Raw genomic sequence first — 144,179 nt, 5'->3', positions numbered from 1 at the left:
AACAAGACAATGATTGGGTTACCAATTCTTATACATGTTAACTCCAAAATTTTATAATGAATTTCTTTTAAAATCCCTAATTTAATACCACATATACCTGCCTTCATCTCTGGAATTGTCTGTGCATTTAGTACAGGAAGAAAGGAAAGAATAAATAATGGATAATAATGTGTTAATGAATATATACCATATTGATATAAAATAAGGTGATAATAGTTGATATATAGTATAGATAATTAATATTTAAGAAATAAACACTGAAGAAACCAAAAGCATTTCCCATACACCAACAGCTGATATAGTGGTTCTTTGGCAGTATTTCTAGCACCTTAGGGTGACAGATTGTCTCTGTATCCTATCTGTATTGAAAAACATTTGGGGTTTGAGATGCCAGAAAACTGATATTATTTATTTTCTTCACTGAATTAAGTGTTAGTAATGTATAAGCATCATCAAATTTGCTCTACTGTTCATACTTTCTGAGTTTAATTTCATGGACGATAGGCTGAAATTAGCTGTGTATATACTCAGAAAGCAATTAATACTGAAAAATTAAAATTTCAATCAATCATGGACTGGCTAATACTAGATCCTCAATTATAACCCTTACAGCAGAGCTATCTTTGAATGAAGTGGCAGCTCAATACATATTTGCTTGCTTTTTTGTTGTTGTTGTTGTTGCAATTTGTTAAGGACTTTCATATATAAAATGTTGGTAAACTATGAGGGAATTTGTGCAACCTAGGTGTACATATATCATGATAGAATTATTTTTTATTTGATACATAAAAGGTAGGAATGGATGTCCTTATTCTGGGCTGGAAAATCATTATTCTGCTAGGTGTGCTTCATACAGTCTCCAGTTAATCTAGTAAATTATCAGCTCACTCTTTATCTTCCACTTCTTCCAAATTGTGTCTCCTTTTCCAAAATTTTAGATGAGAGAAAGCTTATTGCCTAGGTAAGATGCTCTGACCTGTCATATCTGCCTCACTCTCCGCAGCCTTTCTGCTTTGTTGACCTTCCTTTAGACCTTCCAGCATAAATATCTGTTTTTTTCCAAGTCTTACTTCCTGACCATGGAGTGCAGCTTGGGAAAAATACACAAAGCTCATTGGCTCTACAACTACTTAATGATTTCCAACATTAGCTCAGTTTTATTCCCTAGATAACCTGCTTACCAACTGACCCCAAAGACTATTCCAAACTTCTGTCACTTTTATCAAGCCCACCGCTGTAGGTATACTCCCTTTACCTCTGCTCTGTCAGAGAAAATAACAACAGCAGCTGCCACTCAGTGAGCACTTATTGCCAAGTGCCTTACAACAAAACTACACAGTAGATCTTTTATTCTTTTTTTGTAGGTGAGGAAAACCTCAGAGAGGAAAAGAAACATAGTTAAGGGCACAGAGCTCATAAGCACACACAGCTCATCAGATAGCCTCTGACTCATGCCTTACTATCTTTTCCTTTGTTTTTCCCTTTATTATCTTTTAAAGTATAATATTTTACATGTACAAAAATACATAATGTATATATAAGTGTAAAGTTAAATAATAAAATAAATGTCCACAATCTCATCATCTAATTTAGGAACTAGAACACAATCAGTACTGTTGCATCTACCTATATATCCCTCTCCCACCCTCAGGCCTCTCCCATCACTCCCAGAGGCTACCACTGTTTTCAGTTTTGTATTCATTATTTCCCTGTCTATTTTAAAACTTCCTATTTCAAAATAATTTAAAACACAGAAAAGTTTAAAGACTATTACAGGGTGGTCACGGGCGCGCAGAGGCCCGGTCGCGGGCTGCTAGGCCATGCCGAGCGGAGTGTGCAGCCGGCTCGCCTCAGCGCTGCGGGGCACACGCGCACAGCCGTCTGCGGTCGCCCAGAGGTGTGTGCACGCGTCGGTGTCGCGGCCGTCCCCAAACCAGAGCGAGAGGACAAGGGAACCGCCCCGCGCCTTCGACCCAGCGCGGCTGGAGTTCCTGGTGTGCCCATTCTCCAAGAAGCCGCTCCGATATGAAGCATCGCCAAATGAATTAATTAACGAAGAGTTAGGAATAGCCTATCCAATTATTGATGGGATTCCTAATATGATACCACAGGCAGCTAGGCTGACACATCAAAATAAGAAGCAAGAAGAAATGGAGCAGCATTAGATCACACTTGAAAACGACAACACACACAACTAAATTTTCTAAATACCACCAACCTTTTAAAAAGTCAGAGTGGGGTTTCCCTGGTGGTGCAGTGGTTGAGAGTCCGCCTGCCGATGCAGGGGACACGGGTTCGTGCCCCGGTCCGGGAGGATCCCACGTGCAGCGGAGGAGCTGGGCCCGTGAGCCATGGCCGCTGAGCCTGCGCGTCCGGAGCCCGTGCTCCGCAATGGGAGGGGCCACAACAGTAAGGGGCCCGCGTACCGCAAAAAAAAAAAAAAAGTCAGAATGGCGGGTAATAAGTGGAGGAGAAGAATGTTTCTGTCTCTTCCTACGTTGACTGTCCTTATTCCATTGGTCTTGTTAGGGCTGTTATCCTCGGCCTCTGTGGAAGAAAACTTCCCACAGGGCTGCACTAGCACAACCAGCCTGTGTTTTTACAGCCTGGTCTTTCCGATTACCATACCCATTTGTGTGTTCTTCCGCCTTTGGACTTGGATGGGTATTAAACTCTTCAGGCATAATTAATACAACCAGAGCCAAGATGGTATATCCTAATGACATGCTTGAGTGTCTGTCTCTGAAAGCTCAACTACATGGAAATACTGGACACCCACTTAATTTGCAAGAAAGATGCTTTGCCTAGCTTCTGTCAGAGGTTTAGGACTATGGGAGGCTTAAGCTGCGGAGGCTTCTTTATTGTACTTTGGTTCTGCCCTTGTTTTTTGAAGGTTCTCATTTATACCTGGGGTATCAGGAGAAACATTTCAACAAAGTGTCTTGTTGGAAATTAATAGCCCCAGCCATCATCTGATGACTTTATTTCTTATCCCATTTATAATTAAAAGTTACTAATTTGAAATCTTATATGTTTATTTTACATTCAGAGTCTGGTAAAGTCACATGTTAAGGATGACTGAAATAATTCCAGAGGAGCTCTGTTGGAGTAGTTGCAGAGAAATGTATTTGAACTAATGTGGTATAAAACTGTAATAAAATGAAAACTTCCATGTATTTGCCAAAAAAAAAAGACTATTACAAAAAATTTCTGTATACCATTCACTAAATACAACAATTGTTATTATTTTACCACATTTGTTTTCTTGTTTTGTGTCTCTATGCGTATGGTTGTTGTTGTTGTTATTTCTGAACCATTTGAGAATAAGTTGTAGATATTACACCTCTTTGCCTCTAAATACTTGGGTGTATGTTTTCTAAAAACAAGGACATTCAATTATCAAAATCAGAAAATTAACACTGATGCATTACTATATTTAACCTATAGCCCATTTTCAAATTTCACCAGTTATCCTAATAAATATCTTTTGTAGCCATTCTATTCCACCCTGCAAGCCCATCTCCCCGTTATAGGATCTAGTCCAGGATCACATATTACATTTAGTTGAATGGCCTCTTCAGTCTCACTTAGTTTGGAACAGTCCTTCAGTCAATCTTTGTATTTCTTGACCTTCACATATTTGAACAGTTCAGGTCAATTATTTTGTAGAATGTCTGTCAATGTGGGTTTTCTTCATGATTTTCTTCATGGAATGTTTTTTCAGTTAGACTTAGGTGATGACCTTTTGGCAGTAATACTGTGTGAGGTTGTGTCCTTTTCAATGCAACACTCAGAAAGCATATGGTGTCAGTATTCTCCATTTTTGGTAATGTCGACTTTGTCTACTTGGCTATGGTGATCTCGTCCAGGTTTATCCTCTCTAAAAGCACTATCTTCCCCTTTGTAATTAATAAGTAATTTGTGGAGAGATACTTTGAGACTATGTAGCTATCTTCATCAAATTTCAACCCAATAGTTTTGGCATTCATTGGCAATTTTGTCTGAATCAATTACTGCTATACTAGTGCTAAATGGTGATTTTCTACCTTATTTCTTCTACATGAGATTCTCCTATAAGGGAGAAGTTTTCCTTCTTCCTTATTTATTTATTTATTTATTATCAGAAGAAACTCATCTATTTATTTAATCTCAGTTTTCATATGTTCTCGGGTCTTTCTTGGCTTTCTCTTTTGTTCAATGATCATTTGGCCTTCTCTGTGCCAAAACAACACTATCTCAATTATTATGGCTTCATCATTAGTTTCAATGTCTGGTTGACCAAGTTTTCTCCTTCAATAAAAATTGAAAAGTGCCTTGGATTGTCTTCCTTTTCCATGTAAATATCAGAATCAACTGTCATGTTCCACAAAACCTCTGTTGATATTTTAATTAGGATTACATTAACTCTGCACGTAAATTTGGGGCTAACAAATTTCTTTAAAAAAAAATTGAGCCTTCCTTTCCATGAACATAGCATATTTCTCCATTTACTTAGGTCTTCTGAGTGTCTTTTGATAACATTTTATATTTTTTTCTGTATAGGCTTTATATATCTTTTATTAGATTTCTTTTTTTTTTTATTTTTTTATTTTTTTGCGGTACGCGGGCCTCTCACTGTTGTGGCCTCTCCCGTTGCGGAGCACAGGCTCCGGACGCGCAGGCTCAGCAGCCATGGCTCACGGGCCTAGCCGCTCCGTGGCATATGGGATCTTCCCGGACCGGGGCACGAACCCGTGTCCCCTGCATCGGCAGGCGGACTCTCAACCACTGCACCACCAGGGAAGCCCAGATTTCATTTTAGATATCTATTTTTAAGCTATTTAAATGTAATCTCTTTCTAAATTATGTTTTCTATGTGCATGTTGTTACAGAATTGTTTTCTGAATACTTGTTAAATTTTATATAAATGCAACTGAATTTTGCGTATTGATCTTATGGTAAATTCTTATTACTTCTAATAAGCAGTCTTTCAGAATTTTTTACATAGGCTATCATATCTTTTTTGAAAAAATGCAGTCCTTTGTCTTCCTTTCCAATCTGTTTGTCTTTGATTTCTTTTTTGTCTTTCAGCGTGAGATTAATAAAATGGGCAGGGGACCATGCACAATGCTGGGCTGTTGCTTCATTACCCAGAATCCATCGGGGTCCCCACTACAGTTTGGGACCATCTAGTGGTGATCGTCCACTGAAGTTTACATATTGATGGGAAGGATTCAGGGTCTGCAGCTGACTGGACTTCAAGAAAGCACCAGTGATTCCAGGAAATGCTGGCTAGTTGGCAATAGTTTTGTTGGCCCAGTTTGGGAATACTGAGTTGGTAGATCACTGTGCTAGCAGGATTCAAACTTCACCTCCCCTCTGGCTTTTGTGCTATTTTCCTGCCAGGCTCCTCCCTTCACCCCCTGTCATATTCCATTCCCCAAGCTCAGAATAAGAACTTTACTCTCCTTCCTTCCTACCACCTGCGGCGTTTGGTGGTGGATAGGAGCAAATCCTTCATTCTATAATCTCAGAATTCATGATATCCTGGGTGTATTTTCACAGGATTTTACTGTATTTATTTGTGTTTCCCCCCTCCTTCTATTATGGTAAACTTCAAAAGGTTGAGGATTTTTATATTTCATTCTAGCCGTATGTATGATAGAAGAGTTCCTAGCATGCAGGAACCCAAGAACATTTATTAAATAAAATGAGCAAATGGACACTGAAATCTTCCATTACGTGGTTAATTTCTTCCTATAATTATATCAACTATTGCTTTAAATTTTTAAGGTTTTTTTTCTTATCAGATGCATACAAAATTAAAATTGCTGCAGCATCTTGATGAACTCAGTCTCTCTTAATAATGTTTTCAGTGTTTTGCTTTTTATATTTTGGTCATGAAACCTATTTCAAGGCAGTGCGCTCAGAGGTCCCACGGATCTGTGTCTTGCTTCAACAGTGTTTGGACGGAACAGACCCAGGGAGGCCCCTTCCTCCAAGCCTCCGACCACCCTCCATCTTTTTTCCAGTGGTAACTTTCAGAACCAGCCCCTCAGTTATCCTCGGCCTCTGGGACCAGCCAGCACTGTTTTTTGAACTTAACTCCTTATTACCCATCAACCAGATTCCTCAGAATTATTCCATCGAGGTGGAGGCCGCCTTCACCCACCTGGTCACCTTGCATGGGCCGGCCTCCTACACCTACCTCTCTCTGGGCTTCTATTTCCACCTCAGCTCTGGAGGGCTTGGGCCACGTTTTCCGCAAATTGGCTGAGAAGAAGCAGGAGGGCGCCCAGCCTCTCTTGAAAATGAAAAACCAGCGCAGCGGCTGTGCCCTCTTCCAGGACGGGCAGAAGCTATCTCAAGATGAGTGGAATAAGACCCAAGACACTGTGGAAGCTGCCATTCTCATGGAGAAGAAACTGAACCAGGCCCTTTTAGATCTGCTTGCTCTGGGTTCTGCCCACGCAGACCCTCAGCTCTGTGACTTCCTGGAGAGCCACCTCCTAGATGAGGAGGTGAAACTCATCAAGAAGATGGGCAACCACCTGACTAACTTCCGATGGCTCTCTGGTCCCCAGGCTGGGCTGTGCAAGTATCTCTTCCAAAGGCTCACCGTCAAGCATGAATAAGAAGGAGCCTCTGGAGCCCAGCGGCCTTTGAGGAGCCCTCTGGTGCCAGGGCTTCTTCCTGAAGCCGCTCTCTGCAGCCACTAAGCAGTTTTTTAACCACCCTGGAGCCCTCCCCCAAGCCTTGGACCAAATGGAAACAATAAAGCTTTTTGTAGCAACAAAACAAAACAAAAAACTCCCCCCCAAAACAACCCCCCCCATTTCAATACTAACATGACAACAAGCTTCCTTTTGGTTACTATCTGCCACATATATCTTTTCACTTACTTTTACTTTCAACCTTTTTATGTCCTTATGTTTTAAATTTTTTATTTTTTTTTAATTTTTGGCTGCATTGGGTCCTCGTTGCTGTGTGCGGGCGTTCTCTAGTTGTGGCGAGCGGGTCTACTCTTTGTTGCGGTGCATGGGCTTCTCATTGCAGTGGCTTCTCTTGTTGTGGAGCACGGGCTCTAGGCGGTCAGGCTTCAGTAGTTGTGGCACAGGGGCTTAGTTGTTCCGCGGCATGTGGGATCTTCCCTGACCAAGGCTCGAACCTGTGTCCCCTGCCTTGGCAGGCGGATTCTTAACCACGGTGTCACCAGGGAAGCCCCTGTCCTTACGTTTTATGTCCCTCTCTATTAAACAGTATTTAGCTGGATTTTTAAAAACATAATTGTACAATCAGTCATTTAACTGGTGAGTTATTTTCTTTAACCTAGTATACCCAAAGTATTAGTTCAACCAGGTACTCTTTTAAGAACTTTACTTTCATTAACTCATTTAACTCTCATTTTACTGATTAACCTTGTTTTATGGATTAGGAAACTGCAGCAGAGAGAGGTCAAAAAATTTGGCCAAGGTCACATAGCTAGGTAGATTTCTGAGCTGGGATTTGAGCTTGGGTTGTTAACTATAATATAAAGGAGGGATAAAACCAAAACGTTGTTTTTGGCAAAAGAAAATTTTATTTTTGCTATTTTTTAAAATAAATTTATTTATTTTGTTTATTTTTATTTTTGGCTGCATGGGTCTTCATTGCTGGGTGGGGGCTTTCTCCAGTTGCGGTGAGCGGGGGCTACTCTTCACTGCGGTCCACAGGCTTCTCATTGCCGTGGCTTCTCTTGTTGCGGAGTACAGGCTCTAGGCATGTGGGCCTCAGTTGTTGTGGCGCGTAGGCTCAGTAGTTGTGGCGCATGGGCTTAGTTGCTCCGTGGCATGTGGGAATCTTCCCAGACTGGGTCTCGAACCCATGTCCCCTGCACTGGCAGGCGGATTCCTAACCACTGCGCCACCAGGGAAGCCCTTGCTTTTTTTACTGCTAGTGATTTTCAAGTTTTTTCATGTAGTACTTGGCTTTTTGCATTTCTTCTCTAGTTTATTTTTCATATTCTTTGTCAATTTTTTTTTTGTGTGTGTGGTATGCGGGCCTCTCACTGCTGTGGCCTCTCCCATTGCGGAGCACAGGCCCCGGACGCGCAGGCTCAGCGGCCACAGCTCACGGGCCCAGCCGCTCCGCGGCACGTGGGATCCTCCCGGACTGAGGCACGAACCCGTGTCCCCTGCATCAGCAGGCGGACTTCCAACCACTGCGCCACCAGGGAAGCCCTCTTTGTCTATTTTTATCTTGGAGTCATAAATGATCTTTTGTATTAAAAGCTCCTTGCCCTAACCACAATAACATGTATTTTTATTTAATAAATTTTTCATTTTACCAGAGATAATTTCCCAGTTAACATTTTAATTTCCTAAGGAAATTTAGGAGAGTTATACAATTCCCTTTTCAAAGAAAACATGCCTCTGCTCTCCTTCATCCTCACTATCAGGAAATTCTCAGCTATTATTTTACAGTTCCTGAGCTCAAATTTCCATAAGGATAACATGGAGAAAGAAAAAAAGAAGCATATATTCTTCTGTTATGTATATTATATAAAATATCATTTCAGGATGGCTATAAAATTAAATTAAAATATACTAGATATAACAAAGAACTAAATCTATTTAATATGCCATAAGCATATGGTATAATGAATAAATGGACACAACTACTATTTGCGTTATTTTAAGGAAAAAAACAAAATTAAAAAAAAATTTTTAAAGGTAGAGATTAATGATCATGCAAGATATAAAAAGGAATACTTTATTTTCAAGAATGAGCCACTATAGAGATCCTTTATGGAGAGATCCAAAGTCTTATTTGATTTTTACAACAAACAAACAAAGTTTAAGAAATTAAAGAATCATGCAGTCCTGTTTTGAGGCTCCCAACATTTGCCGTGGTCAGAAACTGTTTCCTGGGAAAACAGCACAGTTTAGGAAGGTTGCCATCTAGTGTTCACTTTTAGAATTGGTCCCACAAAATTAGTGTAACCTAAACAGATTATTTCAAAATGTAGTTAGAGGAAAACATAGGAAAAAACACTCTTTGACATAAACCACAGCAAGATCTTCTTTGATCCACCTCCTAGAGTAAGAGAAATAAAAACAAAAATAAACAAATGGGACTTAATTAAACTTAAGAGCTTTTGCGCAGCAAAGGAAACCATAAACAAGACAAAAAGACAACCCTCAGAATGGGAGAAAATATTTGCAAATGAAACAACAGAAAAAGGATTAATCTCCAAAATATAAAAACAGCTCATGGAGCTCAATATCAAAAAAACAATCCAGTTAAAAAATGAGCAGAAGACCTAAATAGACATTTCATCAAGGAAGACCTACAGATGGCCAAGAGGCACATGAAAAGATGCTCAACATCACTAATTAGTAGAGAAATTCAAATCAAAACTACAATGAAGTATCACCTCATGCCGGTCAGAATGGCCATTATCAAAAAAGCTAGAAACAATAAATGCTGGAAAGGGTGTGGTGAAAAGGGAATCCTCCTACACTGTTGGTGGGAATGTAAATTGATGAAACCACTATGGAAAACAGTATGCAGGTTCCTTAAAAAAACTAAAAGTAGAACTATCATATGACCCAGCAATCCCACTACTGGGCATATACCCTGAGAAAACCATAATTCAAAAAGAGTCATGTACCACAATGTTCACTGCAGCACTATTTACAATAGTCAGGACATGGAAGCAGCCTAAGTGTTCACCAACAGATGAATGGATAAAGAGGATGTGGCACATATATACAATGGAATATTACTCAGCCATAAAAAGACACAAAATTGAGTTATTTGTAGTGAGGTGGATGGACCTAGAGTCTGTCATACCGAGTGAAGTTAAGTCAGAAAGAGAAAAACAAATACTGTATGCTAACGCATATATAAGGAATCTAAAAAAAAAATGGTACTGATGAAACTAGTTGCAGGACAGGAATAAAGAGGTAGACACAGAGTATGGACTTGATGACATAGGGTGGGAGGGCGAAGCTGGGGCAAAGTGAGAGTGGCATCGACATATATGCACTACTGAATGTAAAATAGTTGGCTGGTGGGAAGCAGCAGCATAGCAGATAGGGAGGATGGGAGGGAGGCTCAAGAGGGAGGGGATATGGGGACATGTGTATGCATATGGCTGATTCGCTTTGTGTGCAACAGAAACTAACATGGTATTGTGAAGCAGTTATACTCCAATAAAGAACTATTTTAACAAAAAATGTAGTTAAGATCTTGACTCTTTGAAATTGGAGCCAGAGATCAAGAGAGAGTTTCCTGAGGTAACTGAGAATTTTTTAAAATTAAGGAAAGAAAGGAGGAGGTTACTAAAGATGTGTGTGCATACGTGTGAAGACCACAATGAATGAGGATAGACAATGGAAAGAGAAAATGGCAAATGCCCAGGACTCTTTAGGGAGAATAAAGAATGTGAGAAGGCTGAGGGTCAAATCTTTGAAGCAGTAGAAAAAATAGTGAAATTAGTCTTTGAAATGTATTAGATGGGAAATTTAAAAAATAAAATGTATTAGATGTTTACAACTTTTGAAGGATTTCTGTTTTAGATAATAAAAAGTTACCATTTATTGAGTAGTTAGTGAGTACCAGATATTCTAAATGCTTTGCATGTGATACATACTTAACTTCTGTAATTACTCTGTTACCCCCATTTTAAAGATGAGAAAATTGAGGTACAGAAAGATTACAAAGCTGGTAAGTGGCAAAACTTTGTCATTTGATTTTTCTAAACCAAGAGGCTGGTTCCAATATCCATGCTCTTAACACACATGCTATACACTTCCAACTAAAATAAGTACAGAACTTGGTCTGGGGTCACCATATAACATTAGATAGAAAGTTTAGTCAACTATCCAAATAATGCTGACAAAATCTTATTATTTTTAGTATCTGGATCTGGTGTTTGAACTGATAAACTCATCTAACAATTGTTCAGTTTTCCCTTTTACATCTGGGCTACGTTTTTGATAAACTTTCGTACATACATGTTTAAGGAGAAAAAAAAAGACATTTCCTAAGGAATATTAGACAGCTCAGAGAATCTTTGGAGAACTAGAGAGCCAGTTTTGGAGGCCATGCAGTCAGAAACAATGCACAAACCACGTTGAGAGACTGTGCCAGTAAAGGCTCCAGTGAAACCAGACACTGCATTACACACCACTCACTGTGGACATGAGGTGCCAGGACTTTCACCTTCTGACCATGAAAGATAATGTCTCAGAGGCTACCTGTGCCCCCAAAATGGATTTCCTGCAGCCCCGTCTTGCCATGTAGCTCATTTGTGGTCTGACGTCTCTAGTGGGTGTGTGAGATTGGGGAGCCTAGGTTCTGTGCCTGCAGCCTAGCTGTGAGTGAGTTGGGAGAGTGAGCTTTCTGACTCCTGCTATGTGGAGGTGGATCAAAAGGCAGGAAATTGGGGCTTCCCTGGTGGTGCAGTGGTTGAGAGTCCACCTGCCGATGCAGGGTACACGGGTTCGTGCCCCAGTCCGGGAGGATCCCACATGCCGCAGAGCGGCTGGGTCCGTGAGCCATGGCTGCTGAGCCTGCGCGTCCGGAGCCTGTGCTCCTCAACGGGAGAGGCCACAACAGTGAGAGGCCCGCGTACCGCAAAAAAAAAAAAAAGAAAAAAGGCAGGAAATTGTCTAGACAGGGAAAGGGTGGTGGTAAACCAGAAAAAGCACATAAAGGGAATCCATTTTAAAACCTCAGTAGTACGAGTCTTTGACCAGTTGTTCTGTTGGTACATTTCTCTGAGACCTAGTTGTCATTTCCATAGTTCTTATAGTCTTCTTGAATTTATTTTTATTTTCATTGGATAAAAACTCTCCCTTGTCTAGAAATCAAATGACTATCGAGCACAAATAGGTGGACCCCTCACCCCACCTTGCTGTCTACCTTTGAAAGAAAGAAAGAAATTAAGCAGGTTGATATGAAGTTGTTGCTTGCCAAGTAGTTATTCCTCCTTAGGCTGGTCAAAGAATCCCCAGTTTTCCTCAGTGAATCATCCCTTCCCCCTGTCTTTCCCTATAGTTTCTGTGGGGATAACATCCCCTACTCTGCTGCTCCTGCCCAAGTTCCAGAAGACTTAGGCTCAGTTTGGCCAATCAGAACATACACATACCAGCCCTCCTCCCCAGCCGTGTGATTAGTTCTAGAATAGGCAGGAAAATTGTCCAGGACAGACTAATGAGACTCAGTCTAAGGATATTTCCCAGAACAACAGACTTGCATCTCCTGGCTCCTCTCTTTCTGCTGTGGTTGCTAGGCTAGGACACAAGCCTGAAGCTGTTGTTGACTAAACTGATACTCCTTGATGAGCACTTTCCTGAGAGTAAAATCGACACAGTGGAAAGTAGAGACAAGAGATAAATAGACATAGTCCTAATATCCCTTGAGTACCTAGAACCAGCTGTGCCTGAAGCTTGAACTGCCTCTGGACTTCTCAGTTCCTTACACCAGTAAGGTCACTTTCCGCTTAAATCCATTTGAATGTCTTCAGTCCCCGGCAACCAAAAGACTCTTGACTCATTTTATTGTTTAAATAAAATAGTTAATTACTACAGATTTTCCTCTAATAATTCTGATTAACAAACATTTATAGTACCTCTAGTTTGATGTCCAAATAAAAAAAAACTTGGCCTTGTTTTTATATAAGTGTGTATATGCCACACATGCACATGCACACACACACACAGAGTAAGGAAAAAATGGAGTAAATATATCAAAGATTTTATTCATCTTGGTTTCTTTCTCTTTAGATAAAATGACCTTTTTAGGATTTGATGAGAGAGAAAACATGCATATATTTTTCTATATATTTTTTTGCTCTATCCAGGTTTTCTCTTGAATGCAACAGAGAATTATTTTGCTGTTTCTTGCATCACAGTGTTTGGAGGTCAGCATGAGTTTAGCTGCATTAATTTTGTTTCTTTTTAACATGCTGGCTTCACTCTCCTCAGGTTTGACCTTTCAGTTTCTTTCCTACATCTGACTATTCCAGGTTAAATGCTGGGATGTACACACACATTTAATAGAGGAGTACTGTAAGTTCAGGCAGACTTTCATCTCTCTTGTCTCCTGTAAGAATTTATGAGCGCTTTCAAGTAACAATAGTACCCTGCTTTACTTTGTTTCATCTTTTAGCTTTCAGTGCCTAGTTTTAACTGTCCTTCCTCTTCTAATCATAAATCAGATCCCACTGTACTTATCTTAAGAGCAGCTGTTGTATTGAAGGGAACAGATCAGTATCACTAATTTAAATCTAAATTTACTTTGGAGGAAATAGTTCATTAAAGTTACTGTACCTAGATATATCAAGAATCTAGTTCTCAAGTTGTGTTTCTGCATAAATTACGAAATGAGACATAAATGAGTGCCCTGGAGAAACTATAGACATAAGCACTGTCTTAGTCTGTTCAGTTGGTTGTAACAAAATTCCCCAGACTGGGTGGCTTATAAAAAACAGACATTTATTTCTTACAGTTATGTATGGAGGCTGGGAAGCCTAAGATTAAGGCGCCAGCAGGGTTGAGTTCTGATGAGAGCCCTCTTCCTGGTTCATAGCTGGTGTCTTCTCACTGTGTCCTCACATATTTGAAAGGGCTAGGGAATCTCTCTGGGGTCTCTTTTATATCCCATTCATGAGGATTCCACCTGTGGAATTAAATGAGGAAGCTCAGCTAAAACTGGAATCAGGACAGGCCTGTAGGGGGAGCTCTCACATCCTGCCATACATCATCAATCATCCCTTCAACTAGGAAGAGACTTCTGCCTATATTTCCAACAGGAAGGTGCCTCTACCATCCAGTAGGAAGAAGAAAACTCTCTGCCCCATGACAGCCCAGCCAATCTGAGACAGTGGCAGCCCAACGAATAAAAAGCCTCCATACTTTGGACTCCAATGGACTCTTTGGTTACCACAGCCCCTCCCAACTCCCACCTTTCCCCTATAAAGGCAAGTTCCCCTTCCCTGTTCTCTGGATTTGCCTGTGGTCTGCCATGGTTCACGTATCCTGGATTGCAATTCCTCTGCTATTTCTGAATAAACTCAGTTTTGCTGGTAATATACCTGGATATTATGTTTTTAAGGTTGACTACCCTTATGACCTAATTACCTCCCAAAGAAAGGTCCTCTCTCCTAATACCATCACTTTGGAGTTTGGATTCAAAATATGAATTTGGGGGCTGGGGACACACAAATATCAAGTCCATAGCAAACACTATGACACACTGGTTTGAAGAGCAGAAGCTTTGCCTTTGAGGCTCCATGATGCCTTCCTTTCTTCTACCTTTTCTTTTAACAACATTAACTTTGTGTTTTATTGGACTTAGTGTTATTAGTGTGTCTTTTCATATTATCTTGAAATGTGTTCTTATAATTCCAAAATAAAAATGTACTCTTAAATGTTGGGATTCTTGTTCTACAACTCTCCCTTCATGTACTAAAATATCCAAATGGAATAATTTTTGTGTGACTCTCTGGAAGTCATGCCCAATAAAGTTAACCAAGAATACAGCTTTTATGGAAGGAGTGAAGAGCTTGATTTGGGATCCTGTGCATCTTATGTTGCTACATTGCTCAACCTAGAAAGGGGCAAATCCTAAAATGGGGACGATTTTTCAGTATTACAACATAGTAACACAGCATGGGCTTCTGACTGGCTTGTGTGAAATGACCCTGTGGGTTTCTCAGAACACCACCTCACAAAAACTCAGACCAGTATGACCTACCTAGTATCCTGGACATTGGGGAGAAAAGAATTAGGGGTGAGGGGAGGGCTGGGTGGAAGGGAAGGGAAAAGGAGGAGGAGGAAGAAAGAAAGAGAACTATGTTTAACATTTCATCGTCTTAGGGCAAATCCTGAGTATCCCCAAGCTTGTAAATAACAGGATAATGTTCCCTCACTGAAATTAGGACCTTGTTTTTATGTTATGAATTTATAATTTCCTAATTGCTATTGATATTTGTTGCAACTTAAGACAAGCAGATATTCTTGTAAATTAGATTTGCCTATTATAAACTAATGGATGTCTCAGGTTCAATGCAATTTTTGCTTAGTTCCTTATTGTATGAAAGTATTTTAGTTTTGTTTACTGTAAGAAATATGCATAATTAAATTGGCTTCTCTGTGATTAAATATTTCATAACTTCCTTTATTTGATTTGTAATTTTTACTGATAAAGTGGCTATTTTCAAAAGTAAATGAAGGTAAATGATTGTAGTGAACAGTGAAATTATTTAAGTATTTGTAAGTAAGTATCTAATGTATTTCCTCTAAAATGGGTCATTTCTGAAGCAAACACATGTTTATAAAAATAGTTTAGGCACAATATATTAAGTTTATGCAATATTTTTTTCCAAAACAGTTAATATACTTTTTCTTAACCTACTGCTGTTTAAAAAAATTACTTCAAAACTTATTGGCTTAAAACAACCATAACTTTGTTATGCCTCATAGTTCGTGGATTGGGATTTGGCTGTGGCTTGTTGATTTCACTACTTGGACTGGACTGGAATGTCCAGGATGGCTGCTTCACTCACATTCGTCACTTGGGCTAGGATGGATTGAATGATGGGTCTCACTGGAATGGCTCTCCTACGGTTAGATACTTGGGGCTTTGGTTCCCCCTGCTGGCTGCGTTCCTTGGTCTTCTCCAGATAGCATTAGAACCCCTATTTCTCCATGTGGCCTCTCTCTAGTTCTTCTGGCAAAGTAGCTAGACTCAAGTTGTCAGGTGTAAGCCTGGAACAGATACACAGTCGCTTCTGCCACATTCTGTTGGCTAAAGTAAATCCCAGGGTCAGCATGAATTCAGGGTGGAAGAGAACTACACAGGGTGTGAATACCAGGATGAGCAAGCAGTTCATCATGGGAGAGGAGGTACCTTGTAGAGTTTAGCTACTTCGGTCCATGTGTCCCTTGATGGCATCATTTCCTGGATCCTCAAGGGTAAAACTGAGTATTTCTCCGGATGTATCCTTTATGTTATCTGAGGCTTAAGAAATGCCTTTCAGAAAAAGAGCACTTAGTTAAGTAATTTGGGAGACAGTAGAAATGATAGCCCTTCTCTTGGGTTTATAATGGCTTACTAAAAACAGTAAGGATTTTGCAGTATAAAAATATATTTACTTTGTTTAACCTGGCATTTCCCCAACATTTAAGTGCATAGAACTGTGCCTGGCACTTAGTAATCACTTATAAATATTTGTTGAATGAGATTTATCCCTTTTTCACAAAACATACATGTACATTACAAAGAATTGGTGTTTCCAGGAAAGAACTTTTTGAAAAGAGTATGTGATTCTGGGTTTCCTCCTGATCTACAACCCCCATCTAGGTGCTACCTAATGAATTAATTGTTGTACTTTAGTATGACCCCATCTCCTGGTTGCAGGTGACTAGACTCGCATGGGCACCTGACCCAAAGGCAGTTGTCTACAGGCTGGCTAGCAACTTGAAAGATAGCCTGGCACAAGAGCTTTCACCAAAAGTAGTCTAAATTGGATTGTGATTGGCAGAGCAAATTAGATCCTGTCAGTTGGGTAGTTTGAATGTGGGAAAATCAGTCAGTTAGTTGGCCGGGGTAGGAGCAGTAGAAGCAGAAGCAGAGAACACATGAGTTTCCATTGTACACAACCCTAAGTTGCTGTTTCTTCATGATCCTGGTTTTGTGGCTGCTGAAAACACTTCCTATTTCCCTTTCTTCCCCCATCTTTAGAATAAAACCCATTAACTGTGGTAGCCCAACTATGTCCCTATTTCTTACTATCTGAAAGAGTCTAATATGTGATGTCAGAGAGGCCTGATGCTCTCTTATTCAGAATAAGAAAACACTCTATTCAATTATCTACTCAGGGAAGAAGTGCCACTATGACACGCTCTCTTCAGAAGCCTGTAAACACAGTGGGAACTGCTACTAGTGCCGCCAATAATAGGTAGAATGGTAGGGTAGGCTGGCACACAAATTGCTCAGGAAGTTTTTTCAACTGTTGTAGGAAACTTTTTGGTTAATAGTTACAGAAGAAACAATGAACAAATACTGATGTATTATTATTAACTAAAGCCCACAATTTATTCAGATTTTCTTCGCTTTTACTTAATTCCTTTCTATGCTCCAGGTTCCCATCCAGGATAGCGCATTGCATTTAGTTGTCATGTCTCCTTAGGCTCCTCCTGGCTGTGACAGTTTCTCAGACTTACCTTGTTTCTGATGATCTTGATAGTTTTGAGTACCGATCAGGTATTTTGTAGGTTATTCCTCTGTTGGTATTTGTCTGATGTATTCCTCATGATTCGACTGCAGCCATGGGTTTTTGAAGGAGGATCACAGAGGTAAAGTGTTATTTTCATCACATCACATTAAGACTGCATACCATCAACATGACTTATCACTGTTGATGTCGGTCTTGATTACCTGTTTGAGGCAGTATTTGTCAAGTTTATTCACTGTAAAGTTGCTCTTTTTCTCTCCGTTTCCATAATGTACATTTGGAAGGAAGTGTGCACAGCTCATATTTAAGGAGTGGAGATTTATGGTCCCTCTCCTTGAGGGTAAAGTATCTACATAAATTATTTGGAATTCTTCTCTATGGGAGACTTGTCTCTTCTCCCATTTATTTATTCATTCAATCATTTATTTATATCAATATGGACTCACAGATATTTATTTTATACTTGTGATAATTCAGTTCTACTTTATTTTGTTGCCCAAGTTGTTCCAGCTTTGGCCATTGGCAACTCTCATTTGGCTCTTGTGCCCCTTTGACAGAACCACATGAATGTGGTATTTTGTTATATTCTGTTTGGTTTTGTTGTTGGTTTTTGTACTTCCTTACATCTACAAGGTGTCCCAGGCTCATCTCATTTATTTCTTAGCTAGTCCTAAAATCAGCCATTACTCCAAGGAACCCTGGTTAGTTATTGGAAGTGGCATTAGAAACCAAGATCTGGGCATTAGGTGCTCTTGTTACTATGAGTGGGGCATTGTTTCTCTTGAGTCTTCTCAGCTGACAGAGCAAAGAAATATACATGTGCATATCACTTACATATATACACATATCAATAAATATTTCTATATATAATCATCTGTATCTATAATAATCTACACATGAGTTCTTACGAGTGTCTGCAATTCTAATCCATTACCAAATGAATCATTCTAGCCTCTCCTCAACCCCTACCCCTTGCTTGTCTGAATCCCACTCCAACAGTGAGAAAGTTGGCTCTCACTCTGTGCCATCCATTTACTTAATTGTTCGATTCCATTGTACGTGTACAGTAGCATCAGAATTGTTAACCGGTACACTCCTGGGAATGACTTTATCAACTAGAATACAGTGCTTATGTGAAGTTCCTTTTGCATCTGGTTTTACAGATCCCACTCTTCCAAACTGACTTAGTTCAGCACCCACTTCCCTTTAGTGATGCTGTAAAGAAATGAAAAGGATGGAGAAGTAAATTTACAGATTAAAATAGTCTTAAAGACATATCATACTTTTTAAATTGGTAAGAATTAATTACAGTATCTAGAGATGTACATTTAAATGGTGAAACAAACAAACAAAAAAACAAAGAAGTTGTGACTATAACAGTAACCACATAAAAAGTAACTTCCACTTCTGGGCAGATAAAGTGTCAGAGATTGGATGTACTATCCCACCTGAAACAGGTAAAAAACCCAACAAAATAATATGTGAAACAATGATTTTCAGACATTAGATACCAGGCAATGCAGGGCAGTGAGATGGGGAAATAAACAAGGTAAGCCCTACAATTGCCTCAGCTTACTACCTGGAGAGAGTTTTGAGGCTACAGTGCAATTTACATGAGGGAGAAGAAATTAAGTTGAGACCCCAGGAGCAAACGAAATTTTACTGTTGTTGTCTGAACAGGCTTAGTAGATGGTGAGCATTTGGGGATTTAGCACTCGAGAGAAACATATTTGCTCTAGGGTGTCAGGATTCTTCTATTTTTTAAAAAATAGTCTCTATTTTTAGAACAATTTTATATTTACAGAAAAACTAAGTAGATGGTACAGAGAGTTCACAAATACCCCACACCCAGTCTTCCCTATTGTTAACATTTACTGTACCGTGGAAGGAAGGGGGAACCCAAGCAGACACCAGGAGTCCCCCTGAGTTAAGGAGATAGAGCTGGGAATCAGAGAGACACAGTGGAGTGCAGGAGAGGAGACAGCTACTGCAGAGAAAGCTCCAGGTATGGCAGAATGTCCACCTGAGCACAGGCAAGTGAGAAAATTAATGAAAGACAGAGAAAAACACCACCCAAAAGGAGCACAGGGGAAAATGCCAGGAGCTCACACCTGCAGAAATAGATAGCATTCCCACTGACTAGAGTAGAAAAACTTGGCTTTGGGCAAAGTATTCAAAATCATGTTCTGAGTGGTAGGGCACACTTAGTCATAGACTAAAGGCTGCTTGGGTACCACCTAGTGATGCTGAAAACAAGACTTGAAAGTATCAAACTGTTTCCAAGTAACTTAACTGTGACCCAGGATAAAACTCAAGAATATTTATAGGAATACAAAAATATGCAGCATTCAACAAGGTAAAATTCACACTATCAGGGGTCTAATAAGGAGGAGGGAAGAAGTGGGGGAAAGGAGGAAGCTATGACACACCATGAGAAAAAAATGAATCAATACAAAAAGGTGTAAACACAAATAATAGAATTAGTATATAAGGATATTAAACAGTTACATTACATGCATTCAGACAGGTAGAGGAAAGACTTCTCATGTTAAATGGAGGCATAGAAGACATATTTGTTTACAAAGACCCATGTTGAACTTCTAGAGATGAAAAGTAAAATGTTTGAGATGGAATATATATATATATATTATTCTTAGTAACAAGAGAACAAACAGTTCAGTTAGAAAATGGGCAAAAGATCTGATCAAACCCTTAACCAAGGAAGATATACAAATAGCAAATAAGCACATGAAAAGACATTCAACAACAGTAGACATTAGGGAAGTGGAATTAAAACCACAATGAGACACCATTGCATACTACAATCATGACTAAAATTGAAAAGACCAGCCATACCAAGTGTTGGCAAAGATGTGGAACTACTACAATTCTCATACACTGCTGGCAGGAATGTGAAATTGTACATCCACTTTGGAAAATGGTTTTGGCAGTTTTTCAAAAAATTAAACATATACCTACCGTATGGCTCAGCCATTCCTCTCCTGAGTATTTACCCAGGGGGAAAGAAAGCATATGCCCACACAAAGACTTGTATATGAATGTTCATGGCAGCTTTATTTGCAAAAGCCCAAAACTGAAATTACCCAAACATTCATCAACAGATGAATAAACAACTCATGGTGTATCCTCGTGTTGAGAGTTTAGCTAAGCTACTCAATGGTATTGCTGTTTCAGCATTATTTTGTGTGGCTAAGAGGCTTTGTGGGGAGAGGGGACTTAAACTGACACTAGCTCCATCATGCAAGTATATGTCCTAGAAAATAGCCTGCAGAGCCACAAGCAAGTGAAGATTTCTGAGGTGACTCCCCCAACAGGCCCTGTGATCAAGTCTTCCCTGCCTCCCAAGACCTTTCCTTGTGTGCCTTTTAAATAAGAACCCCTCACAGGGCTTACCAAAGCCGCATTAATTTTGGTTTGAATTAACCAATACAATACAGTGTTAGCCCCAAAGCACTCACCCACAGACCCTAAAAAAGGCATGTGCCCCAGGTCCTGCCTCTCTCTCTGCCTGCACCCTGCTTTGATCTACCAATGTGACCCCTCAGGGTGTGCCATGTACTTTGTTCAGGACTTGTGAGTAATAAACTTCTCTATTTCAATTTCTCTTGTCGGTAGGGGAGCCACAGCTCACCATCCAGCACCCTATGCTCCACTTCACAAATGTGATTTGGTCAAGTCATAGCAACATACAATGAAATATTAACCATCAATAAAATGGAATGAACTATTGATACACACAGCAACATGGATGAATCTCAATAATTACGGAGAAGAATATGTGCTGTGTTTGGTGATGTATCTACTACTTAGCTACTTTAACACACAGAAATTATTAACACAATGCTTTACATATAGTAAGGTACTTAAAGACAGTTTGCGGTTTTGATTAAATTATTATTTACATGTATAGATGACACACAAATTAAGAACCTAGAATAATTTTAGAGGAAGAATCCTTTGAGATAAATGTATCCAACTGCCACCCCCCCAGAAGTTATGTGATTTCCCCAAGGTCATACGGGCAAAGTAGAAAACGTAGATTTCTAGCAAGTTATTTCCAGTCACTCTGAAGATCTCCTCTGAGTTTTGAATAAGCCATAATTTTAAAATATAATCTTTTTTTTAGTAACTGGTCTTATGCAATTCACTATTTGGGGGGGTTTTCTAAGGAAAAAAAAGACAATGTTAACCAGAAGGAAATGCTTCAGATGAAATTAAGTGATGTTTCAAGGATTCTTTCAGTCCTGTTTCTTTATTCAGTCAAAGCCCCCTAGTGGAGAAGATACGCCTTTACATACCTTCATATATCTTCACACATAAAATGTGGAGAAAATGGAACCACCTTGACTAGAGGGGTCATTTTCTCTACAGACTGACTTAGAAATCTTCTGGCAAGTCCCAGAGACTTGAAGGGAACTTTCCTGAATCTATGGTGATTCCTTCCAGGTGGAAACCAAATATCCGTGACTGCTTCCAAACCATCACACCAGTTTCTCAGCTGGTGGGTATTTAATGAGGGAGTGTGGAGGTGAATGAGATCCTAATGACCATTTACCTCTGGCTTGTGTGGCATCTTTTAAATTCTCCCAGATGAACTTCTGGATATTGGAGACTGATGCTCCAATATTACCAAGGTAAATGACTTACAATATTACCAAGCTTACTTACCTATTATTCTCTTACTGAGAATACCTGTGTACCCAAAGGGTTAAAATACATGTTGCTCTGGGTTTCCTAATTTTTATAATTCCTCAGTTTAGCTTAAAATATTTAATTTTTTCTTTTCAGTTTTTTTTTTTTTTTTTTTCGGTATGCGGGCCTCTCACTGTTGTGGCCTCTCCCGTTGTGGAGCACAGGCTCCGGACGCACAGGCTCAGCGGCTGTGGCTCACGGGCCCAGCCGCTCCGCAGCATGTGGGATCTTCCCAGACCGGGGCATGAACCCATGTCCCCTGCATCGGCAGGCAGACTCTCAACCACTGCGCCACCAGGGAAGCTCTCTTTTCAGTTTTTATGATGTTTGAAATATACAGTTAAATTATAAGAGAGATCTTAATGCCTAAGGTTAATTATTTAGTTATAGATATTTAGGAATGCCCATCCATTATTTAGAGCAATAGTTCTCAAAGTATGGTCCTCTCTCACTCATGGCCTTGCCTCATACTAAATGAGGAAATAAAAACCTTCAATGGAAATTCCCTCATCTTTCCACTACCTATACAAATGGACTGGCATCTGTGCACATCCTCTCCTTTTACTTTATTTTGCAGGAATTACTTACTGCCCATTAAAGGCCCATCTTTACTTATGCTCTGGATTCTCAGCCACAAGGACCTCCATCCATCAGTTACCCTCTCTCTCTGTTGGATCATTCTCATCAGCATACAATTTACTCTAGTTTTTCTCCTTTCTTTTTAAACTATCCTATCTTGATTCTGTATTATCCTTCAACTATGTCCCATATCTCTGCTCCTTTTTTCAAGCCAAACATCTTCAGGGCTGTTCTCACATGCTAACTTCATTTGACATCTATTTCACTCTTTCCAAAAAAGTTTTTTTGTATGTGTGTCAAAATGATAATATCCAAATAGAGTCAAATAATTCAATAAGGAATTTTAAAACAGAGAGCAATTTTCCCTCCCTGGAGGCAACCACTCTCAAGTCTTTTAGCAAATTCTCTTGGTATATATCTCCATATCTTGAAACAATGGGTGTATAGCTATGCTTGGTCTTTATGTTTTAGACAATATCTCTTGTTCTCTCACTATGGAAAATGAGGATTTGTCTCTTTCCTCTCCTATTATCATCACACACACACACACACACACACACCCCAACACAGACACACTCATTGTATCCCCTCAAACTCTCCAGCTAGTCATACTGCAATTTTGTTAAGGTTTATATTCATAGTTTACATTATTATGACTAAATATGTGTGATTTAGAGCAGAGCCATGTAGTAAAACTATTATTAGCCTTCCTTTCCAGCATGATATTTTTCCTCTGGAGACAGTTTCTTTTCTTTTTCTTTTTTTTTTTTTAAGTGGGCTCGTGTGGTTTTCTTTGAAAAATTCTTTGTCTTTTCTCATCTTAAAAAAAAGTACTCTTACCTAAGAAAGAAATAGTATAGAAATATACTTTTTTTTTAAAAAAAAAGAATACTTCATAAGTGGCTCTGGCAAACACTTCTGGTGCCCATCCACATCCACTTTGCCCTTACTGCTATCTCTTTGCATGAGGGCTTTCTTTGGGACTAGTGCCCTCCCTATAGATGTGCATTGCAATCCAAAAGTACTAGAGAATGAACACTCCCTGGGAGTAGTCCTTGAATAATGACTGAAGGGAGTTGTGTCAATGCCCTAGTTCTCTCCCTCAGGTGAGATATTCTGAAGGACATGCTCTACACTGTTTCTCAGAGTTCCCTGGTGGGATTTAGCTCCAGTTACCCACCATGGCTGTTTGATAGCACACTCTTTTTTTTTTTTGCGGTACGCAGGTCTCTCACTGCTGTGGCCTCTCCCGTTGCGGAGCACAGGCTCTGGATGCGCAGGCTCAGCGGCCATGGCTCACGGGCCCAGCCGCTCCGCGGCACGTGGGATCTTCCTGGACCGGGGCACAAACCCGTGTCCCCTGCATCGGCAGGCGGACTCTCAACCACTGTGCCACCAGGGAAGCCCAATAGCACACTCTTTATTGACTTCCTTCTTGTTCCTGTATCACTCCACTAATGGTGTTTCCTGGGATCACCTCCCAAATAAATGACTTGTACATGAATCCTTCTTTCCATGCCTGCTTCTTCAACAACCCAAACTAAAACAATAGTGCTGAGTATTTCCTGTTACTTCACGTTTTAAGGTACATGATATCTGCTGTCCCAGTTTTAGAGATGCTAAGATTAACAAGTGGACACAGGTGGTGTCAGCCTGATGTGTCCATTATAAAATTCCCTTTCCTACCTGTATTAGTCAGGGTTCTCTAGAGAAACAGAACCAATAGGATAGATAAATAGATAGATAGGAATTGGCTCATGTGATTGTGGATGCTGAGAAGTCCTAAGATCTGCAGTCAGCAAGCTGGAGACCCAGGAGAGCTGATGGTGTATATTCCAGTATGAAAGACAGCAAGCTCGAGACCCAAGAGCCAACATTTCAGTTCAGGTCTGAAGGCAGGAAAAGACCAATGCCTCAGGTCCAGGAAGTAAGGCAGGAGGAGTTCCCTCTTACTTGTGGAAGAGTCATCTTTTTTGCTCTACTCAGACCTTCAGCTGATTGGATGAAGACCACCACATTAAGGGGGCAAGCTACTTTACTCAGTCTACTGATTCAAAGGTTAATCTCATCCAGAAGCACAGACACACCCAGAATAATGTTTAACCAAATATCTGGGCACCCCATGACCCAGTCAAGTTGACACAAAATTAGCCATCACACTACCTTTCACCTAATACTTTTATCAGTCGCTAATGGTTATTGCCTATATCAATTACCCCCTCAGGTGTATTTTTGGCCATGCCACACAGCGCAGGATCTCATTTCCCAAACCAGGGATCGAACCCGTGCCCCCTGCAGTGGAAGCTCCAAGTCCTAACCACTGGACCGCCAGGGAATTCCCTCGTCAGTTGTTTAAAATGGTGATTTTTAAATGCCAACATTCCTTCTGCATTTATTAGCTAAAATCCTATCAGTCTGAACTTTCCCTTATCAACTATTTGATTACCCTGAAATACAGTTTGTACAGAAAGGGTGTGATAAATATATCCTTTTTAAAAAAATATTTATTTATTTGGTTGCATGGGGTCTCGTTTGCGTGGGGTCTTAGTTGCGGCAGGTGGGCTCCTTTGTTGAAGCACATGGGCTCCTTAGTTGTGGTAGTCAGGCTCCTTAGTTGCAGTTTGCAGGCTCCTTAGTTGTGGCATGCGAACTCTTAGTTGTGGCATGCATGTGGGATCTAGTTCCCTGACCAGGGATCGAACCCAGGTGCCCTGCACTGGGAGTATGGAGTTTATCCGCTGTGCCACTAGGGAAGTCCCAATGTATCCTTTTTGATGACTTAGTTTTCTAAGTAGTTATCACTAATTTAATCCCAAACTCTGTCACTTATCTAAATTATTTTCAGTATGATCATTCCCGTCAAATGCTCTATCAATTTCATCTTCCTAAACAGGGCTCTCTAAGGGCTTCCTGACTTCTTGGAGAAGCTTCTGAATGATTATCTTCTAGACTTGGTACACTGCCGTCATCCTGGGATCTCCCTTCACTAGAATTCCCTCCAGTTGTTTGCTGTGTGGGAACTCCTATTCTCTGGATGCCATGTTTTTCTCTTTTTATTTAGGTGAAGCATATCCTCTAATATTTCTTTAAGAGAGGGTGTATGATAATTCTAGATTCTAAATTGGAAATATTTTTCGTTTTCCCTTTTTTTTTCTTTTGCGGAAATACTTTTCTTTTAGAGCTCTGAAGCTATTCCATTTGTCTTCTAGCTCTTGGTGTGTTTCTTGATAGCTTCAATTCATTTACACTCCTGATTCTTTCTTTGTGAACTCTCCATCTTCTCCTTGGAAGCTTGTAGGATTTCCAAACAATTTCAGAACACTGGGGAACATGGTTTGGAAATTTCATAGTGCTGTGCTTTGTGTATTTGATTTTTATCTGTTGAGCTGGACATTCAACGAATGTCTAAAATCCTTCAGTTATAGGAAATTTTGTTGAATAATTTCCTTGGTTATCTCCTCTGGTGGGTTTTCTCTTTTTGGAACTCTTAATATTTGGATCTTAAATTTCCTAGACTGTTCTTTCTTTTTAAAAATTCTCCTCTATTTCTCATCTTTTGGGGTTTTTGCTCTGAATTCTGAAAGATATCTTCACCTTTTCTTCCACTCCTGCTATCTTGTTTTTAATTTCCAGGAGACCAGTTTTGTTTCCTGAATACCAACGGCATTGCCATTTCATTGGTAAATCCTTCAATATGTATCTCTAAAATTACTCCTTTAAAGATATAATAACAATGCTATTATCATGCCAAAAGAATGTCTTTAATATCAAGAGTCTAGGGACTCTCTAAATTTCCTGTATTTAAAAAGATTTTTTTTGGGCTTCCCTGGTGGCGCAGTGGTTGAGAGTCCACCTGCCGATGCAGGGGACAGGGGTTTGTGCCCGTGTCCTGGAAGTCCTGGAAGAACCCACATGCCAAGGAGTGGCTGGGCCCGTGAGCCATGGCCGCTGAGCCTGTGCGTCCGGAGCCTGTGCTCCGCAATGGGAGAGACCACAACGGTGAGAGGCCCGCTTACCGCAAAAAGAAAAAAAAAAAAAAAGATTTTTTTGTTTGAAGCAGTGTTCAGATAAGTTCATGTATTTCAATTGCTTGATGGTTCTCATAAATTACCTTTTAATCTTTAGTTCTTCTTTATTTTTTCCTATAATTGAATTATTGAAGAATCAGGTCATTTATGATGTAGTTTTTCACAGTTTGGACTTGACTGATTACATTTATGGTGATTTTACATCTTCCTCTTTCCTGTGCATTAGCTATAAATTGATAATGAAACCTGAAGACTTAAGATCAGTTTTAACTTTTTGGGGGGTGTTAATACTTCATCAGGAAGCAGGAAAGTTCTAATGTTCTTTATTTTCATGATTTAGCAGCCATTGAGGACCATTGTCTTTATCCATTTATTTCATTTAAAGTTGTAAAATGGTGACATTATAAAATCTACCTTTCCTTCCTAATTTATTAGCTGTATGTCTACAAAGAAAAACTTCCTCTCATCAGCTTTTTCATTACCTGACTTACAGTTAGTGATGGAAGCCAGGGTAAATGCTTCTTTCCTTTTATTTATAAGTTTTCAAAACACTGAGTTGGTTTGTTAGCATCCTCCAAATGTGACAATTCGTTCTTTTTAAATTGTCATCATTATGAACATTTAGATTTAAACATATTTGATTTGTTTCAATATCTTATAGATATTATCCCTTTAGTGCTCTAATTGTGTAATTTTGACAGGGGAAAGCTTCTTCAGTTTGGCTTCTGAGTCCTTTTGACATAATCCTAGTGGTTTTTGAGAATTCCTTGTTTTGGATTTGACAGGATGTTTCAGGCTCATTTGCATGAATGATGTCTGAAATAATACATTTGAACTGATAGTATCAAGGTAAACTTATGATATATTTTACCTGAAAAAAAGTCTTTCACTGAAAAAGTCCAGAAATATGGACTGACTCAGAAGCACTAAACAGTTTTAGAAGCCCAGACTGTGATATTTAAATACCACTCCCTTCTGAAAACCAGGAATCCTGGGACTCCTTAGAGAAATGGCTGATTCCAAATGTGGTGCTGTGCTTTCATTTGAAGCTTTGGATCCTCTTCTAAGCTCATTCCGTTATTGGCAGAGCTCAGAAATATACTGAAATTAAGTAAGTTCTATATACAGACTGCAAATGAAGAATCCCCAAAGAAAAAGCTACAAGGAAACCATTGGCAGTTTGAGGTCAAGTAACAAAATTGAAGTTTTAGAAATAACACTCTGACAGCAATGTTAAGAATGGAGTGTGTGGGCAGCAGATACACAGGATGCCCAGATACAGGGATTAGTTGTGATTCATCCTGGATATAGGAAAGGCCTAATATTAACACAGTAGCAGTGGGGTAAATAAACAGGGGACTGATTTGCTAGCTATTAAGAATGTATGGCTATTGGGACTTCCTTAGCGGCGCAGTGGTTGAGAGTCTGCCTGCCAACGCAGGGGACATGGGTTTGAGCCCTGGTCCGGGAAGATCCCACATTCTGCGGAGCAACTAAGCCTGTGCATCACAACTACTGAAGCCCACGTGCCTATAGCCCATGCTCCGCAACAAGAGAAGCCACTGCAATGAGAAGCCTGTGCACTGCAACGAAGAGTAGCCCCCGATCGCCACAACTAGAGAAAGCCCATGAGCAGCAACGAAGACCCAATGCAGCCAAAAATAAAAATTAAAAAAAAAAAAAGCATGTATGATTGTCAGCATAACTGATGGCAACTTGGGCCTGTAGAAGTTCCTCCTGTCCTTCCACTGACCCTACCCAGGATTGTACTCTGCAGTAAATCACTTCTCTTGTCGTCAAGGGCTTTGAAGTTAATAGATATTGTTTAATAATCATTAGGACCCAGTGGCTTCTATGCTATCTTAGTCCCCAGACAATGATGAAGACCTTTGCTGACATATTCCCAGTGCCCAGGAGACTAGTTACCCATCCATAAACTTTGACTTAGGAATGCATTTCCTGTTTCTAAGCACTACTCCAATACCCTAGGTTAGCTATAAAACTGTCCCAATGTTCCCTCAGTGGTGTGCATGCAGCTGTAAATGCTTCTGGATCATAGTTCTCCATGATCTCACCCTGTAAGTTACTGTATAATAAACTGATCCATTGATTACATGGAGCCACCTGCTTCATTTTCTCAGTCTCAAGATACCTTCTTAGTTTGGTGGGCATTTTTCATTCCCTCTTGTCCTCCAGCAAAGAGGCAGTAATGTCAGGTCTTAGGGATTGGTGTGTATTTGTAGGGTAGGGCATTGTGTTATGGAGGAGAAGCACTTCAAACAACTATCTTGGTGCCAGGGACAAGCTTTGGAAAGGCCCTTAGGGTACTGGAGGTGGAAGGGGAGATAACTCCTAGAGCAGGCTCCCCTCCATCCCCAGCCCATCCTCCTGTGAAGTAGCCATGGTATACTTCGGTGAATTTGAAAATGTCCTCCACACGTGGACATTCTACTCTGTGGTCACCAAGGGCCTTCCCTCAGCCTGGATTTCATTCCTCTAAGGATTTCCTGAGAAGCTAATAAAATAGAGGCCTCTTTTTGGCTTAGCGGGTGAGAAGTATCCGACAGAAATCTGAAGAGACATCTGCAAGTGGGGAAGGAGGCACCTTGCAGATAACCACTAAAACCAGAGAGATATTAATTACTGATGTCCAGGGATGGGGTATTGCCTTTTTTTTTTTTTTTTTTTGACACTGTGCGTTGAGCAGAATTTTAAAGCTAAGTGGAACGTGTGGAGAATGAGCTGTTTAGCAAATCTTCCCTCCGCGAAGCTGGAAAATTCCTTTTTAAATGTGGCCAGGGCGAGGAGGGCACAGATACGGAGGATAGGAAACTGGTGACCGGGTTTATGGAGGAAAAACCAGAGGGCCGGGAGACCACGTCAATGTCTTCTGCCATCTAGTAAACAGCAGCAGGCAGCCAAACCAGCAAAGAGCTGAGGGCCTGGTATCTTCCTTGTCCTTCCAGGTCGATGCCTGGGACGCGTTTCCAGCCTCTGCGCATGCGCAGCGCAAGGGGCGAGCGGGGGAGGGACCCTGGAAGTTCCACGACTACCTTCTCAGGCCCCGCCCCTTCTTCAGAATCAAGGGGGAGGAGCGTCGTGCGCGCTCGCGTCGGTGCGCGCCCTGAAGGCCCGCTCCCATCCCCTGCGTCCGGTTCTCATGCGTTGCTTCGCCCCAGCCCACACACCTCTGCCCCGGACCCATTTCGGAGGCGGGGCCGAGGCGCCTCTCAGTCGGAGCCGCGAGCACGAGCGCGTGCCTACGACAGCGCGTGCCAGCCCGGTCGCGAGGAGACTCCGCCTTCCCGTCCCGCCCCCGCCGGCCTCCAGTCCTTCGACTACTTTCTGGGCGCTGAGCAGCTATGGAGGTTCCCGGTAGCCTGTGCAAGAAAGTCAAGCTGAGCAATAACGCGCAGAACTGGGTGAGTCGGAGCAGAGGTGCGGAGGAGGCTCTGGGAGGCTCCGGCTGCAGCTTGTTTCGGAGCCTCTGCCTCCCTTCCGCCTCCTCTGTATCCTCCCTGGAGAATTGGGGGTGGTACCCGAGGCCGCGGCGCCTTCCACCTGGGGCGGTGGGTTGTGCCGGGTGGAGTGGCGCGGCGGGGGCGGGGGTCCGATCCAGGGTCCGTCGGAAGAACTCCCCCTTCTCCCAGCTCCTCGCCTCAGAGGAGACCTTGAGGACGCTCTTTCGGCAGTGAGCTGGCGGCTGCTGAAACCTGCATCCCTCGAGGGGAGCTGCCCGCATCCCCTCCAGTGGCCTGAAGGTCTGCGGAGGAGGCAGAGGCAGGCGTCTTTGGTACGTTTCCTGGTTTTTCTTGGCTCTGCCAGTGCAGTGAGCCCAGGTTTGGGTCCAGCTCCACGTCTTTCCATTTCTGACTTTCAGCGTGAAGGGAGAGTACCCAACAATGCGGCCATTCATGAGCTGAGACTGCCCTGAACTGAGGTTCTTTGTGATTCGGTGTTAAATCGGAATATCCAGCAAATAACATGGAAACAGTAAAGTGAGGGGAAACTAATGGTTTATAACGTTTAGCAAGGACTGCCTGTTTGCTTTGATGGTTAAGCAACCTCGGAAGGTTGCTTGCTTCCTTAATTATTCTTGGTAAGAAACAGCCTTAAGCTAAGATTTTGTAAGTGTAGAGGGGGTGGGGTGGAGCAGATGATGTCCAGCTCTGGAGGCCGGAAAGATACTGGTTTTAAGTTTGGGTGGAAATTTTTATTTCACAGTACAGCAAGATCACGAGGTTTAAATGCAGCCTTGTAAATCGTCATTACCGTTGGTGAGTCAAAGAAAAAAAAAAGCCATTTCAGACAAATAAATGTTCAAGTCATTAATTTACCACATCTGTTGTTACCAAGTATTCTCACCCGATTCCTTTCCCCTCTTAGTTATTTAACTCTTCCTTAGGTGATAAGGACGGAGAAGAGATAAAAGGTGAATTAGACCATTGGAAAGAGCGCTGGACTAGCGGCCTGGTCTCTGGTTCCAGCTTTGCCGCGTAGTAGTTGTGTGATCCTGAGTAAAAACCCTCGACTTCTTTAAACCTCAGCTGACTTAAAGGTATAGTAGCGGTACTTCACTGGAGAGTTTTGAGGAGTAAAGAAGATAATGACTTGGAGAGTGCAGTGATAACACTGCTATGAAACTATTGATACTGCTCTTGTTACCTGGAGGTGTTTCCTAGTTAGGGAAATATGGTTGGCTGAATTAGGGTATTTACATGTCATTTCAGCTACACTGTCTGTAACTCATTTACTGTTCCATTTGCCAAATAAGTGCGTGTTCTTTGTAGAGGCATGTGCTACTCACGGGGAAGGTGAGAAGTGAGGGACTCAGTGCTTGCTTCCAGTTGCTTCGGGCCTGGTTGGGGTTGTGATTGGCATTTGCCAGATGATGAATATATCATTATAGACCCCAGTGAGTGGGGTAAGACAGCTGTTTTATCACAGTTTAGTGGGGAGATTAGTTTAGTCTGGGCGTGATGGAGGAGAAGTGTGCTCAGATTTTTGAGGCAGAGGGGAACTGTATGAATAAGGTCTAATAATAATTTATATTATTTATAATATATAGTATTATTATAATATTATTATTATAAATAATATAAATAATAATAATAATTACCATTATTTACTCCAGGAACAATGAAGAGACCTGTTTAACCACTCTAGAGGGTTTTTGTTGACTGGAGATAAGATTGAATGAGCACGATGGGGCTAGGTTGTATAGTTGTTAATGTTTGGCTGCTGAGTTGAGACTAGATTCTGTGAGAGATTTTGGATGAGGCTAGAATTTTTAATTTTCAGGGCCTTGTAAATCTTTCTTTGCCCCAGTAGGGAACACCCATCATCTTTTCCTCTCACATACACCGACTGATAGGGACACATGTAGTGAATCCAGACACCTTTAAAGTTCCCATCACATGAAGAAATTGGTATTCCAGGAAGACGGGTCTGCTAAAGAAATTAGTCACTGTTAGAGCCCAGATGTAGAAGTCCTGGAGGACAAACAGGGTTATAGTAAGGTTTAAATGAATTAATAGACTTGAAGAATGCCTGGTACATGAGCACCGGTTAAGGTCTTTGTCTTGTTACTGCTGTTTATTTATTTATTATTTATTTATTTATTTTGCGGTACGCGGGCCTCACTGTTGTGGCCTCTCCCATTGCGGAGCACAGGCTCCGGACGCGCAGGCTCAGCGGCCATGGCTCACAGGCTCAGCGGCCATGGCTCACGGGCCCAGCCGCTCCGCGGCATGTGGGATCATCCTGGACCGGGGCATGAACCCGTGTCCCCTGCATCGGCAGGCGGACTCTCAACCACTGCGCCACCAGGGAAGCCCACTGCTATTAATTCATACAGTTGTGAGTACTGGGCTAAGGTGGTAGTGGCAAAGCAGAATAGATGCGGTAAGAGCATTCAAGGTTGAGTAAGAAGGACCTGACAAGAGTTAGGGAATGAAAGAGGGAGACGTATTAAAAGAGGATCCTGAGGTTTTAATCCTGGGAAATGAGGAGAAAAGTCGCAGCATGCAGGGAATTTGGGAAGTAGGTTGAGGGCTGGAGTGATGGTGATAATAGTTAAACACTGAAGGAAAGTTTACTATGTGCTGGAGACAGTTTGAAATTTTTTACCTAAATTAACTTATTGAATTTCTGTACCATTTTTGAGGTGGGTATCATGAGAGACAGTGGTTTAAAGCAAGGACCCTGGAACTGACTGCCTGGACTCGAACCTGGGCTTCACTATTTACTAACCGTGTAACCTTTAGGTAGTCACTTAATTTCTCTTTGCCAGTTTGCTCATCTGTAAAATGGGGGTGATGGCCTCACAGGGATATTGTGAAGATTAAAGCAGTTAATATATGAAACATGCTTAGAACAGTGTCTGGCATATTGTAAATGTGTGTGTGTGTGTGAGCTGTTACAGTCTGAGTATTATGTGTGTTAGCTGTTGTTGTCAGTTATCCCCTTTATTCCAATTCGTATCTCCATTTTATTGATGAAGAAGCTGAGGCACAGAGATGTCATAGAGCTTGTAAAAGGTGGACCCAGTATTAAGTATGCTGCATGTAAGGGACAGGTGGCCTTAGTAGAGATAGTCTGTAGAACAAGGCTATCCAATAGAAATATAACGTGAGCCACATAATGTAATTTAAATTTTTCTAGAGGTCATAGTAAAATAAAAGTAAAAAGGAACAGGTTGAAATAAATTTTAATATTTATTTAACCCAGTATAGCTAAAGTACTGTCATCTCAATATAAACATGAGTTTAATACTATCATAATCAATATGAAATTATTAAAAATATACATAAGTATATATTTTAACTTAGCACACATCTCACCTCAGACTAACCGCATTTTATTTATTTATTTTTAATTAACAACTTTATTGGAGTATAATTGCTTTACAGTGTTGTGTTTCTGCTGTATAACAGAGTGAATCAGCTGTGTGTATACATATATCCCCATGTCCCCTCCCTCTTGCGTCTCCCTCCCACCCTCCCTATCCCACCCCTCTAGGTGGTCACAAAGCACCGAGCTGATCTCCTTGTGCTATGTGGCTGCTTCCCATTTGCTAGCTATTTTACATTTACTAACCACATTTTAAAAACTCAGTCGGGACCTGTGGACAGCACAGCTGTAGGGATTGAGTTAGGTTAAGGTCGAAAATAAAGATTTGATGGTTAAATTCGAGTTAGAGAATATACTAGAGAGAAGGGAGGTGTCTCCATGTACCTACAAGAATAGTAAAGAAGATCAAGAATGAACATGCCCCTTTAGCCTCCTCTTATCTCAGTCTGACGAAGCGTCAGGTGTAATGAGTATCATTTAACATCTGATTGAACCTTTCTCTATTGGGACGGTTTTCATTTGCCTGCCGTAAAACATTTCAAACTGTGTGTTAGCTGGCCCTCAGTTCAGACCCAGGTGTCACTCACCTATTTTGTAGACTCATGTTGGGCCAAATCCCTTGCTTGGACCCGCTTTACAGTGGAGCTGGACCCTACTACCCACAGAGTAGTCTGAGATCTAGCATTGCCGTTCAGAAGCACATACGACGATCTCATTCTGGTTTGCCGTTCCATTCCCCTCTCTCCTCCACACCCCAAATTCCCATAGCTCCATATCTCCAGCACCAGCTCTCCTTCTATAGCTTACATCCTCAGGGTTTTACACAAGCCTTTGCTTCTGCCCTGATGCCTGTTGACCTTTATCACTTGTGGAAGTCTTCAGAGCCTCGGGCTCCTGTACCAAAACTGTGGCCTCCTGTGTCCACACACTGTTGCACATAGGCTGAATTCTTTGTGCACCTCTGTGTTATGTTGCACTCTGCTATTATCATGTATCATGTAATCATATTTCGTTACAGAGGTTTTGCGTCTACACGGAGCTTTTCCTTATATAACAGGATGGGATAAGGGTTAGGGTGCAGAGTAGGCTTGGGTACTTCTGTTATTAAAAGTGTTAGATAACTTACTGGTAACTTAGCACAGCTTAAGTAAGAGAATAAGCTCCATATGTGGTAGAATTAAAATTATAGTTTTGTCACTTACTACCTGTGTGATCTTGGGCATGTTGCCTAACTCCTCTGTGCGTCACTGTCTTCAAATGTAATAATGTGGATAATGAAACATAGCTTGTAGTGGAGCTAATAGGGCATATCTCATAGGGTTATAATGAGGTTTCAGTTATTTAATACATTTAAAGCACTCTAGTGCTGGCACATGAGCACTGTTTAAGATGTTCTTATTTATTAATTCATCAAATACTTAACGCCTGCTTTGTGTGTGCCTGTGTTCCAGGTGCTGGGGATGCAGTGGTAAAAAGACAGCAAAGGGTTCTGCTCTCATGGATATTACATTCTACCTGGGAGAGGGTTAATCGAAAAGCAAATAAATGAATGAGATATTTTTCCCTTTTATCAGTTCTACCTTTTCTGAACAATTTGTCCCTCATACTGCTCGATGCCTTTCATAGAAGGCCAGCAGCCCGTTCTGGATTTGGCGGAAGACTGAGGTGGTCCAAAAATGAAGCAAGCATGCAGAAATGGAACACACAGCATATGGAAAGCCATATATTCCTCCTTCAGAGCATTGGCCTGGCTGTGTGCAGGGGCAGCTACTGAGTTTCCTTCCCTGGAAGCTAGGGAGATACTGCTGGAAAAGTTGTCTAAAGGAGGAGGACTGGACTTCTACCAAGAACGTACTCCGTGTTGACTGACAACAAGAACGGGAAGAATGACAGCAGGGTCTAGATCCGCATTGTCCAACCTGGTAACCACTAGCCACCTGTGGCAACTTAAATTTCGTTAAAATAAGATGAAACGTTCCATGTTTCAAGTGCTGCATTTCCATAGGAAGCTCGTGGCCACTGTATTGGACTGTGCAGTATAGAACATTTTCATCATCTCAGAAAGTTATACTGGACAGGTCTAGATAGTAACTTTGGGATGGCTGCTGACATTTTTTCCTACTTATGTGTGTATTTCTGTACTCGTGTATTTGTTCTTACTTTCTTCCCCGGGGAAGGAAATTTCGAGAGATGGTAGCAACTTTGGAATCACGGTTTTGGGCAATTATGTAGTCCTGGCTCCGGCAGGGTCCCCAGCTGTCAGTTAGCCTCCCCTTTAGCATAGTGGCTTCTCTAAAGTTGAAATATGAAATAAGCTTCCCCAACTTGGCTCTATTACATTGACCTTTGAGGAGTAGTTTTCTTCTCCAGTGATTTTCAACCAGGTAAAAATTTACTGCCCCCAGAGGGGTGTTTGGAAAATATCTGGAGACATTTTTGGTTGTTATATTTGTGTGTGTGTGTGTGTGTAGGGGGGGTTGCTTCTGACGTCTGTTGGGTAGAGGCCAGGGATGCTGCTACAAATCCTGCAGTGCACAGGACAGTCCCCACAGCAAAGCATTATCGTTAATGCCAAGACCCAAAAGTCATTAATGCTGAGGTTGAGAAACCCTGTTCTATTCTTTGCTTTGAGTAAGAAAAAGGGGAAATAAATTAGGTAACTCTGAAATGCAAAACTAGTAATTTAAAATAAAATCCGATACTAGCATTTTCTCCTCCACCAGCTAGGATGTTACCATCTTTTGCTCTGAGATGGATCAATTACCCATAGCATACCAACAACAAAACAGTAAAATCCAACCCTGAATTGTTTTGAAAGCGAATTACTAAGTAATTAGTTCAAATGAAAAGACTTTTTTTTTTTTTTTTTGCTTGTTGTTTTTTTTTGGTATTTACCTAAGTGGTAATTATTTCTGTGAAATATCCTTTCCTAAGGACACAGTTCTCTACCAAGTAGGTTTTAGCTGAGTAAACAGTGGCAATATTGGACAGTACATATAGAAATCCAGTTAGATGACTGCAGCCATTGTTCTTATTCTTCTCTGTAGTTTCTCTGATGGTTGCATCCCTTCCCTCTGTCTTTATCTCTCATATGTTTAAGTGTTGAGTTCATTGTTTTTTTAGTATATTTACAGTTTTATAACCATCACCAATATCTACTTCTAACATTTTCATCACCCCAAAAAGAAACCCTGTACCCATTAGCAATCATTCCCTATCCTTCCCCTTTCCCCCTCTCTAGCACCTGCCAACCAATAATCTACTTTTTGTCTCCGGATTTCCCTATTCTAGACTTTCCTATAAATGTAATGATATAATATATGGCCTTTAGTGTCTAACTTCTTTAACTTAGAATAATGTTGTCAAGGTTCATCCATGTTGTAGCATGTATCAATACTTCATTCCTTTATATGGTTGAATAATATTATGTTTTATGGATGTATCACATTTTGCTTATCCTTTCATTAGTTGATGAACATTTGAGTTGTTTCTACTCTTCAGTTGCTATGAATAATGCTGCTGTGAACATTCATGTACAGTAAGTCTCCTACATATGAACGAGTTCCATTCCGAGAGCGCATTTATAAGTCCAATTTGTTTGTAAGTCCAACAGAGTTAGCCTAGATACTCAACTAACACAGTCGGCTATATGGTACTGTACTGTAATAGGTTTATAATACTTTTCACAAAAATAATAAATAAACAAAAAATAAAACAATTTTAATCTTACAGTACAGTACCTTGAAAAGTACAGTACAGTACTGGCTACATCACTGCTGCTTTTATGCTTGCTTCTGGACATCCTGGGCTTGAAATAACGATACTGTACTACTGTACTCTATACAGTATTGTACAGTAAAGTACACAAAAGCACAACCACTTGTAGAGGACACATCGTAGAGGACACATCCCCATCATGTATGTAGGGAAAGCCCCGCTGTCACCATAGTGGGAGGCAGGGGCCTGTCATAGTGTAAAGGTGTCTTTCTCTCTTTATTGTTTGTCTCCTTCCCTGAAATGTTTTTGATCCGTTTTACTCCCTGTATCTAGGAGGGATCCATCAACAAACGATGAATGAACAGGTAGTCTCAGGCTCATTTCTGACTTATAAGAATCTCTTATGGCTGGACTTCCCAACTGGAGGTCATTCAGGGCCCCTTCCATTAAAAGTATGGACAGTTTAAAATATCCATTAAGTAAATATTTAAGTGTTCTTTAATCTTTAAAACAGAATAGTTGGAGAGCCATAATGTATATGCAGAGTGTATGCATGACAATTAGTGATCGAATAGGCATGTCAGTATCTTAGCTCTGATTCAGGAGATCTGGGGTAGGGCCTGAGATTCACTTTCTGAGAAGAAACCAGGTTATTGCCAGTGTTGCTGTGCCCCATGCTTTGTACCAGCAAGGTTTTAAGTGTGGCCTTTTCAAGTTGTTTTCTTAACCTCCAGGAATGTATGAGCTGACTCACTTTTGCTGTTTGTCTTTGGCTTGTTAATGTTAATGTTCAAAAGATTAACTTCAGTTATCAATAACTCTGTGAACTAAAGCTTTCTTCTCATTGTATTCTTTTCAGTTTTATCCACATGGTACTCTACCATCTCTCCAGTTTACTCACAGTATGTCTTGGGATATAAAAGACACATCTGTGTTACCATTTCAGGTATTCTCTTTGGAAGAATATACTGTTTGGCAGTCAGTTTAAGATGGGTGGTGGGGTGAGTGATAGATGTTGAAGTCCAGAATTATGCTTGATATTTGGTAATATTTTCTGTGCCTTTACAAATTTCACTGAAAAGTGCAGAGTTCTTCATAAAATCATCATAAACTCACAAACCATGAAATTCTCTAAGTAGCATCATAGGAGAAGTTAATTTGTCCCATAGGGAAGTGGATAAAATAACAAAACAGCCCATGTGGAAGTTAAGGTGGGTCAAAAAGGGGCACAGGGCCACTTGTGTGGGTGTTGAGGACAGTAGTTTGTAGAATGTGTAGGAAATGTACACCACAAATATGAGAGGCCACCTGACGTTAGCCTAGTAACAGGACTGGTAGTCATTTAGTCCCAATCGTAGAAAGAGAAGGAATTCTTTTGAAATGAATTGTCCCAGTTCTGCTATTCTTTTTTTTTTTTTTTAAGTACTTTTCCAGAACCTAAATGCCCTCTCTGTTCTTTTTTTTTTTTTGAAGAAGAAGATGTTGGGGGTAGGAGTTTATCAATCTATCCATCTATCTTTGCTGTATTGGGTCTTCGTCTCTGTGCGAGGGCCTTTTCCAGTTGTGGCAAGCGGGGGCCCCTCACTATCGCGGCCTCTCTTGTTGCGGAGCACAGGCTCCAGACGTGCAGGCTCAGTAGTTGTGGCCCACGGGCCCAGCTGCTCCGCGGCATGTGGGATCCTCCCAGACCAGGGCTCGAACCCGCGTCCCCTGCATTAGCAGGCAGACTCCCAACCACTGCGCCACCAGGGAAGCCCCCCCAGTTCTGCTATTCTTAAGACTTCTGAATGTCAATCATCATTTCATTTGCAGGTTATACACAGAACACAAATCACGCTTTAAAATAAATGCCTTATATCTAACTTTTACTGAGCACTGACTAGGCACAAGAAAAGAGGTTGGGTGTTGTGAAAAACACAAAGAACTATAACTCATAGAGCTTGACCTATTCTCCCAAGGAAGTAAAAATTATATACAAAAAGACACCGTATAAAACGGTCCATAAATAACAGACGAATCCTATGGGCAGTAAATGTTACAGGGACTGCCTTGGGTGTATGTACAACAAGCCAAATATTACTATCAACCACCCAGACTCTTAGAAAAGAATAAGCCTGATTTCATTGTTCTGTGAATAGAAACTAGGGCATTGAAGACTCAGAACAGGAATGGAGCGTTGGAAGGAGATAACTCACTGATGCACCCACTAATGTCATGTTTTCTTGGCGGGATTATAGGAAGGCTTTGGCTAGAGTGGGTGGAAAAGGAAAAGAGAGGGGAAGGGGGACTAGAAGATTACATATGGAAGTGGCCTTTAGATTTTTAGTAAAATTCAGGCATACACCCACCACCTTGCAATTCTAAGAGTTTTAAAAAGTGCTCTTTGATTTATTCTGAAAAACCGGGAGGTAGGAGATTGTGGCAAATCTTTTTTTAAGTTTGTGTTTTAATATGGAAAATATCAAACATACATAAACAGTAAGCCTCCTTGTACCCAGACTGCCATATTTACTGCCAGAATTTTTTTAAATGTAGGAGGCAAGAAGCCCGGAGGGAGCATACTTTTCTAGTGATTAAAACAATCTCTTATCCTATATTTTCTCAACCACAGCCTCAGCATTTTGTAGCTTCTCAGTTTTTATACATTCTACTCAATTTAAAAAGAAAAGAGAAGATATATTATGGTGCCAAAATGAATTAAAGCTCATTAAATACATGTTTCTTCTTGCCCCAAAGCAAAGTAACTTGGAAAGAAATCCCGAAACAAAATGACGAAGTCAAACAGGTTCTGCAAGTGTAGGCAGTGCATGTGTATAGCAGCCTCCTTGTCCCCCATCCCTGTCCTGTCCCCTTCCAGCAGACCCAGCTCCTGTCTCCTCTCCTCCCAGCCTGCCTACCTGGAAGCTAAAACTGGATACCTCAGGAAAGAGGGGCCGCTGCTTCCCGGGAGACGCAGATGTCTGGGTCAGACACCCCAGGTTTTGTTTAAAATCCTGGAAATGCAGAGCTGGAAAGTTACGTTTGCTTCATCAGTTTAATTGAAAGGAAATGGTTTGGGAGACCCATAGTAGAATTCTTCGTGATGATTGGAACTATGGATACATCTGCTAATGAGATGGTTAGTGGGGGAGGGGTGCAGCTTTTGTGGTGGGCCTATTAAAAGAATTGTCCAGTTGTCCCTTTGGCTCCCGAGGACACCCCCAGGGCAGTGAGTGAGAGTAAGATGCAGATGGGCAGAGATGCTTTCTCCTGTACACTAGGGGAATTGTGCAGGGAGAGGGGGAAAGAGATCCTGAACCTCAGGCACCTTCTCAGGCCAACCAGTTTTAGAAAAGAACACATCTGGAAGCTGAAGATCTGGATGGAAATGGTCCCTTGACAAGGTCCATGTTCATGTACCTGTGAGGGTGTTTGTTCCCCATTTTGAAGACCTCTGGGTCAAGGGTGAATCAGTCTGACTGTTCCGTGCCTCAACCTGAGCCACTCACGTGGCTGCAGAAAACATGGTCATGGCCACTGCTCTTGTTTTAGATGTATGACCGTTGCCTCCAGACGGCTTGTTTGGACTGCCCAGCAATCATTCTGGATTTCCCCAGTTACTTTTTCACTTTTCTTTGCATTTGCTGTTCCCTGTCTGGAAGGTGCTTCCCTCAGAGGTCATCAGAGATCTTAAATATCCTCTTTTTGCTGAAGCCTTCCCTGGCCACCCTGTCTAAATATCACACTTCCTATGATATTTGTTCACTTTTTTTGCTTTACTTACTTTTTCCCCCTCTTTGATACTTATTTCTAACTTACCTAATTTCCTTATTTATCTTGATGTTTTCTTTTCTTGCCTCTATTTTTCCTGTTAGTCCAGTGGTTCTCAAACTTGAACTGGCATCCGAGTCACTTGGAGGCTTTAAAATGCAGATTGTCAGGCCCCACCTCAGAGTTTCTGACTTAGTCTGCTTGGGGCAGGTCCTGATAATTTGTTTCTAACAGTTCCCAGGAGATGCCAAAGCTGCTGGTTAGGGACCACGCTTTGAGAACCGCTGCCCTGGGAGGGAAGACTAGAGAAGCCCCAGGAGGACAGTGATTTTATTGGTATTGTGCACTTCTGTTTCATCAGTACCTAGAAGAATGTCAAGCATGTAGTGTGCATTCAGTAGATATCTTTGAGTGAATGATGAATAAAACTGTCTTTAAAAAAATCAGAGCTATACGCAGTATCAAATACAAACACCCTATTAAAAGAATGCTGACACTTACCTATTTTATAAAGGCATAACTTGTTGAAAAGAATCTAAATTATGTTTTTGCTCCATAGGAGGAGAAAATAGAGGCTATGTGATTCATTTTTTAAATTTTAGAAAACAGCTTTATTGAGATAATTTGCCTACCATTCAATTTACCCACTTAAAATGTACAATTTGATAGTTTTGATTATATTTACACAGTTGTGCAACCATCACCACAGTCAATTTTAGAGCATTTTAATTACCCCAGAAAAAAACCCCATATCCATTAGAAGTCACTCCACATTCCTCTCCCAACATCCCAGCCTGAGGTAACCACTAATCTGCTTTCCATCTCTTTAGATTTTCCTTTTCTGGATGGCTCATATAAATGGAATTATGCAATAGGTGGTCTTTGTGACTGGCATCTTTCACTTAGCATAATGTTTTTGAGGTTTGTCTGTATTGTAGGTTGTATTAGTACTTCATTCCTTTTTATTACCAAATAATATTCCACTGTATGTATACACCATACAATTAAACAGTTTTGTTTATCTAATTATTAATTAATGGACAGATGGGTTGTTTTCACCTTTTGGCTTTTATGAATCATGCTGCTGAAACATATGTGTACAGGTTTTGTGTGGATATGTGTGGACATGTTTTCATTTCTTGTGAGCATAAATCTAGGAGTGGGAATCATTTGGACATATGATAATTATAATTAATGTTTTGTAGAACTTCTGTTTTCCAGAGTGACTGTACACTCCCATCAGCAAATGTATGAGGATTCTAATTTCTCCATATCCTCACTAGGACTTGTTATTTCCTGTCTTTTTGATTATAGCCATCGAGTGAGTGTGCAGTGGTATCTCGTGGTTTAGATTTGCATTTCTTGGATGGCTAATGATGTCGAGCGTCTTTTAATGTGCTTATTCACCATTTGTATTTTTTTCTTTGGAGAAACGTCTATTAAGATCCTTTGAGACCTATGTAATTTTATGCCCTTCTTGTTTAAGGAGAAGAAAATTTGAGAGAACAACAATTACGTTCCATTTTTTTCATCATGCATTTCATGATACCTGCAGACATCCCTTCCACACTTCATTCAGGAATCTGCTCAGATTCTACCTTCTCAGGGGTTTTTCCTGATTATCCTGCCTAAAGAGGCACTCATCCCCTATCTCTCTTTCCATTCTTACTCTTTTTTATTTTCAGAGTGCACTTGTCACTCTCTGATTTAATAATTAAGTGTTATTGGTCTGTCTCCTGCCAGTGGAATGAGCTCAGTGAGAGTAGGGACCCTCTTCTGTTCACTTGGTGTACTAGTAGGGCCTCAGGAAACAATGGTTGAACGAATGAATGAGTGAGAAGACTGGGCTCTGGAGTCTGCCACTTACCAGTTAGGGGAACTGGGGCAAGTTATTTAACTTTTCTCAGGTTTAACACCTTCATCTGGAAAACCACAGTAGTAGGAGTTTCTGCATCCTTGAGGGGCTTTGCAGACTAATTAATTAGTATATGTATATGTAAAGAACTGAACACCGTGCCAGGTACTCTAAAGAAAGAAAAAGTCGTTAGTTTTAATCTTTTTCCTTGCTTTTGGCATGTTACATAGGGCAGTTACTGTATGTTTGCAAGGAATATATGTTTACCTTTTAAGGGACTCAGGTAAACCAGAATTCTTTTTTTTTCTTTTTTCCAGGGGATGCAGAGGGCAACTAATGTCACCTATCAAGCTCACCACGTCAGCAGGAACAAGAGAGGTCAGGTGGTGGGGACCAGAGGTGGCTTTCGCGGTTGCACGGTTTGGCTAACAGGTATGGTCTGGAGAGACAAGCCAGTCTATTTCAAAAGCAGTGGTATAGACAGCCTTGAGCCAGGAGCAAGGATACTTACATTTTGAGCTCTGTTCTTGTATCTGGAGCACCATAATATGTAACTGACAGAGCTGCTTAATAATAACGTATTTTCTTTTGGTAATTCCTTTTGTTCTTTACAAAATTGCTGTTAAAGCGGAAAAATCAGAATGCAGCTTAAAACTACTTTCTAGTTGATAACTACCTTACATTCTATAAAATTCTGCATGCAAATAGGACCTGGATTCTGCCTGCAAGATGCTAATAATATAGACCATATGAAGAGAAAGAAGGAGTGGTAAAGAATTTCACACAATCAGTTTCTAATGATTCTTCTTTTGCTTTGGCTTCTGATTGATTCTTGTGTTGATTTTCCCAGAATCTCTCTTTGAGAGGGTAAATTGATCCAGGTTTTGGAGGTGGTTTTAAAAATGATGGATCTTTTTTCACTTCAAGGAGTCTTAAATAAAATTTTCTTGCATCTTGCCAATTTACCCATGCTGGAGGACAGAGGGAATGAAAAGTGTCCACTGAATTGAGAAGGAATCTTGAGACTGAAAAGCAAGGCAGGCAGCTCCATATAATCAGTGGATCAGTTTATATTATAGGGTAACTTATTCACAGGGTGGGATCTGGCAAGCAGTGATCTGGAAACATTCACAGCTGCACTCTGCACTGCTGAGGGGCCACTGGGACAATTTCATAGTTAACCTAGGGTACGGAGGTACGTGCTTGGAGACAGGAAGTGTATTCCTGTCAGGATTTATGAATGGGTAACTAGTCTTCTGGGCCCCAGGAATATATTAGCGAAGGTCTTCATCATTGTTTGGGGACTAACAGAGCATAGAGGCCACCTGGACCTAACGAACATTAAACAGTCTATTAACTACAAAGCCTTGATGACAGAGAAGCACCAAGTTGGCATCAGTTATGCCAACAGCCATACAACCCACTAAAATTTATACCTATTTATTTTCCAAATGTGGATGAGGGTCCATTTTCCAGTGTCTTTGTCAACATGGATATTACCCATCCTTAAAACTTTTGCTGATTGCCAAAAAACAGCATTCCCATTTTCTGTTTTTATAAATTGAAAATTTCAACTGTAGATAGGTCTGTGTGTTTCTGTATGAAAGAAGAGAGCATTTTTGAGTTCTTCCCATCTCCTCATTCTTAAGTCTAGATTGATGTTAAATTGTTACATTTATATTGTCTAGGCTTGTGACACATTCTGTTCCAAATCTTAAATTCCCATAGGTGTTTGTATTTGAGTTCTGTGAGTAAATTGATTCAACCTTACTACCTTCCCATCAGTTCTTTTATTACGGCATGCTCACAGGCTCCAGACGCACAGGCTCAGTAATTGTGGCTCACGGGGCTAGTTGCTCTGCGGCATGTGGGATCTTCCCAGACCAGGGCTCGAACCCGTGTCCCCTGCATTGGCAGGCAGATTCTCGACCACTGCGCCACCAGAGAAGCCCCCCATGAGCTCTTTCTTTGAGTCAAGTTTTTATGGTCTGTATTTTTTTTTGTTCAGTGGTTTTTATAAGATGCTTTCCGTTGGATTCTGAATTCCCTGAGTTTTTATGTTGGAGTAATGTTTTAAGAATTCCAGGACAAAGAAAGTATGAACCAAATATATATTTTACCCAGCCAAGTTGTTGTAAAAGACAGGCAGACATTTCTTCTATTAAATGTTGTGACTAATCCAATTTTTTTTTCTTCTTCTAAGGAGCTTTCCTTTTTTCATCTGCATGCCTGAAGAATTATTTCTTTTCGTATATTTTCTTTTGTAAGTTTTGCTTTTCTCGTTTAGGCCCTTTTCCTTCTGCAATTGATTTTTGCGTGTAGTGTGAGGGACGGATCCATTTTCTTTTTTTTCCATATGTATAATCAGTTGTCCCAAGATGAGGGTATCCTTTTTCTCTGATCTGCTGTGCCAGCTGTCATAGATCAGGTTTCCACTTATGTGTGGATTTGTTTCTGGGACCTCTGATCTATTCCACTGGTATACTTGTCTATTGCTCTATTATCGCCACACTGTCTTAATTACTATATGTTTGTAGAGTCTTAAAATCTAGTGGAGTAAATCCTCTTACCTTCTTCATTAGGAATGTCTTGACTTTTTTTTTTTTTTTGGCTCTTTGTATTGTATAAATTTTGTAATAGGTTTAACTAATTCCACCAAAATCCAGTTGGGATTTGATTTGGGATTACATTGTATCTAAAGGTCAATTTGGGAGGAAATTGATCTTTAGAATATTGGGTACTCCTTTTCTTAAACATGGTTTATTCCATTTATTTTACCACTAATGATGCTTATATATACTTTTATCAGATTTTTTTGGTACTTGCTTTACAGTGTAGGATGTAATCAGTTTCATAAATGTGTATTTGTAAAGAAAATGTGTTCCCCTGATTTGGGCAATATTCTATATATGTTCATCAGATCAAGGTTGTTAATTATGTTGTCAAATTTATAGCCTTCACATTTTTTTTTTGATATTGTTGGACATGGAAGTCATGATTTCTTTCTTTTTCTTGCAATTCAGTAGCTTAACCAGATCTGTCCAGGTATGGAGTGGTTTGTATGTCATTTTCTTGGAACACTGTTTTTTCTTACATCTTATTTCGGATAAACTTTCTGATTTTGTCTTTTTACATTGATTGGTATATGAGTTTCCCAGGGCCACTGTAACAAATCACTACAAACTGAGTGGCTTCAAACAACAGAAGTGTATTCTCTCACAGTTTGGGAACCTGAAATCGAGGATCGTTCCTTCTGTCAGCTCTGGGGAAGAATCTGTTCCATGCCTCTCTCCTAGCGTCTGGTTCTGCTGGCAGTCCTTAGCGTTCCTTGGCTTGTAGAGGTACCACTCCAGTCTCTGCTTTCGCCTTCAGATGGCCTTGTTATAAAGATTTCAGTCACTGGATTTAGTACCCACCGTAGTCCTGTGTGACCTCATTTTAACTTAACTAATTACATGCACAGAGACCCTGTTTCCAAATAAGGTCACAGTCTGAGGTTCCAGGTGTATGTGAATTTTGGGGAGGACACTATTCAATCTAGTACATTTGGTTTCTCTTTGGTATACCAGTTTTCTTTATCTTAGTTTTGGATTATCTGTCTTGCATTATCTATTAATTTTCTCTAACCACTTTGATTTCCTAGCCTTTTTGTCTACATTCACTATAATCATCTCAGTGAAATTTTCTGTCATTAGTTCAGTTTTCAGCAGTGTCTGTTCTTTGTTTCAAATTAAATATATACATAAAATACGTACATGTACACACGTGTGTATATAAGCAGACACTTTAATTGTAGTTTAGGTTATCTTTGTGTTTTTTTAAATTTTTATTTTATATTGGAGTATAGTTGATTAGGTTGTCTTTGTTGTATAAGAAGTTGATGTTTTCCGTTTTTTTCCCCCTGATACTTAGTGTTCAACTGGTAGTTAAAAACAACAATAACAAAGAACAGAAAAACCTAGTCTCCCTAGCCTCCATCTCTTTGTTCAGTCATTGTTGCCATGTAACAAATTACCCAAAACCTAGTGGTGTGAAACAACCATTTTAATTTGCTCACTGTTTTGTGGGTGAGGAATTCAGGAGTGCTCTGCTGGGCGGTTCCCCCCGGGTCTTGCTTGGTCGCAGTCATGCTGGCTTGGGCTCCAGTCATCTAAAGCCACAACTGGCTGGGTGTCTGCAGTGACTCCCCAGTGGATGATGCTGGTCAGCTGGGAGCTTAGCTGGCTAAGGCTATCGACAGGAACACCTACTTCTGATTTCTCTAGTACGGTGGTCTCAGAGCATTTAACAGCTGGCTTCTCCCCAATTAAATATCCAAAGAGAAGCTGAATAGCCTTTTCTGACCCAGTCTTGGAAGTCATGCTTATCATTTTCACTATATTGTTTTGGCTACAGGCGACTCCTAAGTCCAGCCCAGATTCAAGGGCTGAGAAATACTCTAACTCTGTGTGTGACAGTGGCAGTGTCACATTGTGAACAAGCTTTCAGTCAATCTTTGGAAAATACTACCTGCTGTACTCATGTTAATATACATTTTTAATGTAGAAACCATATAACACTATATTGATCCTCTTAACATCATCCTTTTTAAAATTGATTTTTCACTTAGCCTTCTATACGAGCATGTCAAAGTATCAGTACATTAGGTTTCAGTGTTTTATCTCTTGTCTCATAACTATCTTAATTTTTTTTTTTGAAATATCTATCTGTGTATTTCTATATTTGGATGCGTTGGGTCTTAGTTGCGGCATGCAGGATCTTCGTTGTGGCATGTGGGATCTTTAGTTGCGGCATGCGAACTCTTAGTTGTGGCATGTGGGATCTAGTTCCCTGACCAGGGATTGAACCTGGGCCCCCTGCATTGGGAGTGCGGAGTCTTAGCCACTGGACTACCAGGGAAGTACCTATCTTAGTTGTGAATTCTGATACACTCACCAAGGTGGCAAGTGTTAGTGCATAAATGTACTCTTTCCTTTTCCTTTACTCCTCATCGCTTAGTGACTAAACATTGGTAGAGGAAGGTGAAATGAGGATATTCTTTCAAGGTTAATTATATTATAAATTGGATTCCCAGGTACTTTTATCATGGTTGCCTTTGGGAGGTGTTGATCCTGGGATATAGAGGTAACTTTCTAATATTTATTTCACTTACTTTTGTCCTTTCTTTTTCTTCCCTCACCAGAAATAATTTGGTCATATAACTTTCTTTTAAAATTGGCATGCAGCTTTAGAATAGTGGTAACAAGAGGACAAAGTGAATATCTACCCGACCATGTGTAATATTAAAATTGGTTAAGCCTTTGTAGCTCAGTGATTCCTAGGATACCTTCGGGGTTAGACAGAAGTTACTAGAAAGATAAATGCTTATTATATTTAAACTACAGATGTTTTTCTAGCTAAGATGTAGTAAAATTTTACAGAGAAATATTAGACAAGAATGTTGCTAAGAGACTGCTCTGAATAATGAAGCCTGTGGTTAAAATTCTTTATTACTTATTCTCCTAACTTTATGTATGGAATCTGTTTGGACTGTTCACTTCTAGGCTTATCGGGAGCAGGAAAGACCACAGTAAGCATGGCTTTGGAGGAGTACTTGGTGTGCCATGGTATTCCATGCTACACTTTGGATGGTGACAACATTCGTCAGGGTCTCAATAAAAATCTTGGCTTTAGTCCTGAAGACAGAGAAGAGAATGTTCGACGCATCGCAGAAGTTGCTAAGCTGTTTGCAGATGCTGGCTTAGTGTGCATCACAAGTTTTATATCACCTTATACTCAGGTATGTGGCTTTTGCGCCATTGCTGTTCTCACTACATATATTGAGAATATGGTGTCGGGCAAAGCAAATAATTTAAACACTGACGTGTACTTTGAGGCTAAATCCAAATTAAAACAATTAACCTATGACATTTTTGTGCCACAACTTCCTGAGTAAATTCATTTTTGAAAAGCTTGCTATAACCCACACACCCACCACCCCCCTCAAAAGTATAACCAGAGTTGTTGAACAAGTCAATGGCCAAATTATTTCAAGTTTGACTTTTCAGTTCAAAAATCCTATAATAAATACTCAACATGTATCAAACACCAGGGAGAACCTTAGGTTTCTTAACATGTGTCCTGTCATGGCTTCTTTGCTCACAATTCTTGAGTTTCATCTTTCATCACACTCTTACTTATTTTAGAGACCATAGGGCAGTAATTCACTTCTTTGTATTTCTCTGAAAAAAGTCACGTTGTTTCTACCACGAGAATTTTGTTTCCCTCTGCCTCGAAGGCCCTCTTTTCCTTCCTCTTAGCCTCGCCTCAGCATCGGTTGACACCGGTTCATGCTTTGAGACTCAGGTTGGGTATTTCTTCCTCCTAAGTCTCTCAGGCTTTGTTGGGTACCTGTCTTTGGTGCCCTTGTTATTGTACCATAGCACATTGTTTTATTATAAATACCAGTTCTTTGGTTGGTGGTGCTAATAGCAGCAGTAATAATAATAATAATGATAATAATAGCAGCTAACGTTGATTGAACACTTACTGTGTACTGGTAACAGTTTTAAAGTGCTTTTTTGTGAATTAGCTCACTTAGTTCTCATCACCCAGTGAGGAGGGTGGAGGTGAGGAAACAGAGGTGTCAGTCACCCCACCTCACACACCCTACATGGCAGAGCAAGGATTTGCACCCAGACAGTGTCAGTGGAACCTGTGCTCTTGCCCACTGTGCTTTGCTGTCTCTAAACCCCACTGGCTCTTTGAAGGCTGGGACTACATCTGATTTATCTTTATAATCTTGATGCCAAGCCCAGATCCTGGAACACAGTAGATATTTAGTGTTTGTTAAATGATAGCATAGCCCCTTAGGAAGCCCAGATATGAAAGAACAGGTGAGTTAGAGTAGTAGTTAAAAACAGGGGCTTTGAAGCCAGAAGCAAGAGACTGAAATCTCGCCTCTGCCATTTACTGTTAGGACCTTGGCCGATTTCCTTAACCTTCCAAGCTCAGGTAATACCTACCTCGTAGGGTTGCTCTGAGGATTAGGTAAATAATGCACTCACAGCTTTCAGCATAGTGCCTGATGTGTAATAAATAGTAAGTGTAGTAAATACTAGTGCAGTTCTAGTACTGTATCATAAATCTGGATGGTTACTTAGACTTTTTTTAAAAACAGAAACAAAATTTGAGCTGTAAGGGTTATAGATAAGTGTGAGACTTAGTGTTAATCACACAGGTTCACTCATGGCAGGAGTCCTAAAGGTTCTTTGAGGACTAGCTGCTTTTCATCTTCCTGAAACACTGGGATTGGTGTCAATATGTCAGTTTAAGGTATCCTGAATAATGAAGTGTATGAGAGAATGAGAGTTGTTAGAGTTCCTGAATTCTTGGATATAAACAGTTTTCATAGTAATATAGTAACAGTGATTTGCTTGCACTTTCTGGGAAGCTTTGCAACTCTTGGAAAAAGAGAAAGTCAGTAACACCTAATTTGGAGAGCGAGCAGCTGAGACCTGGATATCTGAAAGGATACGCTGATCTGTTTTTTTGGCTCCCTTGTTTCCATAACATGGAGCAACACTTTTCTTGATCTCACCCCCAAAAGCACTAAGAATGAAAATGAGGTTCGGACTATGCTTAGGTCATGTCAAAATTCATGATAATATTTGGACCAAATCATATATTTTAGGATATGTGTATTCTTCTCTGTCACCACTAACCTTGGGCATCTTGGTTGTAAAAATAAGCCTGATAGTTCTTATCCTTGAGGAGAGTCAGTAGGTAGTCTGGTGGGAGCACAGAGATGCAAACAGTTGCAGGGTCGTGAGGCAAGTGATTAGGTACATGTCTATAAAGGTGCTGTGGAAGATTCACAGAGGAAGTGCTGCTTGAAATGCGTCATGAAAAATGAGTCATTTTTCTTGCAGGAGAAAACTATTTCAGAGAGGAGATGCTACAGGATTTGCAAAAGCATGGAAATGTGAGGGACTTAGGTCTTTGGGGAACTGTAGGAAGTTTGTTTTGGCTGCTCTGCCGGATGAACGTGAGGGGAGATGAAGCTCGAGCGATTTGCAGAGGTCTGACGGTGAACTCTGGACTGCTCGGGACTTTGCCCCACAGGTGGTAGAGAGTTTGAGATTGTACTGGGGAATAGTGTCTCTGGTGCCTTTGTATTTTAGTGAGGTCACCCTTAAGGCCTGGAATGGGAAGGGTCTGGAGGTAGGAGACTAGTCAGGAGGCTTTTGGAGTGAATTCAGGTATCGGCCATGGGAATAGAAAAGATGGGGCATATTTGAGGGCTCTTGAGCCTGTAGCGTTAGTGGAATGTGGTGCCCGGGTTGATTGCTGAATTTGGGGGTGAACATGAAGGATGGTGCTTTCAGAAGAGAAGATGGTATGATTGAGTTAGAAAATATAGGGTAGGAAGGGAGAAGATGACTGTTTGATTTTAGCTGGGTTAGGTTTGAAATGCTGGTGGCGTATCTAGGTGAAGATGACCACTGGGTCATTGGGAAATTGGTTCTGGAGCTCAGGAACGTTGTGTAGAATTGAGATAAAGATTTGGGAATCAGGGGCTTCCTTGGTGGTGCAGTGGTTAAAGAATCCGCCTGCCAGTGCAGAGGACACAGGTTTGAGCCCTGGTCGGGGAAGATCCCACATGCCACAGAGCAGCTAAGCCCATGCGCCACAACTACTGAGCCTGTGCTCTAGAGCCTGCAAGCCACAACTACTGAGCCCACGTGCCACAACTGCTGAAGCCTGTGCACCTAGAGCCCATGCTCTGCAACAGGAGAAGCCACCACAATGACAAGCCCGCGCACCGCAATGAAGAGTAGCCCCTGCTCGCCACAACTAGAGAAAGCCCACGCACAGCAGCAAAGACCCAGTGCAGCCAAAAATAAATTAAAAAAAAAATTGGGGAATCATTAACTTTATTGTTGAAACCTTGATGAAGTTGAGTGTACAAAAGAGTATATAGAATGAGAAGCGAGTCACAGGTGGAAACTTGGGGAACACCTTCATTTAAAAGGACAGTTGGAATAGTAGAATCACGACTTAATCACTCTGCCAGATACTAAGGTTATAAAACTACTGAAATTATTTCAGTACATTGGGATGAGATCTGTGACAGAGGTGTATGGTGGGTACTCTGAGAACCCAGCGGAAGTGAGGCCTCAGTCAGCCTGGACATGAGGGTAGGCTTCCTGGAGGACTTAGCATGGAGCTGTGCCCTGAGGGGACACATTGCTGTAGCCAGAGGAGAGAGGTGGAGTGTTTTTGGCAGGGGGGGATGGCAAAGTCATTAGGCCCAAACAGCCTGGTAGACCAGGCAGGTGTTGATTATCAATAGAACATCAGGTGCAAGACTGAGAATGGTGGGGCCAGGTGGAGAAGGCCTGAGGCGTCACACTGAGAAGCTTGGGTTTTACCCTGATGGTGCTGGGCAGTCTCTGAAGAGTTTAGTGACGTGGTTGAATTTGCATCCTCTGTCATCCTGGGGACAGTGTAGAGTGTGGCTTTGAGCAGGTCAAAGCTGGAAGCCAGCAGACTGATTAAAAGGGTGTTGTCCAGGCAAGAAAAATGAGGTTGAACCAGGAGCTAGGGAAGAAGTGCAGACTGGGTTAGTGTAATGTGTAGAGGTAAAATCTGAAGGACTTTGTGACAAAATGCAGGGGGTGGGATGGCAAAGGGAAGAAACCAGAACAACTCTGGGGATTCTGGGTGAGTAGTGTCGTCATCCCTTGATGTGGGCAGTGTAGGTGGGAATGCAAGCTTGGGAGAAAAGAGAGTGGGTTCAGTTTTGTACGTGTTAAGTTTGAGGGACCTGGGAGATCTCCAGGTGGGTGTATTTTGGAGGAAGTTGGAAAGGTGTGTTTACTTTCGGGAGAGGACAGAGTTCAGGCTTGAGTGTTGGTTTATATGCTGTAGTTTACACTGTGAAAGCAGTTGAGAAAAGTGCTCAGGGACCGTGCAGTGTGCGCAGTGGGCTCCTGGTAGAATGTGGGCAACCCCAGTGCCGCAGGGGAGCATGCATAGGAACGGCCGGGGAGTAGCATGATTGCAGTACACAGGGTTAGTAGTATGAAATGTGGCAGAAAGACCTGGAAAGTGCCAGGATTTAGGGAATTTTTGTATGATTTTTAATGGAAGAGGGTGACTTTTACTTGTTTGTTGCCAGTGGAGAAGGAGGAGGTTGAAAATTCCAGATGCAGCAGTGATAATGGATTGAGCAAGGTTCATTAGCAGGAAGGGGATTTTTTTTTTCTTATGTACAATTTTTAAAAGTTACTTTCCATTTACAGTTATTACAAAATATTGGCTCTATTCCTCATGTTGTACACTACATCCTTTAGCTTATCTTACACCTAACAGTTTGTACCTCTGACTCCCCACCCCTATGTTGCCCCTTCCCCCCTCTCCTACTGGTAACCACTAGTTTGTTTAAAAATTTATTTTATATATTTATTATTTTTGGCTGCATTGGGTCTTCATTGCTGCGCGCGGGCTTTCTCTAGTTGTGGTGAACAGGGGCTACTCTTCGTTGCCGTGTGCGGGCTTCTGATTGCAGTGGCTTCTATTGTTGCAGAGCACGAGCTCTAGGCAGGCAGGCTTCAGTAGTTGTGGCTCGCAGGCTCTAGAACCCAGGCTCAGTAGTAGTGGCGCACGGGCTTAGTTGCTCCACGGCATGTGGGATCTTCCCGGACCAGGGCTTGAACCTGTGTACCCTGCATTGGCAGGCGGATTCTTAACCACTGCACCACCAGGGAAGTCCTGTTGTATTTGTTTAGATTCCACATGCAGGTGATATCATACAGTATTTGTCTTTCTCTGTCAAACTTATTTCACTTAGCACAATGCCCTCCAAGCCCATCTGTGTTACTACAAATGGCAGAATCTCATTCTTTTTTTATGGCTGAATAGTATTCCATTGCAGAGTAGGGGATTTTGAATCCGTGAAGGGAGGAGCGCCAGGAGGGAAGGAGATAAAGGTGGGGGATATAGGTAAATTATATGGCAGAGGGGAGATTGAGAGCGTTCGTGTCTGGGGATTTCTTTTTCTTTTCTTTCTTTCTTTTTTCTGGCCATGCTGCACGGCATGTGGGATCTTAGTTCCCCAACCAGGGATTGAACCCACGCCCCCTGCATTGGAAACACGGAGTCCTAACCACTGGACGGTCAGGGAAGTCCCTGGGGATTTTCTTTTTGAAATTAGAAGTGTGGCCATCTGATAAGAGTGGAAGTAGGCATGGGTTGAGGGGCCGTAAGAAGGGTGGTAAATGATAACATGAGCCATGTGGGGATAGGATGGAGGAAGGTGCAGGGGCTAGCTTTGAAAATGGTGGCACTGCCTTGTCTATAGAATATGAATGTGGAGCCTGCGTTTGAGAACAGGAAGATGAGCGAATCCTCAAGGGAGAACTTGGTTTCAGTTAAGACCAGAAAGAAGAAGAGTTTCACTTACAAAGGAAGCAGTGTTCCAGAGAGAGTTTAGGCCGAGCAGTGAAGGTATTAGCAGAGTTGGGGGTTAGGAGCCATGCAGAAAAGTAAAGTTTTGGGAATGCTAGAGATGTGTAGTGGCTGCAGGGCTTTGTATTTGGCAAGTGAATAAACTAGCCTCAGGGTTCTGAATGGATCCCTTGTGAAGTTCCTTTCACGCTGGCTCAGGCTGCGGTTGAGCCTGTTAAGAGAGAGGCCTGATGACGTCTGCATTTAAGCTGGGCTTTGGCTCAGCTTCCTCGTAAAATTTAGATGAAAGTTTTTATGGGGCATCCATTGTTCTCCCTCCTGGAATTTCCCAATATCTCAGATTTTAGAATAGCAGGCCTTTTGAGGATACGGGGAGGGGGAAGGGTAAACTGTGACAAAGTGAGAGGGTGGCATGGATATATATACACTACCAAACATAAAATAGATAGCACAGGGAGATCAGCTCGGTGCTTTGTGACCACCTAGAGGGGTGGGATAGGGAGGGTGGGAGGGAGACACAAGAGGGAGGGGATATGGGGATATATGTATATGTATAACTGATTCACTTTGTTGTAAAGCAGAAACTAACACACCATTGTAAAGCAATTATACTCCAATAAAGATGTTAAAAAAGATAAATAAATTTAAAAAAATCCTTAATGAAGAATGGGTGTGTTAATCTAATAATTTCTTGGGTTTATTTTTTTTCAGTTTATATTTTCAAAATATAAATTAAACTTTGTCTATTTTCCACTAACACAGCTGAAAAGCACTTTTACTTGTCCTTGACATTAATATAGTACCCTTGATTCATATGAGCACTCTTTATTATGCTTCTGTATGTGCCTTTTTTCTAAGGATCGCAACAATGCAAGACAAATTCATGAGGGCGCAAGTTTACCTTTTTTTGAAGTGTTTGTTGATGCTCCCCTGCATGTTTGTGAACAGAGGGATGTCAAAGGACTCTACAAAAAAGCACGGGCTGGAGAAATTAAAGGTAAGTAATATTTTTTTCCGAGTTTGTCTTTCCTTAGATGTTTCATCTTACCATATCTGAGACTGATAATCTATTCTAAGAGATGGAAGTTTTCAAACAAATTGGAGCTCCCTGAGAAGAGAAAGCAGGTCTTGTTACACTGTTGTATCTCTCAGGCCTACCAGTAGTACCTGGCACTGTGTACACTCAGTATCATCGATCAGGTTGAACTCCTAGTCACAAGGCAGTTTTAGAGGATTGGGACTTTGGGAAGCCTATTTGGTATAATTAGGTACCTAGCATTAGATTGGCTATTAGTTGGATAGTTGCTGCCACTTCTGTTCTCTTTGTTCCAGTGAAAATGTAGGGCATTCCATAGCTACTGGGAAAAATGCCTGAATTATAAGCATCTTGAGAGCAAGGAAAATGTCTCTCTTATTTATATCATAGTACCGGGAATGGTCTGAAATTCATTCTATGTATGATTGTTGCATTAGATTAAATTAACATATCTGTGATTTTTATCAAAGTACATACAGCTTGTGTTTTTGATTTTATGGTCTGCTCCCAGAGTTTCAACTATGATGAAAATTTGGACATAGAAAGAGACATTTAGAACCCGTTCTGCTGTCGCCCTTGATACCAGTCATTCTGTTTATCTTTTAGACATCCTTTGACATTAGCCCTGGTCTATTACCGGTATTATTATTAACAGTAACAGAGGGCATGCCAGCATAAGAAAAATCAAAGATAGGTTCAGCATTGTTTGGGATCAATTCATGCCCCTAACTTTTGTTTGCCTTCCCAGCAGGGAGTGTGATAGCCTCAGACTCCCAGGAGCTCTATGAAGTGTAGATTTTGGCACCAGCTTCTGGCCCTAGAAAGGAAAAGGTGGAACAGGAAGGAAAATGCTTGTTATTCTGGGCTCTTCTGTTTGGACCTGGGAGCCCATTAGCAGTTGGGGCAAGTTCCACTGGCTGTGGTGAATCTGGTTCCTTGGGCAGGGCTCGTATCCAGTCTTACCATCATGGAGACTCAGGTTTCACCCATTAAGCCTGTACTTTCTTGACTCAGTGAGAATAAGCTGCCTGACCTGAATAATATATGACAACAGGAGGGAAAACAGTTTATCCATTTAATTTCTAGGTCACCCTCTCTCTGTTGACGGCCAGTGTGCACTTCTGTTTTTTGTAATAGAGATTTGCAAAGAGAAGCAGAACAGTGTGTCCAGGATCCTGAAGTCTGAATCTTTTACTTGTTTTAACTGTACTTGGTTTTGTTGTTTTTGCAAGGATGGATTAGAGAGGGAGGGAGATTTGTTTGCTCAGCTGGAGTAAGCACCCTGTGAGCCAGGACAACATCTTTACCATTTCTGTATTTTTAGAATTTAGCACGGAGCATGGCCCAAAGCATAATACTTGGTACACACACACAGTAAATGCTTGTCGAATGGATTAGAAGGTGGAGTGGAAATTGGATGTTCAACACTTTGATCAATGCTTTCTATTTGCAGGGTTTATATCTGGTGCTGGGGATGTAAAGATGAATAATAAGACTGAATCCAAAATACCTTGAGTCACTTACAGTTTGCATTCTGTATCTGGGAATGTGCTTGTATTCGTTCAGTTTTCTATGTTTTACTTGTTTACCAGGTGTTTCTTAATTCCTTTGAATAGACATTGATAAAATGTTCTTAGGTTAATGTATACCTGTGTGCATGTGTGTACACACATTTATTTATTTTAGGTTTGCCATGGTTCTAGAGTTCCTGACTGGACAGTTTTCAAAATCATTTACTCATTATAAGAATGGTGCTTAAAAAGTTTCCTACCAATGCTATTTCAGAGCCCTGATGGTAAACATTTCAGGGACAGGTGGGATTGCATACATTCAGCAGACTTCAGGCTTTTATATGGCATTTACTAAAGTGTAAATATATGCCTGTGTCAGCTACTCTAATACCTAGATTATTTTCATGAGTAACGCTCAAGTAGTTATTATTTACTTAAATATAAACGTTTTTCTCACAGTATACATTTACTGTAAAATCACTTATGGGCTAAATTAACTAGGAAGAGACTTCCTGGGCTTTTAAAACGTTAATCCAAGTCTTCTAACACAGTGATCCTCAAAGCTTTGCTGCACATAAGCATTATCTGGTGGGACTTAAACAATCTAGTGCCAAGGCTGTACCCCAGACCATTGAAACCAGAATCTCTTAAGGGTGGGACCCAGTGATTCCAGCGTGTAGCTACACTTGAGAATCAGAGCTTAAGAACTAGTGTTTTAACCAGGTTTGTCTTTTCCCCACCCATTTTATTGTGACTCACCACTAATACTGCTGGGAATATTGGTAATGCAAAAATTTCTTCTTGGGTTCAGGACTTCATGTGAGACTTAAAAATATGAAATAGAAAAAAAATGAAATAGATGGGCTGTAGACTTGTAGTGTTTATTTTAAAGCTTTTTAGTAATGATTTTAAGTTCATGTTTACCATCCTAACCCAAGAATGACTTGGCATTCCAAGGCAGACAGATCTCGAATGACTTAGGTATGGAATAATATGAAAGATAGGAATAGCATATCTTCAGCTCAGCCAGCCTATTCTGTGGTTAACATCATGTGTTCTTTCTCCTCTAGGCAGTTACACGGTAGCACATATACAGATAGGGAAAATCTAAATAGTGGTTAATATCTAAATTGGTTACATTTGATTGTGGAACATTTTTGGTGATACAACAGGATTCCTTACTTATGTTCTGCTGAAGCTAATAGTAGTTAATCTGTCTTGCCTGAACACTTAATGTGATGGCAGAAGAACCCTGCAGAGCTTCAATTCGGCTGTAGATAATCCTGGTGAATATAATGGACAGATTGACCTGGCGTTGGTTTTTGCGCTGAGGGAGAAAAAATCTTGTCGAGTTTGGTTTTATGCCCAAGGTTTAGGCACTATATCCTGTGTTCCTGTGGAGAAATTGGATGCTCTGGATTACTTGGTATTCATTTCTGTTTTCTTCACAGGCACTGTAGGCATTTACTTAACAGAAAAAAGGAAGGGTGATAGAAATATCATCAATCTTCATTATTTGAAGATTCCAGATTTGCAAATGTGCCTACTCACTAAAATTTATTTGTTACCCCACATCCATATACCCACAGTGCTTTGGCTGTCACTTGCAGACACACACAGAGCAGCAAAATTTTAGTCACCCAGAATATACATTCCCAGCTGAAGTTGAACAAGGCTTTTGTGTTTCAGCTCTCATACTGTAAAGAAGTGTCCTTTTGGTGGCCTGTTTAGTGCCATGTGTTTTGCTTTTTTTTTTTTCTTTTTGTTGGTGATTTTGCTGTTTAAAATGGCCCCCCGGCACAGTGCTGAAGTACTGTCCAGTGTTCCCAAGTGCAGAAAGACTGACCTGCCTTGTGGAGAAAATACATGTGTTAGATAAGCTTTGTTCAGACATGAGTTCTGGTGCTGTTGGCCATGAGTTCAGTGTTAATGAATCAGCACTATATATGGAATAAGGTGTCTTTAAACAGAAATACTCATAAAACAAATATATTAATTGGTTGATAAAAATTTGGTGACTAGAGGCTCACAGGAAGCCAAACCCACATTTCTCCTAGAAGCAGTGGTTCAGTATTCACTAATTTTGTGTGTGTGGCAACGTATTGAAGAGAACTACTGCGAATAAGAAGGATCGACTGTTTGTGTTCAAAGAAGAAACAAAAGTTTAATTAGAAATCTTCTCCCAGGAAAGAAGTTTCAATATTATAGCCCCGTAACTTAAAAGGGGCAGCATAAATATGAACTTCAGCATAGCAGAGACTTGCACTGAGGAAACAAACCTGTTTTAATTTCCACTCCCTCTATTATCTTTTACCTTTTATAGGTTTCACTGGGATTGATTCTGAATATGAAAAACCAGAGGCCCCGGAATTGGTGCTGAAAACAGACTCCTGTGATGTAAATGACTGTGTCCAGCAGGTTGTGGAGCTTCTACAGGAACGGGTAAGCAGAGGTCCATGAGGGGATCCCCAGAGAATAATTACATCCATCTCATAACATTCCCCCTCCAAAAAAGGGTGGTGGTAATATGGAGTAACATTTGTTTCTTTTTTGCGGTACGCGGGCCTCTCACTGTTGTGGCCTCTCCCATTGCGGAGCACAGGCTCCGGATGCGCAGGCTCAGCGGCCATGGCTCACGGGCCCAGCCACTCCACGGCATGTGGGATTTTCCTGGACCGTGGCATGAACCCATGTGCCCTGCATCGGCAGGCAGACTCTCAACCACTGCACCACCAGGGAAGCCCTGTTTGGTTTTTTTGATGTTAGTTGTGTGAGTTCTTTGTATATTTTGGATATAAACCCCTTACCAGCTATATCATTTGTGAATATCTTCTCCCATTCAGTAGGTGGCCTTTTTGTTTTGTTGATAGTTTCCTTTGCTGTGCAAAAGCTTTTTAGTTTGATGTAGTCCCATTTGTTTACTTTTACATTTGTTTCCCTTGCCTGAGGAGACATAGCCAAAAAAAAAACACTATTAAGACCAAAGAGCATACTGCCTATGTTTTCTTTTTTTTTTTTTTAAATGGAAGTTTATTAACTTATATATCTCATGGATCCATGGGAGATACCCAGGGAAAAAATGAGTAACTCAGAGAGGTGGCTTTGAACTCCAACTTCAGTACCATCTTCAGCTTAAATTCTTTCTCAGGAGACTCCTAGTCATTTCTGCAAATGGGCCCCGGAAGGGCACCACCCCATACAATGACACGCCAGTAACAATTGCCTCCATGCAAAGCCTTCTTCACCTGCTCCATAACGTGGTCAGAAGAGTATGAAAGCCACTTCCGTGTTAGGAACATCAGGATGAGCTGTGCCTATGTTTTCTTATAGAAGTTTTATGGTTTCAGGTCTTACATTTAAGTCTTTAACCCATTTTGAATTTATTTTTGTATATGGTGTGAGAAAGTAGTCCCAGTTTGATTCTTTTTTTTTAAATTAATTAGTTAATTAATTATTTTTCTCTCTCTCTCTCTCTCTCACACACACATACACACACACACAGTATTTTATTTTTACAAGAGATAAATAGACTGACACCAAGCATTGTAAATGGATGACCACAACAAAAGTAACAATGATTGTAATTACCAAACATGAAACACACTCATACTATGTCATAATATTGACATTCAGTCCAGTAATCCTCCACTGTAACAGCTCCTTTACTTTGCAATGAAAATTGATTTGTATATTTTTTGCCTCTGAGTCCTTGTGGGATTTTTTTTAATTCAAACAGAAAGTCACAAAAATTATAATCATCCTCATCAGTTCACTCAGTCCCATGTAATTAATTTTTTTTTTCATCTTGATCTTTTGTTAGCACTTTTATGAGTTCATCAGTTTTTCATTAGAGTTCTGAAAATGCTTATTCATTCAGTTCAGCAGTACAGTCAGTTACCAGAAACCTGTACTTGTCAGAGTCTTTTCCATGAATTCCTTGAAGATGAAACCCTTTTATAGGAACATTTTTGCAAAAGCATCAGAGTACACCCAGAACTGTCTGTAAATGACAAAAGACTTAAAAATGACCATGGTTAAAGATTTGAGGAAAGTTCATAATAATGCAATTGACAAATTTAGTTATTTCTGAAATATACATTTTAAAGTAATAACTAGAATTATGACTTATAACATTATACCAGAACATATAAGATTTTTAGAAATTTCATGTAATGTCTGAAACATTTATATTAACATATTTCCATACAAATAACCCAATGAAAGTTTAGTGTTAGTTGTTTTGTTTGTTTTTTTATACTGCCGGTTCTTATTAGTCATCAATTTTATACACATCAGTGTATACATGTCAATCCCAATCGCCCAATTCAGCACACCACCATCCCCACCCCAACGCAGTTTTCCCCCCTTGGTGTCCATACATTTGTTCTCTACATCTGTGTCTCAACTACTGCCCTACAAACCGGCTCATCTGTACCATTTTTCTAGGTTCCACCTACATGCATTAATATATGATATTTGTTTTTCTCTTTCTGACTTCCTCCACTGTGTATGACAGTCTCTAGATCTATCCACGTCTCAACAAATGACTCAATTTCGTTCCTTTTTATGGCTGAGTAATATTCCATTGTATATATATACCACAACTTCTTTATCCATTCATCTGTCGTTGGGCATTAGTGGGATTGCTGGATCATATGGTAAATCTATTTTTAGTTTTTTAAGGAACCTCCATACTGTTCTCCGTAGTGGCCGTATCAATTTACATTCCCACCAACAGTGCAAGAGGGTTCCCTTTTCTCTGCACCCTCTCCACCATTTGTTGTTGGTAGACTTTCTGATGATGCCCATTCTAACTGGTGTGAGGTGATACCTCATTGTAGTTTTTTTTTTTTTTTTTTTTGGTGGTATGTGGGCCACTCACTGTTGTGGCCTCTCCCACTGCAGAGCACAGGCTCTGGACGCTCAGGCTCAGTGGCCATGGCTCATGGGCCTAGCCGCTCCACGGCATGTGGGATCTTCCCGGACTGGGGCACGAACCTGCGTCCCCAGCATCAGCAGGCAGACTCTCAACCACTGCACCACCAGGGAAGCCCCTCACTGTAGTTTTGATTTGCATTTCTCTAATAATTAGTGAGGTTGAGCAGCTTTTCATGTGCTTCTTGGCCATCTGTATGTCTTCTTTGGAAAAATGTCTATTTAGGTCTTCTGCCCATTTTTGGATTGGGTTGTTTGTTTCTTTAATATTGAGCTGCATGAGCTGTTTATATATTTTGGAGATTAATCCTTTGTCCGTTGATTCGTTCGCAAATATTTTCTCCCATTCTGAGGGTTGTCTTTTTGTCTTCTTTATGGTTTGTTTTGCTGTGCAAATGCTTTGAAGTTTCCTTAGGTCCCATTTGTTTATTTTTGTTTTTATTTCCATTACTCTAGGAGGTGGATCAAAAAAAATCTTGCTGTGATTTGTGTCAAAGAGTGTTCTTGCTATGTTTTCCTCTAAGAGTTTTATAGTGTCCAGCCTTACATTTAGGTCTCGAATCCATTTTGAGTTTATTATTGTGTATGGTACTAGGGAGTGTTCTAATTTCATTCTTTTACATGTAGCTGTCCAGATTTCCCAGCGCCACTTACTGAAGAGACTGTCTTTTCTCCATTGTATATCTTTGCTTCCTTTGTCATAGATTAGTTGACCATAGGTGTGTGGGTTTATCACTGGGCTTTCTATCTTGTTCCATTGATCTCTTTTTCTGTTTTTGTGCCAGTACCATATTGTCTTGATTACTGTAGCTTTGTAGTATAGTCTGAAGTCAGGGAGTCTGATTCCTCCAGCTCTGTCTTTTTCCCTCAAGACTGCTTTGGCTAGTTGGGATCTTCTGTGTCTCCATACAAATTTTAAGATGATTTGTTCTAGTTCTGTAAAAAATGCCATTGGTAATTTGATAGGGCTTGCATTGAATCTGTAGATTGGTTTGGGTAATATATTCATTTTCACAATATTGATTCTTCCAATCCAAGAACATGGTATATCTCTCCATCTGTTGGTATCATCTTTAATTTCTTTCATCAGTGTCTTATAGTTTTCTGCATACAGGTCTTTTGTCTCCCTACGCAGGTTTATTCCTAGGTATTTTATTCTTTTTGTTGCAGTGGTAAATGGAAGTGTTTCCATAATTTCTCTTTCAGATTTTTTATCATTAGTGTATAGGAATGCAAGAGATTTCTGTGCATTAATTTTGTATCCTGCAAGTTTACCAAATTCATTGATTAGCTCTAGTAGTTTTCTGGTGGCATTTCTAGGATTCTCTATGTATAGTGTCATGTCATCTGCAAACAGTGAGAGTTTTACTTCTTCTTTTCCAATTTCTATTCCTTTTTTTTCTTTTTCTTCTCTGATTGCCGTGGCTAGGACTTCCAAAACTATGTTGAATAATGGTGAGAGTGGACATCCTTGTCTCGTTCCTGATCTTAGAGGAAATGCTTTCAGTTTCTCACCATTGAGAATGATGTTTGCTGTGGGTTTGTTGTATATGGCCTTTATTATGTTGAGGTAGTTTCCCTCTATGCCCACTTTCTGGAGAGTTTTTATCATAAAAGGGTGTTGAATTTTGTCAAAAGCTTTTTCTGTATCTATTGAGATGATCATATGGTTTTTATTCTTCAATTTGTTAATATGGTGTATCACATTGATTGATTTGCATATATTGAAGAATCCTTGCATCCCTGGGATAAATCCCACTTGATCATGGTGTATGATCCTTTTAATGTGTTGTTGGATTCTGTTTGCTAATATTTTGTTGAGGATTTTTGCATCTATATTCATCAGTGATATTGGTCTGTAATTTTCTTTTTTTGTAGTATCTTTGTCTGGTTTTGGTATCAGGGTGATGGTGGCCTCATAGAATGTGTTTGTGAGTGTTCCTTCCTCTGCAACTTTTTGGAAGAGTTTGAGAAGGATGGGTGTTAGCTCTTCTCTAAATGTTTGATAGAATTCACCCGTGAGGCCATCTGGTCCTGGACTTTTGTTTGTTGGAAGATTTTTAATCACAGTCTCAATTTCATTACTTGTAATTGGTCTGTTTATATTTTCTGTTTCTTCCTGGTTCAGTCTTGGAAGGTTATACCTTTCTGAGAATTGGTCCTTTTCTTCCATGTTGTCCATTTTATTGGCATAGAGTTGCTTGTAGTAGTCTCTTAAGATGCTTTGTATTTCTGTGGTGTCTGTTGTAACTTCTCCTTTTTCATTTCTAATTTTATTGATTTGAGTCCTCTTCCTCTCCTTCTTGATGAGTCTGGCTAATGGTTTATCAATTTTGTTTATCTTCTCAAAGAACCAGCTTTTAGTTTTATTGATCTTTGCTATTGTTTTCTTTGTTTCTATTTCATTTATTTCTGCTCTGATCTTTATGATTTCTTTCCTTCTGCTAACTTTGGGTTTTGTTTGTTCTTCTTTCTCTAGTTGCTTTAGGTGTAATGTTAGATTGTTTACTTGAGATTTTTCTTGTTTCTTGAGGTAGGCTTGTATAGCTAGAAACTTCCCTCTTAGAACTGCTTTTGCTACATCCCATAGGTTTTGGATCGTTGTGTTTTCACTGTCATTTGTCTCTAGGTATTTTTTGATTCCCTCTTTGATTTCTTTAGTGATCTCTTGATTAGTTAGTAACGTATTGTTTAGCCTCCATGTGTTTGTGTTTTTTACGTTTTTTTCCCTGTAACTCATTTCTAATCTCATAGCATTGTGGTCTGAAAAGATGCTTGATATGATTCCAATTTAGTGAGGCTTGATTTGTGACCCAAGATGTGATCTATCCTGGAGAATATTCCATGCGCACTTGAGAAGAAAGTGTAATCTGCTTTTTTGGATGGAATGTCCTTTAAATGTCAATTAAATCTATGTGGTCTGTTGTTTCATTTAAAGCTTCTGTTTACTTATTTATTTTCATTTTGGATGATCTGTCCATTGGTGTAAGTGAGGTGTTAAAGTCCCTCAGTATTATTGTGTTACTGTCGATTTCCTGTTTTATAGCTGTTAGCTGTTGCCTTATGTATTGAGGTGCTCTTATGTTGGGTGCACATATATTTATAATTGTTATATCTTCTTCTTGGATTGATCCCTTGATCATTATGTAGTGTCCTTCCTTGTCTCTTGTAACATTCTTTATTTTAAAGTTTATTTTATCTGATATGAGTATTGCTATTCCAGCTTTCTTTTTTTTTTTTTTTTTTGCGGTACGCGGGTCTCTCACTGTTGTGGCCTCTCCCAGAGCACAGGCTCAGCGACCATAGCTCACGGGCCCAGCTGCTCCACGGCATGTGGGATCTTCCCGGACCGGGGCACGAACCCGTGTCCCCTGCATCAGCAGGGGGACTCTCAACCACTGCGCCACCAGGGAAGCCCTCCAGCTTTCTTTTGATTTCCATTTGCATCGAATATCTTTTTTCATCCCCTCACTTTCAGTCTGTATGTGTCCCTAGGTCTGAAGTGGGTCTCTTGTAGACAGCATATAGATGCGTATTGTTTTTGTATCCATTCAGCAAGCCTGTGTCTTTTGGTTGGATCATTTAATCCATTCACGTTTAAGGTAATTATCGATATGTATGTTCCTGTGACCATTTTCTTAATTGTTTTGGGTTTGTTTTTGTAGGTCCTTTTCTTCTCTTGTGTTTGCCACTTAGAGAAGTTCCTTTAGCATTTGTTGTAGAGCTGGTTTGGTGGTGCTGAATTCTCTTAGCTTTAGCTTGTCTGTAAAGCTTTTGATTTCTCCATCGAATCTGAATGAGATCCTTGCCGGGTAGAGTAATCTTGGTTGTAGGTTCTTCCCTTTCATCACTTTAGGTATATCATGCCACTCCCTTCTGGCTTGTAGAGTTTCTGCTGAGAAATCAGCTGTTAACCTTATGGGAGTTCTCGTATATGTCATTTGTCATTTTTCCCCTGCTGCTTTCAATAATTTTTCTTTAATGTTTGCCAATTTGATTACTGTGTGTCTCGGTGTGTTTCTCCCTGGGTTTATCCTGTATGGGACTCACTGCGCTTCCTGGACTTGGGTGGCTATTTCCTTTCCCATGTTAGGGAAGTTTTCGAGTATAATCTCTTCAAATATTTTCTCTGGTCCTTTCTCTCTCTTTTCTCCTTCTGGGACCCCTATAATGCACATGTTGTTGCATTTAGTGTTGTTCCAGAGGTCTCTTAGGCTGTCTTCATTTCTTTTTATTGTTTTTTCTTTAGTCTGTTCCGCAGCAGTGGATTCCACCATTCTGTCTTCCAGGTCACTTATCTGTTCTTCTGCCTCAGTTATTCTGCTATTGAATCCTTCTAGTGTAGTTTTCATTTCAGTTATTGTATTGTTTATCTCTGTTTGTTTGTTCTTTAATTCTTCTAGGTCTTTGTCAAACATTTCTTGCATCTTCTCGATCTTTGCCTCCATTCTTTTTCCGAGGTCCTGGATCATCTTCACTATCGTTATTCTGAATTCTTTTTCTGGAAGGTTGCCTCTCTCCACTTCATTTAGTTGTTTTTCTGGGGTTTTGTCTTGTTCCTTCATCTGGTACATAGCCCTCTGCCTTTTCATCTTGTGTATCTTTCCGTGAATGTGGGTTTTTGTTCCACAGGCTGCAGGGTTGTAGTTCTTCTTGCTTCTGCTCCAGTTTGATTGTTTTGCATGTAGCTGTCCACTTTTCCCAAAATCATTTATTGAAGATGCTGTCTTTTTCCTATTGTATATTCTTGGCTCCTTTTTCATAGATTAATTGCCCATATAAGTGTGGGTTCATTTCTGGGCTCTCTGTTGTGTTCCTTTGATCTATGTGTCTGTTTTTGTATCAGTACCATACTGTTTTGATGACAGTAGCTTTATACTGTAGTTTGAAATCAGGGAGCATGATACCTCCAGCTTTGTTCTTCTTTCTCAAGATTGTTTTAGCTGTTTGGGGTCTTTTGTGTTTCCATACAAATTTTACAATTATTTTTTCCAGTTCTGTAAAAAATGCCATTAGTATTTTGTTAGGAATTGAAGTGAATTTGTAGATTGCCTTGGGTAGTGTGGTCATTTTAACAATATTAATTCTTCTAGTCCATGACCAAGGTATATCTTTGCATGTTGGTGTCATCTTCAGTTTCTTTCATCAGTGTCTTATAGTTTTCTGAGAAGAAGTCTTTTACTTCCTTAGTTAGATTTATTCCTATTTTATTCTTTTTGATGCGATCGTAAATGGAATTATCTTCTTAATTTCTCTTTCTGATAGTTCATTGTTAGTGTATAGAAATGCAACAGATTTCTATATATTAATTTTGTGTCCTGCAACTTTACCAGATTCGTTGATTAGCTATAGTAGTTTTTGGTAGTGTCTTGAGGATTTTTTGTGTAAAGTATCATGTTAGCTGCAGTGACAGTGTTACTTCTTCCTTTCCAGTTTGGTTGCCTTTTATTTATTTTTCTTGTCTGATTGCTGTGACTAAGACTTCCAATACTATGTTGAATAAAAATGGTGAGAGTAGACAACTTTGTCTTGTTCCTGATCTTAGAGGAAATGCTTTAACCATTGAGTATGCTGTTAGCTGTGGGCTTATCATATATGGCCTTTATCATATTGAGGTGTGTTCTCTCTATACCCACTTTATTGAGAGTTTTTATCGTAAATAGATGTTGAACTTTGTCAGAGGTTTTTTCTGCCTCTATCCATATGATCATATAATTTTTATTGTTCATATTGGTAATGTGGCGTATCACATCGGTTGATTTGTGGATATCGAACCACCCTTTGCACCCCTGGGATTAATCCCACTTGATCAAGGTGTATGATCCTTTTAATGTGTTGTTGAATACATTAATTGCTGAATATGTGCATTTTAAATTCTTTATAGCACTGATGGCTTTCTGTGCATGTGTGTCACTGTGTTAGGTGCTGTGGGGGGCACCATATATATACCACATGTGAAATATTCCAGTCAGTCTAACCACAGGAGGCTTGAGAGACAAACAATCTTTTATTTTACCTGTAATTTTAACACACAAATACCTTATAGAGGAAATTCAGCCTTGGTTATTCAGCTCTACAGCTTGGCATCAGTATATTTTTAAGTTAAGTTACATAATATACTTAACTTTTCCTAAACATTGAGAGAGTCCAGATTTCCCCTGTGATAACTTGATGACATCTTATGGTTGACTTTTAGGGGGGTGAAGGTTCCAGGACATAACAACCTTTGTCTCGTTCCTGAACATATGGAAACGTAAAGAGGTTTGATGTTATCCAGAACTTGGGCCCACTAGGTGCATGATTCTCTGAGTTTAGTTTAATCTCAGTTTTTAGAAGTTATTTTTCTTCCCTTCTCTGCTCCTTTCTCCATACTTCCCTTTTTCCAGTGGGGGCTCACAGTTCATTTAGCTGAAGAGGATCTGGCCTTCATGTGGGAGTCAGGAGTTCCTTTCTCCCGAGTGGTGGGGTCCCTACCTTTGCTGTTCAGTGCTGCACAGCAACTCCTGATATGGTGGTAGACAGTTGGCGTTGCATCATTGCTCCTCATTCTGTCCTAACTGTGGCTTGTGATTTCTGAATCCACTCTTGACTTATAAAATCCTATTACCGTAAAACTCTTTCATCTAGTATTTCTTACTGGATATACTAGGCATAAAACTTTTAAATAAAAATTACCTATATCTGAATATACTATGAATGTTTAGCCTTTGTATTTTTCCATATTATAAAATATTTACCAGATGATTAGTCTGGGACTTGCTTTCCTAATTTATTTCCCTTACATAAGCATTTTAGCTGAATAAATAAAAATAAAATGAATTGCTAACTGCCCTGCTCTGATGTTTTTCTTTATATATATTGATGTACTCTCTGCAGGTCAATGAGACCTAATCCCAGAAGGTTTTGTACTTCATCTTTCTGCTCTTCTTCATTTTTCCGTTGGTTGATAGGTTTCCTATTAACCAACTTCTGAGCTCTTGAGCTAGTCCTATTGCTCTGCTTCTGGCTTCCCTCTCATCTCTTCATTATTCATTCTTTCATTATCCATCATCAATCCGATATCTGTTAAAAGCCTGCTACTGTAGTTAGTCACATTCTAGGGCACTGGCACTACAGAGCTTAACCAGCTGTGTTTCTGTCCTTGAGGAATTTAACGTTTTAGGTGGTAGAAATTAGAGTATGTAACTCCTAGAAAGTGTCCTGGAAACCGTAGTTTCAGTGTATACATAGCATACTGGGAGGCACAGAAGACTGAGTTTGGAAAGGCTTATATCAGATCTTTCTCATCTGTTTGTTCATTTTTAAAAGATTTTTTTGGGGAGGGCATAGTATACATTTTAAAAAATTTTATTGAAGTATAGTTGATTTACAATGTTGTGTTTAATTTCTGCTGTACAGCAAAGTGACTCAGTTATACATATATATGTTCTTTTTCATATTCTTTTCCATTATGGTTTATCACAGGATATTGAATATAGTGCCCTGTGCTATACAATAGGACCTTGTTATTAATCCATCCTATATATAATAGTTTGCATTTGCTAATCCCAAACTCCCAGTCCTTCCCTCCCCCACACCCCCTCCCCCTTGGCAATCACAAGTCTGTTCTCTATATCTGTAAATCTGTTTTTGTTTTGTAGATATGTTCATTTGTGTTGTATTTTAGATTCCACATATAAGTGATGTAAGGTGGTATTTGTCTTTCTCTTTCGGACTTAACTTTGCTTAGTATGATAATCTCTAGGCCCATCCATGTTGCTGCAAATGGCATTATTTCATTCCTTTTTATGGCTGAGTAATATTCCATTGTATGTATATACCATATCTTGTTTATCCATTCATCTGTTGATGGACATTTAGGTTGTTTCCATGTCTTGGCTATTGCAGATAGTGGTGCTGCATATATCTTTTTTTTTTTTTTTTTTTTGCGGTATGCGGGCCTCTCACTGTCGTGGCCTCTCCCGTTGCGGAGCACAGGCTCCGGACGCGCAGGCTCAGCAGCCATGGCTTACGGACCCAGCCACTCCGCGGCATGTGGGATCTTCCCGGACCGGGCCACGAACCCGTGTCCCCTGCATCGGCAGGCAGACTCTCAACCACTGCGCCACCAGGGAAGCCCTGCATATATCTTTTTGAATCATAATTTTGTCTGGGTGTATGCCCAGGAGTGGGATTGCTGGATCGTATGGCAACTCTATTTTTAGTTTTTGGAGGAACCTCTATACTGTTTTCCATAATGGTTGCACCAGTTTACATTCCCACAGACAGCATAAGAGGGTTCCTTTTCCTCCACACCCTTTCCAGCATTTATTATTTGTAGACTTTTTTTTTTTTTTTTTTTTTTTTTTGCGGTATGTGGGCCTCTCACTGTTGTGGCCTCTCCCGTTGCGGAGCACAGGCTCCGGACACGCAGGCTCGACGGCCATGGCTCATGGGCCAAGCTGCTCCGCGGCATGTGGGATCCTCCCAGACTGGGGCACGAACCCGTGTCCCCTGCATCGGCAGGCGGACTCCCAACCACTGCGCCACCAGGGAAGCCCTATTTGTAGACTTTTTAATAAAGGGCATTCCAACTGGTGTGAGATGGTACCTCATTGTAGTTTTGATTTGTATTTTTCTAATAATTAGTGATGATGAACATCTTTTCATGTGTTTGTTGGGCATAGAGTTCTGGGTTGACAGGCGTTTTTCTTTTAGTACTTTAAAGATGTTGTTCCATGGTCCTCTTGTTTGCATTGTTTCTGATGAAAGTCTGATGTGATTCTTTTCTTTTTTCCCCTCTTTATAATGTTTCTTTTTTTTTCTGCCTAAATTCAACATTTGCTCTTAATCTTTTTGGTTTTCAGCAGTTTTAGTATGAAGTTTATAAGTCTTTCAGTATATTTAGGTCTATTTCTTTCAGTTCAGAGTTCTTTTACTTTCTTGGGTTGGTAGTTTATTCTTTTATTGGTTTTTGAAAACTCTTGACCATTATGTCTTCAAATATTTCTTTTGTCCTATTCTCTCTCCTCCTTCTGGGACTCCAGTTACACATATGTTAGACAATATAATATTTTCCCGCAGCCTAAAGATGCTCTGTTCTTTCACACTTTTTTGTCTTAACTTTTCAGCTTTATTAATTTCTATTCACTTACTTTCAAGGTTACTGATTCCTTAGCTGTATCCAATATATTGATTTTCCCATAGGAAGAATTTTTAAACTCTGATAATTAAAAAATTCTATCATCATTTGGCTTTTTTGTTTTTAGTATAGTGTACATCTCTCAGTTGAAATCCTTTATCTTTTTAGGCATGCTGTCCACTTTTGCACTAGATCTTTTAACATAGTAATTTTAATTATTTTAAAGTCCTGCCTGATGGTTCTAACCTCTGGGTCGTTTCTGGATCTTGCTGTATTTCTTAACAGTGGGTGTTTTTTCTTCCTCTTTTTCATGTGTCCTAATTTTTTATTGAATGCTGGGTGTTGTGTCTGGAAGAACAGTAGAGATTGAGGTAAGTGGTATTTATGCTTTGGGCATTTATGCTTCTTCTGTCACACTGTTAGTGTAGTGAGTTGAGTTAGTTTAATAAGTAGTTCAGCTGGGTTAGGGTTTCCTTATTCTACAGTTATTCTTCATGTGACACCCGCTTCACATTTCTCCAGTGGTGAGCTGTTTTCCTTGTGCTTAGTGTGGGATCTGGCCTGCTGGAGGGTTTTCCCCAGTGTTTCTGCTCCATCCTCAGCTTTTAGCATTTCCTGTATGCCTGTACCACAGAAGGGGTCTCCTTCCAGGCTCTTGCTCCTCTCTCACAGCAGTAAACTACTGTTGCTTATTACTTAGTGCCAAGGTCATGATGGGGGAGCAGTGGTGGTTTTCAGTTCTGCTGGTCCAGATTCAGTCTTAAGCAGGACCTATGCTTCTGGATCTTGGAGTGGGTCTTTCTCAGTGTTGCTTCCCCTCCCTGCACGGTAGCCAGCCTCTCTTTGAACCTGGGAGGTCTTGGAGGGTGAGTTTTCTGCTCCTCACGTGCAGATCCCTGGTTTGTATCGGTTCAGGATCCTGGGCCAAGAGAGTTTCTTCCACCTCCTTTTGGCAGGCCATACTTGCTTCTACCCCTCCCCCAAAACAGCAGACCCTGGGAGGCTAGGGGTTGGGTGGGGAGTGGTTTCCTGCCCTCCCCCATCAGCCTAAGGCTTTTGTCTTGGATGAGACAGTGCTGCAGGGAGTGGGCAGAGCTTTGTGCTTGTGCGCCACCGAGGGAGCGGGCTCTGGTCTCCAGACCTGCTCTTCACGTTCCTTCTGCATACCTCCTGTAGGCCTGCTTGTGAGTGAGCGCAGAGCTCCTCACGTCTGGGTTCCCAGTGATACTCACCTGTCACACTAGTCCACACTCAGCCTTGAAGAATTTTCAAAACTTTAAAGCTGTTTTCTTCTTCCTGCTTTTCTTGCAGCCATCTCTTCCTCCCAGGCTTTACTAAAGGGAGATAATTCATATGTCTTGACTTTTCTTGGTGGGACTTGTCACTCTTTGGAAGCAGCCCATGTTACTGCTTTAGGACCTCAGCTCTGTGATGGGCTCAAGAAAGTTTGATTTTATAGATTAGCTGGCCTTTCTGTTTGTTAGGTGGTGGTCTATTGTGTAATCTGTTTTATTTTCAGTGAATTGTCTATCCTTACTCTACTTTTACTCTTTTGAGGTTGTTTATAGTTATAAATTTGTATGAAATCAATAAATATTAATTCTATGCCATTTTCATTGAAACTGTGTTTTCAGTATTTTTCCTTTATATTTAGATTGTAGTTTTGTTTGCATTTCTTATATATTGAACCTATCTTTTTTTTAACTTGAGATTTGTTGTATCAATGTTAGAAAGTTATACTTAATTCTGTTTTCTTTTTTCTTTTTCTATTTTTGGCCATGCCATGCGGCTTGCAGGATCTTAGTTCCCTGACCAGGGATCGAACCCTGGCCCATGGCAGTGAAAGTGCAGAGTCCCAACCACTGGACCGTTAGGGAATTCCCAATAGTTCTATTTTCTGTTAGTTTGGATTGTCTGTTTTTTATATCTAGTTACTGATTCTTAAGTGTTTTATAAAACTTCAGAAAAATACACATAGATATTCTCATAAAATTTTAGGGGGCTCATGAATCTCAGAAGCCATTTTATGGGCTATAGATAGTTCCAGATAGTTCAGACACTTAAGAGATTATTAAACTTAGAGTGTGATGGCTACCCTCCCTCCATTCTTTCTTTCCTTCAATTCCTAAACGCTTCTTTGGGGCCCTACTCAGAGTTGCGTCCTTTGAGTTTGACACTTTTACCTACATAGAGGCTTTTTTCTTTCTTCTTCTTTTTTTTTTTTTTTTGTATTGGGAAGATGATTTGTTGTTTTTCAAGAGAAATTTATCTTGAGAAAATTTGGCAGTTCTTCTGTAAATCTAAAAATATTACAGAGCGTTCTTGTATATCCTTCACCCAGCTTCCTCTTAGGTTAATAACTTACATGATCATAGACCATTTCTCAAAACTGAGAAATTAAGCTTGGTACTTTGTACTAAAGCACAAACTTATTTGGATTTCATAAGCTTTTCCACTATTATCCTTTCCTATTCTCGGATTCAATCCAAGATCCCTCACTGTATTTAGACTTAAATTATTTTTAACCATGATTCTGTAAAATGAAAATGCAGGCTCATGTGGTGTCTGTTATGCACAGGACTTTGCCTTTTTTTCCCCCGTAACGGTAAAAAATTTAGTGTTGACTGCCACTGTACAGTTGGTCACCCCACGTCCAGTCCTGTCTGCCTTTTATTCCATTTTATATTGTTGGCAGAATCACATTTCTAAAGTGTAGTCTAATCCTTTCTGTTTTTTTACTCTAAAATATATATTGATTTTTTTCCCCATTGTTTATAGAATTAAGGTAATTTGTGTTCAAGCTTCTCCATAGTTTGGTTCCAAGCTGCTTTTTAAAAAATTATTGTCCTTATGCCTTTCACCACAGTGTTCACTTTTTTCTTTTTTTGATGCCATTGCTTTCCTTAGTCTCTGTGGCCTTAATGCCTTGCTCCCAATTTGTTTGTTCCTAATTAATGATTATACCTATTATTCTTCCTTTTATACAGATATTAGTCTATATTATTCTTGCTAGACAATCTGATAATTGGACAGTTTCATTCAAGGTTTTGAAAAAGAGGGATAGATAAACTAACATCTAGTTAATACTTCTTGTAAGGGACATGTATGTGGGACTTTGTGTCTTTTAAAATATTTGCTTTGATTGTTAGAATCTCAGGGGAAGTGGTCTTTTGTCCTACTTTAGCTTCTAACCACCTCTCACTTGAATTACTTTGGTGGTTTCCTACTTGGTCTTTGCACTGAGTACTTTGTGTATGTTGTCTAATTTTATTCACAGAGTAAACCTATGAAGTATTTCAGAGATATTAACTAACTTGTTCATGAACTTATTGGACTCCATGTCTAGGATTCCAGGTACATGGATTCCTAGAATTCATTTTCATATGCCTCTGGCTTTTACTTTGAAGAGTGTTTTATTACAACTCAAGTACAATATAATTAAATTTACGGCCAGAAAGGTATTCTGGTTATATTAGTTTAAGACAGGGAAATTTTCTTTTGAAAATTACTCATTTTTATTCTAAAGCTGGGTGGTGACAAAAGAATAAATGTAAATGCCTCCTTAATGCAATTGCTTTTTTGGGAACCACCCTCTTTTGGGGAAAAGATTTCAGTTATATGCTTTCCTAAGTAAATGACTTCACTTCCCATTGAAAGTAAGTATTTCTGTTTGTACTGGTTGATCCTGTGAGTTAATTTAACAAATACCTAGTGCCATACATGCTAGGCACTGTTGTAAACCACTGTGGATGTGGCAATGAATTAGTACAGATTCCTGCCTCATGGACCTAAAGTTTTGGTCCTTACTACCATTATTTATAAACTAGAATGACTATATAAATTCTTTTTTTTCTTTTATAACATGATATAGAATTTAAAAGTACAATTGAAGGAAGAAATATGCACACATACCCAACTACTTCTGTTCTGGCGTTTATTCTCCTTTGATTTTCTCACAAAGTTGAATCTCAGATGAACATTAGGATACATGGGGAAACCAGTTGCACACTTGATGTTCAGCTCAGAGTTTATGGTTAGTTGGTGATACAAGGAGTTTCTTTGCCTGCTGCACCCTTATCGCAAGGTGACTTAGTGTAATGTGCTTTTCCTAACAAGCTCCTTCTCTCTGGTGGTCCAGGGGTAGCCAGTGCAATTCAACTTCATTGTCATCACAAAGACATTTTAAAAAATATTTTATTTATTTATTTGTTTATTTTTTTGGTTGTGCCGGGTCTTAGTTGTGGCAGGCAGGCTCCTTTAGTTATGGCTCGTAGGCTCCTTAGTTGCAGCATGCAAACTCTTGGTTGTGGCATGCATGGGGCATCTAGTTCCCTGAGCAAGGATTGAACCCGGGCCCCCTGCATTGGGAACTTGGAGTCCTAACCACTGCACCACCAGGGAAGTTCCACAAAGATATTTGTTAGGTTTTCCAAGGGTGGGTTGTGTGAGCTCACATGGTAGAGCTAATATCACAAATATAGATTGTGGGTGGAGGGGATGAAGATGTCGAGTGCAGTGGTGTTTTCAGGGAATAGTAACCAAATCTCCATAGCTTTCTAGTGTGTGCTTTGAGTGGGGATGTGAAGATTAGAGGTTCTGCGTTGACTAGCATTATGTCTAAGAATATAATTGTGAGTGCTGGCAGGGAATGGCACAGGTAGAGATGGAAGAGCAGAACTCTTAGCATGTGCAAAGCCTTTGGTAGTCCCTTCAGTAGCATTATTGCTTTTTTTTTTTTTTTTTTTTGCTATACGCAGGCCTCTCACTGTTGTGGCCTCTCCCGTTGCAGAGCACAGGCTCCGGACGCGCAGGCCCAGCGGCCACGGCCCACAGGCCCAGCCGCTCCGCGGCATGTGGGATCCTCCCGGACCGGGGCACGAACCCGTGTCCCCTGCATCGGCAGGCGGACTCTCAACCACTGCACCACCAGGGAAGCCCAGCATTATTGCATTTAATTTTTGTTAAAACTTTGAGAAGTAGTTATAATTTTCCTCATTTTACTGATGAGGAAACAGATTCAGGGAGGTGAAGTTGTTTGTCCCAGAATGGTTCAGGTGTTTGACAAGTGCTGCCTCCTCTGGTGATAAGTGGAATTTTTTCTATCTGATGTTCTGTATTACTTTGGAGAGACTCTTCTGAAATGAATTCTACCAGGTATTGTTTCTTTAACATTCTTTACTGTCGACAAAAAATTAATCCATCTAAGAAAGAAATGGAAAACTTTATTCGAGTCAAATAGAGGATTTTATTAACCCAGGAACAGGCCCTCAGCAAGCTCTGAGTACTGTTCTGCCCTTAAAGGTCAAAGCACAGTTATATAGGTTTTTGAGACAGAGGGCTGTACATTAAATGACCTAGATAGTTTGCACAGTCCAGATCTGTGAGTACAAAGTGGGGGTCATTGTGGCCCCTTACAAGATCATGAAGGAATGTTATCTTTTTTTTAAAATTAATTAATTAATATATTTATTTTTGGCTGCGTTGGGCCTTCGTTGCTGTGCGTGGGCTCTCTCTAGTTGCGTCGAGAGGGGGCTAGTCTTTGTTGCGGTGCGTAGGCTTCTCATTGTGGTGGCTTCTCTTGTTGCGGAGCACAGGCTATAGGTGCACGGGCTTCAGTAGTTGTGGCTTGTGGGCTCTAGAGCGCAGGCTCAGTAGTTGTGGCACATGGGCTTAGTTGCTCTGTGGCATGTGGGATCTTCCCAGACCGGGGCTCGAACCCGTGTCCCCTGCATTGGCAGGTGGATTCTTAACCACTGCGCCAACCAGGGAAGTCCCCAAGAAGGAATGTTATCTTTTAAGGAGTTGTCTTGTTGGTGCTAGGAGAACATTGCTCTTTATGATTGAACATGAATTTCTGCCACTGGGGAAGGTTAGGCCAATGCATAATGCAGATACACAATGCACAGTAGAGGGGAGAGAGGTCAAAGGGCAGTGAAAATTTTTCATGTTTAAATTTTCCTTGATTTGCCTTAGAATATGAAATTTTATCATTATTAAGATATGGAATTGATTTTCCTGTCCAGGAAAAAATATTTTTAGTGTGGTCTACAGTGGGTATTAGGATGATGGGTATTTTGGTTCTGTCATCTCTGGATTGTCTTATTTCTCTTTTGATCTGGCTTATGTAGTATAATTCGTATAGGCAGTGTGGTCATTTAAATAAATACTTAATTTCTCAGTATTTTTGTCAGGGCATCTTTATTTTCTCAGTATGCTTCAGTTGGCACATTTTTATCCAAGAAGATAGAAGACACTGGAAAATACTGAGGGTTTTTTATTTAAGTTTTTTCCTAACCCTGAATGGTCACTAGATGGCCTGCTGGTATTGCATTTTAACTTGGCGGGTTATGACATAAAGAAGTAGGCTTCTTGCTGATGGTTTTAATCTAAAGTGATATTTTAAATACTGTTTTTAAATCTACTAGGAGCTCTAGATTTAGTAGTGCTATAAATTATTTAAAGGTTTGTCTTCTTATGAAATGGTGGTTTAGTGCTCTAAATGGGTTTTATACTGCATGTAAAACCAGACTTTGCAGCTCAGTTTTAAAGTGATGCCAGTATGTCGTTAGTGTTCATGCTTTGGATGCATGTAGCTTAGATAATAGAAATTTAATAGTTTCATAAAAATATCATTAAGTTCTAGTGTTCGAATCTGTTGAGATTTGGCTCAAGAAAAAGTTCAGAAAATACTTAAAGGAAAAATTTAAAGTGTGAAGTCACTGTGTTTATTAACTTGTTCACAGTTCTTCAGGAAGATTAAAAAGAGAAGGCAAGAACTACTATTTTCACGTAGTGAATGTTGTTTGTTCTGCTGGCCAGTTTCCAGGAAAAAACAAACAATTTTCTCTTTGAACAAAGATATGGATACAACATACATTAGGTCTTAGATTGTATTTAGTCAGTCAAGCAAAAAAAAAAGAAGAAAAAGTTTTGAGTATCCATGTTACATTTTAAAATTAAATTTTAAAATATTTCTAGACCTTCCTCATTAATGGTAGCATGTGAATTTGTTTACTGACCCCCTACTCAGGAGAATTCCTAGGAGCACCCCTGTTTCCTCTCTACCCTTAAATACTTGGTGACTATGGAGCTCTTAAAACTGGAAGTAAGGGGTTAGGTACATGAACACTTGTTCCTGACCTGGCTTGTGATCTATTTTTGTTTTAAAGGAAATTTCCTTAAATAAAAGGTTTTATTTGTACAGGTTTCAGAAGAACACATTATTTTCTAACAGCTGACGGTGTCTCTGGGAATCCAAGTGAATCCCAACTAAAATGGGTAGCTCATGTGGCAGGGACTTCATGTTCTGATGTCCAGATCTCTTGTCTCACTTTGAGGTGGTTTTGACTCTTTTAGATGTTCAGTAGTGGTTTTGGAAATGAAAACTATTTGTCAGTAGAATGTGCTAGGAACTGGCTGTGTCTGCATTTTAAAAACTTTTTGTCTTCCTGATAGTTCTCTTCTCTCTACATGTCCAGTCCACAGAGAACTTGCTTCCTCTGAGTATGTGTTCCATGTTCCTGTTGGCTCCTGCTATGTTTGTGTTAATTCCAAAAGTGCTCACTTTATGTACCTTTTTAGAAGAGAAAAACGGTAGCAACCTCTTGAACCTTTATTTTGCCATTGGTTAGATATCAGAAGAATTTTATATCTAAGTTGTGAGGTTAAAATTCAGTTTAAAATAATTGCAGGGTGTGAATTTTGAAAAGGGAAGAATTTTGTGACATGCTTGTAATGAAAACAATTTTATACTTAAATAATTTTAATAATAAACATTAAACAATAAAATTTTATGTTATTTAAAATTATTTTCTCAAACGACTTCCCTCCTTTTTGAAAAGAAAGTGATTATAGGGGAATTCCCTGGCGGTCCAGTTGTTTGGACTCCACACTTCCACTGCAGGGGGGCACGGGTTTGAACCCTGGTTGGGGAACAAAGATCCTGCAAGCCATGTGGCATGGCCAATAAAAATTAAAAAAAAAAAAGTGATTATAGCCTCTATGTTCATGCATACAAAGCAGCACATTACTAACATGCATTACTAAAGCGAAGGCATTATTAGTGTACAGAACATTAAAAAAATAATTTGGTTGGTTTTATAATATAGATACCACTCTTTCATGTTCAAACTAGTTCTCCTGGATTTGCTCACAAACTGTACATTTGTTTTTTAACTTAGGGTGTGGTTGGAAGGAAATAGACATGATGTATAGAAGGAAACATTTGTTGGTTCTCAGTTCTTACTTTGAACAGAGTCTCTTCAGAGGGAGCAGATTCACATATCTGAGTGTACACTCCAGTGTCGTGGCGTTCTACAGAAGGGGAGATTCCAGGGTGGAGGCAAGGCGGAGACACACCCAGCCTTGTGCTGGGAGCATTACAGTGGGCAGTGTGCACTGCTGCTATTCATTAGTATTTGTGAGCTGACTTTAGTGATGATGGCTTAGGAAACCAGCTAAAAATGCCCTGTTGTGTCCAACAGAGATGAAAAGATTTAGTCTGTTGGATGCGCTCCTCTGACCCTCCAAGGTTGTTGACAGCTATTAGTGGTATATAGGGTGTGGGGGAGAGTAGTCAACACCATCACAAAAAAGGCATCTCATCCTTACAAAATAATATAGGCTTCAGAGATGGCAAAGAAAGCTTTATGTAGAGTTGTTTGTATCTGTGAAATTCTTCTCTTCCCTGGAGTTCCTGTGTCATTTATTCCCAGACTGTGATTCTGGTTTTCAGAGTTCTAAGGGGTCTCAAGTGGTGGAAGTGGAGGTTTTCAATTTATTCACAGTGATGGAGTTTGAGAAAGTTGGTTGAAAATCGTTCACTTGTTATTAATAGAAATGTTTAGATGTAACTGAAATGTTGAATATCTTTACTTTTTGTCTAGGACTTTATTAACACAGAAAGATCACACACTGACCAGAAACACTGGGAATTGTAAATGTTTAATAAAATCATGAAAGTAAACTAAGAACAATTTATGTGGCAAAATGTTTTATAACTTAGTTTTATGGGAAAAACAGTAAAGGTTTTTCTTTTAATTTTTATTTTTAAAAATTTGTTTTTTTATTTGGAGGAGCATAGTGTTGGGACCTGAGTTGGAATCCCAGTTCCAACACTTATCAATTAACTGTACGACCTTGGAAAAAATAACCTGATTTCTCTGGCTTCAATTCTCTCATCTGTGAAATGGGAAATAAAAATAGTACCTGTCTCAGAATTGTACTGAGGATTCTATTAATAAATGTAGAGTGCTTAGAACAGTTCCTGGCATGTAGCAAGCACACTATAACTATTTATTGAGTATTTATTTGTGTGGTAAGCACATTGGAACACGGTACAACAGGGATTTGGGGCAAGTTATTAACCTCTCCTGAGCCTTAATTTCCTCATCTGTAAAAGGAGGATAGCAATAGTTTCTTCTACTTTCATAGGTAGGATTGCATGAAAATTAAATGAATTAATTCACGTGAAACCCTTAGAACATTGCTGGTATTGTTGTTAGCATCCAGTAAATGTGAGCCCCGCAGTTTACATACTTTAAGTCATTTGTCACAGCAGCCCTGTAACTACACACACACACACACACACACACACAAACTTTTTGGTGGCAGTGTTGTTAAACAGCTGAGACAGAGAGAAGGTGAGAAATGTTAGATAACCTGCTCAAGGTTGCACTGTTAGAATCTGAACTCAGGTCTTAGGTACAAAAATCAGAAATAACTGACCTATAGACCTGTGTTGCTTTCTTGTAGCTCTTTTTGGTTTTGAAAATGTTGTGTCTCTAATGTTTTGTGATTAATGCAGATATTTAATTTCAAGTGTGAAATTTTACACTTGTGAAACTTTACCATACTCTTTCTCACAAAAGCCCTAATGAATGCCTGACTTTTTGTGTAATTTAATTTAGCATTTGTTCCTAGTGTGGAAGACTTAAATTCTTTATTTTACAAAAATGTGTGTTCCTCAAGGTACGTTTCAGAGCTTTACATGTCCAAGAAGCTAACTGAACATATAGGGAGTGTGTGCAGTTCACTTAATGCACATCATACTGTTCTGGGAAAAGTTGATTCTGAATTTTTGTTTTCTGGTTGATGGAGTAATAGCCTTTGTAAAATGCTGAAGCTACCAGTTGCCCTGTAATGCCCATGAGTGAAAAACGCTTGGAGGGGAATATACAGAAATGATAATAATAGCCATGTATAGGGTGATGGGTTTTTCTCCTTTCCACATTCTCTTTATTGCTGTTTTATAATTTAAAATAAATGTATTAAAAATAATTCCTGGAGTTAGGAGGTACAGAATGGACTACCTTAAGCTATTTCTCTTTGTAGATTTAAAAAAGAGTCTTTACAAGGTTGTACAGTATTTACATCTACAAAGAGAAAATTGAGGCAGCCAGTGGAAGCTGTCTCTTTTCCTTCATCATTATTCTTTGATGCACTCATGTAGTGTTTACCATTAGTAAATACAATAAATAGCCTTCTGCTGTGGGTACCTACTGCAGGCTTAATTGCAGAAGGCGGTCTGGAAGGTTTATGAAGTGCCCTGTGCTGTGCAGAGTTTGTGCTTAACACACACTTTGTACTTTCCCGTGAGTAGTGGGATGCTCAAAGGACAAAGGGCCTCCAGAGACCTAGCTGAACGTGGTATGGTAGTAAGCAGTGCTTCATTATTTATGTCTTTTAATTTTATTATTTCTTTCTTTTTTCCTTCATCTTTACTCTTCTTATTCATTCTTGGGTTTTTCATGAGAAAGATCAGAGGCCTTGAATTTACTGGTAGGAGGAGCTTGATTCTGGTACATGATTTAGCCAGTGCTGCTCTATCTTTGAGGGAACAGAACATCAGAAAAATGTAGTAGAATAATTCTTTCTAGATTCTCAGAACCCATACGGACTGCTTGAGTGGTAGCACTCAGGCTTTCATGAGATCGTCTAGCTTTGAGACACATATCTGACTCTGCTTTTTTCCACTACTGAAGATATTAATCAAAGTCCAAATGTAAGTTGAAGTTTCTTCCCAAACTTTTTCTTTCTGAAAGTAGTAGGTATTGTCCTTAAACACCTGGTTCTACCATTAATATTCATTTTGAATTACTTTTTCTGTTGTTATGCATTTTTTAAAATGGGTTTTATTTTTTAGAGCAGTTTCAGGTTCACTGCAAAACTTGAGTGGAAAGTATAGAGAATGAACTCCCATGGCTCCACTCCCTGCTACACATAGCTTATCCTGCTACCAGTATCCCTCACCAGAGTGGTACCTTTGTTATAATGGATGAACCTACATTGACACATTGTTATCATCCATAGTTCATAGTTTACATTAGCGTTGAACCTTCTATGGGTTTTGACAAATGTGTAATGACATTTATACACCATTGTAGTATCATAGAGGATAGTTGCACTGCCCTAGAAAATCCCCTGTGTTCTTCCTATTCATCCCTTCTCCCCTCCCCTGTAACCCTGGGCAACCACCAATGTTTTTACTGTCTCCATAGTTTTGCCTTTTCAGAATGTCACATAGTTGAAATCATACAATATGTAGCCTTTTCAGATGGGCTTCTTTTACTTAGTCTGCATTTAAGTTTTCTCCATGTCTTTTCATGGCTTGATAGCTCATTTCTTCTTAGTGCTGAATAATTAATATTCCATTGTCTGGATGTACCACAGTTTATCCATTCATCTACTAAAGGACTTCTTGGTTGTTTTCAAGTTTTGGCAATTATGAGTAAGGCTGCTATAAACATCTGTGTGCAGGTGGATGTAAGTTTTCACCTCATTTGGGTAAATACCAAGGAGCATGATGGCTGGATTATTTGGTGAGAGTATGTTTAGCTTTGTAAGAAATCACCAGATTGTCTTCTAAAGCAGCTGTACCATTTTGCATTCACACCACCAGTGAATGAGAGTTCCTGTTGCTCCGCATCCTTGTCAGCATTTGATGTGGTCAGTGTTTTGGATTTTGGTCATTCTAATAAGTATATTCTAATAGTGGTATCTCGTTATTTTAAATTGCATTTCCTTGATGATATATGATGTAGAGTATCGTTTCATATACTTATTTGTCACCTGTATATCCTTTTTGTGAGTTGTCTGTTCAGGTCTCTGGCCCATTTTCTAATAGGGTTCTTTTCTTACTGTTGAGTTTTAAGAGTTCTTTGTATATTTTGGGTAACAGTCCTTTTTCAGATATGCCTTTTCCAGATATTTTGTCTCAGTCTGTGGCTTGTCTTCTCATTCTCTTGAGAGTTAATTTATTTTGCGTAAGAAATTATTGCTTGGATACATATGGAAAACCCTTAATCAGTGCCAGTTTTGTATGCTTATAGAGATTACTTGATTGATTTGACTGGAAAATTTTAAAGTAATTAAACACATTTAGTAGGATTTCCCTGGTGGTCCAGTGGTTAAGACTCTGCCCCTTCATATGTATAGCTGATTCACTTTGTTATAAAGCAGAAACTAACACACCATTGTAAAGCAATTATACTCCAATAAAGATGTTAAAAAAAAAAAATACTCTGCTCTTCCACTGCAGGGGGCGCCGCTTTGATTCCTGGTCAGGGAACTAAGATCCTGCATGCTGTGCAGTGTGATATAAATGAATACTAGGAAGTTTGGTTAAAATTTCCGGACTACTTTCGTTAAGACATCAGAGAGTGCTGTTTCTCAAACTGCAGTGGTGGGAGTAGAGCTGACGTGCTCTGGAATAGTGTGTTACATGACTAAGAAGGTGGCTTTCGTGACAGTGGTGACAAAGATGCATGTGGAAGCTGGAATGAAATGGTTTTATAATATGTTACAGAAAATAATGATTATGTTTAGAGTGCTTTTTTTGTTTATTTCTTTGTTTCCAAATTATTTTTATCATTACCCCTTACTTGAGGTCACCTCTTCTTTGCAGTTGCATGATCTTGACTTATATGGCACATTCCAGGAATTTCTGTCTCGCTAGATAGTGGGAGATTACAATTAATGAAGTCTTGCATGTGGGATGTTACCTGCTTGCAAGTAGACCAGCTGTCACTAGGAAAATTGATTGGGAGGTACAGCATTAAATCCCTCTCTTACACTTTTTTTTTTAAGTCTCATTTTGAAATGTTAATTTTCTTCATTAAGATGCCCTTTGGAGAAAGCTAAATTGTTGAATCAAACATTTAACTGTACTTTTGTGTATGTATAGGATATTGTACCTGTGGATGCCTCTTATGAAGTGAAAGAACTGTATGTGCCAGAAAATAAACTTCATTTGGCAAAAACAGATGCAGAAACATTACCAGCATTGAAAATTAATAAAGTGAGTGCTTTGTTCCTTTTCCTACTGAGTGATTTAACCTTATGTATAGTTGTTAGTCTATAGAATTTGTGATTTTATTTTTGTGTTTGAGGGTGTGGGTGATAGTGGTAGTTGTGTATATCACAATTCCCAGGGATGGGAAATATGTTTAATTTGTAAAACCATATTTCCAAATTACCATGGCTTTGATTTCATTTTAGTCATAATATTTATTTATTATGAAATATCAAAGAACAAAGATTATGTAAGATCTTTAGGCTTATCAGAAGGAATGGGTTCTAAAAGATTAAAAACCTTTAATAATTAAATAATTTAAATGAACATTTTTTTCCTTTAAACATGTTTCCTAATCCCTTGTCAAAACCCTGACTTTCCCTTTCTTATATTGTGAAGAATAATTCTGTTGTGTATCTTAGCTCTAATAGTAGCATTAGGTGTTTTTCCCAATAAAAAACTGCTTAGTTAAACTAGATATGACAGTGGCAGCTATAATTTATCACTTTCAAATCTTAGAGAATTTTAAATTGTGTCATTCAGATATACTTTAAAAATGGAGAGATTTAGGCATAAGAACATGGACCAGGACTAGAATTTCTCAGCCTTTCTTTTAATATAGTTAAAATCCTGGACACCCAGGGAGGTGCCAAATGTGCAAGTAAGGAGAAAGAAAAATAAACCCCCAACCCTTCTGAGGTTGGAGGAAGACTCTTCAAAGACTTACTCAAATTCCTGATAGGAGTACATTATCTAGGTGATTTGTGTGATTGGGTTTCTGACCAGAAGCTAAGACATGCAGCAGGGGAGCAGAGAGAGGGAGAGTTGGAGAGCAGAGCCACTCAAAGCTGACTTTGCAAAGGAACAACAGATTTTGTCACTGACAGACTGTGCATCAAATGAACGAACACACACACACACACACACACATACACACGGACAGGACAGGGAGGAGGGAAGGGGAGAGAGAGAGAGAGAACGAAACTGAGAATGATTGCATATGAATCCAGGTCAGTTAGACTCTATAACCCAGAAAAACAGCTGCTTTTTCTAAATGTGATCTTTTTTTCAATATGGTAGTTTGTTCTTTGCACAGCAGTATGCAAAGTAATTAATTAAAAAAATTAGGTTACATCATATAATGTATGCTAGGCTGCCATAACAAATACCATACCCTGGATGGCTTAAACAACAGAAATTTATTTTCCCATAGTTCAGTAAGTTAGAAAGTCCAAGATGCAGGTGCTGGCTGGTTTGTTTCCTGGTGAGGCTCCCTTACTGACTTGCTGTCAGACGCCTTCTTACCTTATCCTCACAGGGTGTGTGTGGGAGTTCTGGTGTCTCTTTCTCTTATGAGGGCACCAGACCTATTGGGTTGGGACCCACCCTTATGACCTCATTTATTCTTTATCACCCCTTCAGGGCCCTGTCTTCAAATACATTCACATTGGGGGTTAGGGCTTCAACATATTTTCTGGGGGACATAAACTTTCAGTCCATAATAGATACCATCTAGAATTAGATTCCAATAGAGAAGAATAGTGGCCATTGTCAAAGGTTTAGGAAAAATTAGTAAGAGGAGAACTTGAAAGTGAAACAATTTGGTGCACGAATATAATTTTTTCCTGTGAATTGAAGGGAGGGAATGCTTTACCATTATTTGATTTTTCAGTGGAACATGCCAACCTAATACTTTGGGAATACATGGTAAGTCACATCATAATGCACAACTCTTGGCCAGGTGCTTTATCTTTTCTCATATGATTCTCATATCCAGGTATACCCATATATATATATATATATATATATTTATATACACACACGCACACACACACACACACACAGTTAAAAAATGAGCATATCCAGCTTGCGTTAATTCATCAATTCTTTAATATTCTGATGGGATCCACTAGAAATCTTAAAGTTCAAGAAATAATATAGTGTTTGTAAAATGAAGGGTACTCTGTCATTGGTGAGGGATTTTTTTTGGTAAATATTTTTATCTAAAGTTTGTTTTAGTTCAGGACAGTGGTTGTCAGAGTGTAGTTTCCAGACCATCATTGTTAGCATTTTCTGGGCACCTGTTAAAAATACAAATCCTTATGCCACAGCAAACCAGCTAAATCAGAAACTGGGGGGTGGAGCAGTCTTCATTTAACAAGCCTTCCAGAGGTTTCTTAATACATATTAAAGTTTGAGGACCACTGGTTTAGGAGATGCTATTCTTACTAGAAATGTTGGGAAGCCTAATGTTATTCAAATTTATTAAGAAAAATACATACTTTCCTAGTGCCCTTATTGTTGATTAGATTTGTAAAATCTACAAACATTCTTGAGAAGTTCGTTTCCATTGCTTTCAAAATTAAACTCCAAAAAGCCATTAATACTTTTGTTCATAAGTACATGAAATAGAGCATTTTTCTTTACTGTCTCATTTACTAGGTGGATATGCAGTGGGTGCAGGTTTTGGCAGAAGGTTGGGCAACCCCGCTGAATGGCTTTATGAGAGAGAGGGAGTACTTGCAGTGTCTTCATTTCGATTGTCTTCTGGATGGTAAGACATTTTAAAATATTCAAGTACATTGAGTATGGAAAAGAAAGCACACAGTTGCAGGGATTCGTCACTATTTATAGAGAGTACTGGTAATATCTTAATGGAGATAGCACTTAAAGACTAAATTATATCAGTACTGAATATTTTAAATGTATCATGAGATCTTTCCATTTTTAGTTTTCTTGATTGTGACTTATTGCAGGGGGAGAAGGACAACCTGGGGATTAGGGCTGAAAATGGATTTAAAAAACAAATATAGTTTCCCTATGCCATATCCACCTGATCACGGTAAAAAGCCTCTCCCCAGGAAGTGTACATACTTACTAATTGTGCTGTGCTGAAGCCCATGCTTGCTTAAGCCAGGTGTTCTAACAAGGAATCAGGGAGTCCCAAGTTAAGGAGTCCTGAAATAGGTGGTTAAAAGGATGGTTCTTCCTACTCTTTTAAAACACTAAAAAAAAAAAATTGCCAAAGAAATATTAGGGTATTGTAATTACATTCCAGCTACCTTAAACTTTGTATACTGTTGGTAAGATTAATTTACTACAATAAAGAAAATATTGCTAAATGTTAAAGAACTATGCCGTATGATCCAGCAATTCCACTTCTGGGTACTTACGTGAAGAAAACAAAAACACTAACTAGAAAAGATATATGTTCCCATATGTTCATTGCAGCATTATTTACAATTGCCAAGATTTGGAAGCAACCTAAGTGCCCATCAATAGGTGAATGGATAAAGAAGATGTAGTGTGTGTATGTGTGTGTGTGTGTGTGTGTGTGTATACAATGGAATACTATGCAGCCATAAAGAACAATGAACTTTTGCCATTTGCTGCAACATGGATGGACCTGAAGGGTATTATGCTAAGTGAAATAAGTCAAACAGAGAAAGATAGATACCATATGATTTCACTTATATGTGGAATTTAAAAAACAAAACAAAAGAACAAACAAAACAAAAACAGACTTGTAGATACAGGGAACAAACTGGTGGTTGCCAGAAGGGGGTGGGGGTAGGCTAAATAGGTGAAGGGGATTAAGAGGTGTATAAACTTCCAGTTATAAAATAAATAAGTCACAAGTATGTAATATATGGCATAAGGAATAATATGGTAATAATTTTGTATGGTGACAGATGGTTACTAGACTTATCATGGTGATCATTTCTTAATATGTTTAAATGTTGAATCACTATGCTGTACATCTGAAACTAACATAATATTGTACGTCAACTATAATACTTCAATTTTTAAAAAAAGTCATAGAACCCTGCAAAGTTGCCACCACGTTCTTCTGTGTTATAACTTCTTTTGACTGGGGAGTAAAATAGATACTAGAAAATGTAATTCCTACTCATTGTTCTCAAGAACCTTTAACAGAAGAATTAAATTTTACTTCTTGATTTTCTTCCTTGGAAATAATGGTAAAGTCTTTGTGGACTGCCTCCTTAGTAATGACTTAGTCTTGGGTGTGGTGTAAATCTACCTATTAATTTTCCATTTTGAACTCCACCTTACGGTGGTAATTTTAAAACAGCCAAACTGTTATCATTGATTTTGTTGACGTCTTTTGCCCAAAGAAGGCATGCCATGATTTCACAAAAAGTGTGGTTTCTCTTTGATATGTAAATAATATCCACATATGAATTTGAGGGTGTATTTTATTTTTCTAACTTGCACATGACGGATAGGAAAGAACAAAACACTTTCAGAGCTTGAAAGGTTGGGAACTGAGAATGTGCCTTTGGTCTCACTGGCAACTTTTTTTTTTTTTTTTTTTTTGGCGGTACGCGGGCCTCTCACCGTTGTGGTCTCTCCCATTGCGGAGCACAGGCTCCGGACGCACAGGCTCGGTGGCCATGGCTCACGGGCCCAGCCGCTTCGCGGCATGTGGGATCTTCCCGGACTGGGGCACGAACCTGTGTCCCCTGCATCGGCAGGCGGACCCTCAACCACTGCGCCAGCAGGGAAGCCCTGGCAACATATTTTGGTTTAAATGGAGCCACTGATTATTTACTACCTTTATCTCTTGACCAGTGATAGCTGGCATCAGTTCCATTCTGATTAGAAAACAAAAAACAAAAAACTTTTTGAGTGTTTTCATCTTCCTCTCTCAAGGATATCCAGGTATACCAAGTATACTCAAGTTACTTAACCAACTTGCCACTCAAAATGTAGTTGTCAGCAGTATCAGTTATAATATTTTTCCTGTAAAGGCCCTGAAGCATAATTCTTTGTCTTACTCATATATTTTTGGTGGTGTTAGGCTTAACCAGCTGATTCTTCCTTACTCAACAGTTTCTTAAACTTCTGTGATTCTTACCCCTAAAGACAGTTTCATGAGTGGTTGTGAGGAGTATTGCTGCACACATTGTTGAGGTTCTTAATTTTTGCTGTTTTGTTTTGTTTTCAACTCTGGGTTTGTTGCTTGTTCTCTCCCTGCTTTTCTGTTCCAGGTACCAGTGGAAACACTGTCACTGGAGCAATAAATCTTTTATTATTTGAAGAGTATCTACTGAAGTGTGAAAGGTAGATGTGAGGCCCACTGAGTAATGCAAGCTGTGTGCTTTATGTTCTTTTGTGCCCTGCAGGGGGTGTCATTAACTTGTCAGTACCGATAGTTCTGACAGCTACTCAGGAAGATAAAGAGAGGCTGGACGGCTGCACGGCTTTTGCTCTGATGTACGAGGGCCGCCGCGTGGCTATTCTTCGCAATCCAGAGTTTTTTGAGCACAGGAAGGAGGAGCGCTGTGCCAGGCAGTGGGGAACAACATGCAAGAACCACCCCTACATCAAGGTCCTGAGTAAACCTTGCTGCATTTTATCTTGATTTGCCAGTAATGTTTGTGCTGAAATGTGAGGCATTACCTGTATATCAATTATGCCATTGGAACTGTTAATATTTTGCAGAATCAAGGCTGGAACTTAGTGTGATGAGCATATGGTTTTGTTGTTTGGTCCACATAAATATTCAGCAAATATTTTTTAAACATCTACTCTACACCAGGCACTGAGCTAGGTGCTAACGCTGGGTATATAGGGCTGATGTGCACGGCAGGGGCAATCTTTATATGCTTGGAGCATGCTGTCTGGTGGTGGGCGCAGACATTGATCTTGTACTTACAGGTAGGATGTGATGGCAGGGTGCTATGGGAGCCCACGCTGGGTGATTTTATCCAATGTGGGCTTTTAATTGAACATTGTGTTTCTGGTATGAAAGCAGTGAAATTTTTAATTGGTCTCCCCAAAGGGCCTCATGTATTTTATGTATTGTATGTGAAACATTATCACTGAAGTCACATTTCTGTCATTTGTTTTAAAGTAGACTTTGAACTTTTAAAGAAACTAAGCGAAGGAGTTCCCTGGCAGTCCAGTAGTTAGACTCAGCGCTTTCACTGCCAGGGCCCTGATTGGACCCCTGGTCGGGGAACTAAGATCCTGCAGGCTGCATGGTGCAGCCGAAAAAAAAAAAAAGAAAGAAACTAAGTGAAATTTTAGTAGCGTTACCTAGAAACTTTATATAACTTCTGTTTAGATCATGGAAGTGTGTTAAATTTCATTTCATTGTCTTATGTAGGACAAAAAAGTGATAAACTTAAAAAACAGGCAAATATATTGTTTTATAAAATGAGGTTGAACTAACGGTGTCAGACATTCCTTCAGCATTAAAATTCTACAGTTATTAATAACAAATAACATAGTTTACAAACCATGCTTATGTAAATTTTTTGAACCACATAGCAGACCTTTAGGATGGGTGGTATTTCCATCTTACACATGGAGAAATTGAGACTTTATGGGGGATATATGTTCTTGGCCAAAGTTTTGCAGCTTATGGTTGGGATGAGGGTCTGATTTGAATCCAAGACCTTGGGCTTTAAAGCCATCTTCCATAATCCTTAGCAGAAAGTCATTATTGGTTGATGTAGAGCTTCACGTACTATGTAATCCCTACCACTAGAGAGTACTTTTTGTATGAATTCATTGGAGGAGACATTTTTTAATCACTGAACATATGTGAATGCTGTTTATATTGTGTGCCACTTTTATTTAGAGCAGTCTATAAGACTTCTTAGGTTAGTTAGTACTTGGTGTGCAGCCTTGAGGAACCAGTAGCAGTTGGATAGGAGAGAGCTGTAAGAAACGGCTTCCCCGGTTTCTGGGGCAGGGGGAGTGAAGACTCCGTGCGTTTGAGAGAGAGTTGGTGGTCCAGTGGGAGAGAGGACCTTGGGCTTCAGTTTCTACTCCAAGGTGTTAAAATTTTGTTCAGTCATAATAACAATTTACATGTATTTATGCTTTTCAACCACGTTTCTGCTTTTCAGTCCCTATAGTGACCCTTAGAAGCAGACAAGGTTATTTTCTTTATTCTGAGGAGTCTTAGAGTGGGTTCAACTTTCCCAGAGCTGCAGAGGTACCTGTGAGGTGTGAGGATTAGAGTCTGTCTTAGGTCTTCTGTGCTCTTTCCCCTATGCTGCTCTGCCTTCCTAGGAACAGAGAGGTGGCAGGCAGATTTGACAGGGTCACAAACGACGTGGTGATTTAAGAAGCCAGCCGGCTGGTCTAGAGCAGGGTGTCCCTCTTCCAGCCCCATGCCCCCCGGTACTGGCCATGCCCTCCCGGTCTCCTGGCTGGAGTCCTGCTTCCTGTCATACCCATTGAAATCCATTCTCCTAGTGCAGCCAGAGTGAGTCTTTTAAAAATATAGATCTGAACATATCACTGCCCCCTTTAAAACTCTCCAGTGGCTGCTCATTGTAATCAGAATAAAACCTGTGAGGCGCTGTGGGATCCGGCCCTGGCCTTCTTCCACAATCTCTTCCACTACCACTGCCCCTCTCCTTGCTTTGGCCTTTCTGACCTTCTAGCCACATTAGCTTTCTTTCTGTTCCTTAAAGACAGAAACGTGTTTCTGCGCCAGGACTTTGCACTTGGTGTCCCTCTGCATGAACTGCTTTACCTCTGTGACGAGTTCCTTTTCATCCTCTCAGGTTAAATGTCACCTTCCTCAGAGAGGCAGTTACTAACTCCTTTCTCTTAAATGCCATTCAGTCTACTCCCTGGGCACTGTGTTCCAGTGCCCTGTTTGTTTTCTCTGCAACGTTTATCACTAGCTGATATTTCTCTGGTTTCTCCTCTGTCTCGCCCACTAAAATATAAGTTCCATTGGAGTAAGATCTTTCTCTCTCGTTTTCTGCTCTACTTCCCAGTGCCTAGCATAGGCCCTGACACATACCAGTCCTCAGTGAATTTGTTGAATGAGTGGTTTGGAGGATGGGTAGAGACCTACTAGTGAGGGAGAGCAGGCAGGAAGTGACTACGCAGTTGAGGTGCATTGTTAGCAGGTAAGTTGAAGCTGTGGGGGAAGAGCTTGAGCTGCATTGCAAAAATGGATGGGTCCTAGAGGGTATATCTTCTCTCAGATGCAGAGAAAGGACACGAGTGGAGCCGAAAGAAATTTGAGGCGGTGTGGAGATTGGAAGGCATGAATTTGTGTTCAGCTCCATCATCATTACTTTAATTGCTCAAAAGTTTAGGATTGGAGAACACAAGAGGGCAGGGTGACCCAGGCTTACACACTTTTCTGTTAATCAACATACAACAGCAATGAAAAGAATGTTTTGGTTACTTAAAAAAGTAATTATTCATTTTGATTTTGTTTGCGTTTCATATGCAAATATAATAGCTGCGTCACAAATCCTTTGCAAAATTATAAAATATATTCTAATTCTACAGCATCTCTAATGCCAGTTCAGTTGATAAACCAAACAGATTTACCATTGACCTTAAGAAGAGAGTAGTTTACAGGTATATTTAGCTTGTATGAGAGAAATGTTCTTACTTATTTTGATATTGGTTCCTGTGGAAAAAAAATTATTTTCTTTCTCTTGCCATTAGATGGTTATGGAACAAGGAGATTGGCTGATTGGAGGAGATCTTCAAGTCTTGGACCGAATTTATTGGAATGATGGTCTTGATCAGTACCGTTTTACTCCTACTGAGCTAAAGCAGAAGTTTAAAGATATGAATGCAGGTAAGACATGGACCTAATTATCTAACATGGGATTACTTGGAGTTTCTCCTTGATGGGGAGGCTCTTGAAGATCTTTTCCAGTGCTTGCTAAAATGTAAGACAGAATGAGGAGTAAAGATAAATTTAGTTAGCAATGGAATATGTAAGGAAAGGTAGTCAATCTGAATCAACCTGTGTAGTTCACTCATATCAACGTGCTTTATATCCCAGAATGTCTTATTGGAGTGGAATGTACCACTGCAGAAAATAATAGAACAACAATATCACATTTGCTATTCATTTAGCAAGTGTTTGTTTTGCATCGTTATATGCCAGAGTACCAAGTGCTGAGGATTCATAAATAAATAAGACAGGAGTTTATAGTGTAGAAGAGAGAGACAGTCAACAAATAACAGGAAAAGTTGTTGTAGAGTAGGTTAATAACGATTTCAGATTTCTGGATTAGGACAGAATGGAGCAGTAAATATAGAGAGTTTGTAGAAACTGTTTTTTATAATACTGTCTTAGAAAGTGTCCCAGGACAGGGATTTTTATATTAGACATCTGTGATTAGCAGATATTTTACACAGAAGTAGGTAAATGATGTGTTTACACTGGTGCACCCACACTTGCAAATTCCAGGTGCCTGCCACAGCATTCGCTGTAGATTATAGGAGGCTGTTTTTTAAGATCTGAAGAATTTGAAACCTCCTACAATCATGCTGCTAGTGAATTCTCACCCACTACAGAAATGGTTAAACACTAAGCATTGGTGCTGCTTTTTAAAATATCTTCTGTGTACAAATTGAGGAGATATGGCTGAGAAAAGTCAGGTGGATATGGATGCCTTTTAAGGAACTACGTGGCCACTCAGCCGTATTTATTAACCAGAAGCCCGCCTTCCCAAGTGACTCCAGAATCTGGGCAAGAGCTCCCATTTCATCAGTTTTGTTTAGGTTCTGTGACCTCTCAGATCCTTGGTAGTCATTCAGAGTCCTGTGTGCACACTGCCCCCTACTTTACCACTTAGAAGTTATGTGGTTGTGGGGAAAGGGGTTTCCTCTCTTAAGGCTCAGTTCCCTAGTTGTACAAATGAGGACAGTGATGGTACCTGACACATAGGATTTTATTTTTAAAAAGTGAAATGAACTAAGATGGTTAGGCACCGTAATAGTACCTGGCACACAGTAAGAGGTTAAGGTGTCATTATTTCTGTTATGTGGGTTGGAAGCTAGTTTTTACCAGTAAGTAAAGGGTATACAAGTAAAGGGAAAAGGAAGAATATCTGTTTTTTCTTAAGCTGTATTGTAATTAGCTGATACTTGAAGTGATGTGCAAGTGATCAAGAACTGGGGGCCCGAGATGGACACACACTCTTCAGAGCTCCACAGTCCCCACCAGCCTGCCTCGTTCATGCACATTTTTTGCTTGGCCCCCTTACGGTATTTGATAGTGTGGTACCCCATTCCTCCTTCTGAATTTTATTCCTCTCCTCTGAATTTGAAGCACATATTTGGCTTAAACTACTTGTGCAGGAATTTCTCCGAATATTACACTCGGTGCTTGCTTATACAGCAGCTTGTTCTCTTCTTTCTTGCTAACACGTTTTGGGCCCAGTCATAGAGGACTGTATCATGAACTGCATCATGACTGCCATAAGTCAGTGATGGTGCCGCATTCTCTTTTGTCAGTGTGTGACCTAAAGGTCCATGTGTAAGTCAGTTTTGACCTTTGAGATGTAAGCAAGTGGGGCTTCTGGGAAAGGTTTTCCTTCCTGAAAAGAAACTGGCTTAGGACAAAAAGTTATCCTTTCCCATCCTTCCTCTTCCTCCTGCTTTGGATGCTGTCATGTAAGGGTACAATGTTTGGAGCTCTGGTAGCCATTTTGTACCATGAGAATCCATAAGAATCTTATACTGTTTGAGTTTCTGATCCAGCCCTTGGGTCCTCTGTATCCAGATTTGTTATTCAAAGACCTAATGCGTGTTTGAGTTGTATAAGACACTTCTAGTTGGGTCTTCGTTTATTTGCATCCAGAAGCATCTGATAGTTTAATATGTGTAGACTTCTCTCTTTTTTTCTGGTGAACAGGAACATGTTTCGCTGAGGACTTGCTGAGACCTCCTTGCTTACTTTAATTTGTTTTCAAAATAATTTATATCTGGAATTCATGTTACTAAATAAATTTTTAGCACTGTTGAGGGGTCTTATCAAGAAATTATCATTCATAATCCAAGACTTTATATTACGTCTGTTTTACATTCTTCCTTGTGTACCAAACATTTTAAATCATTTAGAGGATTTGTTGCATAATGAGTGATTGCAGCTTTGTTTAAAGTAGCTGAGAGCTGGTTATTAGCCTTAAATCCAGCAAAAAAGATGATGGATTGTTATTTTGTTGACTTTTCCATTTTAGACTAAGGCAAATAAGCAACAGACTGAGGAGGTCCCTTTATAGTTCTTATTCACTCTTTCTGGAAGCCAATAACAAGTCATCTACTCTTGTGTACAAATCATAGTTCAAGGGAGAGAAAACAGGGAATATTTTTTTCTTTTACTTAAGGTTTCTTTTCTTACCTCTTCCTCCTTCTCCTTCCCTCATCTTAGGGAATATTAGGTAATCTTTGATTACCCTGTGTGGGTTGTTGTCCTGTGCACATTGATATGATCAGTTTTGCTGTTTCTAGACCATTCTGTAGCTGGAAGGATTGAGAGGTCTTTAATACCCACGTCAGTGATTGCAAGGTGACACGGTTCCAGATGGCAAGTTCTTTGAACCACTGATGATTGACCACTGTCCTGGAAAGAAGGACTGAATTTCACTTAAGCCAAGTAAGAGCCAGTTAGTGTTTATTACACACAGAGTACTGGTGTCCTGCTGGGTTACAAAGGGAAATGCTGACATAATTTCTTTCAAGCTAGTATGTGGTAGCACAGTGTTGAATAAATCTGAGAAAGCTTTGTCAAGTTGTTGAACCACAGACTGTATTTTAAATGAATGGGTAGAGACAGTAGATGGATATATTAGGCAGAGTTGGGAACAACAGATGCCTGAGAAAGCTGAGGTGGAAGCAGATAGTTTGCCTCTGAAGGCTCTGGGCTTTCTTGCCCATACGTGGCAGTGGGCTGGAGATGCTGTAATCTGAGATTGGGTGATGGAGCCTCTTGTCAGTCAGGTCAAGGCACACTCAGATGAGGCTGTGAACATTATCTAACAACGTGAGTATTTAAAGATGGGCGGTCAGGGCTAAGGGAACCACCAAGGAATGATGAGGCATCCGGGGACTGGCAATTTGGGGTAGTATGACCATTCCTGCAGGGCGTCGGAAGGCAGCATTGTTTCTGAAGTGGGGTAAGAGGAGCTGGAGCTGTGGCAAGGGGCTGCCGGGCAGGAGCTAGTTGTCCGGGGTATAGACCCCGCTGTGATCACAGCGCTGAAGCGGGATGCTACTGGGGCGAGACTTCTGTCCTCCGTTCTCTGGTTGCCTACTGATGTCTCCCGTACGGAGGCAGGAGTACAGCACTCCCACCCCCAAACATGCACACACATGCACACGTGCACATGCGCACACGCGCACAGAGGCACGAGACAGGACTGGACAGGAAGGGGAATGGAGAACAGACAGTACAGAGTCCAGCTGGCAAAAAAGCTTTATATCCAACATTATTTTTCACTTTAATTTGAAAGCATTTCTAGTCCTGAGAAAGAAAAACAACTTGCTGCCGTACTTTGGGGTATGAGAGTGCCTGTTGATGAAAAATTCTAGTCTATTCATATTTAGTCAAGTAGCCTAGCCCTGTCTTGTTGATTTTTTCCCCCTCATGAGCAGTTTAAGTACAAGAAATGACAGTCCCGAGGGAGGAGGGGGATCAAACTCTTTCTCATTTCCAGCTCTCTTCAAAAAACTCCCACGAAAACATAGCGTGCGTGCACCCCAGCCTGCCTCCCAGCAACACTAGAGCGATTGTCAGGACTCTCTTGTTCAGCTACTATGTTGATTTGGGGAAAATCAGAAATGCCTGTACTTAGAGCTTTGGGGTAAAGTGGTAGATAATAGAGCTTGCGTAGGACTGCAAGAGAAGACTTATTAATTACTGCGTATGCAGGCCAGTTTTCAGAGAAGTTGAAAGGAAGACAGCAGGCAGATGTTGTAATTCTGGGTCTAGTGGTTGGGATGCAGGCCGGGGCTCTGCCTGTGGGCTGGGCAGTGAAGCGCAGGTCTGAGAAATCTGGGGGAAGGAGTTAGCAGCGCTCCCCTGCTGACCAGCTCATTCGTTGCTCACAGCTGCCCTGCTGGGGAGCTGCAGTTGTCCCCGGACCCCTCGCTGAGAAAGTGCAGCACCGGGGTCCAGCCTAGGTGTTTGTACTGTGCCACAACAGGGTTCCGTGGCCGTGGCACTAGATTAGGCAGCCCGTGTCCTGCACGTATTCTGGGGGTCAGGGCCCAGCCTCCTCCCACCACCTTCGAAAACACTCACGGTTGCCATTCCTTCCCCTGTCAGAAATCAGCACATCCCGAGAAGAACCTTCTTCACTGTCTTCTTCCCCTTCCGTCTGCTGGAGGGAAAGGGATCAGACCGTACTTGTTAACATGGTGTGTTGGCTCCTGGACTGGATGGTGTCGAATCCGGAGGAGAGGGAGAGAAACTGTAGTATGGGGCTCTTCTTTTACTTAGACATGAGGTATAGGAGAAGGTGCAGGTTTTAGAAGCTGGACCTGCTTTTGACTTGAGATGTGAGGGTAGTAAGTGAAGGTGAAGGAATTGAGGGGCGGGGTGGTAATGAGCAGCATCTATTGAAACGTTTTTAGTAATAAGTCTCTGTAACTGATGAGTTGGAAGGTCAGGACTTAGGGATGCAGCTAACAGAAGCCATCTGTATGCACATGGTAATTGAATCCAGGCGAAGGGGTAAGTTTCCTGAATGAGTACGTAAAGAAAGAATTTCATAGGACCCAGCAATGAACTCTGTGGCTCTGAGAATTTCGTAGGACCCAGCAATGAACTCTGGCTCTGAGAATTTCGTAGGACCCAGCAATGAACTCTGTGTCTCTGAGAGGACTGCAGGATGTCAGAAACAGGTGACTAGACCAAAATGGGCCAAGCAGAATATAAAATGTCATACACATTTGATCACATCTGTGTAAAAACGTGTGCATAAGGAGAAAAACTAGGAGACTATTCAAAAACCCCAAAACAGTTATTTTAAGATAGTGCATTTGGGGTGGTTTTTCCCCTCCAAATTTTCTTCAGTGTTTCATGGTTTTTACTAAAGAAAAAGCATAAAGAGGCAGATGAAATAGAAAAGGTTGGTGCCATGGTTAGCAGGCCTTGAGGCTGTGAAGACAGTGGCATAGCTTTTTTTTTTTTTTTTAATGTCAGAGGCAGCAGAGAGGTCAGGACTTTTAAAACAGGAAAGTACCTTTTGGATTTGGCAGGGGTTTCATACTCACACTATGTGGCAGAGCAGGAAGGAATTAGTTGAAGGAGTGACTCCATTCCCGTTCTTTTCTTCCATCACTTTATCCTTCACATTGTCACCAGACTTACCTTCTGAAAACAAAGATCTAATCATGTCCTCTTGGAGTTGAAGGAAGTATATTCCTTCTAACATGGATTTATTCTCTGATTAGTGAATGTTTGCTTCTCCTCCTCTGACTAGATTGTAAGCTCCTGGGGGCAGGACCAGTTCCACTGTTCCCCCAGGACAGTGTATCTAAAACAGAATTTTCATCCTGTCCCAACACCTTTCTTCCCTGCCCCGCTGCCTGCTTTGGCTGCTGGATGGAGGCTAGATGGGGTTGTGGGGGGAGACCAGTTGTCTTGTGAAGCAGGGATGAAGGGCTGATGTGGGCACGGGGAGTGAAGAAAGCAGGGTTTAGTGAGGTTTAGGGAACAGAGCGATGCACTGCGTGTGGAGGATGGCAGTGGTCCTCCAGAGTCTAAGACTCTGCAGTGGGTGGTGGTGCCTGCTCTCAGAGGGCATGGAGGAGGGCCAGAGGCGTGCAGGGAGGCTGGCAGGAGGGGATTTGAGGTGCCCGTGGAGTGCTAAGAGGCAGGTGGAGAGACGGTCTGGAGCTTAGGGGAGTTTCGGTCAGATGACGTAGATCTGTGAGTCAGTAACACATAGAGCGCTGCTCAGTGACCTCAGCGCTGGGGAGGGGTTTGAGGGAGCGGGCAGCGCCAGTCTCTGCCGTTGTGACCCCATTCCCAGTGTGTAGGTTGTGATTGGTCAAATGAGCCTGTCTGTATCCTGGGGGAGAAATAGATTGAGTCAGTGGGGAGAATGGAAGAGTTGGTGGATGGTTTATTTTATATGGAAAATATGGGAGCACGTTTCTGCGCTACAGTCTTCTGATTTTGCTGTCTCCCCACTCCACCCACTCACCCTCCCCCACCTCAGTCCTGCACAGTCTACTAGCCTAATTTTCTGGGCAACATTACTGATTAACTCACAACCTCTGTTTGGAACACAGTATCCTTCCTAACCTATCATTCAAAATTCTGTGTGATATCACGTGCTAGGCTTTGTATCCATCTTTGACAAGATGGATGATTCTGTGTCCTCAGACACATCTGCTTTCCTGCCTCCACACTTCTGCTCACACCAGGCGTCTTGGTTGCAGTGCTCTTACTTCCATCACCCAAATTTCATTTGTCTTTCAGAGGTTGGTAAACCACAGCCTGCACGCCAAATCTGGCCCGCTGCCAGTTCTTGTAAATAAAGTTTTACTGGGAAATATCCACAGTCACTTATGCATCGTCTGTGGCTGTTTTTGCACTGCTCGGCAGGGTTGAGTCGTTGCAGCAGAAGCCCCATAGCCTGCAAAGCTTAAAATATTCACTCTAGCTCTTGAAGGAAAAGTTTGTTTTTGTGCACGGCATCAGCAGCTTCACAGTGTAATTTCTATAAATCACAAGTATGGAATTCCTGGTCCTTTCCCAGGAATGGGGGCAGAAGGCTAGAAAGAAATGGAAATCATAAATGTTAATATTAAATTCCAGTCATTTTGAAGATAATGTCCCATTTTCAGACATGGTTGAAACCCTGATCTTAGGTAAAGCAGTCTTAAACTAATCCATAAAGAGTTGTAAGCGAAAAGGCAAGTATTTTCTACCAGTTTTGGTGTGACAACGGGGAATTCACTTGTCCTTTAGAAAATGGGGATGAGAATGTGAAGAATTACTGAAAGTTGCTCTAAGTATCAGTGGCCCCAGGTCCATAGTGGCCCATTATTCTTTTTCCATCCTTGATGGAAAATTGTTGGAGGAAAATATAATGGTGATGCATACTGGGTTATGTTATTTGGGGCAATACCTTGGGAGTGTAAGCTTCCAGTGGATCAGGTGCTTCCATTCCATTGTTCATCCACATAAGTTCTCTAGTGGGGAAACCAGATGGTAGGGATGAAAATGCAGTCTGGAGCTACAGGCAGTTAAAGCCATTTGTGTAATTCATTGATAAATAGTTAACAAGGGATTGAAAAGGCTGGAAGTTTAGGAAAAACCTGGTAATATTGGCAAGAAAAAATGGGCAGACAGAGCAAATGATCATTGGATTTCTGAATGGAACTGATAATAAGGAAATAATTCTACCTGGAAGAAATTTTGGCAGCAAAATCCTTTATATGCTGCTAATGTAAACTTTTAATAAGTCATTCATCTTAACTTTATCTGTTAAATGTCCCATGTGGAGCTAGATTAATTCTTTTTGGAAAGGAAACCTAGGTAGATGAATTTTTAGAATCTGTGAAATACGTATATTTGAGACAGAATTTATTTATGTTTCCTTTTGCACATGCTGTTCATATAAATAATCTTGCTAAATGGCAATTTTACAAAATCAGATTTGACCTGATTGGAGTCTAGGAATGTAGTCATCATACACCTGAGATGTATTACCCAGGGGTCCTTTTCACAGTTAGGCACCTGTTCCTAATTAAGGAAGGCGAAGGCTGCATATTGCAGCACAGAGCTAATGCACCCTCATCTTGGAAACACTCACTGGAGTGTTAGTTCATACTAGAGTAGACCTTGAGTCACCAGTAGAACAGTGGGTTCAATTTCCTGCCAGGAACTTTTAGATGTGGTGTTTTTTTGGGTTTTTTTGAAGAATGAATTGTCTTAAGGAACTTAGATTTTTAAGTGACTGCACTGTACATCTCACCGTGCTGGGTACTTTATATCATTTTATCTTCATAACAGTAACCTTAGTATCATCCCCACTACGAAGGTGTCAAAAGTGAAATTAAGTCCTTAAAGACGACAGTCCATGGTTAAAAATTGTTAGACCTGTAATTTGAACCCGTAAATATCATGTTCCAAAGCAGTGCTGCTTCTACATGTATCTTCTCTTTTAAAAATTATTAGGGAAAATTTTAAACATATGCTACTTAATTTGTAAGTAGATACAATAGTGTGAATGAATCCCTATATACCTCTAACCCAAATTCAGTGGTACCAACTCTTGGCTACTCTTGTTTCACCTGTACTCCTACCTACCCCACTGCATCCCTGCATATTATTCTGAAGCAAATCTCAAACCCCATGTCATTACCATCTAAATATTTCAGAAAGTATTTCTTAAAGGTAAGGACTTTAAGAAATACAACCATGATGTCACTATTGCACCTAAATAATGATAATATCAATAGTTTCTTAATACTATCAAATATCTAGTCAGTGTTTATATTTCTGATAATTTCATAGTAGTCACATTTCTTTTTTTTATCGTTTGTTTGAATCAGGATCTAAATAAAATCTACATGTTATAACCAGTTCATATGTCTCCTGTCATAATTTTTTACTTTGTTTTTTAACTTTTTATTTTGAAATAATTTTAAATTTACAGAAAAATTACAAGAATAGTACCAAGAACTCCTATATATTCTTCACCCAGTTTCCATAATTAACGTTATATTTCTTTGCTTTCTCATTCTCACTTTCTTTGAAAGTTGCAGACATGATGCCTCATTACTCCTTAGTTATTTCCATATGTATTTCCTGAAGATAAGGACAGTCTCCTACCTCACCTCAGTATGCTCATCAAACTCAGGAAAATACCATTGATATAATACTGTCTAATCTGTGCACTTCACTCACATCATGCCACTGTCCCAATAATGTCTTTTATCACAAAACCAGCAATGACAACTAAAATCTTCTCTTTGCCACCTTTCCTTCCTGGTTCAGGGTGTCAGTCATGTCTCTTTAGTCTACTTCATTCGGAACAGTCGCTTAGTCTTTGTTGTGTCTTTTACAACTTTGGCATTTTTGAATAGTCATGTCGTTTACTTTCTTGACTGTCTCTCAGTTTGGGTTTATCTGCTGTTTCCTCATGATTAGGTTCCAGTTACACATTTTTGTCAGGAATCCTGCAGGAAACAATGCTGAATTCTTGGCACATCGTATTTGGTGGCTCACAATTTTGATTTGTCCTATTACAGATGAGGTTAACTTTTTTAAAGTTAACTTTTATCATTTAAGATCATGTTTACCAGGTTTTTGTGCTGTAAAGTTAACAAATTATTTTGTATGTACTAACAGGTATTTTGGGGGAGAGATTCTGAGACTCCATAAATACCCCCTTGTCATCAAACTTTTATCTGCTAGTTTTAGCATGCTGCAAATGCTGCCAAATGGTGATTTTTCTAATTCCATCATTCCATCTACGTTTATTAGTTGACTTTCTACTGTAAGAGTTTCTGCTTCTCCTCCATTGGTTTTTTCACTTATTTTATTGTTTCTGGATTTACAGATTCCTATTTACTCAGTGGTTTACAATCCATTAATATTATTATTTACTTGATATTTAGCTTGTCCTAGGTTGGCCTTTGGGACCATGTCAGACTGGTTGCTGGATCCTTTTGACAAGTCCTCATTATTCTCTGAGCACTTCCTTTCCTTATGACACAAAAGACGTTCCAGCTCATGTTGTACTTTCCGTGCCCTAGCCCTAGAATTGGCCATTTTGCCAAGGAACCCTGGCTTAAGTGAGGAATAGTATTTAGAATGTAAAATTTGGGCTTTAGTTTTGCTCATTGCCACTGGGTAGTCATTGCTCGTAGGACCTTTCAGCGGACAGAACCAAGAAATGTGCATAAGCACATACACTCACACACATTTATATCTGTTCCTGTATATATCTGTCTATGTAGCTGAAAACCATGAGGTCACGCTGCTATTTTCAACCCTAATCCAATACCACGTGGTCTTTTCTAGCCTTTCTTCTTTTTGGTATTTTTGCCTCCTCTCCTACAGTGAGAATCCTGGCTGCCATTCTACTCAATCTATTTACTTATTTGCTCTGTTTACGCTCCCAGGCAAATGAACTGTCTTCTCAGCCCTGGCCCTATTTGCCCCTACCATGCAGGCATCTCCTCGGCCCTGGTGCTACAGGCTTATGCTGGGCCAGAGTCCTCTTACTCTCTTTCCTCCCCATGGTGCAAACCTGGAGCCACTCGCCCTCAACCTCTCCATCAGTGCAGTAACTCACATTAGCCCAGTAGTAGGATTTATTAATGCTTAGTAAGTGTCTCTGTTGTGCTTCAAGGCTGTTTACAAAGAATGGGCAGTACAAAGGGAAGGGAAGAGAGGAGAGAGAACTAAAGTTGCTGATGAGATTTAGGCCAGAATCAGAATGCAAGTTCAGTTCAGGCAGTAATCCCCCCTAAATGGAGCAGTGTTAGTGCTCGTATTCAGGAGACATTCTTCATCTGTTCTTTTTTGGAAGGACTGGAGTATAATAGAGTCAGGAAGTAAAATTCCTTCTTGGTCTTGGGGAAGGGGAGTTCTGGAGTTCTACTTAATGGCTAAAAGGGATGTTTTGAAATCTTTTGATATCCATATACTATATCCAAAGTTTGAAGTGATTTTAAAAAGAGAGAAAAACTTTCAGGTCTGTACCGCTCCTCCCATTTCCTTAAAGCAGCATAATTTTAAATACTCACATATTTGTATCAAGACTTCTTTTTTGTACTTTATGTCATATAAGGAGGAGAAGTGGAAACTCTAACTTATAGTAGAAATTCAACTAATAAATGTAGATGGAATGATGGAATTAGAAAAATCACCATTTGGCAGTATTTGCAGCATGCTAAAACTAGCAGATAAAAGCTAGCAGCTATTTCTTTGGTGAAAACCAGCCTTGTTTCTCAAGAAAAGGTAACTTGAGAACTTCAAAGCATAGTGAAAATGCTCTAAATCTTGGAATATCACAGGATGTGTCCCCAAAAATCTCCTGGTCAAGTAGGGTGCCATAGTTTTGTTTCTGTGCCTTTTGTCACGGTGATAGAAGAGGGTCAGAATTGAGAATAGATTGGGGATGTTGTACTATTTGGCTTAAAATTATTCGGGAAGAGGAAGTTGTTCCTCTCTGAGTCAAGATTGGATCAACATGGCGTGATGATGTATCAGATATTGTGAGGGCATCAAATACAGAGCTCCTCTAACTGCATTGTTACTCTGTTCTGTGAAATTACTCTATGACTCCAAGGAACCATGCCTTCTAAGAAAGGTCTTCTGATAGCAAGAGCCCCACGTAGGAGTGAAGCCAGGGTTGTAATCAGATGTTACATAGTTAACCAGTTTAATTAATCCAGCAGTTTTCAACATTTGAGTAATAACAATGGTCCTTGTAAGGGATATTGCTGTTGCTAAACTACAATCCAAAATTGAGACCTGGCATCACAAAACAACATTGGGTTCCAGTCAAGTAGAGTAATCAGTATAAATGAGCTTATTTGGATAGTAAGTAAATTTTTTAAACTCTACATATCTCTGTCTTTCTGTCTTCCTTCAATAAAGGAGTATCTTAGGTCCAACGACAGGGTTGACTTGATGGGTAATTAAGGCAAAGACCAAGAATTTATATCCATTGCAAGCAGTTGAACCGAGATATTAGGGCCAGAAGGTCTGATTATCATTCTCAGGTTGCCCATGAATTCAGAAAGTAATTGTTATAAATCTATCACTACTATGTGACACATGCTCAGGCTTGTAAGATTTGTAAAGTAATAATTACTATATCGTGTTGCCTTGGAGTAAATGGTCAGCGCTGTACATGTTTTTCACCAGTTTCTGATTCTGAGCATGCGTGTTTGCTTAATCCTAAGCATCAAGCTTCAAGAAGAATTGCTGCTTACCCTTTGGAAGGTAATCTGTTAGAAAAGGACTATTATTAACTCTGAATATTCTCTTTCAGATGCTGTCTTTGCATTTCAGTTACGCAACCCAGTGCACAATGGCCATGCTCTATTAATGCAGGATACCCATAAGCAACTTCTAGAGAGGGGCTACCGGCGCCCTGTCCTTCTCCTTCACCCTCTTGGTGGCTGGACAAAGGACGATGATGTTCCTCTGATGTGGCGTATGAAGCAGCATGCTGCAGTGCTGGAGGAAGGAGTCCTGAATCCTGAAACCACAGTGGTGGCCATCTTCCCATCTCCCATGATGTATGCTGGACCAACTGAGGTATTCACGGCAGCAGTGCTGAACCACTGTTACTGACACAGCAAGTGTCAACAACAGACCTGACTTTTGATTTTTCTCTCATCTGTAGGTCTATTCTAAACACAAGGCATGCTCGCATGGGCGAGCTTGGGAAGGTGTGACACAGGCTCTTGTCTGACCATGTTATACAGATCTGATAACACTCATCTTATCCCTTTAGCAAAGTCCAGAGTTACTCTTCTCAGGGGACAGATTTGGTCTGACTTTTGCTTCTGGTATTTCAGTGGGAAGGAAAGCGTGGTATCTTTTCAAAAATTTCAAAAAAACATTCAGAAGACATTCTTCATCTGTTCTTTATTGAAGGACTAATAGGGTTAGGAAGTTAAATTGCTTCTTGTAATGGGGTGGAAGAGAGTTTTAGAGTTCTACTTAGTGGTCAAAAGGGAGGTTTTGAGATCTTTTTATAACCATATGTAAGGAAGAGGAGTTAATTAGGTTTTTGCTTCAGGGTAGAGTTGGCTTTCAAAAAATATTTGTTTGAATAAATGAATAAATCAACAAATGACCTAAAAAACAGTGTGTGGGAAATTCCTAGCCAGCTTCTTGTTTGAGTGTTTAAGATAAAGAATAGAATGCACGTTATTATTGCATTCTTTTTCATCCCTGCCTTGAAGGGAGATGAATTTACTTAGATTTATCTGAGAGGCAAACCCTTTTAGAAAGAATTAAATAATTTAGTTGTATATACTCTGTGATATCTTCCTTCAAAAAAAAAGTTTAAAAGGAAATACAAGTGTGTTTGGCTATTCTTTGGGATCAAGCCTAAAAGTTTGTGTGTTTTTTTTAACATCTTTATTGGAGTATAATTGCTTTACATTGTTGTGTTAGTTTCTGCTGTATAACAAAGTGAATCAGCTATACGTATACGTATATCCCCATATCCCCTCCCTGTTGCGTCTCCCTCCTACCCTCCCTATCCCACCCTTCTAGGTGGTCACAAAGCACCGGCTGATCTCCCTGTGCTATGCAAGCCTGAAAATTTTTATTGGACCTTAGTTGTGGGGCTGTGCAACTCTTTAAGAAATACTGACACAAAACTACAATAACAACAAGTTAAAAGATTACAATGTATTTGACTCTTCTCTTGGATCCAGCCTAAATAATGCATTAGAACTTCCATATGAGGTAAAACTCCTCATATTCTTCCCTCTTTGTTGGTATAAAATGTTCATAAGAATTGGGCACCAAAAGCCCTTTGAGTTTCCCAGAGACCACCATGGTCTTTAGTTCTCACATCTCAAAGATGAACTAAATTATTTTGGAAATAAAGTAACGATTTTGTTCCAATAGTTTCTCAGCTTTTTTGGTGCTGTCTTCATCATCATCATTTTAAGGGAATCATTGGGACTGAAGTTTTCCAGAGTATAGGGTGAGTGGTTTTCACTGTGGGAATGATGCAGGTGAATTTAGGGTCAGGAATGAGTTTATCAATAATCTCATTAAGAGCCAGTGAAGAAAATGAAGGAATTTATCTTCCCTATTGAGGACATATTTTGTCCTATTTGTGTTTTTTATTCCCTATGTAAAAGGGGAAGATGTGACATTTTATTACCTAAATAAACTAAAAACTGCTTTTGAGAAGGAGGCAATGGAGGGATAGATAAATAATAAAAGCAGCCAGATGGGACTTCCCTGGTGGCTCAGTGGTTAAGAATCCGCCTGCCAATGCAGGGGACACGGGTTCGAGCCCTGGTCTGGGAAGATCCCACATGCCACGGAGCAACTAAGCCCATGCGCCATAACTACTGAGCCTACGCTCTAGAGCCCACAAGCCACAACTACTGAGCCCCCGTGCCGCAACTAATGAAGCCCACACGCCTAGAGCCCGTGCTCCACAACAAGAGAAGCCACTGCAGTGAGAAGCCCGTGCACCACAACGAAGACTAGCCCCCGCTTGCCGCAACTGGAGAAAGCCTGAGCGTAGCAACAAAGACCCAATGCAGCCAAAAATTAATAAATTAATTAATAAAAAAACAAAACAAAACAGACAGCTATGGTAAGAGAGAAAGGCCTTTCTTGAGAGAACACCACAAAGGGTCAAGCATGCTGTTTTGTTTACACTAGAAACATTTTTAAGTCTTCCGATTTCAGAGCCAGGTGTGTTTCTGAAGATTCAAAGGTGAAGATACCTAAAGGTGCCTTTGGGGTGCTTGCATTTTGGCTAACCTCAGAGTCTCCCTCCTTGCAAGGCAAAACTGACAGCGAGGTGAGCCGGCTGCAGCAGGCCCTTCCCCGGCCTCGGATTTGACTCCTGTTGCTACCCACAAGAGTATGGTTTGCTCAAAACAACACAGGCTGTTGTCAAAGCCTGGGCCTGTTCTTAGCCTGGTTTGTCACCAGCTGGTCTGTAATCGCAGGTTAGACTTCACTGAGCTATGTTTAAGTGCACAAAAAAGGGTTATTTAAGGGATGCACAAGGAGGTGAGACTAAAATATGCTTTAAGATTCTGTCCCATTCTCATCATTTGCTTATTTGCCTTATTTTCTTTTTTTTTTTTTTGCCGTACGCGGGCCTCTCACTGTTGTGGCCTCTCCCGTTGCGGAGCACAGGCTCCAGATGCACAGGCTCAGCGGCCATGACTCACAGGCCCAGCCGCTCCGCGACATGTGGGATCTTCCCAGACCGGGGCCCGAACCTGTGTCCCCTGCATCGGCAGGCGGACTCTCAAGCACTGCACCACCAGGGAAGCCCTGCCTTATTTTCTTTTAACTTCATATTGAAGTATAATATACGTAGGAAGAAGTGCATATTTCATAGGTTTACAATGAAATGAATTTTTCCCATTTGAACAGTCATAGGACCAGCACCCAAATAGGTAAAAAGCCTATTACCAGCACCCTAGATGATCTCCTTCCTGCCGTCTCCTGTCATTACCTGCTCTCCCCACGGTAGTCATCCCTGTCCTCACTTCTCACATCATAGATCTCGTTTGCTTGGTGGATACTTAGGGAAGCAGACTCTAAGAGTGAGAGGTTAGCGTTCAGGAAGTGTATCAGGGATGGCTCTTGGGATCAACACTTGTGGAAGAGAAGGGATAGGAAGAGAGCAAGATTGGGCAGGGGGAGAAGTTGAGCTGAAGTTCAGTCTCTGGAAGCCTCGGTTGACCCCATGTGGAATTGTGGAAAGGCCCTTCAGAGATGTTCTGAGTTGCACAAGAAGGGCATGCCTTTGGGCGTCGCTGCTCTTTTCCACAGAGGCAGGTTCTAAGGAGGGCTGACAGCCACTGGGTGTTGTGTTGGCAACTCCTAAAGCTGGGGGGAATAATCCTTCCTTCCTGGGGGGACCAGGGCGTTGCATCACAGCATCTATTCCAGCCTGTCCTAGTGCTTTTCATAACTGAAATTATACAGTGTATACTCTTTGGTGTCCGGCTTCTTTCACTTTACATTATGTTGGTGAAACTCACCCTTACTGCTGTGTGTAGTTAGTTGTAATTGGTCACTCTCAGCACTGTGGAGTGCCCCATTGTGTGACTGCACCCAATACTGTCGATGGGCGTTTCTGCAGTTTTCAGTTGTTTGCTATTAAGAATAGTGCTGGTATGAAGGTTTTAGTGCATGACTTTTTGTGGGCATTTATGTTGGTTATATACTAGGAATTCTAGACAATTTAGGGGTATGCCTTTGTTCACCTTTAGTAGATGTTGCCAGTCAATTTTCCAATGTGGTGGTACCATTTTATATTCTTGTCAGCAGTGTATTTCTTCATCTAAACTTGATGACTGTTTTCATTTTAGCCATTTGGGTCCTCTAGCCCTATTTAACCAAACGTTCTGTAATACTTCTGCTATTTCTTAACGAACCTCAAATTTTTTTTCATTGAAACAGTTTCACTGAAGAGGAAATGGAGAAGTAAATTATATACCATGATTGAGAATATAAGAATAGCCTATTTTTATTGAGCTCTTACTGTATTTGCCAGGCAATGTTCCAAGTGCTTTACATGTATTAGCTAACTTCATCCTTAGAATGACACCAAGACAATAGGTACTATTATTATTATTCTTACTTCAGAGATGAGGAAACGGAGGTAGAGGGGTTAAATAACCCATTCAGGATCACACAGCAGTGTTGAGATAGTCTGGCTCCAGAGCCAGGTATTATAACTGCCACAGAATATTTTTTATCTTATAATATTAAAATATGTGGCCACAGATTTTTGGAAAACAGACTGGAAATAAATTCTTAAAATATCCTGTAGGAATTCCAGAACAGTGAATTAGGATGGCCTTGGCTGACATTCATTAGAGGTGGAATCTCTAGTACAGGGCCTTTCAAACGTATTTTTTGTTTATCATAGCCTAGAGTGGGTTGTGATCTTTGTTTAGTCTGTATTCATCCCCACAACAGCTCAGTGAGATAGGTTTTATTTCAGTTTTATAGCTGAGGTTACTGAAGCTCAGAGAGACCAAGTAACATAACTTTGGTCTGTCCAAGAAAACCAGAGCTGGATAGTAGTTAAAGCAATAAAAACAGATTTTCATTCAGGAACTACTGCAGCAGACCTCAGCAGAGAACTGGGCTCAGTTGAATACATCGTGGTCAAGTGGGGATTTATAGCCAAGGAGCAGAGTAGGAGTCAGTGGATGGAAAATTACTAAGAGGAAACATCAGAAACAATGGGCATGGGATGATTCTAGTTAAACAGACCTAGCAGGATCCTTGTGGAAGGCAGGACAGCCTCATCAGATATCACTTGGGGGGGGGGATGTAGAATTTGATCAGATATCAAGGATGGAGGGTTTCAAGACTTAGATTTTTGCTGCAACTGGGTGGTACAGGCCCTACAAGGATGGACACAGAAGGTCAAGGCATAGAGGGCTTGGAGGAACCTGACCAGAGTTAGGTCAGGGAGAGAGTCTTGGTCAGATCTTACAGCCAGCAATACACAGAGCTGGAACTGAAACTCAAGCCTTTCTGACTCCAAGGACTGTGTGTTCTTTGCACAAGGCTCCTTGCTGCCTGGAAGCCTCAAAGGGGCCTTAGCAGTCGGTGGGAGGGCAAAGAAGTTAAGGATCCCCTGAGCCTACACAGAGCTCCCAGGTTTCCTAGAAGGGTATAAAGGTGTGTTAGAGTAGTTTCTGTCTGTAGATCTCTGTTTGGAGTGTCAGTTACATGCTAAGAGGTGTAGCTCTTCTCAGGAAGCACCGCATCTGGTGCCTGCGCAAAGGCCATTTTTAACTTCTGAACTTTTATAGAACAAACTTTAGAAATTCTGATAAACCGCTTCATATTTTAAACCATTAAATATATTAATGTTTATGAACTGGCAGGATTTAAACTGTTAGATTGAGTGGCTTTTGAAAACTACCCATTTCTTTTTCTCAAGTGCCTCACTTGTGTGTTTGACTTATTTGGCTTATTCACAGCCTCAAGTGAAGAATTTTTTTATAGTTCAAAGAAAAAAAACCAAAACACAACACTCATTTTGTAGCTTTTCCAGTGACATCAGGAAAAAGTCTGCCAGTAATGCTCATTTGCCAACTAATAATAATAAAATAAAAAACAGTGACTCTTCCTTTAATCATTGTCTGTAGGTCATTTAGAAGGCATTGGTACTAGATTTGCTTCCGCAGCACAAATGCTTCTCAGAACAATGAGCAGCTGTTAGTCTGTTTGGTTATCAACAGGATGTCCCTGATTTTTCAGTCTGTAAAGATTTAATGGCTTGATTCCTAAATTCCGTTTTAGGAATTGGGTAGGTGGGGTGCAGGGCAGCATGTTGTGGGAGAGCTACTTTTCTAATGCTAAAAATGTGTCATATATGTACCTTTTTTTTGAGGCATTAATCCACTATGTAGAAAATTGTCCCATCTCACTAAATGCTAAATCCATTTCTGTAAAGGACAAATAATACTTTTTAAGACATGTTACGTGAAAGTGCTGAAAGTAAGATGTATCTTGGAATGTGGATATGTACAAATAATAAGTTTTGTCTTGGGCTTAAGGCATTTGAGTGAAAAGTACGTGCTGAATTTTGGAGAAAATGCATTGTTAGAAGCTGGGGTTTTTCTTTGCCATGAAAGTTATCCGTGCACTTGGTAAATGACTCCTTAATAGCAACTGATTGTATTTAAGTGAGCAGATGCCCTTAAACAGCTACAGTAGGAACATATTGCCACATGATGCCAGTATATTTAATTAGTTCCTGCTTTACACTAGTATTTGGAGTAGTAAATAGGATGTCTGTTAGGGTAGAAACCCTGTTCTTCCCCTTAAACACTTCCAAGAGCTTTAACAACCTAAAGGGACACTCTTAGGGTCTGAGCCTAATTATAGGAGCCATAAACTCCCAAGTTTTAATTGTAACCTTTGACTCTCTTTGAGGCCTTTGATAATTTTGTCATCTGCTCATTTATTTTATTGATGTATCTGGAATAGCGTAACACAGATTCACAGTCTCTTATCCAAAATACTTGGGGTCATGTATTACTACTTAATTCTCCTGATGGTTCTGAGACATAAAGCACATTAATATTTCTGTAGCACAGTGAATGACTTTCCACAGTAATTGGGATCAGCAAAGGCCATAGATAACTTCATGTCAGTTTTGATCAGGTTCTGCTAAGTTAGTTAAAAAACTGGGTTTTTGGATTTCAGATGGGTGTGTTAAGTAGTCTTCTTATGGTAACCACTTGGTAGTATGTACCTATATCAAATCATCATGTTGTATACTTTACACTTACATAATGTCGTATGTCAATTATATCTCAACAAAGCTGGAAAAAAATTGAACTTCAGATTTTCTGGTAAGCAGTTGCAGATCTTTATCACAAAAACATTTAGAGTCTGTTGATTTATTTAAAAAATAATTTGGGGATTCCTATAGTCTGTTTTATATACTGTTAGCTTATATGTGTCTTAAGAACTGAAATTACTAATTTAATTCAGAAACATTAGATTTTACAGGTGTTTTAGGATGCTTTTCCTGGGGAAGTGGGAAACCCTGTTTTTCTCCTGACTTTTCTGTAGATTTCCAACTCAGAATCTCTTTGTGCCTGTTTCTTACTCAAGCAGCATCAAGTTCAGATATTGTGTTGCAGTTTGGCTTTTCACTTTTTTTCTGCAATTGGAATCTATGCTGTTTCTTCCTTAAATGTAGTACTAATTTGTCTTTCCTGTCCTGCTCTGATGTCCTGTGTTGTAGGGCATGACACAGTGTAAGTAGCTCAATAAGAGTAGGTATGCATGGACTTTGGGATTGGAAAGACCCAGTTCAAATATTCCGTCTCTTAGTTGTTCGCTTTGCAGCTTTGAATGTGTTATTGAAAGTTTTCTTATTTGTGAAACAGAAATATTATCTTACTGATTTGCTCTAGACATTAAATGAGGTATTTATAAAACACTTTGTTTTCATATTAGGAAGAACTCAATAACTGGTACCTATTTTTTTCTTCTCTCACCCCTGTAAAGGATATCATGAAATGCTTTCCAATGACATACCACCATGGTTGCCTTCCTTTGCTTCCTTAATAATCAGTGAGGGGGTGGAGAGACAGAAGATTATCAAGGACTTTTTGCTTTTTTTTTTTTTTTTTTTGGTATGCGGGCCTCTCACTGTTGTGGCCTCTCCCGTTGCAGAGCACAGGCTCCGGACGCGCAGGCTCAGCGGCCATGGCTCACGGGCCCAGCTGCTCCGCGGCATGTGGGATCTTCCTGAACTGGGGCACGAGCCTGTGTCCCCTGCATCGGCAGGCGGACTCTCAACCACTGCGCCACCAGGGAAGCCCTGGCTTTTTCTTTCTTTTTTTTTTTTTAATTCACTTTGTTTATTTTTGGCTGCATTGGGTCTTCGTTGCTTCACACAGGCTTTCTCTAGTTAACAGCGAGCCAGGGCTACTCTTCATTGCAGTGCACAGGCTTCTCATTGCAGTGGCTTCTCTTGTTGCAGAGCACGGACTCTAGGCACGCGGGCTTCAGTAGTTGTGGCACGTGGGCTTCAGTAGTTGTGGCACGCGGGCTCAGTAGTTGTGGCTCGATGGCTCTAGAGCACAGGCTCAGTAGTTTTGGCGCACAGGCTTAGTTGCTCCGGGGCATGTGGGATCTTCCCGGACCAGGGCTCGAACACATGTCCCCTGCATTGGCAGGCGGACTCTCAACCACTGCACCACCAGGGAAGCCCCTTGGCTTTTATCAAAAGCAAATTTTGTGGTCCCTGTGCTTGGGAGGCAGGAAGAGGGAGGAGGATACTGGATTTGCTCTCTATCCTATGACCCTCTTCACACCTGCTGGGGACTTGGGCTCAGCCAGGGCAAGGTAATTTACAAGAATAAAATCAGTTTGGTTGCTGATGGTTCTGAACAGATGCTTCTCTTACATTTGAATTGTGTTATTTTGAATCCTGAGACAGCTGAGGTTTATCCTTGAAGATAAAGGAAGTCTTTGGGAAAGTCTGTATTTTGTGAGGAATCAGGCCTCAGATTCCTGGTGTGCAGACTGAAGGATGTGGATTCCACAATCTAAATTCCCTTTCAACTCTTAAAATTGTCTGATGGGAGTAATTATAAGGTGTGTCTAATTCTCTCCTACAAGCTGGAGAATGGAATGTCTAAGTAGATTTCATAATTTTTGCATTGCAAATCAGAAATGTGACTCTCATGGCGACTGAATACTGTTCAGTGCCTGTACAGAGTGATGGAAATTCTAGAAACATTTAGAATACTTAGTTGTACAAAGATTGAAAGTCATAAGTACCCAGAATCTACATGATGGGAAGGATGAACCTTGTCTTTCATTTGCCTCTCTTGATTTTCCCAGTCAACTTGAAGAGTTTAAAATGGTTCCTACCATTGAGAAATCAAGAGGCAGACCATTAAGATCTGGGAATTTCAAGAAAATAGGTTAATACTAAAGTGATGTGATAATGTACAACCAAGTATTTTAATATGAAATTCATGAGGTGAATGAAGATATAGATTTTTTTACCCAACAAAAATAGATAATTGATTTGACTTTCTAAAGAATTTTCATACATTAAAACAAGTACATTTTTGACGATTTAGAAAAAACAAATTTGCACATTTACAAAAAAAAAAAAGTCCCTGTGCCTGAAGTTCTCTCATAAACTAGTTGAGTATATGAGTTTGGCTTTATGGAATGTTGACTTTAATAAAATTCATTACACTTGAAGAAAATTTTGATGTGAAATGTATAAAGAAATGTTATTTAAGTGGAGACTTAAATAACTGTTCTATGTATTATCTTCAGTCTTTTTAATTAAACAAAATTGAAAATATTACATACTTAACCAGCCTTCTAGGACAGTGGAATTTCTCCATTGTGGGGTACGAAGAAGATGGTGTAGTACTGATGGTATTGTACGTAAGTGTATAGTCCAGTTTTATAATTTTATAATGTAATATTTTAAGTTTGGAAAGTAATTTGTTTATTTTTCTCTCAGAAACTACTGAAAATAAAATTTACCAAAATCTTTGCTAGGTTTGGGAGTAGAGAGGTAAATAATAGGTACTATTTTCTAATGGAGTCAGGGAGTAAATGAGACTTTTATGTTTATAAAAAGGGGCATGAATTAAAAATGGGGAAGAGACACACTCCGAGGTAATATGCCATATTGGGATGATTCAGGAACAATTCTAATTCTAAAGAATTTACATTTTAAATATTATGTGTATGGAGATGGGTAATTTAGGTTTCTGTATATCAATGATTTTTGGTTTGTTAGTCGCACAATATCTTTTTTTTTAAGAATTTTTCTTTTTTGCTGTACACGGGCCTCTCACTGTTGTGGCCTCTCCCGTTGTGGAGCACAGGCTCTGGACGCGCAGGCTCAGTGGCCATGGCTTACGGGCCTAGCTGCTCTGCGGCATGTGGGATCTTCCCGACTGGGGCACGAACCCGTGTCCCCTGCACTGGCAGGCGGACTGTCAACCACTGTGCCACCAGGGAAGCCCAAGAATATTTATTTTTAATTAATTAATTTTATTTATTTATTTTTGGCTGCATTGGGTCTGCGTTGCTGTGCGCGGGCTTTTCTCTAGTTGCAGCAAGTGGGGGCTACTCTCCATTGCAGTGCGCAGGCTTCTCATTGCAGTGGCTTCTCTTGTTGTGGAGCACGGGCTCTAGGCACACGGGCTTCAGTAGTTGTGGCACATGGGCTCAGTAGTTGTGGCTCGTGGACTCTAGAGTGCAGGCTCAGTAGTTGTGGCGCACGGGCTTAGTTGCTCCGCGACATGTGGGATCTTCCCGGACCAGGGCTCGAACCCGTGTCCCCTGCACTGGCAGGTGGATTCTTAACCACTGTGCCACCAGGGAAGTCCCGCACAATATCTTAATCTATGATGGCTGGCAGGGAGAAGCCATTATAGGATTTGCATAGATCAATCTCATTTCTTTAAGAGTTGATTATAATTTGAATCATGAACTATTCCCCTATTAGCACTACTGGGTATCAGAACTTAATTCTTACTTCTCTTACATTGTGGAAGTTAAGTAAAGAGTCAAGTGAACATTAGCTGCAAAAATGTATTTGGGGAGGAAATTCTGAAACAAATATCGATTTATTTCTATGACTTATTCTGAGTAGTCATTATTCTGGCATCCATTTTATTTTATTTTACTATAGTTGATTTACAATATTGTGTTAATTTCAGGTGTTCAGCTTCAGATTCTTTTCCATTATAGGTTATTACAAGATATTGTATATAGTTCCCTGTGCTATGCAGTAAATCCTTGTTGTTTATTTTATACGTAGTCATGTGTATCTGTTAATCCCATACAGTACTCCTAATTTATCCTTCCCCCTCCCTTTTCCCCTTTGGTAACCATAAGTTTATTTTCTGTGTCTGTGAGTCTGTTTCTGTTTTGTAAATAAGTTTATTTGTATCATTTTTTTAGGTTCCATATAAGTGACATGTAATATTTGTCTTTCTCTGACTTCACTTAGTATGATAATCCCTAAGTCCATCCATGTTGCTACAAATGGCAGTATTTCGTTTTTTTGTCACTGAGTAATATTCCATTGTATAAATATACCTGTTGAGCTGAGAAGGCAGAGATTGGATTTTAGGGCTGCTGGAGCAGCTGAGACTTGCAGTATAGAGCTAAGGCAGCAGAAGACTGTGAGGGTGTTCCCCATGGTTCCTTGGACTGCATTCGTGCAGGGCAAGACTCTGAGGCCTGGTAGAGAGTGGCTGCAATAAGTTTGAGAGTGGATTGAAGATACCAGAGGTTATTCATTGTTGGAAGATGACATTCCAGCTCAGCTAGAGTGGAGAAACCTTGCTAACACCCTTGGCATTCAACTAAGACATCAGAAACACATGCTTTAGGAACAAAGACCACACCCTAGAGAAACAGTGTATCAATTTGGGTACAGTCAGGAGGTGGGAAATCACACAGAATTGGACAGGGGAAGTTTAAAGAATTGTTAAGCTTTAATAGAGAAGTAACTACAAAGATGTAGAGTGAACTCTAAAGGGTGTCCTGGGGCTGAGGGAGATTACCAAAGGAAAGATAGATACACTTGGAAAAGGGATCCTCTCCCCAAAGCTGGGCTTCAGATCTCATTGGAAAAGGTATGGTTTCATCCCACTGGATGGTGAAGTTCAGTGGATTGCCTGGACCACACTGGTTCACAGATGCCACATAGCAGGGAACAACCCTCTGGTTCACAAGCTAGCTGGGGCTAATAGACTGGGGCTCAGTGGGGGTCAGGGCGTTGGGAGCTGGCTTGCTGCCAGATTGGTGCACAGTGTGATACCCATGTTGGAATTAATGCAGGAAACAACCCTCTGAGGCACAGATGAGCACAGGGTGGTGCGTGAGTGAGCAGAGGGAGTCTGGGAGCTGCTGGTGGTAGGCTTGGAGCGTACTGGTGATTGCATTAGGAGGGCTGCAGCAAGGTGGTCACTGGACTCAGGCTAGGGCTTTGAGGTTGTTGAAAGATTGTGCACTTTGAGTTTGCTGCTGGACCAGACTGCCACCAACTCTCCCCATACTCAGGTACCACTACACACCCTTCCTTCTACAATGTCCCTCTTCTGATAAAACTTAACATTTTGCTCACTGTGAAGGGGAAATGCTTAGTTTTCAATCCGTTATCTCAGAGCAAATACTGAGGGTGAATTTGGAGTTGAAAGGCAGTGGGTTGATAATTGGCCCAAAAAGCTAGACTGGACCTGCCCAACAAGGTTTAAAACTGAGCCTCAGAAAGATAAGGAGAGGTGCCAGTAAATTACCTGCCTGCTAGAATCAGGCTCTTAACATTCTAAAGGAAAAAAGCACCATTCAGACTCCTTAAAACAAGTCATTGGGGCTTCCCTGGTGGTGCAGTGGCTGAGAGTCCGCCTGCCAATGCAGGGGACAGTGGTTCGTGCCCCAGTCTGGGAAGATCCCACATGCCGCGGAGCAGCTGGGCCCGTGAGCCATGGCCGCTGAGCCTGTGCGTCCGGAGCCTGTGCTCCGCAATGGGAGAGGCCACAACAGTGAGAGGCCCGCGTACCAAAAAAAAAAAAAAAAAAAAGAAAGGATAAATTCAAAGAAAGCCACAATTAAGCACATAGTAGTCAATCTTCTGGAAATTTATGATAAAGAGAGGAACCTTAAAAGTAGAGGGATGGGGAGGGTGAGAGGAAGAGGGAACAATAGGGAAATAATAGGAATGATGGCTGACTTCTCGAGCATTATGAACTAGAAGCAATGGAGTAACATTTTTAAGCGAGAAAAAAAGTAAAAACAAGTCTGTAATCTAGAATTCTGTATTCAAGCAAAAATAAAGGTGAAGTAAAGACATTTTAGATAAATAAAAGTTGAGAATTTTATTAGGGAGGAAAAGTTTTTCAGAACCCTCCAGCAGACTTCCCAAGAGATTCTTTTATTAGATGCCCATGCTGTAGGGCTGTATGTCAGGGAAGGCTGAGAAAGCAAGGACCCGACATTTTCATCATTTAGGGTGCCGTTTCTGTCATCAAGGAATAGGGAGACCAGGGCAAAGAGAAATTAGTTGTTGTGGAGGCAACTAGCAGTCTTTGCCACCTGTGAATTAAATTACTTCTATAATCAGAAAAAAAAAATGACAAAGCTAGTTGTTATTTGCTACACAGATGAAAGTAAAGCCAAAAATAAGTCATTTGTTGTTCAGTTGGCCATTTACAGATTCTTAGAGGGGTTTATAGAAAACTTTTAGGTATCATCTTATGTTCCTTCTTCACTATGCATTCAGTTTCCCGATAATGATGCTAGCCACTGGGCATGAAAAGATAAATAATACATCTTGACCTCAGTCTGCTGGCTAGATAGATAGCTCTTACTGATTTTTAGCAGCCGTCTTCTGGGTAGTATGTCATCTTTAGAGACTGAATGAATTTTCTTTAGAAACACTGGTTAGGAAGCAATTAATTCAACTGTGATTGTCAGAAAATACAGAATAATACTAACAGCAGCAATATTTGTGACTGTCCTTTATTGAGGGCCAGGTGGTGTCCTGAATATTTTCAAAACTCCCAGCAGTCTTATGCATTAAGTATTATCATTCTCATTTTTATAAACTGGGAAACTGAGGCTTATATAAGGAAGTTGCCTAAGGGCATTCCATCACTAAGGGGCAAAGCTAGGATTCAAATCTAGGACAACCTGACTCTAAATAAAGCCTGTATTCTTAACCAGATACTGATGGCTGTGGGCTGACTTGCATTCTCTGGATTAAAACATATTACCTGTTCAGTAGGTTATAACTTGACTCAACACTAGGCATTCTTGGAAGAGTTACGTGTGATTTGCCTATTCATGGCTGTTAAAATTTAAAAAGTATTCTCATAAGGGAACCATTCACTAAAATATATATTGAAATCATTCAGGTCACCTGCAGGAGAATGCTGACTCCATGTTTGTTGTGTTTACATTTAATTTGCTCATATAACTTCTAAAAGAAGTCAGAGAAGCAGTTTAAATTTCTGGCAATTTTACAAGACAGAATTAGCACTGGCCCCTGTCACCAATATGCTTTTGAAAAATATTCCTAGTTTAATGACCATTTGGCACTTGAATGATTTAAGCATCCAGACATAAATATTTAATGAGAAAAGTAAGTTCACCTAAATTCAGAAAACTTAGACTGCCCTTTTAATTTAACTCCGTAAGCAGTAGCTATTTTTCCTGAGGCAGAAAAGACTTTCCATTTAAGTGGAGTTGCAGAGTAGTTAATTGATGATTTGGTTCTGACTGACCCCTTGATAAAAATTCTGAGTGTGAACTAACGAAGGTCTTCTGTGGGTCTCTTGTGAAGGGGCAGAGGGGAATGAGCCGAAATTTCATGAAGAGCTGAATCTGGGATGGGTGGGCGTATGTGGGGAACAAAGCATCATGCTTTGCCATCCTGTTCATACAGAAAACTATTGCAGCTCAATGCAAGCTGAAGTAATACTGTAGTAGGAAAAGAGGTAGTTTACTATAGGGCCTTAGGGTCCTTTCTATTTAGTTGGCTTATGGGGAAAGCAAACTAGGATAATGCTCTGGAGGCTTTTTAATGGTCTGTGTTTGGAAGTGGCACGCATCACTTTGGCTCTCATTCCTTCCGCCAGAACTCAGCCATATGGCCACACTGCAAGGGAGACTGAGAATTGTATTAAACTGTGTGTTCAGGAAGAAGAAGGATGGTACGAGGCACATAGAAACACAAGTATATGGAAAACTAAGCAAGTGGAAAAAAATCAAGACAATTATTAACTCTAGGAAAAACAAACAGTTGTACAAGGAGAGGAATAAAATAAAGATGATTACAGCTAACATTTATTGTGTACTTACTCGATACCAGGTACTATTCTAAGTCCTCACATGTTTCATGTGTTAATTTTCTTAAAAATTGAATGCGATAAATACTATTGTAATTCCCATATTACAGATGAATGTTTATTTCACCGAAGTATTGGTATCACTGTATTTCTTGGATAAATTGGATAGGGAATGAGGCTAGTGGAGTAAGAGCCAAATATCTTCTTCTCTTTTTAAAAAAATTTTATTTATTTATTTATTTATTTATGGCTACCTTGGGTGTTCATTGCTGCCCACGGGCTTTCTCTAGTTGCGGCAAGCAGGGGCTACTCTTCATTGCGGTGCGTGTGCTTCTCATTGCAGTGGCTTCTCTTGTTGCGGAGAACAGGCTCTAGGTACGCCGGCCTCAGTAGTTGTGGCTTGTGGGCTCTAGAGCACAGGCCTCAGTAGTTGTGACGCACGGGCTTAGTTGCTCCGTGGCATGTGGGATCTTCCCGGACCAGGGCTCGAACCCACGTCCCCTGCATTGGCAGGCGGATTCTTAACCACTGCGCCACCAGGGAAGTCCCATATCTTCTTTTATAGTAGGAAATATAAGTAATGTGGAAATAATGGCTGTGTTACAGTTGATCCTTGAACAACACAAATTTGAACTGTGTGGGTCCACTGATACTCAGGTGTTTTTCAGTAAATACCTACGGTACTACATAGTTTGTGGTTGATTGAATCCATGGATGCAGAACCTTGGGTGCAGGGGGCTGACTGTGAGACTTGAGCATCCACAGATATTGAGGATGACAGTATATAATATCTAAAATTAAACAGTCAAGATGCAGCAGTGTACACATGCTGCTTAGAAATATAGAGGTAAGGACTTCCCTGGTGGTTCAGTGGTTAAGACTCCACGCTCTCAATGCACGGGGCATGGGTTCAATCCCTGGTCAGGGAACTAGAGCCTGCATGCCCCAACTGAAGATCCCGCGTGCCGCAGCTAAGACCCAGTGCACCCAAATAAATAAATAAATAAATATTTAAAAGAAAAAGAAATACAGAGGTAAATATCTGTAGAAACAACTAAAAACGTTGAAACTCCTCAGGGTGACCAATTCAAGTGTAGGGTGTGGGATTGCCCCTGTGTTCTTGTACTTTCTGAACTATGTTGATAAAAATAAAGTACTTGGTATAAGAGAAACTATCAAGAGAGAGAAAATGAAAGTGATGTGTAGTGGTCATCATTTATACCTCTTTTCACACAGAACTGAGATGGTTTTGTAAATCACTAAATAATGGAGCCATACACTGAAAGGGAGCTAAGACCAGGTTTGTACCTGGGTTTGTCCTACACTCTATTGGCCGAGTCACTTAACCTTTGAGGGTTTACTTCCTTCCAGTTTTAATGAGTTACTTTAACTTCTAAAGTTCTATAGGTCTAGGTGTTAGACTAATTTTTGTTTTTAAACAGTATTAATGTGAAAGTGTAGGCTACAGAGGTAGCTTTGGATGCAGCATGGCTATTTAGTCACAACCAACACCTTGTTTTATTCTTACCTGGTATCTTAGGTAGTAATCATTTAGGTGACAGGATTTTCTCAGTACCGGTTTATGTAAATACTCATATAATTTAAATAATTTTCACCCAATTTTTTTTAACCTATTAAAGTATAACATAGAGAAAAGTACATACATCACAGTGTACACACAGCTCAGTGAACTCTTACAGTGAGCATACTCTGATTACCAGCACCCAGATTGGATCCTGGGTCAAGAAACAACATTACTAGAGACTCCTAGAACTAACATCCAAGTGGATTAGGTACAAGCGTTTATTTCCAAGGTTGGTCACGGTATTCAGACTCTCAGTTATAAGATGAGTAAGTTCTGAGGATCTATTGTACAGCATGGTGTTTGTGGTTAATAATACTGTATTGCATACTTGAGATTTGCTAAGAGAGTAGGTCTTAAGTGCTCTCACCATAGGCACAAAAAGGTAACTGTGCCGTAATGAATGTGTTCATTAACTTGATTGTGGTATTTCACAATGTATATGTATATCAAATCATTGCGTTGTAGGCTTTAAAGATAAACAGGTTTATTTGTCAATTATACTCAATAAAGCTGTGGAGAAAAAAAGAACATTATCGTTACCCCAGAAGCCCCTTTCAGTTGCCTCTCTCAGAGGATCAACCACCAGCCTGATTTCTAACCAACGTATTAGATTTTGAACTATATATAAATGACATCTAGTAGTTGTATAAAATCCTACACATAGACACAGATGTACATTCACATATCTCTTACCAGTAAAACAAATATATAGATACATATACATAAACATCCATACCATATATACTTTTAGATTTTTTAGAAGGTGAGGGGTTGCCAGTTCTGTTTCTGGCTTCCCAAAGTGAACATTTTAATCTGTTGAGATTTCCTACTGATACTGACTGTATAAGAAGTATATGCATTTATTATCCACTTATTACTTCTAAGTGCTGGTCATAAAATCCTGGTTATCTAATAGGAAAATTTTTGTTCTAGGTCCAGTGGCATTGCAGAGCACGGATGGTTGCAGGAGCCAATTTTTACATTGTTGGACGAGACCCTGCTGGCATGCCTCATCCAGAAACAGGGAAGGGTCTGTATGAGCCAACTCATGGCGCCAAAGTGCTGACCATGGCCCCTGGCCTAATCACCTTGGAAATAGTTCCCTTTCGAGTCGCGGCTTATAACAAGAAAAAGAAGCGGATGGACTACTATGACTCTGAGCAGTAAGCTTTACAGTCTCTGCATGAATCTGTGAAACACTTTGTGCTCTAAGCTGCTCCGAGGGCTTTAACGCATTGTCTCATCTTTACTATAACTTATCAGTGACAAGCTTTGTTGTACCTATTTCAGAGAAAGGCAAACCAGGGAAACAAATTTCTCAGTATTTCAGAAGTTAGAAGTAGAAATAAAAATTGAATCTGGTTTCATGGTTCATGATCTCAGGAATTTTGTTGGGAAGTGTTTAAGGGAACACTTCACTTGAACTCAAGCAGTATGGCTCCAGAGCCTATGCTCTTGACCACTAAGAGTGCAACTTCTTTCTTCAAAGATCTTAGAAGGAACAAAAAAATAACAACCTTTTAATACAAATTATTGGTAGTATTGAGCATGCATCTATCTTCCTTTGACTGACAAACTTTTATTGCTATCTGTAGATAATATCAATACAGACATACCTCAGAGATACTATGGGTTCAGTTTCAGACCACTGTAATTAACGCAAGTATCTCAAGCAAGTCAGACAAATATATTTATTTCCTAGTACATATACAAGTTGTGTTTACACTATACTGTAGTATATTAAGTATGCAATAGCCGTATTTCTAAAAAAACAATTTACATACCTCAATTAAAAAATACTTTATTGCTAAAAAATAAAGTATTATCTGAGCCTTCAGTGAATTGTAATGTTTTTGCTGGTGGAGGGTCTTGCTTAGGTGTTGAGGGCTGCTGACTGATCGGATGGTGGTTGCTGAAGTGTGGGGGGCTGTGGTGATTTCTTAAAGCAGAACAACAATGAAGGTTGCTGCATTGATTGGCTCTTCCTTCCACAAATGGTCTCTCGATAGCGCACAATGCTGCTTAATAGCATTTGACCACAAGAGAGCTTCTTTCAAAATTGGAGTCAGTCCTCTCAAACCCTGCCACTGCTTTTTATCAACTAAAGTTTATGTAATATTCTAAATTCTTTGTTGTCATTTAAAAATCTGTACAGCATCTTACTGAGAGTAGATTCCACCTCAGGAGACCACTTCCTTTGCTCATCCGTTAGAAGCAACTCTTCATCTGTTTAAGTTTTATTGTGAGATTGCAGCAATTCAGTCACATCTTCAGACTCTACTTCTGATTCTAGTTCTCTTGCTATTTCCACCACATCTTCAGTTTTTTCCTCCACTGAAGCCTTGAACCCCTCCAGTCATCCATGCGTGTTGGAATCAGCTTCTCCCAAACTCCTGTGAATGTTGGTATTTTGACCTCTTCCCAGGAATCACAAATGTTCTTAATGGCATCTAGACTGACGAATCCTTTTTGGAAGGTTTTCAATTGACTTTGCCCATGTCCATCAGAGGAATCACTATCTATGGCAGCTATAGCCTTATGAAATGTATTTCTTAAATAAGAAGACTTGAAAGTGGAAATTAGTCCTTTATCCACAGGCTACAGAATGGATGTTGTGTTAGCAGGCATGAAAATAGCATTAACCTCGTTGTACATCTTAATTAGAGCTCTTCGGTGACCAGGTGCATTGTCAGTGAGTCGTCATATTTTGAAAAGAATCTTTTTTTCTGAGCAGTATGTCTCAACAGTGGGCTTAAAATATTCAGTAAACCATGTTGTAAACAGATGTGCTGTCATCCAGGCTTTGTTGTTCCATTTATAGAGCACAGGCAGAGTAGATTTAGAATAATTCTTGAAGACAGTAGGATTTTTGGAATGGTAAATGAACATTGGCTTCAACTTAAAGTCACCAGCTGCATTAGAGAGCCAAAGGACAAGAGAGCCTGTCCTTTGAAGCTTTGAAGCCAGGCATTGACTTGTCTTTAGCTGTGAAAGTCCTAGATGGCATCATCTTCCAAGAGAAGGCTGTTCATCTACATGGAAAATCTGTTGTTTAGTGTAGCCACCTTCATTAATGATCTGAACTGGTTCTTCTGGATAATTTACTGCAACTTCTACCTCAGCACTTGCTGCTTCACCTTGCACTTGTATGCTGTGGAGATGGCTTTCCCTTAAATCTCATGAACCAACCTCTGCTGGCTTCAGACTTTTCTTCTTAAACTTCCTCACCTCTCTCAGCCTTCATGGAATTGAAGAGAGCTAGGGCCTTGCTCTGGATTAGGCTTTGGCTTAAAGGAATGTCGTAGCTGGTTTGATCATCTGTGAAGACCAGTAAAACTTTCTCCATATCAGCAGTAAGGCTGGTTTTGCTTTCCTGTCATTCATGTGTTCACTGGAGCAGCACTTTTAATTTCCTTCAAGAACTTCTCCTTTGCACTCACAGCTTGGCTGTTTGGCACAAGAAGCCTAGCTTTCAGCCTGTCTTGCTTTTCAACATGCCTTCCTCACTAATAAGCTTAATCATTTCTAGCTTTTTTTTTTTTTTTTGCGGTACGTGGGCCTCTCACTGTTGTGGCCTCTCCCGTTGCGGAGCACAGGCTCCGGACGCGCAGGCTCAGCGGCCATGGCTCACGGGCCCAGCCGCTCCGCGGCACGTGGGATCTTCCCGGACCGGGGCATGAACCCGTGTCCCCTGCATGGGCAGGCGGACTCTCAACCACTGCACCACCAGGGAAGCCCCTCATTTCTAGCTTTTGATTTAAAGTGAGACACGTGCAATTCTTCCTTTGACTTGAAAACTTAGAGGCCATTGTAGGGTTATTCACTGATCTAGTTTCAATATTGTTGTGTCTCAGGGAATAGGGAGGCCCAAGGAGAGGGCAAGAGACTGGGGAACTGCAAGTTGGTGGAGCAGTCAGAACACACACGTTTATTGATCAAGTTCACCATCTTATACGGCCGTGGTTCACGGCGCTCCAAAACCATTGCAGTGGTAACATCCAAGATTATAGATCACCAAATATAATAATAATGAAAAAGTTCAAAATATTGTGAGAATTACCAAAATGTGACACAGAGACACGAAGTGAGCAAATGCTGTTGGGAAAATGACGCTAACAGACTTGCTTGATGCAGGGTTGCCACAAACCTTCAATATGTGAAAAGTGCTACAAAATGAAGTGCAATAAATGAGATAGGCCTGCAGGTAGTACATTCTGTAAATTTAGAGTGGCAGTGTGAGGCTCTAGCGTCAGAAGTTAAGAGTGCTAGCCCTGTTCTTCCTGCATGACTTGAGATTCCTGTGTCATCTCTGGCCTTGTTTCTTCATCTCTACAATGATGGCAGTGGATGAGTTGATTCCCTTCTAGCTCAAAATCTGTAGTCATTTCCGGGAATCGGAGCTCCTAGTTATTTTTACATTAGTAGGTGCTTCATGCTTTGTTGATTGATGCTTATTTAGTACGAATTACATCTGCTTATTTAGTACCCCTGCTTTTTTAGTATAAATTACAATTCATGTTCAGTAAGTAGTTGTCTCTCAGTACCTGGCGGGGGGGGATCGGTTCCAGGACCCCCCACAGGTAACAAAATCTGCAGATGCTCAAGTCCCTTAATATAAAATGGTGTAGTATTTGTATTTAACCTACACACATCCTCCTCTCTACTTTAAATTACCTCTAGAATACTTATAATATCTAATACAGTATAAATGCTGTGTAAATAGTTGTAAATACAATGTAAATGCTATGTAAATAGTTGCCTGCCCATGATAAGAGGTTTGTTGATTTTGTTTACTCCTTCAAAAAACCCGCTCTTGGTTTTACAGGTTTATATTTTGGAACTTTCTGGAATTCTCCCCTTACCTCCAGATATTTTCAATCAGAGGTTGATTGAATCCTTGGATGTGGAAACCATGGATATAGAGGGTTGGCTCTATTTTTAATTTATGTTTTATCAGTTCACCTCTACTGGCAGGTGCTAATTAAAAACTGACTGAGTCTAATGACTTCTAATCTGAGAGCGCTCATCCTTTTTCCCTTGATACTGTGCAGTTGACTGCGCATTCAGGAATAACCCTGATCCTAACCCTGCGTCCTCATTTGTTGTAGCCTTTTTTGTGATGGTGCAGACAAGAAGGAAAAAGAAACTTTTTAAAAATCAACACATTCTCTTGTTTCTGAAAGGGACATAAAATTTGGTGTCATTTAATTAAATGATAAGTTATCTGGATAAAGAAATACTACTGTTAACAGTGGAGATTGAGGGATTTGTTGGCTTCTCGTTTAATGATAATAATTCTGGAGAAAATGCATAATTTTAGATGATAGCAGTCTTCTCTGAGTGATGGACTGTAGCAACATACAGGAAAACCTTATGAGTCAATGAACAGAAAAGGCTTATTGGACAGCTGGTTTGGGGAAATATGAAAGAACTCTGGGCTGTTCCCAATAGCCTTGGTGTGGCCACTCGAGACTGTTATTTTCTGAAGGTCCAAGTTGTGGCCCAGGTTATAGTATACTTCAGAACCACACCATGAGAAGAATTTGCAATAAACCAGAATATTTTTACCCTTGTACAAAATCAGGGTTTGCCAATACCTAGAAGTAGCTCTAAATTGTGGCGTGTTTTGTTTTGCCCTAAAAATAAATGTGTGTGTGATTATGTATGCGTGTCTATATATATATACTTATATACATACATAGACACATTCTACAATTTCACTGTCTAAATAAAAGTGCAGCTATAAAAGTGATGTGCTGAGAGTTGTAAATGGACTTTTTCTACCAAAGAGATGCCTTACAAGCTTAAAGAAAATTTCTTTAAAGAAAAAGCAATTAGAGTAAACCTTGAACTATATTACTGCAAAAGGTGATTGAAAGTACAAATTAAATGTTAAGGAAAATAAAAAAGTTTCAAATATAGGTCTGTCCTTCTTTGGTTCAAAATATGTAGGGCCACCATCAGAGATATTAATTTCCTTAGTCTGGAGAGAGGATTACCCATTGACAGTTCTTTTGAAAGCTCCCCCCCACACACAGAGGGTAGCCTTGCCTTCCTACCAATCTGTAGACTATATAGTGTCAGAGATGGAATCCTGGGCAGGGCACCCCTTCACTTCTCACCCAGCATGCAATTTATTTGTATACTTTGTGTACAAGATGTTTGAGCATAACCTTGTTCTGAAAGTAACAATCACTTATAGAGTGAGGGGTGAGAAATAGAATTGTTCTGCTAGTGGCCAAATGCTTAAAACTTAGGTGAGTTTCCATTTTGATGAGTTAAGGAAGCAAAACTAAATAGAGTTGAGCTTTTCTTTTACACTTCTTGTGCTGATGTGTTTCTTTACTGTGGTTTCTTTGCGTGATCAGCTGATTTAATCACACACAGGATCCTAGAACCTATCTGTACGTAGCTGAATGATGTGCTGGGAAGCCCTTGATAACTTTCATGTTTTGTTAAATCTGTGTAATATTTCTTTAAGTCTCTCTTTTAATCATTCGAAAGCTAAATAATTACATCAGTTCTCATAAGATTTTCCAATGATGAATTCTATATTAGTTGCATGACTGGCTCATTTTCTTGGAATTTTTTTGAGTTACCAAATCTTTATAAATTGTAACTTGGGGAGCTTTAAAACTGCCTTAGTTTTCTAATTTTTTATATTTATGTTCAAATATAATTAAGTTGATGGGATATGTTGGAAAGTGATTAAAATTTTGTGGAAAGGCGATAGCCTTTGATGTAGTGAGAAAACACAGTTATTAATTATGCACATATGAGGTTGTCTTATGTTTGATTAATGGATGTTATTCAATGCCAGATTTTATGTAATTAATGATTTTGTAGCTTTTGATTTGATTAAATACCAGTGTAAGGCAAGGCTTAGGGATAAAGAAACAAACGTCATCAAGATTACAGGCAAGATATTATTGATAAGAATTATGATAAAAATCATCTGTTTATACTTAGGAAGTTAAGTAGGTTCATATTAGCTGTAATAATGACTCAAGGAAATTGAGTTTTAGGAGTACAAGATTAAAGCCCATTCTTTCAGATATTACAAACTTTTAGAGATAATTCAGCCATTTCTATTTTTTTCTCCTTTATGCAGTAAATCTTTGTATTTGGATAGATAAATGCAAAATTTTGGTTGAGATTATTGAAGTAGCAACTCACCAAAAAGAGAGTGCACATGAGTGAGAGTGCCTGGTGGAAATGGGTCAGTGAGGGGACAGGTGGACATAAATGTTTGCTGTCTGGTTATTTCCATGTTATCAGTAGAGTACTTCTTTCATATTTTTTAATGCTGGAGTATACCTTAAATCATGTACTATTAGTGTCAATTTTTTTCTTTTTAATTTTTTTTTGATGAAGTCCAATTCATCTATTGTTTCTTTTGTTATTGTTTCTTGTGTTTGGTGTCATTTTCAAGAAATCATTGCCAAATCCATTGTTAATGAAGCTTTCCCCTTATGTTGTTTTTTTTTTTAGATGTTGGGGGTAGGAGTTTATTAATTAATTTATTTATTTTTGCTGTGTTGCATCTTCGTTTCTGTGTGAGGGCTTTCTCTAGTTGTGGCAAGCTGGGGCCACTCTTCATCGCGGTGCACAGGCCTCTCACTATCATGGCCTTTCTTGTTGCAGAGCTCAGGCTCCAGACGCGCAGGCTCAGTAGTTGTGGCTCACGGGCCTAGTTGCTCTGTGGCATGTGGGATCCTCCCAGACCAGGGCTCGAACCCGTGTCCCCTGCATTAGCAGGCAGATTCTCAACCACTGCGCCACCAGGGAAGCCCAGTGTCAATTTTTAAAAGCATTCTACTTAGAGGCATCCTTCAAGGCTTTTCTCATATATTCTTAACTTCTTTTATTTACTTTCTACAGGGAAGCTCATCTGTTCTAGTGGTTTCTGTGTGGTGACTCTTAAAGCTATTCCTCAGTGTTTCCAAGTTGCTAATTATGTTAGTTTTCTATCACTGTGTAACAAATTGACACAAATTTAGTGGCTTAAAACATTACTCATTTATTACCTCACAGTTCCTTAGATCAGAAGTCTGGGTGGGCCAAGCTGGACTCTCTGGCCAGGCTGGGCTCTAATCTGAAGGCTCTGAAAAGAATCAAGTTCCAAGATGACCCTTGTTGGCAGAATTCAGTTCCTTACGGTTTTAGGACTGAGCTCCCCATCTTCTTACTGGCCATCACAGTGGGGAGGATTGCTCTCTGCAGCTAGAAGCCATGTTGAGAGTCTTCCTTGTGGGCCCCCTCATCTCAGCAGTAGAACCTCCCTCAGGTCAAATCCCTCTCAGGCTTCAAATCTCTGACTACTTACTGCTGTCATCTGAGAACCTTTGCTTTTAGAGAGCTTTAGTGATTAGGTTAGGCCCACTCAGATAATTTCACTATTTTAGGTCAATTGATTAGCAACTTTAATGGCATCTGCAAAATTCCTTTTGCCATATAAGGACATATCATGGTAGTAACACCATGGGGTGAAGGTCATGAAGGCCATCTTAGAATTCTGTCTACCATGCTAATGGGTGTTTTCTGCTTAGATTTCTTGTTATTATTTAAAATGCCCAGAAGCAACTTTACCTTTCCCCTCATATATCTCCAAATCCTAAATTTCCTTAGTTACTTGTTCTCCCTGTTGTGTAGAATCTTGAAGTCCTTTATCCTTCCACCTCACTCTTCACATCCAGGTCTTGTCACATTGACCCCTGAAATATTTCTTGTGTAAATTCTTTTCTTTTTCTTTCTTGCTATGTAGTCTTTGCCATACATAAATATTTCTGTTAGAGTACTGGGGAACTGTCTTTTCCATTCATTTATAAAGTGCTTTGTTTTTATTAATTTTGATGTTTCTTTTAAAAACTTGTAGAAGTCTGACTGTAACTGCATGAACTTGCCAATGAATCTTGTCCTGTGTTTGTAGATTTTGCACATATTTTATTGCAGGGGGTTATTGCATAACCATTAACTGATAAGGTCTAATTTAAAATCTATTGCATTGTCTTTTCTTACTATACATTTTAATCATAATTAGGGACATAATACTATGTATATTTTTAAAAGTCAAATTATATATTTTATATATGCTGTGTCTTGTTTTAAAGTCAACATGTTACATTGAAATTAGTATAAAACTTTCCAACTTTGCTATGCTTTATTCATTTATTAACTATTTGTTGAGTCTTTACTACGTACATGTCATTGCTAAATGTGGGCACTGTGGTTGGAAACAAGCAGATATTGTTGTTGCCTTCATAGGACTTACATTCTAGAGAAGACAGGCAGTAAACCTCTTAAGGATGGCATGTGCTTTGCAGAAGACTTGTGTGACCAAGTCTGGGTTATCAGGGATGGGTTCCTGGAGCAAGAGACATTTGAGCTGAGCTGCAGAAGATGACTTAGGCATTCCCTTGGTAAAGAAGGAGGTAATAGCATTCTGGACAAAGGGATAAGTGCATGCAAAGGTGCTGAGGTGAGAGAGACTCAGAGGGTTTGGGAAGAAGGCCAGGGTGGGCTGGAAAAGAGAGTGAAAGGAGGATGATGAGACAGGGACTAGATAAGGCAGTTCTTTGAAAGGTACAAACTGGAATAGATTTTGAAAAGATAGTGTGTTGTTACCATGTACATTAAATATTGGGAAGTTCATGTTTTTGGTAATTAGGTAAGTTGGATTATACAGGTCGATTCTCCTGAGAAATTAAGTAAAAATTCTGGATAAAGGAAAACGTTTTCATAAAAGTATTGTGCTGATAAGATGATAAGAATTGTGAGGCTAAACCATTAAGTGAAGGTTAGAACTTCAGGTAAGTTGAGTGTTGAAGTTGCTTTTGTCTTGGTTGACCTAGCAAATTTGAGTGTTGATTTCCATGGGCTTGACCGAGGTGGGGAGTCCCACAGGAGACACTCCCATTAAGCTGATGCTCCCTCCCACCTTAGGTAGTTAAGAGAGAATCTGAAGTGAACCCCACCCATTCCCCTACCCCAGGAGACTGAGCACAGCCCTGAGCTTTAGGCTCAAAAGCTCAGAACTGTTCACATGGGCCAAACTCATACTACCCGGGTTGTATCAAAACAAAACACATAAACAACCAAAAAGCCCTCAAGCCATGAAATTAGTTTTTGGTGGTTCTTAACTGAGCATGCCTCTAAGTATTCAGCAGAAGCAAATGTAGACTGTCGCTAGAGCATTACTCCTTTGTCCTAGACCTCAATTTATTCCCACAAATAATTATACAAGCTTAATGAACAGCTTAAGTAAAAAATGATAAAGTATACAAGGAAACATAGCACCAAAGCAAGGAAAAAAAATAAAAAAGGGAAACTACAGTTGGCACAAGCAGACCTGCCTGTAGAGACTTCACATGCTAGAATTACCAGACATGGATTACAAAATAACTATACTTGCAGTGTTTACTAAAACAAAAACAAGTTTGAAACTACTGCGTGGCACATAAAAGTATAGAAATGACCTAGCAGTATAGAAAAGAGAAAGATGGGAGGGAAGTCAGTGTGAAGGTGTGCATTAGTGCAGGCAAGAATTAATGAAATGATGGTTTAGATTTAGGTAGCTTGCAACAGGGGGATTGGAAGAAAGATGAGTAGGCATTCCCTGGAAACTTCTCGTTTGACTGAATGTCTGATAGCTTTTATTTATAAGATTTTTGACGGGAGGAAAACATGATGAATTAAGGGTTTTGATAAATTAGTTCGAGACAATTAAATTTTTCATGTATTTCAGTTGGTCTTTGGTTTGGAAACAAAAATTGTTAAATTTGTCATGCATGATGCCATGCTTTTTGGCTCCTGGAAAGAAAGCCATAAATAACTAATTATCTGGTTTTGAACAGATGATTTGTATTTGAAGAGAATTCTTAGTGTTTTTATGTATACTGTATTATATGAGTTTCTTTTGAGTTAAATGAAAGGTAGTTAGCCCCCAAATAGTTAATTAGATTCACTTATAAGTTACTACCATTATTTTTAGTTCTGTCGGAGAAGAAGCTCCCCTTTGTGTCTCTGATTGCTTATCATCTAATTAGTATTTTTTAAAAAGCTGGTCTAATTGAATATGAACTTTTGAAAGATAAAATTGAAGGCCCCTGGGCTGACCCCAGCTTCTTGTCTGAACAGCTTGTGCTGGTGGCTCTGATGGCCACATATGTGGACTGAGAGACAGCAGATATTTGTAAGGAATTAAAATCTTCAACAAGTGGCCAAGAGCTGTTGTACTTTGGAGTTGGTCAAGATGCTGGCCATATGTAGTTGTGTGTCCCACATGGGACAAGTTGCTGGACCCACAGGGTCCCATATAGTCTGCTGGATGGTGTGCTTTTTCTGTCCTTGCGTTCTAACCCCTTCCGCTTCAGTTGTTTCTTTTTGGTTTTTTTGGTTTTGTTTTGTTTTGTTTGTTTTTTGTTTTTTGGGGGGTGTGTGTTTGTGTGTGTGTTTTAAGAGGAGGCGTTCTGTCAGCTGTGGATTGTAAGAATCTGTGACCAAGTGGTTTTGAAAAGGGAAGAAAAAAAAACAGACTTGCATTTCCTTTTTCAGGTGCCATGGAGATGGGTTAACGAGTGTAGTTAGATGGACTAGCTAGAATTGCTTTGTAGTGAAAGCCTAAGGTTTAGTAGCCTTTTTCTGTTTCTGCCAGATTCCCAGTTACTCACAGGTAAAATTCAGAGCTAGTTTTAGAGCATTCCCCAAATGCCTCAGTTTTTACTTGATTTATTTTTTTTCTGTAAAATGCTATCCATTTAAAGATGTAATTGTGAAAACTGTGATTAGATTACAGATAGTGACTCTAGTGTCAAGTCCTTGCACCTGACTTCTGATAAAAAATAAAATCCTCATGTGAGGGATAGAAATACAAGTCTGAGGCAGAGGGAAATAAATGTGTTTTCCGTAGCCAGGGTGGTGTGGAACCACCAGCATGTAGCAGCAGAAACTCCCGTTTCATGTGATGAAGAAATGCTCGTGGCATGCGGGGCAGATGGAGTGTGAAATAGCGTCAGGAAAAGAGGTACCCAGGGACTTTTGTTTTAAAATTCAATTTCAGAAGGAATGCAAGCAGACTTCTGGGTTTCAGACTGTTTGGCATTCTGAGGAAAGAAAGGACTTTAATTGGTCTGGCTTTTTTCCTTTAATCACAAAGTCAGGACAGAGTCATTCTACAAGCTGCTCCCTCATTTCTTTTTCATTGCCCCATCAGGAACAGGTACTTTACGCATGGGACACAGGGTTTCCTTTCTGAATTCAAAATTTTAAATTGACATCGCCAGAAAGATCTACTGTCATAATTTTCCTTAATGACACTTATTTAGGGAATTGATAAGTGACCCTCCTAAGGAACTAAAAAACATTCAAGCACTATCTGTCAAATGATTCTCAGCTGAACTAACCAGTTTTACATCAGGTTGGAATGAGGGTTTTTTAGATGCAATTGGAGAGATCTGGACCCCTCCACACCCTTGACTTCCTCTCCAGATGCTGCTTTGCTAAGCCTTGCCCTGAGGGGTAACCTCTCTAGCCTAGAGATAGTCACCAAACTGTGTTGATGGATCCTATTATCAGTTCATTCCCACACAGGTTCTGTTTACCCACAGGAGACAACCTTACTACATTTTTATTGAGAAGGTTGAGACCATCTTGCATTAACCACCTCATCTTTTTCTAACTCCACGTCATCACTATTTCTTCTTTTCTTCATTTTTCACCCTCCTTGTCAGAGCTCCTTTCTCTGTGTTCTTCATCCCAGACTTCTCCATCTTTCATTTCTTTCCTGTTAACCTCTCCTGGCTTTCATCCTCCTTCCTTTTCTCATTCTATGCCACTTATTTTCTTCTGCCTATACACATGCTAAGACCTCCCTTTTCTTGTAAAAAAAAAATCTTTTCTCCACTGTGTATCTCTGCCACTTTACCACTCCATCTCTTTCCTTCATCATCCACTGAAACTCCTTGATTAAAGAAAATTTAAATTCTGATTCGTTTATCCAGTGGATTCTTCCGCCCCTCTTGGTCATCTTCCTTAGCCCCTCTGTGGCCTTCACATTAAAATTTTTTCTTTTTCCATGACCTCCATATAATCATCTTGGTTTTCTTCTTACTCTTTCGGCAAATGCTTTCCCTTTTGGCAAGTCTTCTTTCTTGGAGAGCTTATCCATTTTCTCAAACTGGGTTTTCATTTTAGTGTTGATAAATTTAAAAATTATGTTTCTAACCCCAACCTTTCCTGAATTTTTTGGAAATCTCCTCTCATAGTCTTGCTTTTTTCCTAGGCCCTTCTCACATGCAGTCAATTTCTTTTTCTCCCCTTAAGTTGTAGTCATTTATGTAAGAGAAAGATGATAGCTTACTTCATATTTGAACTATTGTAACCAACACATCTGCATGGGCCAGTTTATTATAGTAGATTTGACTTTTCTTGCACATTGAACACATGATAGAAGTGGGAGCTACTCCCTAGATTTAAACTACTTGAATCCATCTTGCTTTGGAGCAATATCTGTTAAACTTTCCTTTTCTTCGGTCATCTTTGAAAATGTGAGCAGACACTTAAAAGATGTTTTACCTAAGAAGATGAGAGCTGTTGAAATATTGAGTTGAATGTATATCTTCCTGTCTTTCTGGTAGTGCAGGGAATAGAAGAGCGGACAGGTGCCTAGGGGAAGGTGTCACATGCCTGAGTTAAAGAAGTAGTGACTTCTGCTTAATAGCAAGACATGGGATTATAAAGCATTAACGTTGATTTTCCTGTGGCTGATTAAATGAGTTACACTTTTTTATATTCTTTTTTTTTTTTTTTTTGCGGTACGCGGGCCTCTCACCACTGTGGCCTCTCCCGTTGCGGAGCACAGGCTCTGGACGCGTAGGCTCAGCAGCCATGGCTCACAGGCCCAGCCACTCTGTGGCATGTGGGATCTTCCCGGACCGGGGCATGAACCCGTGTCCCCTGCATCGGCAGGCGGACTCCCAACCACTGCACCACCACGGAAGCCCACTTTTTTATATTCTTATCCTGTATGTGTAGCATTCCAGAATAAAACTCTCAGACTCTTAGGTGTTTCAGAGTGAGGTAGGACATTCATTAAAGTCTGGATACCTCACTGGGGAGTTGGAAAGGCCAGAATTAGGGACAGCAGCAAATATGAGAGGGAAACCTAGATCCAGGACCAAGAGTCAAGTTGATCTTAGGAACTAACAGTAGTGGGCAGGCCTAAGGACAGGCCAGATGCAAGATATGTAGAGGCTGGTGATAATATAACCAAGTCCAAGGTTCAGAAAACCAGTGAGCAGTCGGGTCACTGAGCACACAGACAATGCAAATTAGAAAAGCAGGAGAGGCCAGAAACTGGGGCACACTGGATCATGAGGAAATCACAATAATTCTTCCTTGGTCTGGAGCTCAGTCCTAGCAAGTGGACAACCCAAGAGCTCATAGATAGACTAAGTGAACCAGGTTCCCCCAGATAAAGTGGAGGTGAGCAAGGTCAAGAGAGAAGCTAGATCGGAAGATGACTATTGAAGAGGTTATGAAGGGCATGTAGAAACCTCTAATGTGAATAATCCAGATTTAGAGAAAAGGGAATATACAAGGAGCTCAGATGAACCACAGCAATCAGAAACCCCGTCTTACCCTTTTTTGGCCAGAGGATGGAGAGTAGTTAGTGACTTGTATAAGACTCTAAATGGTTCTATATTGAATAAAAATTTTCTGTACATACACCTTTTCATTCTTTCATATTTCACCAAATATTTCTTGAGTTCCTAGTTAGAAAGCTAATAAAGTACTTGATCACTGGTCATTATTTACTGAATATGCTGTATGTCCCAGCACTGTTCAGATATACTGTTTACTGCTGATGTCTGTCATTTAGGGGTGAATTAATAGCCTTTGTAACTCCTGTTAGGCCAGAATAGGGAGTATAATGCTATGTCAGCATCCTGTTTATCTGCTCTCATCAGGGCAGTGTTCCAAATGATTGAGGTTTCAGATCAGTTAAAGGTCACATTATTTAAAATTATTTAAATCACTTTTGGATAGAGATTTTAAAAATAAGCTCTTATTGATAATAATATATTATTTTAAATTTTATTTTGATATTGATAATATAAATCATCATTGTAGAAAACTGCAGAAAACATCATGACAAAACTAAAAGCACCTGTGATACCACTTTGTAGAAATAAGCACTGTTAACATTTGGGTGTATTTCTTTATGATCTTCTCCTCCCCGCACCCCCTTATTTTAACAAAATTGCATTGGTATTGTATATAAAGTTTTGCGTCCTGATTATTTCACTTCCCATTATTATATCGTGAACATTTTATCCAATCTTTAACTATACTTTAATGACTATGTAATTCTGCTCAGGACTGTACCACAATTTACTTAGACCTTCAACTGTTAGATTATTTACAACATTTTTACTATCATAAAACAGTTTTCAGACAGCTATCTTTATGCACAGTGTTTGTTGGCATCTCTGATTATTTCCTTTACGTAGATTCCTAGAAGTGTGATTATTAGTTAAAACATACCTGGCATACCTCTAGAAACAAGGGGCACTTGCAGTTTATGATTTCACTCAATTCTCAGATTAACTCCACAAATAGCAAAGTGGGGATGGAACGTACAGTCGCTGACTAGGAGTAAACAGGGGATGTGATCTGGTGACTTGAGTGACCCAGAACTCTTGCTCTGTTCTTGGGTCTGCTATCTAGTCGGTTCCCTTGATTGAGGGAAGAGGTTGAAATTACCAATAGACAGTATGTGTCATAGCCATAGGTGCTCTGTGCTTAATGGTCTAAGGGCTTTTGTGTGTTTTTGTAGGTGTGAAGGTGAAAAGAACTAACACTACCTTTGTGTAATAGCTTATCAATGGAATAATATTAATTATTGCTACTTACATGCTGTTGTTATTTTTTAAGTTCCAGTTTTTCTCTTAATGTTCCAAAATGCATTTAGCTTTCCAGATTCAGACTTCCTAAAAAGTTTTCAATATGTGCATCTAAATTCGATGTTTTTCTAAAAAAAAAAATTTCTATTTCTAAATTATTAGTTGCCAGGGGTTGGGGAGGAGGGAGGGAAATGGGTATGTCTGTAAAAGGGCAACCTGAGGGATCATTATTGTATTTTTGTTGGTTTTTTTTTTTGTAAGCTTTGATAGTGTGGTGTTTTTTGCTCAATGACAAACTTGAAATCAGGTTGATATTCATAAGTAGTACATTTCATCCAGATATTTTTTTCATTAAGCTTGTCTTCCATGAACAGAAGGAACGAATGTTTTTTAAAATTTCACTATAACTAAGTTTTTAAAAATGTGAAATATTTTTCTTTTTTCTCTCCCTTTCAGCCATGAAGACTTTGAATTTATTTCAGGAACACGAATGCGCAAACTTGCCCGAGAAGGCCAGAAACCTCCTGAAGGTTTCATGGCTCCCAAGGCCTGGACCGTGCTGATGGAATACTACAAATCCTTGGAGAAAGCTTAAGCTGTTAACCCAGTCATTTCACCTTTGACACCTCACTGAGTAACAAGAGGGGACCATGTAGTTACTGTTGGCATTTCTTTGTGGTGGTATCTGTATGGACATGCTTCCTAAAAACAGACCCTTTTCCTTAACTAGCATCAGTTTTGGTCTGCCTTATGAGTTCTGTTCTGAACTAGTGTAACACACTGCTGGTTCTAATGTATCTTTTCCACTTACTATAGTTAAATATTCCTACAATATAGTCTTTTTGTATTATATTTATGCTTCTGTCTCATGATTTTTTCAAGCTGTTATATCAGTTGTAACCAATAGTATACACATTGAATCTCACTTTTCATCTCTTGAAAAAAGAAAAAAAAATCCACTAAACAATAAACTTGGCTAGACCTTGTTTGGGAATTTTACAAGACGTCTGTAGCATTTAGATTTTTTTCTTCTACATTGGAAGTACAGACTGCTTTCTTCCTTCCTTCCCATCAGCTATTGATCTCTCAACTGTTATAATCTAAAGTATGTTAATATCTGTGTAAGCCCTGAATGAACTTTATTCAATAAAACTAAACTTTTTGGCTTCGTATTTATGTGACTTTTTAAAAATATCGTTTTGTCTACACATACTTTATCCTTCTTGTGAAGAAGTTTCTGGTGGGGAAGGGAAAATACAGGCATCTTTCATTACTGGAATCTACTGATAATAATTAGTTCCAACCACTGTTTCATAGTGAATTTTTAAGTGGGAAAATAATAATGCATTCTCAGTCCATCCAAAAACTCAACCTGTTTCCCCAAATATCTCTCTGATATTCTTAAATAGCTAAGATGTTGGTACTAGTAATAGAGACATGATAGAGGGAGGTTAGTTCATGGTGGGGGACGGGCAGCATAACAAATTTGCTTTTGTAGTATATCCTCAAGTAGAATATTCCAGAGGAGATGCTTATTTAGGGACTGGATATATAATTTTGGTTGAGATGCCAGCATTTTTGATTTGCGGTCGTATTTCCTACGATGAAATAATCTTGCATGATCTGGCCTTGAAAATTCAGCATTACAAAGAGATGGCAGATTAGACACGGAGATAGTGTATTGTCATTAAGTCAAATGGGAATAAAATACCACTAGAAAAAGAAATAGAAGGAAAAACGAAAACAAAGTAAAAGCAGATCACTGAGGGAATCAATTAGAAAGTTGATAAATAGAAAAAAATGGAGAATATGAATAAAAGTTTCTAGTGGATGGATTTATTCACTAGTGGGTACTGAATGAAAATATTCATTAGTGGACGATGTAAAAAGTATATGAATGCATATGTTGATGGGAAGAATTAGAGGTGATAGTTGATACGACTTTTTTGGTTACACATTATCTAGATCTCTTTTAGGGAGATCTCCTTTATGTAAATCTTGTATCTTCAATTTTTATGTATATATAAAGTTGAAGGATTGCAGAGGGGCTCTCCAACTACAGACAGCTAAGGTGTGACAGGGCTTCAGCTCAGCTAATTCAGAAACTCCAACCTGAAGTGTTGAATGTATAGGAATGATGCAAAGATGTAAGGACAGAATGAGTTGTGGTTTCATGGTGGCAGCGACAGAGTCAAGATTCTGGGGGCAGTGGTGATGGTGCTCGTGGCAGTGGGGGTCTCCTGTGCAAAAGTAGTACCTTATCTTGAATATTCCAGGGCATGACCTTGGCTGAGTCCTCTGCCACTAACCTTTTGTTCCTGACCATTTTCCAAGCCTCATTCTCTTGCATTTTCCATCAATTCTGTAAGAGACCCAACAGCCTCCCCATATATTCCTTTGCTGCCTAAATTATCTAGAGTTTCTGTAGTTTGCCAAGAACCCTGATCGTAACAGGTGACGTGAAAAAATGTATACGTCACATTAAAATCTTGATACTGCTAAATTCAAGGTGATTTTTACTGTTAGCATATTTTATTTATTTTAAAATTTATTTATTTATTTATGGCTGCATTGGGTCTTCGTTGTTGCGCGAGGGCTTTCTCTAGTTGCAGCGAGTGGGGGCTACTCTTCGTTGCACTGCGCAGGCTTCTCATTGCGGTGGCTTCTCTTGTGGAGCACGGGCTCTAGGCATGTGGGCTTCAGTAGTTGTGACACGTGGGCTCAGTAGTTGTGGCTCACGGGCTCTAGAGCGCAGGCTCAGTAGTTGTGGCACACGGGCTGAGTTGCTCTGCGACATGTGGGATCTTCCCGGACCAGGGCTCGAACCCATGTCCCCTGCATTGTCAGGTGGATTCCTAACCACTGTGCCACCAGGGAAGTCCCTGTTAGCATATTTTAAAAGTTAAAATATACAGAAAAAATTTTAATACTTAGCACTCAGAAAACTTATCCTTTTAAAATTACAAAAATATACTCATAAAATCAAGCTGAGGACGTTTAGAACAGAAATCAACAGCATCAGGGTGAAATGTGGTCGAAAAAGGAGCTTTGTGTTCTGTCACGTAATTGTCCTTTCTGAGTCCCATAGTGCCCCTTGTCCTCAACCCACCAGGGAGGGACATGATGAGAACATGATTCTAAGCCTCTCTGCTCTTGGGATTGGCCACCCACTTGTGTATTTTAGAGAGATGGAGAAGAAAATAAAAGTACCCAGTGATTTCTACGAGTCCACAGGTTGGTATGTGTGTCTTTAATCTACAAATAGGACATATGTAGAAATTTTATTTTTCTTTCCCAGCTCATAAAAATGACCCCAAACCAATCTTTAAAACCTTCACCCCTTACACCAAACCTCTACTGCCAAGTGGTCTTGGAAATCTCAATGTCATTTTTATCTATCCATCAGCTGGAACAATGAATGGAAAAATAATTATTTTTTAAAAAAGGAGGAAAAGAAAGTGCAGAAATACAATGTTTTGGCAGAAATATAATGTTTTAAATCTGTCAATTCTGTATTCCACTCTGATAATCAAGACCACATACTTGAGTTTCATTTCCATCCAAGAGGGGAACAGTTATGTCCATATCTTAGAAGTTAGCATTTAAATACCTTATCGGGAAAAATTCAGAAGTTGTGCTTCCCACATATGGTATATTTTTATTAGCACATATGTATCCAGGGGTGAGTTGGCTCACAAAGTAAGGAAGTATTTGCCGACCGGGCTTCTTTTATGTGTGGACTATATTTCTTAGAGGGGCTGTAAGCCTCTTTGTATTTCTGCGGATTCCATTTCCTCTTCCACACAGTCTTGTCCTGAATATAATTATATATAAGTTGTGCAAAACACATTCTGCCCACCTAACTCTCGGTCAGTCTTTTCTGGACTAAGGTAAAAGCTGGCCTCCCTAAAGGTAAGTACTTGAGGACTATAATTGAGCCAGGGGTGTGTTGAGATTGGAACCTCTTTTTCCTAACTTCCTGTTTCAACAGATCCTCAGGAAAACGGCACTAGAGTTTAGGGCCTAGATTTGAAGAACTGAAATTAGAAACATGGAAAATCTCATCATGGACCTTTATTTCCCAGACCTGCACCAGCACTGAGCATCTATAATGATCTGCCTTTGTTAGGAAAAGAAATTATGGTTACCAAAGAGGAAGGGGGGGAATAAATTGGGAATCTGGGATTAACAGATACACTCTCCTATATATAAAATAGGTAAACAACAAGGACCTACTGTATAGCACAGGGAACTATATTCAATATCTTATAATAATCTCTAATGGAAAAATCTGAAAAATTGAAAAAAAACATACAGATATGTAAAACTGAATTACTTCGCTGTACACCTGAAAATTGTAAATCAACTATACTTCAATTTAAAAAAGGAAAAGAACAGGAAAACCTCTCCACTGAAATGAATTAGAACACCAACTCCCTCTCTGCTTTTCTTCCAACATCTCTGGCTTGTCCTCTTTGAAAAGTGTCTGTTCTCTCGGAGAGCATAACCACTTCTATTGCCCAAGAGAAAGTAATTATCTGTTAAAAGTATACTGGGGCCTTGCTGCACAATCAGGTCCTCAAGAAAAAAAAGCCAAGTGAAGGAGAGACTGAGTTATGTCTGACCCATGACTGGTTCACCGCCTGCCTGCCCAGAGCCTGTCCCGAATGACTTTGAACCTCAGTGTGTGGCTAGTGCTATTTTGTGTGATCTATATGTTGTACATAGGTACAGTTATAGCAATATGACTTTTGATACGTTGTGGTTAATTCTAGTGGGCATTTGCAGCCATTAGAGAGTTTTGAGTAAAAAATAGAAGTTTATTTAGGAGACATTTAGACTTAAACAGAAGCACAAGCGTAAAAGAGAAAGTATAGTTTTGTGGTTAAGAATTCAGGCTCTGAAGTCAAACTTGACCAATTCCTTGTTGATTATGTGATCTTCAGCTTCATGAGGCCTTGATTTCCTTATCTGTGGCCCAAAGGTTATAGTCAGGAATTATATGAGGTAATGCTTGTAAAGCACTGCTCCTTTATTATTATTGTTTTATTTAAAGATGTAGTCTTTTGGCCAAGAAACAGTGATATCAATATTTATGAGACCAACCTTGTAATCTTTGCTTCATAAAACCATTCTCTAGCCCACTGAGCAAAGTGACTAAACACAGTTATATGTTAGATACAAACCTAAAGGCAGACACAGTATCCCTGTTTCAGCCATACTTTCCCCTCAGTTTTTCCCTGTGTCCAACTTCTGTGGTTTCTAGATTAAGAAAACTAGTACATTTTTGCAAAGAGAAAAAGCAGAAAAATACACACATTTGCCTAAAGCAAGCATAGACTAATCCTATGAAAAAATGATAGTACTTTGGGAAAGCATCATCGAGAGGAAGATCAAGATTAGAAAGGTAGTTTATTCTCAACATTAAGTTTACAGAAGAAGGCTTGCTTTAATTAATGTGGTCATTACCTATATTAAAGCTGCATTTTACAAGTGTTACACTTTTCATTTAAAAGTTCAGCTTGTTGACACCTCTGATCAAAGCATAAAATCTTAAATATATTTAACTTTTAGAATTGAACTATAAGTGGTGTTTCATGTCCTAGAGAATTATTTGTATCTTCCATGGACATAACAGGAATAAAGGTATTAGGAACATGAAATACAAAATAGTATACTGTTTCCCAGAGTTTTCCACACGGATTTTTTTTTTCCTGTTTATATAGTCAAAAGATCTCATAGCTAAGAGTAGGATAATGAGTAAAGAATAGCAGAAAATTTAAATTTGTCTGGAATAAATAATCAAAATCATAATAATAGCTAACATTTGCTAAGTGCTTACTATTTTATTTGCCAGACACTGTGCTAAGTGCTTTACATGTATTATTTTGTTTAATGCTTATAACAATAACTGGCATAATAAGAAATATTATTAAGAAAGGAGAAGAAAATTTTTTTTCAAAGAATTGCAATAAAAATTAGTATAATATAATTTTGTTAGAAGAGAAATTAACATTAAAAGTTAACTTTGATAAAGAGGTCGAGTATAAGAGAAACGTGTAAAAACCAATGCCACATAAATGTGCCAAAATCAAAATCTGTGTATTAACAATCATTGACTACAAGTGAAAATATCTGTTGCAGAGGTCATCAGAAGGACATGACTGCCGGTTGACCTACGAACTGGACGCAGGCAATCAGAGATTCCTCATCCCTCTCCATCCTTGGAATGTACATTTCGCTCACCATTCCCACAGCCAGAGCCATTTCAAGGACGCAGCCTTGAGAGATAATGTGTTGTTGAGACCATCTGGATGGTACGCGGGGCTGAACCCTGTTAAGGCTGCTATAGAAGCTCTCAAGATTCTGATGGGTAGGTGTGGAGATGTACTCATTTTGCAGCCTTAGGAGACAAGCCTTGTAAGTTCCCTTGCTTATTAAAACTGCCACCTAGGCATCTGCAGTGGCTGCTTCTTTCTTCTCTCCCTGCCCTCTGTGTTCAGGAGCTGTTTTCAGATTTCACTGGGGAAATTCCTGAGTTTGTAAACCAACAATGTCCCAACAATGACAGTCACACAACCTGTAAAATGCTTAGGAACAGAATTAAGAAAAGAAACGGTCTACTTGAGTAAAACTATAAAATTTTATGAAAAGACATAAAAGCAAGGTCTAAAAAAGTGGAACAGTATACCTTGGTCCCAGGTGAAAAGGCTTAATAGCATAAAAATGTCAGTTTTCCTAAAATTCATGATTTTGAGGCAATTAAAACTCAATGAATTTTTTAGGGGGGAAATTATAATAATTTTATCAATTCATTTTGA

At 39.9% G+C, this 144,179-nt stretch overlaps 3 protein-coding genes and 1 pseudogene across 8 annotated transcripts; all 4 read left to right on the top strand.

Moving 5' to 3' along the window:
* The first annotated feature begins 1,798 nt into the window (after positions 1 to 1,798).
* LOC308615226 (protein preY, mitochondrial-like) lies at positions 1,799 to 2,203 on the top strand. The gene has a single exon (XM_081230445.1). It carries the CDS (start codon positions 1,821 to 1,823, stop codon positions 2,163 to 2,165), a length of 345 nt encoding a protein of 114 aa, XP_081086571.1. The 5' UTR covers positions 1,799 to 1,820; the 3' UTR covers positions 2,166 to 2,203.
* Positions 2,204 to 2,351: 148 nt separating this feature from the next.
* Positions 2,352 to 2,853, top strand: LOC308615228 (phosphatidylinositol N-acetylglucosaminyltransferase subunit Y-like; the record flags this gene model as incomplete). Its single annotated transcript, XM_081230449.1, has 1 exon — positions 2,352 to 2,853. The coding sequence occupies one exon, from the start codon at positions 2,352 to 2,354 to the stop codon at positions 2,688 to 2,690; it is 339 nt and encodes a 112-aa protein (XP_081086575.1). The 3' UTR covers positions 2,691 to 2,853.
* Positions 2,854 to 5,845: 2,992 nt separating this feature from the next.
* On the top strand, positions 5,846 to 6,614 carry LOC308625644 (ferritin light chain-like; annotated as a pseudogene). Its single transcript has one exon. The product of its transcript is annotated as a ferritin light chain-like (transcript).
* Positions 6,615 to 29,660: 23,046 nt separating this feature from the next.
* Positions 29,661 to 138,530, top strand: PAPSS1 (3'-phosphoadenosine 5'-phosphosulfate synthase 1). Of its 5 annotated transcripts, none has more exons than XM_081226609.1 (13): positions 29,661 to 29,948; positions 30,932 to 31,084; positions 43,018 to 43,132; positions 48,244 to 48,479; positions 55,010 to 55,148; positions 59,022 to 59,140; positions 83,938 to 84,051; positions 86,488 to 86,599; positions 89,193 to 89,398; positions 92,500 to 92,635; positions 104,817 to 105,085; positions 122,390 to 122,619; positions 137,815 to 138,530. In XM_081226609.1, the coding sequence occupies exons 3-13, from the start codon at positions 43,021 to 43,023 to the stop codon at positions 137,951 to 137,953; spliced, it is 1,812 nt and encodes a 603-aa protein (XP_081082735.1). In that variant the 5' UTR covers positions 29,661 to 29,948; positions 30,932 to 31,084; positions 43,018 to 43,020; the 3' UTR covers positions 137,954 to 138,530. The 5 variants fall into 5 exon arrangements, with proteins under 5 accessions (XP_081082735.1, XP_081082736.1, XP_081082733.1 ...); XM_081226610.1 differs by lacking the exon at positions 30,932 to 31,084 and adding an exon at positions 30,219 to 30,319; XM_081226607.1 differs by lacking the exon at positions 30,932 to 31,084.
* The last annotated feature ends 5,649 nt before the right edge of the window (positions 138,531 to 144,179 follow it).

Source organism: Mesoplodon bidens (genome assembly GCF_964165515.1).
Source record: "Mesoplodon bidens genome assembly, chromosome: 1".
NCBI classification, from domain to species: Eukaryota; Metazoa; Chordata; class Mammalia; order Artiodactyla; family Ziphiidae; genus Mesoplodon; species Mesoplodon bidens.
The sequence above is the reverse complement of the archived record's forward strand: the minus strand, read 5'-3'. Positions and strand labels throughout refer to the sequence as shown.

What these genes read in the sequence shown, in the direction of transcription:
- LOC308615226 (XM_081230445.1), top strand. Translation starts at nt 1,821, where the DNA reads ATGCCGAGCGGAGTGTGCAGCCGGCTCGCCTCAGCGCTGCGGGGCACA.
- PAPSS1 (XM_081226607.1), top strand. Translation starts at nt 29,889, where the DNA reads ATGGAGGTTCCCGGTAGCCTGTGCAAGAAAGTCAAGCTGAGCAATAAC. An exon ending in TGTATGCTGGACCAACTGAG is followed by an intron (nt 105,086 to 122,389) that starts GTATTCACGGCA and finishes TTTTTGTTCTAG; the next exon opens with GTCCAGTGGCATTGCAGAGC. An exon ending in GACTACTATGACTCTGAGCA is followed by an intron (nt 122,620 to 137,814) that starts GTAAGCTTTACA and finishes TCTCCCTTTCAG; the next exon opens with CCATGAAGACTTTGAATTTA.